This window comes from Halichoeres trimaculatus, unplaced genomic scaffold (genome assembly GCF_033239565.1).
Source record: "Halichoeres trimaculatus isolate MK-OKI-2021-1 unplaced genomic scaffold, fHalTri1.1 fHalTri1_scaffold_5, whole genome shotgun sequence".
NCBI classification, from domain to species: Eukaryota; Metazoa; Chordata; class Actinopteri; order Labriformes; family Labridae; genus Halichoeres; species Halichoeres trimaculatus.
The window spans coordinates 21,734,689-21,878,867 of record NW_027437183.1 but is presented as its reverse complement, the minus strand read 5'-3'; the positions used below and the strand labels follow the sequence as shown (position 1 = coordinate 21,878,867).

Here is a 144,179-nt window from a genome sequence, read left to right as displayed (position 1 = left end):
AGTTGTCCATGTGTTTTATTGTTTGATTTGCTTCTTGCTAACTTGTTTGTTGATAGTTTTGGTGTATGATGTAAAAGGTCAACTGGAAGAAAATCCAGTAGAAACTAATCCAAAGGGGGGGAAACTGCCGCCTGACAACAAATCCATTCTCACCCAGTGTTTGTGTATACAGGAACAAGGACAGTAATCCCTTTAAATAACCTTTAACTGTAGCTTGACTAACTTGTGCATGTAAATGTACCGACCAAGGCTGAAAGCAGCGTGACTCCAATCAGTTATAAGAAAATCCACCTGCTGTGAGGCACCGTCAAAGTTAAGGTTTGGTGACTTTTACCTTTCAAGGTTATGTAGAAATACTACAAAGCAGAGCCAAACGGTATCTGGAGGCAGCAAATCAACTGCATTCAAGATGAATTAATGACCGGGTGAAAAAGGACCATGTACACCATAAAACATGGATGTGGTGTCAGAAACCTTTGGAAAAAATGTTGTTCATTGGTCACTTCAACTGACGAATGGGCTCCACCATGATGCCTCTGACATTTGTGCTGAAGGCGAGACTACAGGGGTGCCTTGATCTGAAAATATGAAAAGGGTTAAGGATGTCATGCCTTGGCTTTAAAAGAGGCATCATGAAGTCCAGAGTAAGTTCCCATTTTGGAATTAGTAGCTTAGTACCTCAACTTTGATCAACCTGATCACAGGCGAGGAGATGGAGCTGAGACTGCACAGTATATGGACGTGGTGTTTTATGACATCATCTATCTGTTTCTGATACAGAGTTTTGAAACCCAACTCTGAGTTATATTGGTAATGCTTACTTTGTTCCTCTTCTTTACATTTTGTAGCAATAGAGAAAGTAGCCATTCAGACCCAAGCTTTGAATATGTTTAATAATGTTGTGAAAATCTAGTTGTTGTTTTTTTTCGTTTGGTTTGCACGTAGTTTCTAGTGGTTCTGCAGCCAGCCTCAAGCAACATTTTGATGAACTGCAGTTTCATGTTATTAGACAGGGGGTTGCTGGTTGGCTACAATGCACCCACCTGTTGGCCACCTCGGTCTTGCCCTTACTTTTGTAAATGTGTTTAAAATTCCTTAAATTAATATAGTCAAAAAAGAAAAGTCACAAAAAATCTCCTATCAAAAGTCTTGATGAAATGGAGACATGAGCTTTTCAGAATGGTTAAGTTCCTTGTACCAGCCTTTTGAATTCTGGTATGTTTGAATTTTGGCCCTAATGGACTTTTCTTGGATTTGGGGCCAGCCTGAAGTGGCTGCTGCCTGAATGGTATTTATACATCTGTACTCTGGTCAACAGTCCACAATGGCAGGAACTTGTTGGCTTCAGATTTGAAAGCTCTGAAGCTTTAAATGCTGAAATAAAGTTGAACTGGGACCTCAAATCATGATTAAAAACTATTACTTAGACATCACATCTTGTGTAAAGTTTGGTATATGAGTAGCCTGTCTTCAACAATTAGAGTCTGCCTCTAGTGGCCATTAAATAAATAATGTGTTTAAAAAAAAACAAAAAAAAAACATGAATTTATTCTTCTAATAAGACGCTCTTGATGAAAAAGAAGGGACAGAGCCAGGCTGCATTTTCTGATTTGAGTAGCCTATGTATATTTGCACAGGAATAACATTGAGCTAGGCTAATCAGTTGCCAACAGTGGGCATGTATTACGAGCAGAGGAGGAGAAGTATCAGTTTTCTTATCTCGCTCATAACAAAGGAGACATTTTTCAAAGCCTAACAATTGAGAGTGATGTACATGTGTAAAAATCTCTCCAGTAAAAAAGACAGATCTGCAACTCTCAGAACAACGCTGTCAGATGAAAGGAAGAGTTTTTGCTGGTACGGCTGTCACCCATGAGCTGCAACGTGACTGAAGAGGCAAAGATTGCGTGGTTAGAGGGATGTGAGGAGTGTGGTGTCAGCTGGAAGCAAGGTTTTCGCCATGGTGATTTAGCTGCAGACTCTAATCTGCCACCTTCCTAATCCACACAGCAAAGAGCGCCGATCATTTTAAAACAGCAGAAATACAAGAGTCAGGGCGGCGCTTCTTTTGTCAGCAAAGATTTCCAAAAAGACATCGCTACACAAAGACAGACACAGAAATCAGCAGTTTTCTTCATCATGGTGTTCGTGTTTTGGTACTTCAAATGCTGTGATGTGCTCAAAAACAATAATGTCCCTAATCCCATAAAGCCCGACACCTATTGACTGCCTGTGCATGTGTGTGTGTGTGTGTGTGTGTGTGTGTGTGTGTGTGTGTGTGTGTGTGTGTGTGTGTGTGTGTGTGTGTGTGTGTGTGTGTGTGTTCATGCGCAGGTGTGTGTGTGTGACTGTGCTCCTTGGTGTTTTTCAGAGATGTTTTTATGCGACAGTGACAGGTTTGATGGTGGAGTGGTGAGAGCGAGCACAACAGGAGACTGTCTACATGTGTATATATCTGTGTGTGAGTTTACAGACGGTATAGCAGCTATAGAGGGAGAGACGCAGGAAGAAGGATGATGATGGATCTGGCAGGGCTCGTGAGCACCGCTGGGAGAAAATGCCTGTGGTTCAAAGACACTCTCAGAAAACTTAACAAAGAGAGATGGCACAGAGGGGGAGGACATGAAAGAGAACCACACAATCATATCTCACATAAAGTTGGAGAAAACATCCCAGCCCTGCTGGCTGAATATACTGTATGCAGACATTCGACCATTTTCTTCATAAACTCTCTGCAATGGACAGCTGAAACATCATGATATGACTATTACAACTGAAAATTTAGCAACTGGTAACCAGCATTACTTGTAATGTGATGTTTAATGCCCAACATTTTTTGCACAACTGTGTGCGAGTGAAGAGAGAGAAGTTGTTTGGGGGTTTTGTATTTGTTTTTGTACCTTATGTTGTGTTGAAATTTGATTTTTGTCCAGATTTCATCAATAAAAGTGCTCAAATTTTGTTGTTCCTTAAGTTTGGCCCTTATTACATCCATCAGCTGACAGCTCAGCTGATAACATCAAATAGGCAAAAAAGAAGAAGAAGAAGAAAAAGAAGAAAAAGAAGAAGAAGCCAAATAGCTTGTGGAAAAAAAGCTGCCTCCCCTGCAACTCACCTTCTTTATTTATGCTGTGTCTGATTTTGCTAGTGTCATATATATCATTACTGATGGCCACGCTGCTCTGCTCTATTCTGTCCTGTACTCAAGGGGGTCTTTGCTGCTGCTGCTCTACCAGCCTTGGCTTCTCATGTAGAATTTCTTTTATCATTTATAGGACCCCAGTGTTTCCTCTCCACCGGGAGTGGTGGTCAGCTGTGGTTGCAGGGGGCCTGTCACGTTGGTTCCTGGTGGCGGTTGGTGTTTGTACACCTCTCTTCTGGGCCATGTGTTGGTGTCTTGTGGCAGTGGCTGGCTCTCTGCTCATGGTGCTTCTCTGGTGCTTTCTCAACTGGTTCACCTGTACTCAGCCTCATGTACAATAGTGTGTGTGTGTTTGTGTGGCTTTGGGTGAGACTGTGTGTGAGTGTTGACTGTGGCTAGTATGGTTGCACGGTTGGGCGGACGAATGGCAGTTGTGCTGACAGGCATGTGTTATTGTTTTTAATGGACTGTAAAGCATTTTGTGTTACACCTTTTTGTATTAGAAGCATTTTATAAAGTTCTATATAATTTGATTGATAAAGACACATGTGGGCTGCTCGGTGGCACAACAGTTAGCCCTGCAGCCTCACAGCAAACAGGTCACCGGTTTGATTCCCAGCTTGGCCGGTGGGCCTTTCTGTGTGGGGTTTGCGTGTTCTCCCTGTGCGTGCGTGGGTTCTCTCTGGGTCCTCTGGTTTTCTCACACACCCTAAAATCAGGTTAATTGATCACTCTAAATTGTGAGTGTGTGAGTGAATGCTTGTCTGTCTCTGTATCAGCCCTGTGATTGACTGGCGACCAGTCCAGGGTGTACCCCGCCACTCGCTCAATGACAGCTGGGATAGGCTCCAGCCACCTGTGACCCTGAACAGGATGAGCGGTTCAGAAAATGAATGAATGAATGAAGACACATGTCAGATATCATAGTCAGACAGTCCCGTGGACTAAAAATAGAATATAACATTCTTCTATGTGTGTTCCCGCTACAGCGTTTCTCTATTTAACCCAACTATCAACAGTAAGAATTTTCTGTAATGAATGTTTGTTGTGGACATTTTACCAAAATACATAAAACTTGATCAAAACCAATGGGTGACATCGCTAAGATTGTGTTCATGAAGATGTCTACAGCTAGCTAGCTCAGCTTAGCTTAGCTTTAAACCAAGCAGTTTGTTCAGGGTTTGGTGTAGTTCATTGCCTTTGGACTGTGTCTGGTTTGTTAACCTGTTTGAAGACTCAGGCATGCACAGCAGTAACAACATTTGTATTTGAATCTTGGCTATAATGTTGTAAAACAAAAACTAACAGGAAACTTGAGTAGATGTCACACATTTCTTTGAAAAGAAGTTGTGTTAGACTGCAAAAGCAAAATTAAGTACAAGTGTGTCACAACTCCTCTTGGTGGGATGTAAAATAACCCAATACTAAAGACTGAAGACAAGACAAACTGTATTTTTAGATCTAATGTGGTGTCCATGAACACACAGAGCAGCAAACTCTCTGTTTCACATTTGCATATGCACAGCTGTCGTTTTCAGTCACTTTGTTATCTGTACCATCAGAATCTGTAATTCAGAGTCATGTTTGTCAGCTTGTTTTTGTTTAATCATTCAGGTTTTGGCTGCATTCACTTTGTAATCCATGCAGACTGTTTCTTTAAGCTTTAGGCATCAAGTTAATATGAACAGGCATGCACAACACAGAACATGTGTGGGTCTACAGCAGTCCAAGACAATGTCCCGTTTTGCTCTCAGCTCCCTTTGTACAGTGACAGGACTGGAAGCAATTTGGGGAAAGTATGGAGGAACATTTGTAGAGATGATAAATGATCGTACTGCTGGGTTTTCAGACTGTATCTGATAGCAGTACATGTGTTCCCTTCGAGTTATCAGGCTTAGCATGGCAGGAGAATCTTGGTTTCCTGGATATTGGTGGCGGGCCAGATTGTCTGGTCCTGATAATAGTAATGGGAGTGATGGCAGCAGCAGTTAATCTACACAGAGGAGGGGTCAGGACCCCGTTATCTGGCCTGAGTGGAAAATAGTGGCCCACTTAAAGTGATTGCAGCATGACAACCAAACTTAAATTGTGTTGTCTGACTGCTGTCTTGTGTTTACATGGCAACTGGTGGCTTTGACACATTTTGTTACAGTGCAATTTATTTCCTGAGCTTTTGATGCCAGCCCATAAGCTGCCAGACATAAGTTTACGTGAGCGAACTTGTCAACATGTGAGTAAAATCCACTTCTATCATGAATAATGATGGGTTAGGAAATCTTCCAAAAGATTTGTTTCATTCAGCGTCAAAGCTTTAAAAAAAACAGATGTGTGAATAGTCACGATTTATGCTTCTGCATTAAAAAAAATGATTGTAGTCTATAAAACAGCTGTCATAAGTACAAGACGTGCAGAAGCCAAAGTCATGACACTCTCTCCGGTAAAGGGTGTTCCTCTGAAGCATGCAAACTATGTGTCTGCACATTGACTACACAACACCTGCGCAGTACGCCTTCAAATGAATGTTCATCATACAGTGGATCATAGGCTAGAATGGCTGACTTGGAAATGACGACCTAAATTTAGTGCCGCGTTTGATCACTGCCTCGGGTCACGGAAAACACTTTGAACCAACATGGCTAAATTTCACAAAACATCACAAAGACAAGCCTCTGTTCTTCTCTCTTCAAAGGAGAGAAAGGAGCAGCGCTGCAGACAACAAAATGTTCTATTAAGCAGGAAACACATGACTTGATGTAGATGGGGATTGAAGTGATGGCTGGCACTGCAGAGGGAATGCAGTGTCCTCAGATGTTACCCTGAGTATGCCCATGTGCCTGATAAATGGGATGTCTCTGTTGTTGTGTTCGGTGTGATATAAAACAGTTAACAGAGCTTTCTACCAGACATATTCAATCACTGTGTTTCTCTGACCCAGTCCATCTCTTTTTATAGTCATACAGCTCTTTGTTTTCAAAAGTGAAGCCAAGATAAAAGTGTATGAAATCTGCCTTCTCACGATTGGCCAGCAGGGGGAGACTCCACAGGTTGTGCGAAAAGGATGACAAACATAACCCCACTCCTGCTGCTTTACTAGATTATCTATTGCATCAGTAAACATTCTCTTCAAGGTACAGTCACTAGTTTAAATTTTACTTTAGTACTAAAATATATTTGCAGAGGATCACATTTGAAAGTGAAAATAAAGACAAAGAAGGTGATTCCAAAGGACTACATGTGATTCATGACACACGTGTCACAGACATGGCTTTCCGGCTGGTGTTACATTCATGTGATTCCACCATAATGTCCAAATATGATCATGAAAACATGATGGTGGGAATGATGTTTCAATTTAATCTTTAGACTATCAATTATGCTGTTAATCCACTTTATAAAGCTATCTTTTACTACTTGACAATTTATCTGTGCATCCATGCTTTTTGTTGTGATTGTATACCCTAACTTGAGCCACTACTTCGACTTAAGCATAACTGTTTCTAGTGTTAAAACACAACTTGAGCTCTCTATTTTGTTTGTATGAATCATCAGTTATGATGGATTAAGGACTCACTTTAAAGGGGACATATCATGCTGATCCCTGATTTAATTCTTACATATAATATAATACATTTGAAAACAAGACCTTTCACCCCCTGAAATTTCAAAAAAATTAGATATTGTATTTTTTCTGATATCCTAGAACGAGATTTGATGCCTCTGAAAACAGGTCATTGCCATTTGGCTGCGAGATTTCAACCTTCGTGACGACACGAGGTACCTTTATTTTTATTGGAGTAATCTGATAAAGCAGCTCCTTCTCTGTGATGTCAGTTGGTCACACAACCGCCACCGAGGGATACACCCACCAAGAGCCGAGTATAAACGTATAAACTATACATGTACAGTACCGGTTTGACTCACCACACTGAAGCGTCCTGAGATGATCTGTGTCGAGGTGGATTTTCTTCCTCCTAAGCTGCAGAACCGTCCAGGTCTGACTCGGGGTCCAAAACAAAAGGATGTATCCTACACTCTGCCATTTTATTAGTGCTATCAATGCCTTATGGTGAAGTTTTGGCAAACAGCAAACTCGCTCGGTCTGCCCCATCCAATATGGCGATTTTGTAAATACTGCCATGCTGCAAAAACCGCCCCCTGGCTCTACCCCCTCCGCCCCTCTGATAGAACCGACCAATCAGAGCACAAAGGGCTGTGACGTTGCAAGGTTACTGGAGGTCGTTCTCGAAACGGAGCGTTTCAACGAAATCTTCAGAATGGCCTAAAATGAGGATATTGAGAACGCTATTGTGGGGCAATGAAGGAACTAAATGTAACTAAATGTATGTAAAGACTTGTATTGAGGGCAGAAATGCTTTACAGGCATCCTAGTCTGGCACAGTGAAAAGGAGAAACAAGCATATGTCCCCTTTAAATAGTTTGTATGCACCATTTTTTTCCAGTAGTTTTCTTATTTAGTCCTGTCAAATTATTAGTTGACAAGCAAAAAGGAACACAATGAAGTATTGCCTTGATGTGACAGAAACAGTCCTGCATCCAGTCAGAAATAGGCATGAGAATCAAAAACTGGTTTCTGTTGAGAAGAAGCACTGAACACAAAGAAATGTACATTACTCTCTCACAAGAGATTTCTATTCAACACATTTAGCACGTTTTTCATCTTTTATTGTTCCAAAAAGATATGGAAAATATAGCACTAGCTTGATGCTGAGCTATACGGGAAATTGCATTAATGTGCTAGCAGTTAGCATATATTGTTATGACTTTGGTTTTAAACAGAATTAAAACTTTTTAATCAAAGATAGATATAATATTTACTCTTTGTTCACAATACTAAGAACTCTAAATGTCAAAACACTAACAGGCAAGATAGAAGAAAAGGTACATGCAGGTTTAGCCCTAATTCACTAATAAAGCACAAGCTCTGCACAGGGCAGCGCAAGGTTCCAAACAGCTCAAAGTATTGCTGTGACCACTTAGAGGCCTACTCTAGTTAATGGTATTTAACAAAACAGTACATCAGCGTCATGTGACATGCTATTTTTATTTATTTTAATTAATTTGTGTCCAGAGATATCCAGATCCAGAGACCAATTGCATATTTGTTTACCAATTGACTAAATAGAATGTTTTTTTATGCAGAAAAACTGTAAAACTACTTTTTGTACAAAGATAATTCACAGAAGGAATTTATAAGGGAATCAATAAAGAATCAGATCAATAAGCAGAAATAATAAGGGTATTTGTATCAGTACAATCTTTTCAATAACCATCCCTAGCCAGATTATTAGTCATTATTGTGACAGTGTTTATACTTAATAACTTAAAAGTAATTTTAATCCAGTCAGATGTTCACTATTCATTCAAACACAAAACTGAAGTCATACAGCTATCATCTCTAATGAAATCATGAATACTGTATTATCTAATAAAGTTGTTATACAAGTTGGCTGGGCTGCTGCTCTGTCTGCTGATGTCTCCTGGTGTTGTGGTTTTCTTCAGGGATGGGGGGGCTGTGTACCTCTGGTAAGGAATCACTGGTCTAGAAAGCAACAAACTGACTGAGCTGACTTTAAACTGGAGACAGGAATGCGTGTGCGCTGATGAAGTGTTGTTTAACCCTGTGGATTCAGTCTCTGTGGTCTGAATGCAGCGAGAGGCTGGAGGCAGGTCAGAGGAGGTCAGAGAGGACAGCTCCAGCTTCTTATGTGAGTCGGACACTTTTGAGGGCCGCTGCAAGGGGCACTGAGTCAGTTCATTGATATTCAAGGATTTGACCCGCTGACAACAGGGATGTCACTGAGGTTAAGACAGCCGTGCCTCTCCGCATTGTGCCGGACCGAAAAGCCAAGGAGTCCCCCGGCCCCCCTGGCCCGTCTCTGTGCGGTTGTCATGGAGAGCAAATCAGTCCGGCAGCAGTATGTCACACTCATGTGGGCACATTTTCTCTTTCTTCCTCTCTTTCTTTTCTTCCTCTGACTTTCTATCATGCTGCTTCTCTGAGGGGGCTGCCAAAGAGAGCTTTCTGTCCTCTGACAATGCCCGGGGTGTCATGGACATCTTCAGACATACAGTACACACAGCAAAGACGAGCAGACACTGAAAACTCAGTGGCTTCTCTTCCAAAAAAACACGCAGCAACAGATGTACTTCCTCTCCTTTGTGGGATCAGAGTGGGTGTTTTGTTTCCAAAGAAACATGTCAGATCAGGTGGTTGATCTGAGCTGCAGGTCACCAAGTCCAAATGAACCAATCATATTTCATCCCACAGCGGCAGTGAGAGACTTTTATTTCAATGGCACTTCATGCCAAGTGAGTATTTTTCATGTGTATTGTGATTCTGAGCATTGATCGTATCCTGACACCAGTGTGTAGACCACAGTGCAGTGGAAACTCACTGATAAGAGCTCAGATCCTTCAACAGAAGTTCATTTGATTCCCCTGCTGAGCATCAGTTTATATAACCTTACTGTGTTTTCTAATATAAAACAATTGACTGATGTCTGGCGCTGTGGTTTCTTGTTGTCACACAAATATGTTCCTAAAGGCCAATGTCAAGGAGATTAGGCTGAAGGGAAAATTGCAGCTTTTTTTTTTTTTCAGCACAGAGCTGGTGAGTTGCTGCGCTCAGGTGATGGGGCATGTCTGTGCTTCACCCGATCTGAACCTGACGGCTGCTGTGGTTGGCACTGTAATTACAGAGGTTAGGTATAAATCACAGAGCAAATGGGTCGAGAGAAGGAGAAAGAAAGTGAAGAGAGGGATGAGTGTACCCTCAGGGCCAGACGAGGCCCTGACACTGAGAAACAAACTGTTCCCTCCCAAATACTCTCCCCTCAGTCCCTTCTTTTCACTTTCTTTCTCTCTTTTTTCTCCTGGCTCAAACACAAGCGCACACTTTCAGCCTTTCTCTTCTTCCTGTCTCTGTGGTAGTCGGACTATAGAGGGTCTTTTACTGGTCCCGAGGGCTCCTGATTACACCGCACTCCTTCATCCTGAACACATTAAAGCAGCAACGCCAGACCACAGGAAACAGTGGCTGCGACTGTTGATCTGGACCTCAGCTCCTCTTGTTTTCACATCCTACTGAGGGGAAATTTAAGAGTCTCTAAAACAAGGGTCACAGTAAATCTGTGTTCTCTATCTTAAGGAGCATATCCCTGATGGATTTCAGGCAACCAGGGGTCTTTAAGAGAGAAATGCATCATATATGAGCTCTGTTTTCACAGTTTATCCTTTTTCTGCTTCCCTCGTTGATACACTGTGTAGATTAAATTTGTCTTTTACTCTTAATAGTGGTGCTATTAAAGTGTGTGCTACATACTTAGGCTGTCCTCATAGTGGTAACTGGTAAGTCTCCCAGCCATCCATCTATCTAATATGGGCAATACCACAAAAACAAGTTTAAAAAGTTGTTTCATTCATATTAAATTCATGAACAGGGTGAGCTGGTTAGGGTGCACTCGTAGTAGGCCCAGTTGACCCTTACTGCTGGCCTAAATTCATGCAAGTCCATACCCAACCAGGCCTCAGCATGGATACCATTTGTATGCACGTAATCTAATCATGCATTGTTGTACTGAGCAACAAACTCATGTATTTAGAAAGGAAGCCAGTGTGACTTTACTAAAAACTGCAGTTCTTAGAATGTCCACTTGAGGCAGACTCCAAAAGTACCAGATGCAACATACACACCCATTCTATTCTGTTTGCAACTGTAATTTGGTGGGTTTTTCATTATTATATCTCTTATTTATTTATTTATCTATGTTTTATTATTATTGTTATGATAATAATTATAATAATAATAATAATAATAATAATAATAATAATAATAATAATAATAATAATAATAATAATAATAATAATTATTATTATTATTATTATTATTATTATTATTATTATTATTATTATTGTTATTATTATTAAAAAGTATACTGAGCTTACCTTAATGAAATGTGCTTAATAAATAAAACCCCAAATCCTATTGCAATTCCTTTAGTTTAACAAACAAACAAATCTTTGATAATTTCAAAGATCTGTGGCACACAAACATGCAACAAAGGGCTCCATTATTTTTTCTTTTGCAGTGCAACTTCTATTCAGGTGTGTAAGTCTTCTCTACAGCTCCCATACGACAACACACATGCCAAATTCTGGTATTGTGACCCTATGTTGTAATAACTAGAACAGAGGTTTTGTTCTCCCACCCTCAACTTCACATAAGAGTACTGTAAAGCAGTGCAGCGCGTATCAAACTGCAGCCCATGCATAGGTGATTAACTGACATAACATTTTGTAAGATATCAATACAGGGCCCATAAATGAACCATGCTAGTATAAAGTGTTTTTTTATAAACCATAGGCTCATGGGTGAGATAAGTATATAGTTGAATAAAATTAAACTGCTAAATGCCCCTCTAATCCCATTTTAAACTTAACTCTGTTTAAGAATACAGTTCTATATCAGCTTGAGACAACTTAATGGAAGTTTGCACATTTTGCTGACTTTGTCTTCATGTTGGAGCTGAGCATGTGATGAGCACTAAGGCAAAAATGAGGAATTAGTTACATCCAAAAATAGTGACACCATCAGAGTTTCAGTCTGTTCATGGTGTGGATCTTCACCTCCAGCCCACCAGTAGTTGAGTTTGTATTGATGGGCACCTTAACACTTAGAAAGAGGAGCTGGAGTCTCAATCACAAACAGAAATCACGTTTTTAATCCTACATTTCTGATTAAATAACTTGGAAGCATGTTTCTTGAAAGCAGGACATCTTCAGGGTTATTTGTTCAAAGTTCAGATCTCTCTCCCCGAAGCCAAGACGACATTTTTCCACAACTTCTGAATAAAACTGAACACGAATACTGTGTCTGAAACAACAAGACACTGGACAGAGTTTGTGCATGGCCTCTAGACGTACACATGGAAGAGTTTTCTGATCTGAAAGCTCTTTATCAGCAGAGCAGCGTTGGTGTTTGAAAAAAGAAATGTTCTTTATTTGACAACGCTTTGGTGCTTTGTTGAGTTATCATGCCAACAGATAAAGTTTACATCAGGGTTGTTTATCAAGTTGATAGAAACTCTTCAAGGAAACTCTGAGGACCAAACAGACTCGGTCAGAGGTTGAGGAAAACAGTGTGGTTGTAGTCATGGTTACAGTAATAACCATGGGCTGCAGTCATGGTTCAAAGACAAACATGTTGACTGCTTTTAACAAACAAGGGACAAACTTTTTTCTCTGTTCGACTCTGTGTTGACTGAACCACCAACTTGACCCTGAAACTGATAAAATAACTAAAACAACACTTAATGTTTATTAAATAAAAGAAACATTTAACTGAAATACAAATGATTACAGAGTGCTCCTGTATTGGCTTATCTTCGGTCAGTTAATTTGTCAACACTTTGTCTTTTTCTTTGTGGATGAGTATCTTATTTGAAGGACTTAAATACAATGTGATGAGTTTTTATTACACAGCACGTGTATTGGCCCTTTCATGGAGAACACAGGAGTAAAGTGAGGGCCAAACAGTTAGAGCTCCCCCTGCTGTCTAGCTGCAGTACTGCAGTTGCAGATCATAAACCCCAATTCTACCATGTAACCAGATGTGGCAAGCACAAAACTATAAAATCAAATAGATTTTACTCAGTCATGACTCTTGTTTGCACTCATGATGCCGATTTATTTTCAATGAGTTGCTTGATCTTAAGAAGAATGATTGAGAGGTCTGTGAGTAAAGGTGGCCCCTGCAGTGCTCTTTACCACATTATCAGAGTAGAGAAGGAACAGGAAGAGAAAACATAAAAACACTGATAAAAGAGTATTTAACTTTCCATAATCATGACTGTCTGCTTCAAATAATCATAAGAGTCTGTTTGACTGTGGTCTGTACCCACTTGGGGGCTCTTTAACTTTTTACGAGTTGGTTCAGTTCATGTTTTGGTTGAAAGAAGTGGTTTAACATCCCATTGCTCAACCAGCCAGATGGCTTCCGGCCTTGGCTCCACCAGCACAACAGACCAGCACCCATGGAGGTGGTATTTTGACACATCCCAAGGGGAGGAGATGGAGATGAAGGTGTGTTGTCAGTGTTCTTTGTCTGTTTCTTGTAATTTTTTCGTCTCTTTTTCGTAATCTTTGTATTTGGAGTGGATCATTACTTTGTATGGCTCATTTGTTGGTCATGGACACAAAACTTTTTGTCTTCTTCAGTGATATTTTCACTACTTTTTCTCCTGTGTTTGTCTGGAGATTCTACATGTAACCATGGCTGCATTGTTTACATGTGAACTCAGCTGTTAGCAGTCTGTAGCATATCAATGCTAACTGGTGTAAGGCCGGATGTCTTCCCACAAGGTGAGGAGAAGGAGGTTTGGACGACGTGCTGGTTCTCAGGTATGAGCTAAGAAGTGACGACATGGACCTGTCCTTCCATCCATCATTGTTGGGAACGTAAGATCTATCTCTGGTGGGATGGACGAGCTAGCCGTGCTGGCCCAGCGGCAGAGGGGGTGCCGGGGAGCAGAGTAGCATCATGCTATTCGCAGACATGTCTAACAGAGCAAACATCAGACACCTAAACCACATTGGAAGAGCTTCACCTGCTGTGAGCAGACAGGATGCTGGAGACAGAGATGGAGCATGACTGAAGAAGCTCAGTCCTGGACCCTGTGGAAGTGGAGGCTGGCTGAACTGGACAATGATGGACAAGCTGTCATCATCTATTTTTTACGGACCTTTTTGCACTTTCTATACACTTTCTTACTTTTGTTTTCATGATTGCTGCTGTGACTTTAATTTTGTTGTACTTGTTACAATGAAAATAAAGTTATTTTCTATTCTATTCTATTCTATTCTATTCTAAGAGGTAAGAGGGCTAAGAGATAGAATTAGAATTGTCCCTTCTTACTTATTCATGAGTTGAAAAACTCATAACTGTGACCTTTCTCTGACCCAGACTCTTATCCTGTTGCTCCTTGTTACCCTCAAACAACAAAACATACCTCCTCCTGCACCCTTGGTCAACATTTTAGACATTTGTTGGTACCTTTGCCCTCAGTTTTTGCTCTGGCTGCAAAGTTTACTCTCTTGAAAACCACAAAAAGCAGCAATTTGAAACTTTCCAATGAAGATATGTTTTTATAAAAATCAAACTCGTCGGGGAGAAAAACCATCTTCACTGCTGTCTGTGTTTAAGCTCGTGCCTGTGTGATCCTCACTGTGTTCACCATGGAAAGACCAACTATAAGAGCGTCTCATGAAAGCAGCAGAACTGTCTGATCAGTGAGATGCGAGGCATTAAGCGTAATGTTTGGTGGAAGCCTTTGATCTTCATCTTTCCGTGCTTTCTATAGGGAGAGAGGTTTTCCAAGATGTTAAAAAAAAGGAAAGCAGAAATGATATCTTCTTAAAGCCCGAAATGTGGAGTGATGGTTTGTCTCACAACAATTTCTGATCATTTGAATAGAAAACACTTGTGGGAGTAACAGTTACTGTCCAAACTCATGTAAGGTGTGGTTATGGCTTCATTGGTTATTTGTTTTGTCTGACGTTAAGTCTGTTTGGATATCTACAGCCTTGATTAAACAGTAAAGAGTCTGCCATACTGAAAGAGGCGATTTCAGCTCCTCTGAGAAGCCTGGAAAAGAAGAAGTGCTCCTTTCTGATTGGCATTCAGCTGTACATTTCCTCTCTATCATCAGATCAGACATCTCTCTTCTGTTGAACAAGCAATATCTCAAGCTGAAGGGAAAATCTATAGACTGTCACTGGAAAATCCACTGAGTCTGAATCATTTCATCCTTTGAGCTGTGGAAAAGAGTGAAATTGGGAGTCTGCAGCCGGCTGAATTAGGACATATGGAAATGAACATATCTCTGCCGCTGCAGCAGCGCAGCTCTCCATCCATATCAGACAGAGATTTAGGCAAGGTCAAAGCTTTTCATGTAAGGATAATGCTGCTCAGAAGACAATCAACACTTCTCATAGTGTTTAGAGCCAAAGACCATAATATGACTTCCACTGATCCATAAAATCATTAGCAAGAAGCTTTTAACAGGTTCCAAGGACCGTGGCTTACTTTTTGAATAAAATATAAACAAGGGAAAATATCAAACCCATTAATCTTTCATTAAGCTCGCCGGATAAAAAAGAATCGCTTAAAGTATCATTCGTTACCATCACTGCGAGTGCAAAAGCCCCCTGCTAACATCAAAGGCTCCTCAAAGAAACAGAGCGGGAGAGAGTCAGTTAGCTGAATTTGGCTGAGAACCAGCTTGTGGTTGGGTTTTAATTTCCACACACTCATAATGGCACAGAGGAGGAAACAGGGACCCCGGTCTGTAATGGTTTTGTGGCATCAGGGGCCTTTTTTTTTTCTTTTTGAGCAAACACTCATAAACAATGTGCGGCTGTTATTAAGAGAGCCGTGGAGTCAGGCTGGATGTTGACAAAGGTTGGGGAGCTCATCCTCTTCTTGCACAAGTCTTTGTGTCATTGAAAGATCAGAGGCTTTTTTTTTTCACGGTCAGAGAATGGGGAGACTGCTTTCAAAACACACACATAAACACACTCACACACACACACATACGCTTGTGCAGCAGGAGGGGGAGTGGCTGGCATGTTTTGTGAGGGCGATGTAGCAGCACTTTTTAGGAACAGACTCCTCATGTTTTATTTGCTAGGGTGGGGCATCTTGCAGCTATTTTGTAACTCTCCAATGGAGGATGATAAAACTACTTTGGAAGTTTGCATGCAAGACATCAGAATTTGTTGATCAAACTGTTTCAAAGATGCTCTAAGATTTTCTAAAGAGCTTTTTTTGATTATATAATATGTTATAACGTCCCTCTAAAAGACAGTAAGGCCTCAAATGAAACATCATTCTGGTCTTTTGACATCCCGTCTTTCTGCTCTCCAGCTGTCATCTCTAAAGCAGGAAAACAGCCTGGCAGTGATGCCAAGTAGGTTAATAACATGCAGTGGATTAAGGTTTTAGTCTAGCTCTGCAACGCTGCTATGCTAAGAAATGTGGATTTACCAGCGACTGAGACCAACCTGTCTCGACGTCTTTCCCTGACCGGTTTCCCTGCACAGAGGTGCATCCCCGTCAAAACACAATGACACATTCATTTCAGCCCGGAGTTCACAAAGAAGAGCGAAGAAGGCTCCGCTCGACTTCAGAGGCCCAGTATATTACATGAGTTAGTCATGGCTCATACTGAATTAAACATAGGAAGAAGAGTTTCTTTTTATCTACAGCCAAAGTACTAAATCTGACCACTGCAACCGATACTCGCCCACTTCAAATCCCCCCTTTGATAGTGAAAGCAGAGGAGCTTCAAATGTATCAGTTTGTCCTCATTTTTTAATGGCTTTTAGTCACAAACACTGGTTGATGTTTGAGGCTGAAACAAAATTATACAAAGCTCTCTTGTTCCCCGCTGAGCTAATGTGTCACTGCTACATTTCGGTGGCCCTTTTATTTCTGTTTTTACTCTTTGTTTCCTGCACAGGTAGATTTAATCAAGCAACAGCAGGGTGACGCTTTCCCTCCAAATCAGCCCTGTAAGGTGCAGTATTAATTACTGTAGACATGAAGAGGCAGGCTTTTGTGATCTCCCACTGTTCTCTGGAGTTGGATGATAGTTGGAAAATGCTCTGTTCCCTCTCAGAGATGTCACAGACGTGTGTTTCTACTTGTGTGGGACTCATCTTTGCTGGTGTGGAGTTGTGATATTTTTGGACAAGCAAAGATGAAAGCCCGGGGTCCTGTGGCTAATGAGATACTGAGGCAGTGGGAATGATGGTTTTAATTACTGCCCAGGACTGGTCTAAAGGGGGTGATTGCTGAAGAGCATGCTGAGTGTCCTAGGTTGGGAGTTCAGACTGATGCCAGTCATGCTGTGCCTGGCTGCCTTTGATGCTCACTCCCCTCTGCTTTATTCCCACATTGTGCTTATTAGATCCTTTGCTGCTGATGCTTCGCTGCACCTTTGTTCAAACCAACGCTGTGGACAAAGGGAGGCAAAACCACTGGGATTTCAACTTCAAACCCCCAGAAAGTTTCAGCCATGCAGAAGGCAACTTAATCTTTTGTGGAAATTAAATCCGCAGCTCTCCCGTTGGGCGGTGACTCTGGCTCACTGGAGACAGATCGTGAGCTTTCTTGGCGGGAATCGTGTGATATTTATCGAGAAATTTAAAAGGAAGAGTCTCAGGGTTAATACCCAGCCGTGTATGTAAAGTAAAAATAAGACTAAGCGGCCCAAATGATGAGGACTAAACTTGGGAGGATCCCCTCCAGCTGTCTGCTTGGAGAAATCTACAGTAGATTCAGAGGCAGGCTGTGAGTCCTGCGTCTGCTCGGCTGCTCCCAGCAGGAGGGTGTTGCTACGTGTCTGCTCTCTGTTCTCCTGCAGCCCAGCTGTGGACCAGCCCTTGTTGACTTTGCAGAGATCACATGGCATCCTCACCGTGGCTGGCTCCAAGGGGGCTCTGCCTCCGTAAAAACTCTGCTACGGTCAGCAAGGGCCTCCTCCTCCTCCTCCGCCTCCCGCTGCTGTCTTTACCCCCTGCTGCTCCAAAAGAAAAGGTTGGGCTTGATAGTGTTTGAACACCCTGAAAATATGCACAGATATCAAAACAGTGTCTCTCCAATATCCCCTTTTTTTCTTTGCAGACAATGACTGACTTCTATTAACATCAAACTGTTACTTTTTCAGACAAATCCATGCCTATCGAATCAACTCTTATTCTTACCAGATTTCCTGTTCCTGTTTACACAAATAACCTCCACTGAGTCAAGGCCATCAGCATGTTTTTATGCTACAAATTAAACAGGAAGTGGTACTTTCCAAATGAACAGAACCTGAATGGGACGTGTCCTTGACCCTGGGCTTACAAGACGAACATACATCCCATGAATGAATGTTTTTGATGAAGCTTCCAGCCCTGTGTGGAGTTTATTTAGACGATTGTATCCATGGCTGTCTTGTTTAGAGAAATAGTGAGAAAAAAAAGATGATGTGGAGAAAGAAACAGAGACACATCAAGGGTGCGGCCATGGCATCCGCTCCCCTCGCAGTCTGATTGGCCCAAAACATAAAACAACGACTGGGAATCCTTGCCTGTGTGCACATCTGATTGACTTGTGGTGATTTAAAGATATTATTCCTGCCTTGCGTTCAAGTCCTGTTTGTTTTATTAGTTATTAGAGGTTAAAAACAAGATTTTACATCACCTTTAACAATGATTGACTGCTGTTGGTCTTGTGTAGTTTTTTGGGAATTCTAAACTATGTTTGGAGGGAGAGCAAAGAATAGATCAAACTCTCAAAAGTCAAAAATGTATATATATTTGTCACTGGGTTCCACTCAGGTTCTTTCCAAGTCCCTCATAGCTTCTATTGCACAGACTCTGGCGGCACAATGGCTGAGCCACACTGTTCACTTTATGTACAGTCTACGGTCTGCGTCCTTTCAAGATCTATGTGGTATAATGTTGAAGGTCGTCAAACTACTACTTGTAGAGTTATTCATCGAGTTACTGAAGCAATGCTGCTGTGCTTGTCCTGCAAAGCAGCTTTCATATTGCTGATTTTGTTTTTTAGGTCTTTTGCTGTGGGCTTGGAAACATCACATGACTCTATTCCAGATCTTTATTCAAATGTTTTCTGATCTGACTGACTGACTGACTGATAACATAACAGCTTTTTGTTCATTCTGTATTCCTGTCATAAAATGTCCATTTCTTCTACTGAAATAATTATTTTCTCTTTTTTTGTCTTGATCTTATCTTAGTCACACTGCTAATGCTTGCCATCTTTATTGATGTTTATGCATCGTAGGTTCTGCACCTGCATCACTTTTATGGTGCGGTAAGTTAACTTGTCAGTTATTTGCAGTTCTGCATGCGGCTAACACTATAGCCCAATGGGCTGCTCCATGATTAATTAATTGATTGGTCCAGTTTGTGTAAGAACTAGACACAGATCAGGTCCTTGTCTTGACAGAGTCAGGACATAAAATCAAGTTAAGTAACATTTTCGTTCGGTAATTTTTACCTCCGCCGAGGAGGTTATGTTTTTGGGAGAGTTTGTCTGTCTGTTTGTCTGTGAACAACATAACTCGAAAAGCAACCAATGGATCTTGATGAGATTTTCAGGAAATCTTCAAAATGGGATAAGGATGAAGTGATTAAATTTAGGAGGTAATCTGGATCACCGTCTGGATCTAGGACTTTTTGAAGGATTCTTTATCATTGTGAGATAGGGACGTTTTCATCATATGTGTATATAACTCCAGGATAAATGGTCGGATTGCTTTTCAAAAGAAAACAAGACAAGATTACCATCCTTTCTGACAGATGTAAAAGTATGATCCAGATCCTGGCAATATTCTGGATACTAAGATCTGAAATATGAAATATGTACTGGGTCATCATAATTTTCAACACTGTCAGGTAACAAATTATCGGGGGCTGAAATATTTAAGCAAAACAGATTTTCCTGTTTTGTTATTTTATTTCTAAAGTTAAAAGTCTCTTTCATGGCAGTTAGAGTAAGTATAGTGAGACAGCAACTGTAATTCCTTTGTGTGTGTGTGTGTGTGTGTGTGTGTGTGTGTGTGTGTGTGTGTGTGTGTGTGTACTATGTTTATGCTACTCGTCAAAAGTCAGTCCACCCATTTTGACTCCACCTCTGAAAAAAAGGATCCCATGTGACAGAGCTGATGAGTCTGAATAAAACCCTGAACATCAAAGAGGGAAACTTCTCCCTGCTCCCAGCTTAGCCCATGTTTAGGGTCACTCTGACACACAAGCTCTTTTTATCCCTCCACTCCCAGATACTTTGCTCCACAGAGGAAAAACAAAGTTAATAAAAGACAGCCACAAGTAAAATGATGAACATGACATCAGTGCTTCAGCTCAGCCAACAGGAATTTCTAACTGACATGATGATGATCGAATACAGATTTACTATGATCAATGCTGTTAACTATATATTTGGACTTTAAGACAAACAATCTGTGTTAGTGATTGAAATGATCTGTGAAATCAGCAAGGTGACAGAGAAGAATCTTAAATAATTCTTATATGACACTTATGAGAATCCATTGCTGCTAGCACTCTTTAAGCAATCAGTAACAGTAAAAAAGCCTTTTACCAGCCTGTTTATTTCACACTGAGATGTCTCTCAGTCACTGTATCCCCACATGCACATCTCGCTTGAAAATTTTCAGCATAGGCTTAGTGGGCAAACAAAGAGACACGCAATTTTTACCTTGAAATTTCTGTTTGCCTGTTTCATCAAGAAGTCAGCGTTGTTACAATCAAGTGATGATGAGTGACAAAAAGATGAGGAAGGAGAATCATTTTAAGATGCTGAAATCAAAGATGTCGGCACATTTCTCCATCAGCCATGAAAGGCTATTGGCTATGCAAAACATGATTTTCATTTTTGGCCTTAAGTTGGCCAAAATGCAATACTGGAATCTTGAGAACAATCTCAATTGGGACGCACCGATCCAACTTTTCTGGTCCCAATACCACTACCTGGGTTTTGGCTATTGACCAATACCGATACCAATTAGATGCCAGTGTTGAATAATAACTTGCATGCCCTACTGTGGAATAAGACTGGTAATGTTTTGGGTAAAAGGCAAAAAATGAGTACATATGGAATGAATGAAGTTACTTTGGAAATTACTATTCAACTCTAAACTTTTATACCCTGCAGCCAGGTTGCTTGGATCAGCACCATGGATCAGCTCCTTCCCACTGATACCTGATCCAGCTTTGAGGGGCTGGATTGGGCCAAAGTTGACCATTCCAACACTTCTCCAGCTGTCCTTCCCAATGACCGTCAAAAGGACAGCTGAGGAAGTGCATTTTATGCATCTTCAGATTGACTCAAACTTAGTGGCATCGGATGTAGCAGCTTGTGAGAACTGGTACATCAATTGGGGTCAATAAGTATCACATGTTTAAAGGTGTGTTTCCTTCGCTCAATGTACAGGTTACAAATGAGGCATTTAACGTGTGGTGATACTATTACAAAATGAATGATTATATGGACAAAACGAGCTATTTTTGTGAGCATACTTTAAGAGATCAGTCTTTCGGTACATTTTGATAAGCAGAAGAGCTCTCTTTTTAGCCATATTTGACAAAAAAGTGAGTGCATTTTGTGGTTTATTAATCATTTAGAGCAACAAACAGGTTCATTTATAAGTAAGGGAGACTTTTAATATTTGGGTGAGGAAAAAAAGATTCTTATTCTTTCAGGATCTGCCCTAAATGATGCGCTCCCTTTGATGGAGGGCTGCTATGGGGAATGAACCTCAATGATTTTGACAATACCCACTGTGCACCAAGCCCAAATAAAACCCACCGTGGTGTTTTCTGTCTTCATTATAAATAGAACAGCGATTTCTTTTAGAGTTAAAATACTGTATGCACAGTGTGACTGCTTACTCTGCACAGCTCAGAAACCCAAGGTGCAATCCTCTCTCTGTGTGTGTGTGTGTGTGTGTGTGTGTGTGTGTGTGTGTGTGTGTGTGTGTGTGTGTGTGTGTGTGTGTGTGTGTGTGTGTGTGTGTGTGTGTGTGTGTGTGTGTGTGTGTGTGTGTATTTGTGATGCAGTGCCTGCGTCTTTTTAAGGGGGAACACACTGATGCAGAGCAGATTAAGTTCCACGGCAGGAGAGAGAATAATCTAATTTTGTTAACCCGCTTACTGATATCATGGCGGAGTAGATCCTTATTATTCACAATCCTCTCTTGTTCTAGTTTTGCAACCAAGGGTTCAAGCTAAACAGGAGCTCCATGACTTATATGAAACCAAAAGCTACCAATCATGGTTTGATTTTGGTATCTCAAACTGAAACATGTTCCTGATATTGATGCTGATGACACCCTTGGTTGAAATGATAATAAGTATTTTGTGAAAGTGCAGCCAGTTTGATGTCCTGACTGTGTTGCATGTTTCCTTTCATCAGCTTTGGGCTGTAGTATCTCACAGAGCATGATTAGCGTCAGTGTGGAATCCACACCGCTGGGGGCTGCAGGGCAAGCTTGAAGCCTGAAGCGCATTCATCAACGTCCCTGGCAGGGTGCACCTTTCTCAGCTTCACTCCGCTCAGCTTGGAGCCCTCTGCATGCCCATGTTTTCCTCTTTTTTCCTTTCATTTCTACTATTTTCTTTTTCCTTTGTTGTTTTTTAAGAGATAGCCTGGCCTTTGAAGAAAACTTTGAGAATAAAGCTTTTAACACTCTCAACAATTCATACCACATTATTCAGTATTTTAAGGACTGAATATCACTATGTGGGTGTGGTGTTGTGTTGCATCTGTTACAGTTCATATGCTCAAAGACAGGCACACCTGCATCATGTCTTTTTCTAAAAAGTGTTTCTTTTCCCTTTTTACCCCACAATCAGGCTTGATGACGCTAATGTCCCTGCCTCCCTCTTCATCTCTTCTCAGCAGGTAAACAGTGACTGAAGCAGGTCCTCACAGACTGGTCCCTCAGGTCTGAATCTGTAATCACTCTTAGATCTTAGACATGAAAGACTTGCGTACATCTTCCCCCAAAAAAAAAAAAAAAAGATGCCCTCTGAGGTGCCAAGTTCTGCTTCAAATGGGGATGTGGAGAGAAGAAGAGAGGAAAGTTTGGGAAGAAATAATAGCTTGTGACCAGATGCATCTTAAGAGGAATGGGCAAAGATTTTAGTTTTTCCAAGAGCTGTTCCTTAATCACGGATTTTCCTTATTGTTACAACTTTAACTTAAAGAGGAAAGCACTTATTAGGTACATATGCAAGGATGGCATAATGTCTTGTGGATACCTGAACCCCAGTAAAATAAAACTTTATCTAGGGGGATTACTGGCATCCCAGAGTCCAGTTTTTGTCATTAAGTGTGGCTCCACTCATTTATCCAATTAAAGAAAAATAAAACAAAATATTCTTGAAAAGCACATTAATTGTTTAAGCTTTTACCTAAAAAAAACCCCACTAAAATCAAGAACTATGATTGACACTGTCATTTTATCTCTAGGCCTATAATAAAAAGTCAGCAAAATTTTGGTAAAATATCGTCATACTATTACTGGAGTACAGCTGTTACCCTAAAAGACAAGCTCAATGATCAGTTTATCAGTCATTCAACAATAATCAATATCAATCATTATTGATAAGTATTAATAAGAGTGTGTGTTGGAGCACAGGGTTTATCAGGTGGTAGCCCTTTCAGCCAGTAAGCATGCCCATTAAGCTCTGGGACTTTGCTTCCATCTAGTGGTCTCAACTGAGATTGCACCAAATTTTTGAACAAGCCACACAACGACTCTGGTTCAAAAGTATCACTGCGCCTAGAAACTAGTTCTTCAGCTTTTAGCCTGATATATAACCCCAGCAACCCCTTGGATACAATGTCTTTTTTTATTTTGCTTATGTATTGTTTTTAATTTTTATTTTTGTGATGAATGATGGCTAATATTGACACGAAGATCAATTAATGAAATGCTTAAAAGTACAGGCCCATGAACTCTTTTGGTGAAAAGGCCTGCAACTAACATTTTCCCCTCTCATCGTGGACGCACCTGTGCCAAATTTTGACCGTCAAGTGAATAAACTTCACGAGAAACTTTCTTTCAGTCGTGAGTAGACCACTAAAATTATCAAGTCATATTTAGCCTTTTAAAGTTATAACTCACGAGATTTTATCAAAATTAGTTTTAGTTTTAAGACAACAGTATTTTGCTAATTAGTCAGTTTAACTTCGAATGCCAGTTAATTGTCCTGTAACTTGATGGTTTATGAGGCTCAAGATGATTTTACGAATTTCATCCTAAAATTCCACATTTGTCTTTTTGTACATTGTTTGAACAGAAAACATTTTAAGACGGTGTCAAGTATTGGGTGATAGCTAGCTTGAATCACGAGGCTAAATTGTCTGTTAGTCCGTTACCATTGATTAGTCAGCGCCATCTTGTCTGTAAATATGTGCACCTTTAAGGTTTTATTTTTTTTAAGTTATTTGAAAGTATTATTAAGATATCATTTTTGTGAACTGGGATTTTTCTTTGGCTCCTTTTCAGTAAAATTACAGAACGATATACGGAACTTGGAGAGTCTTGTAAAGAGTAATATTGCAGTCTTTGTTCGTTTGGATTGTTGTAATCTCTATTTGGTATTATTTTGGCTCATTGTGTCTAATCTTTTTCCACTTTTAGTTAGAAAGCGGTACAGTTTGAGACTTTAAAAATGACTGGGCGAGCACGAGCAAGATCCAGAGGCAGAGCACGTGGTCAAGAGACCTCTGCACCTGGGGCGGTAAGAACAGGCTTCACCGAGATTCTAATATGCTCAATTTGGCGTGTTTTTAAAGTGACTGTTAATCTACTGTTACTTGTGTGATGTGAAGATGAAATATACAGTTAAGGGTTGTTGCTATTAAACATTACTGACATGAAATAAGGAAAGAAAATCTTGTTAAATATTTTAGACCTTGCGAGTGCAGTTTTTGGTTGACTGGAGGTAATTCTGCTATTTATTTTTAGATTAATCAATGAATTGGACAAGAAACATTCACCCTTTTTCCTCAATTCCCTTTATTCACAAAGTAGTATTTGTCACATTTACAGTGACAACAGTATACAAGTAAAAAAAAAATATGCACTAATAACAGGTTATTTTTCATCTGGCTCTTACATTCAGAGTGCAGTCCATTAAGACGTGCTTGGTTAGGCTGTTACCTGATCAGTAGTCACTCAGGATTTGTTGTTTTTTTCTGTGATGAGAGGAAAAATGAGGAAAGCATGAGTATGCATCATAGCATAGTTAAATGATATCATTTGTTTTAGTGTATAATACGTATTTGCATAAAGGTGGGTAAAACAAAGACTATCTATAGACAAGACATGTTCATTAAAAAAGTAAACATTCAGTGAATCTTCATGTGCAATAGTTGAAAGAGTCCTGAACCTGATCATCGATCTGAGAATAACTTCTTCACTGAAATGGTACTCAAAAGGACTAATGTTTAGATAATACAATACGACTCTGCTTAAATGAAAATGAAAAACTCATCATCCTTCAGGTCTAAATGCATCACTATTTACATATATCCATCTTTTTTTCTCCTTTTGGAGAATAAAAATCAAAAGTTATTATCACAGATTGGGCCAAATGAGTTTTATACTGTAATGTTGAATCAAAGAAAATTAAAGTTAGATTGAATAATACACTGCTATGGCAGTTACAGAATTAGTTAAGCCACTTTCTCTGCCTGTTATTTCTTACATGCAACATTACATGTGAACACCAACTTCCCTTTACTTCCACCATTTACATGCAACCTAAACAGCCCCACAGCTCAGTGAGCAATGCATCGCTAATAAAATGCGTCGTCAGCCCTTTGTTAATAGAGTTTTATTTATTCTGCTGGTTCTACTTTGCAGCCCTACAATTTTTTTACATACTCAGACATCCAACCTCAAGAGAAAGTTTATAAAGCAGAAACCAGACCTTTGAATGATGATAGAATTTTTACATTAAAAACGAACCTGCCTCATTCTTTCTTGTCAGAGGGTTTTTTATTTTGCTGTACTATTAATATAACCATTGATACTTGTTTTTTTCCTTTGCTCTTATTCTTTTTTTTCCCTTCTTTCTCTTTCTTTTATATGTTGTTGAAGTGGGTAGAGAACTGGTAAAAAAAAATTACATTTGTAGAGAAAAAAGTTTTGTTTGTGATCATTGAAAACTTAAAAGTTGTGAAAAAAAACTAACCTGCCTCAGTTGATATAATGTTAAAAGTAAATATTAATTTAACAACTTAAGAGACCAGAGATAACATTTTTATTGTTCTTGTTGCTCAGCTGTGAAGTAAACAGATGACTCCCTGAGTGAACCTCAGATGCTAAACAAAATAAAAATGACAACTTTTGTTGAAATCGACACACCAAATCTTAGTACCTATGACTCCTTTTTTCCTGGAGTAACTCATCTCCAACTTTTCCTTCACCGAAGAGCCAGGCTCCAGATCCCACACCAGTGCCTGCCCCACCTGCCGAGGGAGAGCTGGTCGGTAGGGGGAGGCAGAAGGGTGCCCCAGGACCCTTTTCTGCAGAAGGTACTCTCCAACATGAAGCCAGAAGATTGGTCTAATAATATCCTCTGCTTTATTTATTAATCGGTCAATCATTCTGCATCACCACAAACACAGACCGCACCTGAATATTTACCTTCTCATTCTCAGCGGTTATGCAGATTTCAGCCGGGTTTCATCAGGTGAAGTTGGGAGAAAGAGGCGGACGCCGCCGTGATTTTCATGATGCAGGAATCAACACAAGGCAGTCGATGGAGCATGTCAAGGATTCCAAGACGGGTCTGTTACCTTTTCAAAATGGCTTGCACTACCACACTTGGGAGATATATCTGTAGAATTAGAGATGATGAAAGATTAACCACTAAAGCTCTGTGTCTTCTTTCACAGGAACATCTGGGCGTGGCATACCGTTAACTGCCAACTTCTTTAAGATCCTGTCCCGCCCTCAGTGGGTTCTCTATCAGTACCATGTGGACTTCAACCCAGCAATGGAGGCTCGTCGCGTGAGATCTGCTCTCCTCTTCCAGCACGATGAACTGCTCGGCTCAGCCCGAAGCTTTGATGGAGCTCTGCTTTTTCTGCCTCACAGATTGCACAGCAAGGTACTCTGATCATTTCGATGTAAAACATTGTGTAAAACTGAGAAAATATTCATTATTTTGAAAAATATGTTAAGACAAAGACTCTTGTGCTTTTTGAATTTGTGACTAAGGCTTTGTAAGAAAACTCTTCCTTTCAGGCTACTTACTAATCTCAGATATGTGGTGCTTAATTCAGTAAGATCTGATTTGTGTTTAGGAGACAGTGCTTGTCAGTGAATCGAGGCAGGGAGAGAAGGTACAGGTCACTATCACCTTAACAAACGAACTGCCACCTACATCTCCAGTGTGCATTCAGTTTTACAACCTCATATTCAGAAGGTGAGCTCTCTGTATTACCATCATAGTCATCTACATCTGAACACAGGTACTTACAGAATACTTGTTTTCGTTCTGCTTTACTCCCATAGGATCTTAAGAATTCTCAACATGCAGCAAATCGGACGCAACTACTACAACCCCAACGATCCCCTCAACATCCCACAGCACAGGTTTATTTATTCATCTTACTTTTATTTCTGAAGAGTTCACACAAATAACTCTTTCAGAACAACTCTTTTCTATCATGTACTGAGCATGTGATCCTTAACATTAAGGAGAGTGATGGGGGCACAAGTAGAGATGTTTCAGTAGCTTTGGATTAGAAAGTACTGCCTACAAAGAACTCCAGAACAAACAGTTTAAAAACACTAAACAGAACAACTCTTTTCTATCATGTACTGAGCATGTGATCCTTAACATTAAGGAGAGTGATGGGGGCACAAGTAGAGATGTTTCAGTAGCTTTGGATTAGAAAGTACTGCCTACAAAGAACTCCAGAACAAACAGTTTAAAAACACTAAACCCTTACTGAGAACAGTCTGCTAGGCTAGTCTGACATTGAACTGTTTGCTACCATCCAAATTCTACCATTTATTGTTTCCACATGATGATTTAGTCACCCCACCCCCAGCTTGAGCAGGCAGAAGAAAAAATGCTGTATGAAATGTCATTTTTACTGTCAGAACACACACACACCCCCCACTCCCCCTAAAAAAAAAAAAATCAAAAACTTTACCGTAGGAATACTCAGTCATGTTTCAGGCAGGCTAAAGTTAAACTGCAGAGTTAAGTGTAGCTTGCAGTTTTACAAAACTTAACACTTCAGATACTGGAACAGGTGTTTTCAGTGAAGGAACTTTTTTTTACTTGAATTTACTTTGGAAAAATTGAAAAAAAAGAAAATAAAAATTTGAGAGCTTTAGAGACAAGTATAATTATTCCGCAGAGCTGATTTTTTTTCTGTTCAGTCAGGGAAGAAATAGTCCAATTTGTGATCAAAATAAACGTGCCTGTCTTTTCTGTCCTAGGCTGACTATCTGGCCAGGATACACCACCTCCATCCTGCACTACGAGTCGTCCATCATGCTGTCTACAGATGTGAGCCACAAGGTGCTGCGCAGTGAGACAGTCCTGGACTTCATGATCAACCTGAGGCAGCAGTGTGGAAACCAGCGCTTCCCTGATGCTTGTGCAAAGGAGCTCATTGGACTCATTGTCCTCACCAAGTATGATTGTGTATCTCTCTCTCACATGTGCTGAATGATGAGAAAAAATCTTGTATTCAATAGCAGTGTGTGGAGTTAGTGTTTGTCACCTTAAAAAGCTAAGGTATTTCAAATAATGTAAAAGGCTCTAACATGAATGCATCTTTTGTTGCCTCACATTGTTTTAGGTACAACAACAAGACTTACAGGATTGATGAGATCGCATGGGATCACACCCCCAAAAACACTTTCAAGAGGGGAGGCACAGATATCACCTTCAAGAACTACTATAAGACTGTAAGTGTCGTAGTCTGGTGTTAAAATTACTTGGCGTGTTTAGAGTTTAGAGCCAAACACCGGTGTGGTATTGATCCCATTTTTTGGCCGACTCTGAGTCGGTGCACACTGATGCACCTTAGCTGGAAACATTTGTGCCCACTGCTATTTCACAATCAACACTTTTATCTGTTCCCAGCAATACAACCTGAACATCGCTGATGACAACCAGGTGCTGCTGGTCAGCCATGTGAAGAGGCTGGGTCCTGCTGGAGGGCCGCCTCCTGGCCCAGCCCTGCTCATCCCAGAGCTGTGCTACCTCACAGGTGATCACCTCCATCTCCTGCCTGTCTCTCCATTCACAACCAACATGCCAGCATTCAGAGCATTTTTTTGCAGTGTTTAGTAAATGTGTGAAGGTGTGCTTTTTTTACTGTTACTGAATTGATTGAAGTCAGAATGTGGATCATTTTTGAAAGACATCATTTCCTGGATACAATACTCCTCAGTGAATTTTCTGATGGATCGCTTATAAAACTGACACAAAGGCCTCAGATTGTTTCTTTAAAAGCTGGATATGACCTATATTTCTTATTGTGTTAATTTTAATTGGTCCAGAATCTACCTGTGATGTTTTTTAGTTTTTCAAAATTGAACGATCTTCACATGCTGTTGTAGTGTGACTTCCTGCGAAGGCCGATCTTCAGGTGTTCAGGTTGACAGAGTGTGCTACGTTTAAATTACAATTGGCGCACACATAAAGTGGAGTTGGGCGGGGAGATGTTTTGGACACAGAGCTTTGGCGCGCTGCAGCACACCCCTTGGAAACACGAGCACTCACTTGAACTGGAAAGAATTGGCACTGCACATATTCTGTTCAGGGTAATCCATATCTACTCTTTGTGTTTGCCAGGCCTAACCGACAAGATGAGAGCTGACTTTCACATCATGAAAGACCTGAGCAGTCACACCAGACTGTCTCCAGAGCAGAGGGAGGGACGCCTCAACCGATTTATCACCAACATCCAGAGGTAGGTGTAACCAGCTTGTAACTTAGATTACTTTATAAATAGTTTCCTGTGTGTCAAAAGAGAGGTTGTTAACATCATGGGTGCCAGTAATGAAATGTAAATTTGGAAATTCTCCAAAGTACCTTCTCCTGTCCGTTTGAATACCGCACTTTAAAGCTTTCTTCATGTTTAAAAATATGACGCTGACTGTTGGCTGTTTTCCTGTAAAGTTCTTCACCTCTGAGCAGTTTGTGTAATTATCCTGTTCAAATGCAAACATTTAAAAATGTTTTCCTTTCAGCACCTTGAGGCAGTTTAACCTGACTTTGATTTAAACCCTAAAAATAATTTCTCAGGAACGCTGACGCACAGGCAGAGTTGGATAAGTGGGGACTGAGCTTCGATAAGTCGCTCCTGAAGCTGAGTGGCAGAATCCTCCCAGCGGAGAGGATTTTCCAGGGATCAAAATCGGTATAATGTGCTTGTGGTTGGATACATTTGCTCTTTTGAATTTATTAATTGAGAGATTAACATAATTTCTCTCACCTAGTATGACTACAATCCACAACAAGCTGACTGGTCCAGGGAGATGCGTGGGTTGCCTGTGATCAGCTCTCCTCCACTGAACAACTGGCTCCTGTTTTACACTCGTCGCAACGGCAATGAAGCCCAGTCCCTCCTGCAGACCCTCGGCAAGGTTTCAGGTCCACTTGGTATCCGCATGCAGAGAGCCGTCATGTGAGTTATAGACTCCGTAAAATCTTCTCAACATGCAGGTTTCCTCGCCATCTTGTGTCAGGAGAAAGAAAAAGATTGCATCCTTTAAGGTTGACACTTTTGACATGGATTTCTAGAATTGTTGCAGTTTGTTCAAGATTGTTCTGCATTAGGAAAAGGTGTTTTAGAAATTTTGAAAAAACAATGTATTTGTAACACAAACGATCTAGTTTACTAATGTGTTAAAGTTTTGGGGTTCTCACGACTGTTAAGCAACCTTTCATAAGATTCAGCTGGACCCAGTAGCTTTAGCTCTTCTTATCAGACATCCTAGCTTAACATGGCCACCCCTGATGAAAGTTTAAATCTCCAAAATTAGAATTCAGTTCTGAAACATTGTTGTTACTGTTACATTAAAGCAAACTGGCTGCTTACATTAACTTAAGGTCAAACATTTTATGGCTGGTGAGCTTCTGTTTTTAAGTTGCTGTCTCATTATGAAACAGGGTAGAGTACGAGGACTATCAGGAGTCTCTGCTCAGAGCCCTGCAGCACAACGTTGGACCTGAAACACAGATGGTGAGAGACTGGACAAACAGTAACCAAAGGTTTTTACCATGTGTATCTAAATATGTAGCTCAGTATTATTTATCTAAAATGGCTCTGAAATGAAATGTCCTGTTAACGTGGATGTGCGTGTACCCCGTACCTGTCCGTTCTCTGTATGATATAATCCTGAAGCCCTGTGATGAATCTTTTCCTGCTTTACTAACACATACATGTATCTGTCAGGTGGTGGTGGTCCTTCCCTCCAACAGGAAGGACAAATACGACAGTATCAAGAAGTATCTCTGTGTGGACTGCCCCGTTCCCAGCCAGTGTGTGGTTTCCCGCACACTCAGCAAGCCCCAGGCGCTCATGACTGTGGCTACAAAGATTGCTCTGCAGATGGCATGCAAGATGGGAGGAGAGCTGTGGAGTGTGGAGATCCCCGTAAGTCACGTTCACGCCGATTGATCAGTTTGTTGAAGGAACAGAAAGTCGAGGTGTGTCTCAAGAAAATGAGAACCGACAACTTCTTCGGTAGATTAACTTGTGACACGTTGCAACATGGCACCTTTACGCTAACTTGTCTCACCTCCTTGTGCAGCTCAAGCACCTGATGATCGTGGGCATTGACTGCTACCACGACATTTCTGCAGGGAAACGGTCTATCGGAGCTCTGGTGGCCAGTCTGAACAACGGCATGAGCCGGTGAGTTTGTACAGCAGACTGAAGGCTGTAATGCAGCATTTAACCCTCTTCTGGTCTTAGTTTTTATTCAGAGTCCTGGGTTAAAAGTGTTGTTTATTTGAACAGGTGGTACTCAAAGTGCGTGCTGCAGCACAAAGGCCAGGAAATCATGGACGGGCTGAAGATGGCATTGTCTGGTAAGTTGTTGTGCTGTGCAAAGTTTTCCTCTTCTGTTCCAGCGATAACTCTTTATAACCTGCTGTCACTCTGTGGTTTGTTTTCCAGGTGCACTCAAAGACTATTTGAAGTTCAACAGCTGCCTGCCATCACGCATCATTGTGTACAGAGACGGAGTGGGAGACGGCCAGCTGCATAGCGTGGTCAACTATGAGGTCGCACAGATCCTGGAGTCCATCAAGTCCATGGGACACGACTACTTGTGAGTGACTTGTGTTCAGAGGTTTGGTCTGTAGAAGCTGCTGCACTGAGAATCACATCTCTTCAACACCTCCATGTGCCCTCCCACTGTCAGCGGGAGCCTGTTTTTGCTTCGTCTACATCAGAAGCACTAAATGAACCCAAAGTTCTGATCTGACCCTAGAGGTCAGCAGATCTTAAATCAGCCTCTGTCTGCTCTTTGCAGGCCCAAACTGAGTGTGGTGGTGGTGAAGAAGCGCATCAGCACCAGGTTCTTTGCTCAGCTGAGCGGCAAAGTGGACAACCCTCCTCCAGGAACCGTTGTGGACTCAGAGGTCACCCGCCCAGAGTGGTGCGTATGTTTTTTTCTTTGTTCAGGAGTAAAGCAATTCTTCATCTTCTCCCGTTAATGATTAAAGATATGTCAGAACGTTTAGAGTCTGAGTAATAATCACAGCTTGATGTTTACGCTCATTGTGTGCATCAAGGTCTTTTCCTGCTGTTGGAGGTCTGTTACTGTATGTGATCCACTGCAATCTGGAGTCTCTGTTGCGAGAAGCATTGACTGCTGGGGGATTTAAGGTCCCTCCACATATTGACTGTGCAAACAGAGATTTAGTTTAAAATAGGGCTGCGCGATTATGGTAAAAATAAGAATCCCGATTATTTTAAGTGATATTGAAATCACAATTAATATACACAATTATTAATTTATTCAAAAACTTCAGTACTGATTTAAACACAACCTTAAAAAACCAGCAAGTGGCACATACAGTATTATTGATACACATAAGTCACACACACTCACTGTGGCTGCACATGGAACACAGAAGAGCTATGAAGCACAGGAACTTGCATACATCTACACTGTGTGGCATATTAATTGTTTTTCTTCGATTATATTGTTTTTATGATTGTCAGATGGCAAAATTGAAATCACGATTAAAATCCAATTAATTGTCCAGCCCTAGTTTAAAATCAAGATGGCAAACCTGGATTTCGGGCAGGGAGCATGTAGCATGAACAAGACAGAGAACTTTTTTTTTTTCAGATTTGACAATACTGGCATTATCATTTGATTCTGTGCGGCCACGACGTTAATCATAATCATCGGTATAGGCCCTGAGACAACCAAATGGGTCCATCTCTAATTTTGTCACATTTACCTTTTTTTTAAAAAAAATCTTTTCTGTGCCTCTAACAGTTTCTGTTCTTTTGAGTTTGATGTTTCCAGAGCAGTAAACTTTGATTACTTGGACTCTTTTTCTTCTTCAGTCCTAAAAAGCACTTTGCAGTCCTTTCTGAAAAGTGCAGTATGTTACTTCAGGCCTGCTAATAGAACTTTGTAAAGTATCCTGAGGGATGTGTCGTGGGGATTTTTCTCTTTTAGAAAACATAAAAATTGACTCCTTTTGTTTTCTCTCCAGGTACGACTTCTACATCGTGAGCCAGGCTGTCCGCTCTGGAAGCGTCTCTCCAACCCACTACAACGTGGTGTACGACACCAGTGGACTGAAGCCTGACCACATGCAGCGGCTCACCTACAAGCTGTGCCACATGTACTACAACTGGCAGGTAGGTGGACTTAGTGTTGTATCATCATGTTTAAATAACTATTGAAATCACAAGTTCTGCCAAACATTAATCTTATTTAAGAGTGACCTCCAGAAAGACCTGCCCTGGTGTCTTTCTTTGTGTTTGTGCTTCAGGGGATCATTCGAGTGCCCGCTCCCTGCCAGTACGCCCACAAGATGGCATTCCTGGTGGGGCAGAGCATTCACAGAGAGCCTCACACAAGACTGGAAGAGCTCCTCTTCTATCTGTAAGCACACAAAGGATTGTTCTACTCTGAGCTCTGTACGTACGTTTGTATGTAAGCTGTTTTTTTTAAGTTCACCTTAGTTGAAAGCAAATGTGAAAGTTTGGTTTTCTGGATGCTAAAAAGTTGGTTTATATTTCTAGCCTCAGATCAAGTGTGTATTAAATTACACAGGTTAAGGTTTCTAATAACTGTATAAACTCCAAGAACAAGGTGTGTGCACTGTTCAGAGTGAACCTGAGGATTAACAGGGCAAAGAGGGAGGAGCTGTCCAGAGAGAAATGTAAACGAGCTGTGTGATCTGTGTGGAGTTCAGCTAAGAGATGGGTTGTTAGGAAAGTGTTTTCATGTGCAACGTTAGAAACAAGTCTTTTAGTTTGAGTTTTAAATGAGGAAATTTACTGAAAAAATATTTTTATTTTATATGTAAGGTAGAAGTGAGCCTTGGGTCTCAAGGTCGTTCTGTACTCTTCTGAAGAGTAAATCACTCTGTTTTTAGTTTGTGTGGCTCATGAGGGTCATTAAGACTTTGTTTTTGCTTTGTTGCATATGGTTCGAATAAACGTTTGTGTTGTACATCATGGGTGTCTTGAGTTGAATCACACATGCCACTGTTAGAAAATATCAAATTTATTTAGATCTTTTTTTTTTTTTTTAGAAAAGATTGCACATGCACACCCACACAATTGTTTTTTTTATCCATCAATATAGGCTGATAATTCTTATCATAAAGCTAGCACACAACTGCAGACTCTTAAACAATATGGTCTTCAAGACACCATGGGGAAAGCTTGCACTGTTTGATTATAAAGTTAAATGTACAAAAAAGGCAGTTTGAAAATCAAGTATAAACATTTAAAAACAATTTTACAAATGGACAAAGTACAAAAAGAGCAACAGTCACTCAAAATGAATCGAAGCGATGTCTGAAGACATGGTCCAGAGATAGGAAAAGGGATGTACATGAGGGTTCGCCGCAGGTTTTCATGGCTGTTGGCCGAAGAATCGTACAGAGTATCTCAGAATGTTTTGCATACATTCTTTTTTGGCAGTTTCAGTTCAACTCGTGTGTAGAAAAAATAGGCTAGGTTGAATGTTTTCAGTACATGAGGATGAAATGGAAAAAAAAAAAATAAAGAACGGTGGAAGGAATTAAAAGTGGACTGTTTCATTTCACGCACAAAGACGAACATCTGCACAATCCTTTTGGGCAGCTTTGAAAATACATTGGCTTTCAATTCATCATACATTCACTACTCTACATTAAGGTGTAGATATATATGTATTTCTATATATATTGATATACAGTACTTTGTATCCTGCACCAACATCACTCGGGACACACTGAACAGGCATCACTGACAGATTGGCTGGAATAAACAGATTCAGATCTAATAGATTTGGGGTTAGACGGGTAGAGGTAGCCTTGTGTCTCACTGTTCACGTCTGTGGAAACAGTCAAACCCTTTTCTTCTGGTGAAGCCCGATAGATAGTGTTGCATGTGGTGAATCAAATGCAGTACAATGACAGGAGTTCATTTGCTGATGCTATATTACACAGTAACTGTCTGACCTGCTTATGGAACATCGTTTCCTCAGTAGAGTAGTCATTAACATCAGATGTGCATCAGTGTGGCAGCAAAAACAGTGAAATAAAAATAAAGTCTCTATTTTTTTGCCCTTTTCTTTCTTTTCTCATAGATTAAAAATAGTTTTCTTCTCGGGCTTAACTATAGTTTATGATCACTGGACAGTTATATGTAAGCTCTGGTCATACGCAGATCACAACGGTCACACAGTACCCTGCACGCCACAAGTCAGGATGAACGTCTGCAAACAGATCTTGGATCTATGAAGCAACAACAGAAATGAACAGCAGGCATGAAAACTGCACACTCTACTGGACAAAGTACGAACCATTGTGCGATAATAAGGCAAATACATGGAGGTTTGGATCTACCAGGCATTTCCATTCAGGCTGATTTGACTGCAGAGACCCTGTAGTAGGTAGAGCGTGTGCTTGTTCTGGAGGCGTCTGACATGTCTGAGAGGGAACGCTTGGCGCTCTCATGGTGGTTTAAATAGGGCAGAGGAGTAGGAGTTAATTCTGCTGATTTGTCACAGTATGGAGCACAGTGCTGCTCTGGCGCTCTATCAAAGTACTGCATGCTCCAGGTTCTGAAGCCGTCGTCACGTCTTAAGCACTCTAAAGGGGGTCAGGAGGGAATGTGCTGAAGTAAAGCATGCAAACCTCTCGAACCGGATCAAGTGTGTCTCCTCCTGCGGTAACGAAACAGACTCAAAGGTTAAACTGAGCCCTCAGTGTTAGAAAGACATTCTGATGTTCACAGAGACACTGGTCAGACTCGTTATGTGGTGTGTGTAGCCCCATCTGACAGCAGCATGGACAACGCTGTGAGCCCTGTCTCTGTCCACAGCCGAACTTCATCAGCCAGGAGACCTGGAGGTAAGAATCTCATCTGCCGACTCCGTGAGATCTGGAGACCCTTAAATAAAGTGTGCGATTAAAAATATGTTGTGGATACTGTTAACAAAATATAAAAGTTCTAGTTTACAACAGATGTACAAGAATAAAGCATTTGCTGAGCTCACAAATGCCACCTGTTCACCGCGTAATATTTCTTTTTTTTTGGACCACACTCTCCGTGTTATTTTACAGCGCCCAGTCATTGCATGAGTGTCTTCCTTTTGGAGAGCAGTCCCTTTCTCTGTTTGGAGGAGAACATGTCCAGTGGAGCCCTGATGGGGCTGCCGGGCCCCATGGTGGCAGGGCCGGAGCCATGGATGTGTGGACGCACTGTGGGAGAGGCCGCTCTTCTGGGCGGAGCCGATTTTTCCAGTGGAACCTAATGGGAGACCCGTAAGGGACAGTTGAGGGTGTTAAAAAGCCAACCGTCTGTGTCACAGCTCAGCCACTACTCCTCTCCTCTTTTTGTCCTTTCTGTCTCAGCAGGGCCACCATAGCTTTGACGTTTACCCCCTTGGATGTTGTCCTGTGTATAGAAACACACCCGCCCTCCCTTAGCCCCCCTGCTGTTGATTTTTTTCCTTTTTTTTTTTTTTAATGAAGCTGCAATGAATAAGCTACATCAGCACAGAGTTTAAAGCATGACAGTGACTAACTTCCACATCAATGTGAGGTGATGACAGTTCTCAACAAAAGCGGGGCAGTTTCTCTCACATAGACAGATACATTTGCAGTTTGGGACACATCGGGACAAATTGATATCACAACCACATTTCTGGCTCTTGGATATACTGGATATGGATTTGTACTGGTACCACTGGGTTACAGAGAAACTACCGGTCACTATTCCTTTTCTGTAATCATGAGCTAAAAGGCTTCTGTTGCACTTGGGGAGAATAGATGGAGAGAGGTTCATCTTATAGAAGTTGTATTTAGAGATTTATCAGGAAAACATGTTTTTAAATCTTGATCATTCTGCTGTTAATGTGACACCAAACTGAGATTAAAGCGAGACGTAACTTCTGGAGCGTGGATAACATTTTTTTTTTTTTTTAATTGACAACAAATCAAATCTGATCGTAGTCCAAACCACACACTGTATAAAAGACCTGGAGACAGTCCTTGGTTTCAAATGGGAAGCCAACCTGCAATTATATCTAAAGGCCAGCAGGGGGCACTTTCAGTGTTTGCAAAAAGAAGTCAGTGGTGGGAACTTGGGACTTTTCCTCTCCACTGACTTCTTACCTTTGTAAATATTCTCTTGCAGAGTTCATGAGCATGTTTGATGTTCAGTGATTTTGTTCATAGTTAAAGAGAAATTCAGGATAAAGCAGAGTGTTTTCATGTGTTGACCTGTGACTTACAGGTCTCTATCGTAGTAATGTTTCACCCATCTTCAAAGAGTGGTAGAACTGGTATTAAAGTATAATCCAAGATATGTGAGGCCTTTGAACAGTAAATTGGCTTCTTTTATACAGTCTGTGATTCTCTTGCATTTTGACCAGCAGCACCTGTGAACACCAAACTTTGGCTAAATGTAGCAGCATCGGTTTCAAGGTTGTTTACTTCTCCATTCATTTTCTTTACTTCTCATCCTGTTCAGGGTTGCTGGTGGCTGGGGCCTATCCCAGCTGTCTTAGGGTGAGAGGTGAGGTTGGTTGCCGGTCAGTCGTAGTGCTGAGACATAGGGACAGACAACCTTCCACGCACACACTCACACCTGTGGACAATTTGTGACCAATTAACCTGATGAGCATGTTTTTGGACTGTGGGAGGAAGCTGGAGTACCCACATGCATGAGGAGAATGTACAAACTCTGCATAGAAAGACCCACTAGACAAATGGGGACTTGAACTCGTGACTTTCTGTGAGGCAGCGACGCTAACTGTTGCTGCACCGTGCAGCCCTCTTTATTATTTGTACTGCTTATGTTGCCGTTTTGGATCATCCCATAACCGTCAGCTCAACAAAAGTTACAGTCTCGTTTTGAAGCTACAAGTTGGTGAAGTGATCAGCCGAGTAGTAGTTGATTTGATCATCAGTGAGTTTGAAGTATAATAACTGTAAAAAAAAAATTGAAAAAAAAAGAAAAAATAGTCTCAAATTTCCTCTGAGCAAGAAACACAAACTTACAATCAAGCCACGAAAATGAAAAAATCTCAAAAAACTTTCATTCAAATCTTTTTTTTTCTTTTGGTTTTTGCATAGAGTATCTTTGTCTTCTGGTTTTCTTTCCAGAATGCCAAACTGCACCATCGGTAGTGGAAATCTCACTACCATTCATGTTAGCAGAGCTTTTCGAGGGTAATCAAACATCTATGGCCTTTTAGCTTACCATGAATTACAGCAGGAGGCTTATTGCAGGAGACGGACATTGTCATGTACAACACTCAGAGAAACAACTGAAGATACCATACTTCTTGTCTAATGCATTGGCTGGGGTTACTATCTCCAACAACAAACATCATCCAGAGTTTTGGTGAGACAGAGAGAAATCTATCTAAAGACAGAGCAGCACTGAAGGAATGTCATATTAGAGTTCACATGTTGCATACCAGAAACTAAGGGGACCCATGTCATCTGCATTAGACGAGGGGAGCGTAATCGTGGTATCCTCAGTTGCTCACTTACGTGACGGAAACAGAGCCTTTAAGGTGTGAAATGAACACTCTTCTTCTGTTTTGCCAAGCGGGTGAGGAAAAGAAATAAAAAAATATATATGGTGATGGCATTTCAGTAGTTGTCACTATGACAATGGCAAATTAGAAGACAAGGAAAGAAACATCTGATGACATCTATTAATCAATCAACAATTGCATTATTTCTTCAACATAAAAATAACATATCACATATTTACATTTCATAAATATTCACTTCTGAAATTATTCTCTGATGGCAACATAGGTTAAGTGACCTTTGCGTGCTACTTTACAAGAAAGCAATTTACAAAACAAGGCGTTCAGGAGCAGATACAAAAGTTGAACTACACTAGACTTATCTTTATATAAAATCTCCAAGAAGTCATGCATCTGGACTATAGAACATGCTGAGCTACAGACTACATAGTTCATCTTTTAGTACAACAAAACTGACTAAATAAAATCGACTCTATTAGAAATGATTCAAGATCAAACACAGAATATATTCATAAAGCATCTGTTAGAATGCTCAATATGCATGTGCAAAAAGTGTTAACAGCTGTTTTCAAGACATGACAGAACAAGTATAAAGTCTCTTTCTCTTTTACTCTCATTGAGAATGCTTTATGAATACAATATACCCATTTATTATACAATGCACAACTTCCCCCCTTTCACAGCAGTAAACATGAAAAATAAAAGTTCCTCTGTCAAGTATAAGTCTTAAAGATTTATTTTTTCATAGATCTTAGACATCTATTTATTTACAGTGTCAGAAATCCCATTGTACTTCAATGAGACATGCACACCCACCCACGCACAAACACACACACACACACACCCACACACACACAAAAAGACACCAAACTAAAGGAGATAGAGGGAACTGAAAGAGTAAATGGATGACAGAGGGCTAGTACTGCGAAGGAGCATGTACCCTTTTGGTCTTTATCCGTGCTGGAGTGTCCTGGGGGTATCGAGATGGTGAGTCCGTGAGAAAAACCTCTACATCATCAGGCACTTCTTCTAGAAAGTTGGAAGGAACAAGTCCCTTGTGTCCATTGAGTTCGCCCTGAGGAGAACACAAACGCAGTGTGAGAGATTACCTGCTGTATTTCACTCCTTACTCACACCCTGAATTCAGATATCTCTCACTCTGCTTTAGGAAGTCTCTCGGGCATTTCAAATAAATGCTGCAGTGACGCTTCAAAGTCGGAGGGGCTTCTGCTTTCTGGATTTTTTACAGCCTGTGTTCCCACATCCCTAGTCTTTCTTACAAAACATGTCACATTTTGCCTTTTACAGTATCAGAGATCATCAGCGGTAACTCATCCACTTCACACTCATCCACACGCCGCTGACTGCATCGACTGGAACAATTCAGAGTTCAGTGATGTGGGACAGCAGGGGCTAAAATCAAACACCCAACCTTCCGATTGAGAGGCGACCCACTTGACCACTGAGTCACAGCAGAGGTGTGTTTCAAGAGTATAAAAACTCAGGACACACAACAACCTCTTCATCCCATGGCTGCCTTTTTTAAATCATTCAACTTTATGTGTTATCTGTAGCTTAGGCAGCACAAGGGGCCGGACTACAAAACCCATAAACCTCTGTTCAGTATTTATGGACATGAGGAAACTTAGAAAGACAGCCAACTGACTGATTACTGGAAAGAAATAACATCGCTAATGTTAGCTAAAGTTAGCCTAATGCTCCTAGCTTATTGTTTATCATGTCGATTTGTTTGTTGGGAGTTCATCTGCCTGTTTTGTTCTAGTTTTTGTACCTCGTTGTTTGATCATCATTGTTAACTGTTGTCCAAAGGGCTCTAGTTAACCTAGCGTTAGCTTCTGGAGCCTAGCTTCATGAACTGATCTGAAATAGCTGAGGTAAAAAAGGCTTGTTCGATCAGTGCCGATTTTCTTAATTTTGGGGGATCGCTGATTGGTCCATCCTTACATATGAAACTGATCTTATATACCTCCAGGAAGGTGTGACAGCCAGCCATTGTTGCTTTTTGCTCTGAGACCTATAACTCAGACACTTTATTGGTTGTTGAAGTTAAAACATAAATATTTTATTGTTTCTCAGGTATTGTTCAATGATATTCAACAAAATAAGACTGGATCATTGAAGGTATATACTGTCACTTATAAAAAATACAAAATAAAAAAATGGTATCGGTCTAAATCAGTATCAGCAGGTCAGGCGTTTTAAAGATTGGTGATTTGTGCACCCCTATTTGAGACTGAAACTTTTCATCAACCCTCTCATCAATAATATGATTAATACATCCCTCAAATGTGTACTTTAGACTTTTTTAGTGACTTCTACATGATATGTGATCTTTCTGTCTCTGAAAATCATTAATGGCCTACTGCGAGGTGTCTGCCATAGCGCCTGTCACTGAATGTTCATTGTTTGAGTGAGTGGAGGGGGCGTGGCTTAGCCATAGGTCAGTTGACCAGGTTTCAAGTGTTGACAATACCTTCTTGACCAGATAAGTGAAAACAAAAGGCAGTCACATTATCTTTCACTTTAGTGAGTAAATTGGAAACAGGTTTGCCACAAACTCAGGTCACAGAGAATACAACCTCTCCTGTTCTCAGATAAAAGGCTCAAAAGTCACAGAGCTGCAAGATGCAGGGATTAACTTGGAGGAAGGAAGAGGAAAGTCCTGTCCCCCTAATGTGCTCTCTGAAGTTAACAGGTTGTTAAATAGATGTACATGAAGGTCCAAGGTTGCTGCCTTCCTTTGCTGTATGAAAAAAAAAATCATATCTTTAAACTCAGTGGGCTTAAAAGTGTAACCTCAGAGAGCCTCCAGCCCTTATATCTAATCCCCTGAGAGGACGCTGTCTCAAACCACCGGCTCAGTCTGCACACTCCCTTTGGAGGACACAGAGTTCAGAGTCTGCGACCAGCACAGTTGGTGCATCAGGCAGACATAACAGTCAAACAGACTTCATCACTGACAAAGACAGACCTTCATTCAGCAGCTCCTGAAGTAACATCCACTAAAGAGCTGAAACAGGAGTACTTTCCTCTAACGTCTGCTATTTAAGGACCTGCAGGCTTTTAATGAATGATGCCCCACAACTTTGAATCACCACAACAACGCTCACAGCAGAGCCTCAGACGATTGATGCGACCTTACAACAGAAAGAAGCTGCGTGTTTTTGCTATGGCTGGAGCAGCTCAGACAGCAGAGAAATTTCTTTCCTCTGCATTTCTTAAAAACTAACCAAGAAGTTGAGAGCTTGACTGTCCAACAAAACTAGCCACATCTGGAACAGGTTCAGAGCGTGACAGAGCCACAAAATCTTCTTTATCTTCACAATAAAGACAAAAAGTGTACAGAAATCTAAACATAGCAAAAATCTAGTGAATAATTATTAAAACAAAAAGTTGTTTGTGCTCATATAATTGTAAATGTGATGTCTAAGTTTTCTATTTCTAAAACGTTTTGACATACTTAAAAAATGAAAAAATTGTTGTCATAATTTTTGATTAAGCTGCAAATTTTTTCAAAAATTTTAAAATGTAAAAAAAATTGCATTTTTTTTCCCCAAAATTATATATAAAAAATGTGCAAAACTTTGCTAATTTTTTCCAATTACAAAATATGCGAAAATGTCATAAATGTACAAAAAAAAATAACAAATGTTATTTCAAAAGTAAGATATTCCTTTTTTATTTTTAATAATTTGCAAAAAATTGCTGAAATTCCAAAAATGTTGAAACTTGCAAAATTTTTAAATTTGCAATTTCTTAAAAAACTGATTTTTTTCAAAATATGACAGAGGTCAACAAAAAAGAAGTTCAAAATTTTAACAAAACTGTAAACTCTATTACAAGAGATGATGCATATTTAGTTCAACAAAAGGGTTAGGCCAAGATTATATTTAGCATCAATACTCTCTGTAAGAAGAAAAACAATTCTTTATTTTAATTACATTTTTTAAAGCTACAAGGAGCCACTGCAAAGGAGTCAAAGAGCCACATGAGGCTCCAGAGCCGCAGGTTGCAGACCTGTGGTTTAGAGGAAGTGTAAAACCTGTGATCCACAAAAGTTTCTGGAAGAGAGGGAAACTCCATCTCCAGTCTCTGAGCTCTGGTCACACAATGAGGAAGAATATGTCTTTGGTTGACTCAGTGCCACGGGCAAACTGTTCCTGTAACAGTGCAACGTCCAGTCTGATGTCTGGCACATCTTTCTCAACAAGGGAAGCTTTCAGGCCAAAGTGTGTCTGGCTGGTGCTTACTCACCAGCAGAGAACTGGTCCAACAGTTTGATGAAATCACACTCACATGGGGTGTGTGAGTGAAGTTTTTCCCACATTTTCACAAGTAATATTGTTTGTTTTTATGTTGAGCTTGTTTGACTTGCAATCAAGCAACAACCGAGTGAGCTGTTTTTGACGCACTCCCTAAAGAGTCCAATGCCCAATCCAAAGTTATGGTAGCCTTGTTTCTTCAATGTATTAATCCACAGGAAACACGTATATATAGACAACTAACTTCATTTGTGTGTTCGAAATGTGATGTATAGCGGTAAAAACTGTGTACTCTTCCCATTGCCGAAATCACTACTTTACCTGTGCCCTTCTAGTAGTATTACTACCAGTTTACCTAAAGTGCCCCTTATGGTTATTTTGTACATGACCAAGAGACAAAAACAAAAACAACCTAAGTAAAATAGCACATACAATTGTTTGGCTAACACCATCCCTCAGTGGAAAAAATGACATTTTCTTTCAACTCCAGAACGAGAAGGGGGATAAATATTGAGAAAAGTGGGACTGCTTTAACCACATGGACTCTTAGCCATGAAATTAGTTCTCCATGTGAAATTCTGTTAAAAAAAAAAGATTTTATGTACTTGTACCCTCCTTCTTTGGTTTGTTGTTGGTCTTTTCTTTGTTTTTCAGACCTCACTTGTATGGTTGTTGTTTTTTGTTTCTTTGTTGTTGTTTATTGAATTAATATAATGAATAAAACTGGGAAAAAAAGAACTTGTTTGACTCAACAGAACTGTGAAAACATCCTAAAAGATTTTCTGTAATAACAGTCAGGATACCTGAAAGTCAAAATGTCCAATACTTACATAGTAAAATCCGTCTTCATCAATTTCACCGAACACCGTGATGACATCACCAGCACAGAAAGTCAGCTCAGCCTGTCAAAGAGAAGAAGCCTTTAGACTGATTAATCTTCTTCTTTACTGTAACTAAAGTGAGCTGAATACTTTACAACACATCCATTTGAACCACTGGGGTTTAATGAGTTTGAAATGCTGTGCTTCCTTCTCCAAATCAATATGATGCATCATCAACACGAGTGTCAATTCAGTCTGTACGGGAGGACTGTTGCAACTGTAAATGCATCAGATGTTGGATCTTTGAAGCCAGGATTGCAACACACGCGGCACATTTGCCCAAAGGGACTCGCCGAACCACACAAAACCAGACATAGTGTTATGTACAGTATGTAGGAGACAGGTCGACACAAAAGACCAAACCGAGGAGGGGAGATGCTGGCTCGGGCAATGCATGAGGGGCTGAGTCACGACCACCAGGGACAGAGGGCCGAGGCCCATCATCCAGGCCCACCTCCTCGTTTGCAGTCCAACAAACGGGGGAGGAAACACACACAGAGCAGACAGTAGTGGAACCCTCTCACCCTCACTCACCTCCTCATTCAGTCTGTTGCCCTCATACTGTGTCGGTGGCAATGCCAATGGAAAGGTGAGAGTAAGTAAACGGGTGGAGGGCAACAAAAAAAAAAAAAAAACAGCACGGGAAAGTAATTCAATCCTCTAGCTTGCACAGTGCTAACTCTAACGGCTCACTCAGCCTCACTTCTGAACAGATTTCCCTGAATCTAAACTCAAAGAATCATTAAACAGCATCTTAGTGCATGTTAGATAAACTTATATCTAGGAATAATTATGACGCTAAGGAGATATGAGCTTAGATTGACAATTGCTGGGCTCCAGAGAAACAGCCTGTCAGTCTGTAAGGAAGTTAACAGAGTTAAGAAAAACTGTACCATCACCACTAATGTTTACTATTTATCACATTATACCTCATTCAACCTGTACAAAAACTGATGTTACAAGAGGGCCTCAGTATGGACTGTTGGTCTTTGCCATCATGCCTCTAAAACATTTCCATTAAAACCTGAAACAAAGGCCTGCATGACATGACGACATGTGAACAGTACAATAATGATAATCAAAACTACAATGATCTCTTGTGTAATGAATGAACATCAAAGAGTAAGAATTAACCACAATTATGATGATTTCTAGATGAATGTCCTGTCTCCTGAATCTGAAACTTTGTCAAAAAGCAGACGCACTTTGCTTTAGCACAAAGATCTCCATCAGTCAGGGTTTCCTCACTCCTCTGTCTCTCTGTCTCTCAGGCGCTACGCCAGTTAAACCTAGTGGCCACTTATTTCATCCAGGGCTGGCCAGTACACAGCAAGGGCCTTATCTGATTGGATCACATGTGTGAATGGATGTTATTCAGAGCTCTTTGTGACAGGTCATATGTTGCTAGATGGTTTGTAGTATTGCAAAGCCAATTTTTTGTGGGGTTTTAAGTGTGGGTGTCAATGCTGTGAAGACATTGAAATGCCATGAGTTATTCAGCCCTGTCAGAGCTAGAGATGTGACAACAACCTATTATATAATTCTAAAAAAAGTAATAAAACCTAACATGAAATAAGTGGTCAATGTGTAACAAGTTGTTGAAACCAAAGCATATTTGGTTGCCCAAAATATGGCATTTACATTTACATTGCTGCAACTTTCTTGCCTTTGATTGACTAAGGTGATGTTTTATTCACGCATGCATCATCAAATTGCCTTTACTCTCTAGACGCTGTATCTCATAAAGCATTGAGGCTTATTACAAGTCTTATGGTACGGCCACACTGAGAGCGAATTTGTGTTAAGATTACATACAAAGTCAATGCAAAGACGGGTTTAGAAGCCGATTTGCCTTTTTGAATCATTTTAAAAGTACATTGAATGTGTTAGATGATGTTGCAGGTTGTAGGTTTCAGGTTGTACATGCTTTGTTGGCTGATTTTTCTGATGTTACAGATGTGATCTGTTTTTGTCATTGTTTTGTGTTGTTCATCACTATTACTTGCTGCTGTCTTGGTCAGAACACTCTTGCAAAAGAGATTTTTAATCTCAATGAGGCTTTCCTGGTTGAATAAAGTTTAAATGAAAAATAAACAACTTTGACATTTTTGGTAACCTAAAGTCTTCTCTAACCTGTGGTGAGTTTACCTCTTACTTTTGTTCTATTTAAGCTCATTCACTTAACTTGAACTGCTTCAATTTCAATAACACTTAAAGAAAGGGGCTGTTCACAAAGTTTAAACCATTATTTTGTATATCCATGTACAGTCAGTGGTGTTTATGTATGATTGCTATGCCCAAGTCATTCAAATTCTTCTGTTGTCTAAAAGTGAAGAAAGTAAAAAGATGACACACAAAACATATATAATGAGGGATGGGACATTTGGGTATAATATTACTCTCTACATTGAAGCAAAAAGCCCTTCAATCCATGATTTATTGACTCACTCTATGATAAAATTATTTTACTGTCTGGAGAAAAAAATGTCCTGCATCATAAAGTTATAACTGACCCAATATGTTAATTTTAAAGTAACTTGTTCCATTTTAGGCAAAAAGTCTTCATGTTTTGGTTTCAGGACCTTTTTTCACATTATCAACCAGTTTTCACATTTTATGTTATATAATTTTTTTAATCACAAATTTGGTCGGTGTTACACATTCAGCTCTCACAAGTCCTCTAAACGGATGTTTCTACTAATGAGTTTTTGTACAAATTAAACACACAAGATATATTGAGTTAAATAGAAAGCTTTAGAGGCTCTGATGGTCTGATTTCTTTTCTTTCTATGAGATAAAAACAAAACAAAACAAAAGAAACAACTCCTTCAATCTTCACTGACACTCAGCAACAGAATGAAAAATGCTTAAACTGCTCCTCTTGATCATTTGTTCACTAAATTTAACTCAACTTGACAGCTTCATGACTTTGCACTTTTAAACATGTCACACTTTGACAGCTTGTATGTTATCTGTTTACATGATGATGGTGACAGAGACCATACAGACAGAGTCAGAAGCTGGACCCAGAAGAGGACGGTACCTCTACATCAACGTTAGGGGAGCTCTCTCGAGGGTCGTAGTCGTACAGGGCCACCATACTCCGTGTTGACATCGGATACTGACGACCACTCCGCCTGTTCCTCTCTGTGAGGAGTCACAGTCAGAAAGAAATCTGATCAGTGGAAAAGATTGATTTTAAACAAAGTTTGGTTCAAAGATCTGTGAGGATGATGAAAGATGAAGCTATAGTAGAGAGCAAGAAAAGCACATCACTAGACACAGACCTCTCTTTGACTTTCTGGACCTGCGATTTATCGAGCGGCCATCTTTGAAACGGTCACAGTTCACTTGATGGGGAAGCAGAGAAACACAGGAGAGCAGAGGGAAGGAGGACACTCAGTTCAGTAGAGCGGTAACTTTACCAGAAGGATACAAGAGAAGGAAGTGAGAAAAGAAAACAAATAAATTGGGAGTTAAAAAAAGAAGTCTCACCTAACTTCTCCACAGGAGTGTTGAGGGGCAGGAAACCCTGTTTGAGGAGCTGGTCCATCATGTCGTCATCCTCCGTCTGGATCTCTGAGACCATGTTACAGGGGATCAGACCCACACGGTCTCGGATCTCTGCCCTGTAGAAGCCGTCTGTGTCTTTATTACCAAACACCTGAAAACACAGAGCATCAGTGGTGACCGTTATTTACATGATATGTAAAATGGTTTTGAGGGAGTGTTGTAAACACTGAATGGTGTCTGAGAGTAAAACCATCACCTTGATGATCTGGCCCTCCTTAAACGGAAGCTCTTCATCAGCAGCGTCAGGGTTAGGAGACATGGACATGGGGTCGTAGTCAAACAAAGCCACGAACACTCGGATCATCTCATCCGGCTCCGACTCATCATAGTAATCCAGAGAACGCCGTCCTCGGCTGTGCCTGCGCCCGCCATAACCGTCTGAAACATAGAGGAGGCCTCTGCTGCTACTACCAGCCTTATACAGCCACGCTGGCTGTAGAGGCAATGAGAGCAGAAGATGTCTCTCTGTTAGAGCTGACAGGGGAGAGGGCGATGAGATGGATGTGTGAAAAAAGAGCCAGAGATCGAATGCTGTAATTTGTCTTCTAAAGTTTTAATCTCTTTGGAAAGGAGACTCCTGTTGAGGTTAAGAATTTAGAGGAAAAGATGCTTTTAAAATAATCACACTCTACAGCGGAGGCACAGCAGGGTTCTCCGTTCACACATCTCTGTTTGCTGGCGTGACAGTCACTGAACATCGTAACAAAGTACGGCACAGACAGCACAGACAGGAAACAGGTCAAGCAGTTTGTTGGGGTGCAAGGGAAACTGAATGACTGTGCACACCAGGAGGACACAAGTAACACTGCACTACTGTTCATTGCTGTTTCACTGCCTTATCTCACAGAGGCTGATCAACAGGCATGCTTCCCTGGGATTAGACACGATGAGGAGAGCATTCCTACATCAAATGCAGGTGTGCTGTCATGCTTACGAGGCCACATCTGAAAATAATGTGCAGCAAAAAGAAGGGCAAAGGAGGCACGCTCCCAGGGTGCATAACACATCAACGCCCCGGCAGGTCCTGGCAACGCAGATATCAGGGACAGTGAGGGGGAAGGGATGAACCTGATATCAGTTCCCCATGCTTCTCATGGATCACCATGTTTAATGTTTCAATGGCAGGTTGTAAGTCTGGATAATGGCTCAGAGTCAATGCAACCAATGCTAACCTACTGTTTTTTTTTTTCAGATATACAAAATGTGCTCCACTGGTGTTAAATGTGTTAGATTTTGATGGCAGCAGAGTTAATGAAAGTGCAACCAAGTGATTCCAACAAGGCAAGAATGCAACAGCTCATCCACTAATGGGTCTTTCCTTCTCACTGTACTGTAAATGGGTCATGCAAAATAAACATCCAAACGAGCTGCTGGCTCATAGAGGCAGGAGAAGAAGGAAAGGAGGAGGAGATGGGAGAGATTAAAGGAGAAATGAGGGTGGGGTTAAGGTGGTGGGTGGGGTGGGAGAGTCTGGTTATGGAGGTGAATAGGGAGAGTGAGTGAGTTTTTTTGGGATTGTGGTGAAGGGGTGTAGGAGTACATACAGGGGAGGGGTTTTCATTCTCCAGCAACGGGAAAAGTGGCCAGTCTTGTCTTCCCCCGTCAGCTTTATTCAGCTAAGCTGAGCTAAGCTAAACAAAGAAGCTAACTGTCCAGCACAGACCATCATGATGTTACTGCATTTTTTGGCCTTTTTTTCTGACCTTTTTAAGTTGTATTGTCACCTGGGAGAGAAGCTGCACCACATACCATATTGATCCTCTGAGGACAAAGATCGCCATATCCTGCGCCGAGCTACACTGCCATAGTTAACATCCTCCTTGACGGGTGAGAGGTTCCCCTCACTCCCCTCACTGTTACTGTCCATGGTGATCTCTACAGAAGACACCAATCACAACGTTACGGTCAGAGATCCCCGCACACACACTCTGGTCTACCCCATGGCCCATTCACTCATGCTGATACAGTAGGATGATGAGGTTGCCCTGAGGTGGGAGGGTGTACAAGGCAACAGGTTTCACTCTGGAGTCACTGGGTGTAAAACAGCAATGCTTGCACTGTTGCGGGAGGTTAAATTGGGTGGTCATGTTAACATGTTAAGCCACAGTAAACAAAGGCATAGGGATGGTATCTGGGAGAACTTTCCTTTCAAAACTGCATGTGAACATCTGGCGATTCCAGCTGGTGAGGATGAAGAGCTAACGGGTGTGCAAACACCCCACAAAAAAGGGTCTACGTGGTTGTTTAAGCTCTATGGGAGAGATGTACAGCTCAGCTCACATGGGTAAGGGGAACACATGGTATAAATAGCACAAACATCAGTGGGCCCTGCAGGTGGGGATGAGGCGTCTCCTCATGTGGTGACCTCACTAACCAATGGATGGGATAGGCCGCTGCTGAGGGGGGGTGCCAATGTGAACCAGCCTCCTCCCTGAGTGATCCAGACGATCAGCGTTTCCATGTGACGATGAGTTCCCAATGATCTTTAGATTGAAAAACAACAGAGGAGAGGTCAGAAACACACAGCACATGGACTGTCATGACTATTACATGTAAGAAAATAAATAAAAGTCCCACATTCCTGCTAAAACAACTTAAAAAAACATAAGAAAAACATTTTAGCTTCCATTTGACCTTAGGAAGACGAAATAATAGTAAAAAAACACAACACAAAAAAACTAAAATGAACACCAAATTAAATCAACCTCAACACAACAACATGGACTGGGGGTAAGGAAGGGTCAGATGTTTAGCTAAAGACCATTTGTTTGGTTTGTTTTGTTCTGTGCATGTCAGCTCCTGCATGAGAACAAAAAGCAAAGGAGATCTAAAGACGAAAAAAAGAGGATGAGATGCAAAACAAGAAAGGCTGTCTTTGACTGAGAATGGATAAATATGCAGTTAGATGAGCACAACTATTCCAGCCCCAGCCTGCAGCCAACAACCAAAACATTTTATCAACTGAAAATACAGAGAGAAAAAAAGAGTCTTTATTTTAATCTGAAATGAGAAAAAAAGAAAAGCATAAAAGATATATATGGATTTATTATTAAGATGTGGATCCTTATTTTGAATGTGAAGCAATGGGAGGCAGGAAGTGCTGAAATAAAGCCCCAAGCAGGAGATGCAGCATCATTGCTTCAGCTCTAGAGGGCGACACATGAAGAACAACAGATGAGGCTGGCAGCTGGCAGAGGGGAAGGGGAAGAAGATACTGGGGCAACATGTCCCCATGAACTGCACAGACACTTTCCTCTGAATGAAACTTTTCCCCTCAAAGACATGAGAAGTCAAAACGTAGTTAAATGGCCTTTAGGTAATAGAAAGATATCGTTTAAAACCCACTTGACATTCTGAATACAAACAACGTCATTCACTCAAATAAAACACCAAATGAGACCGACCATGAATGTGTGACAGTAAAATGCCAAATAAAGAAGAGGAGGGGTAGGAAGGGTCGTTAAAACGAAAACAGACAACATTAAGGATGGCTGCAGCTTGCTGATGAAAAGTACAGCAGAAAGTCTGAATCACACACCAGCGGCTGGTCCCGGTTGAGCCTGGACATAGAGTGGGCTCTAGCCTCCCTGTGGGGGCTGTAATAGACCCTGTCCAGCTCGTTCAGCCTGCCCTCGCTCAGGGTTCCTTCCCTGGAGTAGTTACGCTCCCGGGTCCCCCGTCCTGGCCCGAAGTGCTCCCTGTTTCTAAAGTCACCCGTGTGTACTGTTTTGACTAAGGTCCCTGGGTACTCCTCTTCCACGCTGCACTGCCGTGTCAGAGTCCTTTTGCGGCCCATAGCCAGTGCACGCCGTTCTACTGGGCCTTCACAGTGGATAAAGTGCACCGGCCCCCGCACAGGGCTCCCATGGGCGTAATACCCTCGATGACTTCGGCCCAAAGAGCCTTCTTCCTCACTGCCACAGTCCAGTCCGCTGTCAGGACTCTTGGTGCTCTGGCGGTTGAGTCTCCCCAAGCTGCGGTCGTCTGGGCTGTAGTAGTAGCGGCTGTCAGTGAAGCGAGGGGAGGAGCGCTGGCGCTGCAGGTAGCGGGAGTTCTTGTTCGTGGTGTTATGGTTGTTCTGGGGGTACATCCTCCTCTGGGTGTGCGGCGTCCCTGGCCGCCCACCGTCTTCAAAGCAAAGGCGCTGGCCCATGCCGTCCACACAGTCCGACTCTTCCTCAGCCACCTCTGGGATGCTGTGGAGCCGTTTGCTGCGGAGCGACTTGTGTTTCACCACTTCTCTCTGGAGGTCCCAGCAGTCTCTTTCCTCAGCTAAGTCCTGACGCTTGTAATAAGCCTTCAGTCATGATCAGGCCCCGCAATTTCACAGTTCAGTTAAAGTCAGTATTATTCACAAGGTTCAGTTTAGATTTTGTGAAGGGGGTTGAAAAGTTTTTTCGAAGGTTTTAGAACAGGCAGGAAACAACACAGTATGTGAATAGAACAAATGGGGGAAAAAGACAAAATAAAGACAGAATTAGTTATTTGTGGCAATGTAGTAAAACATGCAGTCTCATTCCGTGAGGAGGAAATGGCATGCTCTGAACAGGAATCTGTGAAGGCTCAAATATGGAGAAATAACTGATAAACAGGTGGGCACAGGAGTTAAATGTGGAAAAAACAATAACACAGGGAGGAAATAAGAAATATCCAAACAGAAAAGTGAGTGACAGGCTTTGTTAGTGTCCCAGGTGAGGGATTAACATTGGTGAGGGTGAAATGAAATGAATACAAAGCTGAATGAGTGGAGGAATCTGCTGCTAGGCGCAAACTATATTGAGACATTTGTTTGGCAACATTTAAATGTAGAAAAGCATCAACGGCTCTTTTCTGTGAGCTCACAAACACAACAGCAGAATAAAATGTGACAATTTTTTAAACTTAAAAATATTACATACTTTAAATTATAGTAATGTTTTACAGAAATATAAGGGGCATGGATATTATGCAACACTGATTTACAAACAGATGATGAAGAGAAAACTGGATGCAGTATTGGTGTATCTGAACTGTAAATACACCAATAGATAGCCCTCATCAACAGCACACGAATGTACAGATAACTAGACAAAAGCAGCAATACTAAAACCCATCTGAAGTGATAATTTCAAGTATTAAAATCTGCTGCAACACAGAGAACCAAGCACCCACTACTGTTCCTCTCACTCTGGTGACACGGTGCTTTACTCTACTCATAGCAGATTGGCTTTACATCCACACATCCCCGGCGACCCACAGACCAAATGAAAACAGGATCATGTACTAACAATGTTCACATCTACATCCACAATAGAGAAATCAAAACTTTAGGACGTGACAGACATAAACAAAAGTGAATATTTCCATTTAAGTACTCACTTAAATGAGATTCCCACTTCATATGCCATGACCCTTTGATACAGTACAGTACATCAAAATTTGTATCATAGTGTCTCAGGTTAACATTTCTAGGACTTCTTCGTCAGTGTAGGCAGATTTAAAATGCACCCAAACCTTCAAAGACATTATGCTTTTCATTAACAGCCTCCCCCTCTTGCATGCTTTACAGTTATATACACACAGCCATTCCCATGAGCTCAGCCTTAAATGAGTAAAGCGGTGCTGGAGGGGCGGGGTGGAGGAGCAGACTGGGGCAGAGAGGCTGATTCAGCTGACGCGAGGCAGGAAGCGCTCAGCCAGGCAAAGCCACAGCGGGCCTGGATGTGGAGCCTGTGAGAAAGAGAGAGCAGTACCCTCCTTTCCTCCCTCCCACCCTCCCCCACATGAACGTCTGTCTCCCCCTCATGACCCCTGCAGAGTGAATGTGTGCCGTGTGTACCTTTAGAGTGTTGTGAGAGTTAATGCTGCGCCTGCGACCCTCCTCCAGCTGCATCTCAGAGTAAAGATCTTCCTCGTCCTCCTCCATTATGTCAGAAAGGTCAGAGCCTCGACTGCTCTCTGTGTGGTACTCCTCACTGTGACTGTAGTGATGGTAATGATGCTGAGGGGAAACAAGACAGGAGAAACAAAGCGACTTATAATCTTCATCAAGCCAAGAAACAGAATCCTGATCTGAGCTTACAGCCTCATGTGTTTACATTCTTACTTTTTCATGTTGTTTTGCTGTGTAACAGTGAAAATAAAAACTAAACTATACTTATCTTCTCAATATATTAATTACATGGACACACAAGACAGGGGTTCAGAGGGAAAGGGTTTAAACTGTCTTTATTGAAGATGTGACTACTGTTCAGCAATGTGGAGTTTCTGTGCAGCTGTGCAGTATTGAAAAAAACATGAAAGCAAAAAAAGTCTTCTTTTTGGTAAGAATCAACTTTCTAGACTAAAACGATTTTACTTAAAAATGTGTCAGTGTCTGTGTCCGCCTCAAACCCCTACTTAGCCTGTATTTTGAAGTTTTGGTTTCTGTGCTGAGAGTAAGCGCGGTTATATCAGCCGATCATAGTCAGCAAAATGTGCAAGTGACTTTGTGTTTTGATAAAAGCACGTAGAAAGGCCTATCCTGAGTGGCTTTAATGGTGAAAGTAGAAAAAAAAATAAATAAAACACAGCCAAAGAGAAACAAAACACCAAACAGATACAGTTTTTTACTAAACAACAGTGAAGCTTGGCTCGACTCTCACTCACTTTCAGGTACTTGGAGAGCAGCCCAAGACAAATAGCAACATTAGTTGACTTTCTGCTAACCAGGTATAAGTCAAATACCAGTAATTAGCTTGTGCTAACATGCCAAGTCAGGTGCACAGCTACCAAGTCTCTCACACAGAGAAATGTGATGCTACAGGTGGTTGCTAGGCTAGTGAGCATGTTCATGTAGCTTTGGTCGGAGGCTGTGGGTGTGTGCCGCCACTGGCGCTGATCCAAGAAGGAGGAGCCTATTGTGTTTAATAACAAAAAACAGAAGTTCCTGCGGACCCTACCTTTGATATGAGCCACATCTACATACACTTCAGAAAAAATGACTTATTTCAAGATTTTAAAGGGAAAAAAATACATTTTTCAGACATTTTGAGAGCCTCTAAATAAGATTGTCATAATACAAGGAGCTAAACAGGTAATTTTTTTTCCACATTGGCAATTTTTCCCCTATTACAAGCAATTTAGGCAGCCTTTTTGTCTTTGAATATCTTGAAATAAGAAATTATTATGTGTAACATTAACATTAACATTATGTATAATGAGAAATGATTCAATAAAAATAAGACATAAGCACTTAGATTTGCCCCCTCTGCTGGTCATTTGTCTCAAATTGACGATCTCCAATCAAACCAGCACGAACAAGAAATGCTGTTTAAAAGTGACACTGCTAGACTAGTTAGCCTCACTGTGCAGCAAAGTGGCTGCTTGCTTCTTTGAGCATTTTTTCTGGGTGAAATATAACAGCATTAAACACCTCTCTCAGCATTTTATTTTTGTGTATTTGTTGCCGCTTGCATTTTTAATTACAAAAAACAGTACGGAGATGCCTGGGGGTGCAAAATGTGTGTGTACAGAAAAAAGCAGAGTCATGTTTTCTTTTTTGTTGTTGTTATTGAATAACTTTTGGTTTTGTTGAAAAAGTCAGTGAAATAGAGGAAGATGTCTACATGATTTCTTCACCACAGCTCAATCTCATTAGCACCATTCATGATGGACACCTCCATTAATGTGCAGCTAACTAGCTGGTATTTAAACTCGTCCAAGAGCACAGAGTCCAGCCTCTGGTTGACTCCCAAGAAAAATCAAAGCCAGAAGAATTAATTTAACAATGTGTACTGAAATTATGCAAAGTTTTCCACAAACAAAATCTTGGCTCAATTTGTCAACTCTTTTCCTTCTCAGATGTACAGTACTTGAAACCAAACCAAACTAACCAATTTAAACATGAACCTAAATGTTGGAAACATGCTACGGTAGACCTTGGGTACGTGTTTGTCCTAGAAACAGGGAAACGGGAGGGGGGCATTCACTGATTAGATGAGCAGGACTCGTGTTTTTGTTTAATTACCTGTCGACCTAGCTCTGAGCCTCGGAGGAATTCATCTACTGAGGCTCCTCTCCTCCTTGCATGAGGAGAATCATAGCCGTCCTCCTCTTCATCAGAGTTAAGTGGATGTAGGACGTTCCCTCGATCACTGAATATGTTTCTTTTCTCAACCTGAAAACAGATATAACACTTGAGAGGAGAGAATGGGTGGGTCTAACTAAGTGACACTAGTCCTCAATTGATACTATTTTCATGAAGTATCACAGACCCATTTTCCAGTCTTTTCAAATACATTGTTGTCTTACATGTAAAATGTGTGCAATGTGGAAAACAAAATATTTGTCATTGCTATTGTGACTGGCATATGACACATTAGTTTTATGTGTTGTGTTGTAGGTTCCATGAAAGATTATTGAAAGTTAACTCCTATTTGCCTGCATCATTTCTTTTTAAAATTTTCCAATATGGTCCGGTTGTAATGTGAACCAACGCTCGTTGTGATGAAAGGTTTTCGAGCAGCCTGATTCTCAGGATTGAGTAAATTTGTCTAATCACTCAGACAAGTAGTTAGCATTTCAAAATATATATTATCAGATCTATGCCATTAAAGCTGTGTTCCCACTCACCCGGTTGCCCTCTGCAAACACTCTCTGAGCAGCTTCCCTGGCCATGGCCTTGGCAAGTGTGTTGGGGATGGGGACTCCCTGAGGCTGCGGAAGGATCCTCTGAGGGGAGGGCGACCGTCGTGGTGGAAAATGTGGCAGCTCCAGGTTTGGTCCACGCATCGGGGGCAGCGGAGACGGGGATCGCTCCCAGTGCGGAACTGTCCGCGGGCCCACCTCATGCTCTTTGGTTTCTGGCTCTCTGGCACTTACTAATGGTTTGGACTTGGGCATGGGGTGGCGCTGAAAGTGAGGCTGGGGCTGAGGGGGGGGCTGGCGGCTGGGCTGCGAGTGTGGCAGCGTGTGGGGTTGTGCCCGAGGCAAAGGCTGAACCTGTGGCTGAGGGTGGTTGGGTGGGTACGTTGACGGGTATGGAGGGTGGGTTTGTGAGTGCACTGGTTGGGACTGCGGGTGGTGTATGGGGTGACTAGTGGTCCTGCGGGACAGGTGGGGAGAGCCCAAGAGATTGTGCGGGATGATAGCCATGGGCGAGTCCTGGGACTCTCCTTGTGTTGACAACGTCCTTACAATAACTTCCCGGGCCTCCAGACACTGAATCCTGTTTAACTCCACACTCACAAAGTCTGCTGTTGGGTACAAGACTTCTGCTACCTGCATTCACAAAGAACCAAAGAGTCCTTACCGGAGAGCAATTATAAACCTCATTCAAGGTTTACTTTGTGATCATCGTGCAAACACTACAAAATGCATGTGCAACTCCTTCATCTTTAGGCATAAAAATAAAACTTCTATTTAAAAACACTGATATGTTTTTCGAATAAAAACCTTGACGATTGACTCATCTGTAGCACCAGAACCACATACATATGCAATCATGTCATGTCACATAGACAAATACACAAGCTGCCAAAGAGAAAAGAGATGTCAAAGCACCACAGAGCCTGTAACATCTGTGGTTTGTTCATAGTTGTTGGTTTTTTAAAGATTAGCTCTTAAGTATCAGTCGTCCCTGGAGGCATCAGCAGTTTATAACTTCTCCAGGAGATGGCAATAAAGAACTACTCAAACAAGCTCCCGCTGAGGAAGGCACAGACTCCTTATTTAAAGAACTGTGCAGTAAGACAAATATATGAGTGGTTCAATCATTCGGTACCTTCTGTCCCTTTGTCCACACGGCGTAACCAATCACACAGGCCCCATTGGAGGTTCCTGAGGGTGTCAGAGGTGGCGGCTTCCATCTGACCTGCAGGACGCCGGGCGTCTGACCACACTGGACCTGCACCTCCTGGGGAGGGAGAGGAGGCCCTGGGGAACACATACACACCGGATAAGGGAAGGAACAGAAAAGTTAAACAGCTGACAGATTTTTTTCTAATATTTCTTTGAGGGGGAAAAAAAAACGCTGACATGTAATGGATTTCTGGCATTTAACAGCCACACCATGGTAGCATGAAACACCATTCGTCTCATTCTAAGGGAAGTGTAATAAACACCGCATATTTAAAGAACTGTTTACACCCAAAACATGTGATGTTAGAGAAATTTAGTAAAAAATGTGTATCCTGATTTTACATTTATTCTACAACATGTGAATTTACATGCGCCCAAGACATTTGATTTCAGAATAAGCTTAATCATATAACTGGTGTCATGATTCTTGTATGATGTATTTCTATTTATCAGTGAGCAGTTCATACTGTGAATCAGAATATTCATTCATGTGTGTATCAAGCTAAGGCGTCACATAGAGTTTGCCAACATTCAGCCATCGGTGTATGGACAGAGATGTCCTGCTGCCAGATTCTCAGTGACTATTTTTCTTTGGAGCATTAAAAAAAACAGTTTGCTATTTCCACAATCTGTAAGTGCTGCCTGCATACTAAACAACATAGACCATCTGTGCAGTGCTGCCCTCCCCACCGACATCGCCCTCACCCCACCCCCACCCCCAGCCCGCAGTCACACAGCGAGAGCAGACTCTCTCTGAGCTGCAACATGCAGCTGTTTGTGTGTCCAAGAATCCACATCAATGCAATCTTAATCACATTTCTGTCAGCACACAAAACCCACATTCTTAGAACAGCAGCGTTTGTTGTTATGACATTTCATTTCCTCTTGTCATTTCTAAACTACACCTGTCATGAACAGGCTCTGCTGAGGACTGGAATTAGTGTTCAAACTGGAGCCACTTTCATTAATACCGGACCAGAACAGAAACACTGATTTCCAGGCAGGAGATCAGAGGCTGCCTGGTGGGACTTAAATTGGTAAAAAATGTTGTATGGCTACAAACTAATGAAGTCGCTTGTTTGAAGAACACATGCTGTGTGTGAAAGTCTAACACAGTGCCTCTGAACTGTTTTCCCTATTGACAGCAGTTGTCGACCATGATACTGAGACTATTTCAGCCACCTAATTAACATGTTCAATAGATGGATCATTTAATTAACTCTAGACTCGTTAGGAGGGGCCTATGATTTCCACACAGCAGAAAAGCTGCATTATAGCAAACATACGACACTGAACTAAATGTAAGTCACATAATGTTGTGAAATTTTGTGAAAATGTGGCTATTTTACAGCACATTAGGTAAGTGAAGAGATGAAGGCTATGTCGACGGCAGGGTTTAAGTCTCCCCTACACAGACAGCCATGGTGAAGATGCCATCTGAGACATCAGAGCCATCAAAAATAAAGAGAAATGTGAGTCTAACCTCTAAGTTTGAAGGAATTTTCCGACAGCTTTGAAGAACCAGGTGATCAATTTTTGAGAAGATCTGTCAGCATGTGATTGGCTGGACCCCAAAAATCACACACCATTAACCAAAAGAGCCCAGCAGAGACACATGTTGACCCAAAAAGTCAAGATCACTTCAGCAAACTCTACCTTACACAAACATAACAGCATCAGGTTGAAGGCTTTGAGCTGGGTCTTTTCTGGTGAAGTATCCTGTAAAGTAGCATCTATAGCACCCTGAACATCAGCACTGGTTAGTTAGTCTTATGTGGGCTTTATATTACTTATGATATGCAACTATTGTGACTTGTCCTCTATACAGAGGTTTTCAACAGGGGATCTGCTGCCCCATAGGGGGTTGGTGGTGGTGCTGCAGGGGCTCTGTGACAGTTTTTAATTTCAAATGATTATTCCCTAATATTTCAATTTTTACTTGTGTAATTGTCTTGAACACATCAATGGATACACAGAGGCCAAAGATTATCTTTCAGTCAGAAATGAAAACATTCAGCAGCATAGCAGCTCTCTCAAACTGCACACAGATTCACTCAGCATTCAATTCTGGCTCCTAAAAAAAGAGGAAGACCCACCTTGATCACTGCTCTGCCAATCGCACAGCTGCACGTTTCATACTGGCTCTGTCAGGTTCTCCAGAACTGCTACTGAATGCAACACTAACACAGTATGTTTATGCCTAGTACTGGATCTATATATGAATATTTATATGTTTTATATATATGTATATATATATATATATATATATATATATATATATATATATATATATATATATATATATATATATATATATATATATATATATATATATATATATATATATATATATATATATATGTTTGTATTTAAGGAGGTCCCTGCTCAGTCTCTCCATCAATTAATCAGTCCTTGATCTTAAATCTGTAAAGACCCCTGGTGTAATTAAAATTAAGGTTGAAATTTTAGTCATCTGCCTCATAAAGAGACACTTGTCAGGTGACACACTGTTGTTTTATCTTAAAATATAAAATCCATATAAATTAAAATGGAGGAAAGAATGACAGAAAAAAACGGAATAAAAAAAAAAAAAAAAAAAAAAAAACTAGTTTAAAAAAAAAGTACGTCATCTCCTTGCAGTCTACGTTAGCTCATCAGCCCTTAACAATATCAGCTGTCTTCACACTGTGTGTCCTCTCTTTTACATTTCACTTTGATCAGTAATCTGACCTTAAACTGGTCTACTATGTCTAAAATGATCTGAACACATATCATTCTTGCGCTCAAATAATGGACATTTTTATCTTCTGTCATGCAAAGTTAGGTCAACTTAATAAAGTAACCAAGTGAGCTGCCTGCAGCGTGTTCTATTTGCACACACAAGTAGTTAATTAAACAGTGGCTTCATATTTACGCCCCAAAAATCAGTGCCCTGAATGTAGCTGGCTGCAGAAAAACATCACTCCTCTTAAATTCTCCCTTAAAAATTCCTGCAGCGCGACAGTCAGGCTGTGAGACCCAAGTTAGCGCTGGCAACAGCCTCAGCATCAACAAGCCTCAAGGGAGAAGAAATCCCAGAGATCCACGCTCGCTATTTACGCTAATTTGGCTTCAAGAGACTCTTGTTTCCAGGGTTATGTAGCTTTATGAAGGCAGGGCTTCTTCAATTATATCTCATTGCACATTTCTCTTTTTGTTTTTTTGGCTTTTGTTTATCTGTCATGGATGTTGCTTATCGCAGGAGTACACACGCATGTCCTTGAGGGCACTCTAAAAGTGGCTGGGGAAAAATGGAAATGGCTGAGATGTTTGTCAGGTTTGTAGAGGCAAAGAGTTTTAAGCCTGTGGCTGTGTAAATAAAAGACTGCTGTGCTGGATGTAAATTATCAGATGGCTTTCATTGAGAAACATCTGATGACTTTGAAATGAAATAAAAGATCAGACTTAAAGGGAAACAATCAGGTTTGAGGAAGCACAAGAAGAATATCATTGCTTTATCCCAAAAGCCTAGGACTTTGAACCTCAGATCTCTGAACCTCAGAGCTTTGTTGTTGTTCCCACAATGGCACTCAGTTCGTATCTGACCAACTAATTAACTTTGTTATGAGCTTGAGCTGACGACTATTTTCAAAGGACAAGCTTTGATAAACTTGACACTACTTGCCCAACACCACATATAAAGTTCCACAGAAACTAGTCAACAAAGTGAAGCATTTCACACCTTAGGTTTCAAACATTTCTCTTAGGTATCAAGGAGAGTTTTATGGAGCCAACACAGATTAAACTTGGCACCAGATAAATCATATTACTGAAAACCAGTGGTTATGTTACTCTTTGTCTGCTCAAATTCAAAAATAAAACTCCAACGTTTCTTCATTATTTTTTTTATTCTATTGAAGGTGTTGTGAGGAGGATGTGTTTTAATTGAACTGGTGTGTGTTTGAACTGAAAATAAATGGAGATAGGGTCCGGTTTTAAAACAACTTTTCTTTGCTCAAGAAACTTTTTACCCGTTTCAGTGCAACAGTTACATAGCGCTGTTGTTTCAAACATAAAGACAAGCAAACGTTGTTAGTTTGTACCGTAGTTAGTAGCCCTCAGTGATGCCAGTAATGCGCTACTAAGTAACACGTTACTCTGATTTCACCACTTTTTTCAGTAATGAGTAATCTAATGCGTTACAAACCAGTAATCAGATCAAAGTTACTTATTCAACTCACTGTGTGCTACTTTTCTTTTCATTTTTCATGTAAAAAAAATCTAAGTGCTTTTTTCTTGTGTCTCGGGGATTGACGGGAGTCACGTGTTCATCAAGTTTTCAGCATGAGGACAACTCACAAGTAATAGCAGCCAGCGACACAAAGGTAAACAAAGGTAAACAAAGGGGGAGAGGAGAGATGTTCATTTTCTAGCTGGAAACGCAGTCACTGTTTTGAGTTTGTGTCAGCTAAAGATGATAATATTATGGTCCGTTGTTCACTCTGCACTGGCAGTTTGCTTAAGATATTTGACTCAAACATTTAGGAATCAATCAGAGAGAGATTCGCGCACTGCGGCCATAAACGCTTGAGAAGTTGTTTGATTTTTACCTGGGGAAAGGTGAGTCCCATCTTTCATTGTAACTCCCTCGATTCCAAGAGCTGAACCCTCTGTTTAGCACAAATCCATCCGCTGGGGAGCAAAGCAACATAACGTAGGCTACAAGGGGGTACCCGGTGGCAAGCAGGGGCGTGCCCAGACTTTTTAGACTGGGGTGCCCCGAGCAGGGTACTGAGGATTATGTGAGCCCGCACTCCAGCAACATTTATTTTTGCTTGTTGTATTACAAATACAGGTTCAATAGACTACAGCTTTAAGAAAAATGAACCTGATAAAAACCAAACTAGACCAAAAAAAAAAAGAATTTAAAAAGAAAATAATTTAAATAAAGAATTGCGCAGTGCACCAAAAATGGTACTGTCAAAACATTCGTTGGTTGTATTTTGAAATTCAAAATGTGTAAAATGAATTTTTTGTTTTTAATTGTAAAGTACACGTTTTACAACTACCAATATCTGCGTGTTACTTTAAAACAAAACATGTAGGCTCATATTATAATTTATTGTAATTGCATTGTACAATTTTTGCCAAATTATGCAGCTGCAGGTGTTGCCGGCAGCTGCTCAAAGTAACTAACAAAGTAACTTGTAATCTGATTGAGTTACTTTTAAAATCAAGTAGTCAGTACAGTAACTAAGTTACTTTTTACAGGAGTAATCAGTAACTAGTAATCAGATTACTTTTTCAAAGTAACTGTGGCAACACTGGTAGCCCGCTATATTTAGTGCTACTAAGTCATGGTGCTCTAAGACATGTCTATAATGTGTAACGTTGGTAAATCCTGGCTAGCTATGTCCTGCAACTCATCTACCAATCAGAGCTAACGCAATCTCACTCTTCATGTTATTGATAGACTCTCAAGTTTGAACAGACCACTGTAGAATTACTGCTGCATGCGGGTTGGAATGAACATTATCACAAACAGCTGAGCTTGTGTTTCAGCTTTTAGCTCGGGCTGTATCACTCTCCCGTTTAGCTTTCTTCTGCTCTTCTGTCCTTTTTCTGTCTGACAGTTATGCTCCAGTGTCCACCATCACTACAAAATTAATCACAAAAATCGTTTTCAGTGGAGAAAAACACAAATCTCTCTTCTCACTACTAAACTTCATCAGATGGCGTGGTGTTGTCACAGAGACCTAGATGTACCATAAATCAATCCAGTCCTGCTCGACCCAAGGCCCCTTATGATCTCATTTTAAAGTGTGGATTACAATCAGGCATATATCTACAAGGGAGACTTTTTCAAGATCACTTAGAAACTCCTCACAGTCCCTTTAAGTTGCCTCATAATGCCACAACAAGGTTCAGTTTTTGGTACTGAAGCAAACCTCTTTGGTAGACTGCTGCTTTGATCTAATTGCTCCCATCCACGTGTGTAAAATTCCCCAACATGTCCATTTGTCTGGTGTTGTACAAAGCTCACTAATACTTTGCTTGATATGTATTATGTTAGACCTGAACTGAATCACAACACCTGACAAATAGTTCAGGGATCAGGGAGTCACGCAGACTTCTTCTTTTTGGGCACTGTAGACACTTGCTCCAAATTGTATGACCATACTTCAATATTATATTACGTGACTGACCAACCAACACACTCAAACCACCATCCCCCTGAGCATCATGCAGAATAACCAGGCCCGTAATGGACAACCATCGACCCAAACACAGACAGAACTTTGGTTTACCAAGCAGATAAAAGAAAAGAAATGCTTTTTCTGCTGACCTGAATGTTGCGTGCAGAACTCCACCGAAATCTCCCTCTTGTCCCTTTGATCCATTGGAAGCTGCCAAGGCACCTGATGCGGCTGCGCCACAACCTTCACTTTGTAAACGGTCATGGGCTTCAGGTTGAAGAACTTGTATTTATAGCCTCCTGCCTTGACCATGTCGTACTCTGCACCGTTCAGGAAGATGGTGTGACTGTAGTTGCTGTTGCTGGGCATCCAAGAGAGCTCAGCAGAGACCTGTGTTATACAGTCCACCCGCAGATAATAAGGTGCCACCACCACATCTTTCCCCACCAGCAGAGTGCACCGCAGCTCGTCTGACAGGCCCCGGTCAGTGATGCTCTGCACTGTGATTCGGTAGGTGTGGGTGGCTAGATTAAGCTTTTCAATAAGAGACTTTGTCCTGCCCCCGTAGGGGACACTCATACGCAATTCCTTATCCACCAGGACATTGTAGCCACTGATGGTGCCCCAGCCTGGCGGGACCACAGGAGGATCCCAGCCAATAATCACACTCTTGGCAAGTTGTTTAATCAGGTTGATGCGGCGGGGATAAGGCACAATGTCTTCACCGACCTCGTCAATGTTGACATCTAAGGTTCCTGTCCCGTTGCTAGAGGAGCCCAGGAGGTCCATGCCCAAGCTGCTTGTGCTGAGACAGTCGAGTTTACTGTCACTCAGCAGGCTGCTTATGCTCGTTCCTGTTCCTGTGCTCACACCATGTCTCTGGGTCCCCAGGCTACTGTGGTTGAGGTAGCCAGGTTCTTTAGCTACTGTGTCCCTGTGTTGGACAGATGATTTCTCCTCATCCTGCACAAAGTCCACAAAGTTTGATGGAACCAGTCCTCGCTGTCCGTCCAGCAGCTCCCCTGAGAAACAAGGTGGAGATAGTTAGTGTTGTGCTGATAGTAAGAACTAATTAAAACAGACAGATACCAGATTTGGTCAGACCTTCATAAAAGCCGTCCTCATCCATTGTCCCGTAAACATAGAGGTACTTCCCTGCCACCAGGGGGAGCTCTGCCTCAGGATGCTCGTTGGGCCCGTCATAAGGATTGTAACTACAGAAAAACAAAAAAAAAAAATTGAACTGCCAAGCTGTTTTCTTGAAATTCCTCCCTGTTGGTGTTCGTTCATGTCAAGCACTCCAATTTTCTAATAGGTATGTCAGAGAAAATGATTTGCTGAGTGCTGCTTTAAAAATCCAAAGTTTTTTTTTCTGTTTGTGATTGATTTGTTTTTTTCCACCAATATGAGCGAGCTGAGGACAGTGTGGGTTGAAAGCATTGGCCCTGTTCATATTTGTGCTCTGAGGATTCCAATTATTTTTTGTGCTGACAGGTAATTTTCTATAGAGATAGAAACACTGAATCATCTTTAAGACCACAGCCTAAAGCTCTGTGAGAGAAGGCAAAGAGTCTCTGCAGTATGTGGCCATGACTTTTCCTGCCAGTTAACTTCAATGTAAAGAGGAATAGAGCATCCTCTGCCTTCTTTTACATTATCAACTACTCTTATGATGTCAGACGTGTATTTTGGTGTAAGGGTCCTTTATGCTTACAAAAAGCTCCTGCCGAGGCTTGACATTTTTCACAAGTTAAAGCAGTATTAAGACTTGATAAATAAATCATTGTTGCAAACATTAACAGTCACCTGGAGGAAGGTGATTAAATATTTCAATAAAAACATGTTTTCATCATCTGTGTGTCAAATACATCAAGATTCATTTTAAAGAGTGGCTAAATAAGCAGCTTTGTGTTGCGTATACGTACCTGTACCTAGCGAGACACAGACGGACCTTTCCTGTGAATCTCAGTTTGGACCTGGTTGTTGAGCCGAGCTCTTTGTCCATCTGGGGAAGACATTATAATCATGTGTTAAATGTCTAATAAAGCTCATTTGATTTTCTCCTCTTCTTTCTCAGTGAAGGTAAAGGCAGTAGATGTTTTGGTTTGTTTTAAGCTTCTGTGTACAAAAAATACCATGATGGATCTGAGACGACCAGCCTGCTAGACCCAATCTGGACATTTCATGCACTCCTACTGACTGGACTTTCTCAAAAAAAGGTTGAAATATAGCTGCATTTATTTCTAAGAAGACACTGCACTGTCTGTACTACGAGATACCAAAGGTATCAAGGAGTTAACAGATCTTATTCTAGTGAAGTCACTGAGTGCTGCCTATGAGACAGTCTATTATTGCTTTGTCACTCAGCTGCTGAAATTCAACTAACTGACGACAGGATCCATTTGAGTCAAGTCTCAAATTGTCATTGAGGAATCCTAGATATTCTTGCCTCCTGCAGCTTGAAGTCTTATGGACTGTCTTTTTCAAAGCTGTCATGCAAATGTGTGTATGTGTAACTAAGCAATTAAGCTAGAGCTATACAAGAAACAAACAGAGAAGACCAGATACCTCCGAGAGGAAAGCCCTTGCTGGGCTGCGGGCGCGACTGCGAGTGAGGAATGTTGGCTTGACTGAGAGGAGCTCCGGCTTGTCTCCACTGACCTGGAGCGGCCGAATGAACTCAGATATCAAAGATCTGCTCTTCGGAGCCTCATTGCCTGTGGTACAAACACAACATCTCTCCTTAGATCTTCATAGCACAATAACAGAGCTTTATTTTATCTAATGCATTCAACAACTGTTAATTTCCATTTCAGAAAACAGGTCATATAATGAGGATCTTGAAAAAAAGTTTTCTTCAGTTTTAAATGATTAGTTAATCATGAAATTAATTCAAAATGTATAGCAAGAATTCAACAAAACATTTCACAATCACTGCTGCAGTAAAAGTATGTTATAATAAACAAAAAAACAGCTTTAAGGCTGTTTTTTTTACCATGACTGGTAGTTTCATTAACAGTTTGTGTTGACAGTAAATTATCTCAGAAGCCTGTTAGCATTGATATATCTGCTGTGATTTCTTCATCTTATTGTGGCTTTGGTTTGATACATTTGATACACTTTGGTTACATATATCACACAATACTTTAAAGGTAGAGTCTGCAGGATTTCCTTAAAAAAATGAAATGTCAACTTTTACAGGAATAATCCAGCTCAGTCTTCTCCTAGGACCCTCAATACATGAGTGTCAGTGTCTGTATCTGTGTCTGCCTCAAACCCTCTCCTCTGCCTGTATGTTGATGTTTTAGTTGTACCATGATGTTTCTTTGCAGAGAGTAAGCGGGATCATATCAGCCAATCACAGGGTGCAGAGTGCATAATTGACTTTGCATGTTGATTAGCAAGTGGAAGAAACTATCCTGAGCAACTTTGGTAGTGGACGTAGCATGGAGCATAAGAAACCACCAAAGTGAAATGAAACGCCAAACAGATAAAGCCTTTTACTAAATTGCTGAAGCTTGGCTCGACTTTCACTTGCTTTTGTGCACTTGAAGAGCAGCACTGGAGAGCAGCATAGGATAAGGAGTGACATGAGTTGGCTTTCGGCTAACCAGGTATGTGTCGAATATCCGTGATTAGCTTGTGCCAAGTCAGGTGCACGGCTCTTCAGTCTCTCCCACAGAAAGAGGATGCTTCAGGTGGTTGTTGGGCTAGTGAGTGTGTTCACATAATCATGGTTGGTTGGTGGCACTGGGTGTGTGCTGCAGCTGGCACTGAGCCAAAGAGGAGGAGCCCAGTTTGAATGTTGTGTTTACTAACAAATAGCGAAAATTCCTTCAGACATGATCTTCAAAGTAGAGTTGACAACACTGACTGAATTAATTATGTACCTCCTTATTTTTTTAAAGGAGTATTTGTTTATATTTATTTCTCTTGTACCAGTGACCATCAAAAAGATCTCACATGTACCTTTTCCTATAGGCGCAGCCAGTCCATTGAGGAGCTGGGACAGGGATTTGTTGGGTGACCCCGGAGATTCACATACAGTTAACGGTTCAGTGCTGAGGATGTCAAACTTCCCTGCCTGGAGCCGGAACTTCTCCAGCTCCTTTGACAGGAGGTTGAACTGCTCACTCTGATTCCGACATTTCTCCTCCAGCTCACGGACTTTGGCCTGATGACGGTGAGGGAGCAGAGACATTGAGAGGGGAGTGAGAGACAGAGCGAGAAGACAGAGAGAGAAAGAGAGGAAGACAGCACAACAGGGAGACGGGAGACAAGGACAAAGAGGGACAGGATGGGAAATAAGGAAAACAACAGAAAACAAAAATAATGAAACTAGAGGATGCATGTCTAACATCTAGGTCACAGAAATACCTCAGTATGCACCCAGGGGTACGTAGGTACAATGGATTACATGTAATGTAAAATAGGACAAGTTAAGAAAAGTCATTTCAGACAAAACTTCTTGAAATGACTTTTTAACTTCTGCTTTCAGCACAGCACTCAAATCACATGCAAACTACAGCTAACATACCAAGCACCCTGCCTCAAGGCGGTTAGCATTGCCGAACTCACAGTGTCCGAGACGATGAGATTTTTCATAGTTTATATATCACATTATTAACTCTACAAAGGACATGTTTGAAAAGATCAAAACCAATTTTATTAAACCAACAAGAAGCACTTAAGTCAAAGCCAGATGTATCTTATTCCTCTGTGCCATGCAGCTCCACTATTGTCCAAGAAACTACTGAAAGCTCATCAGCATTTGCGCATTATGAGCGTGGGCACTGGAGTTTATTTTGAGTTAGCCTTTATTATACCTTCACTGCTGCTCTGAATGCTCTCTGAAGCACCAAATGTCTAATAAACAGCAGCTGAAAACTGTCCCTGTTGATGTGCTTTTAGTGGAATGTTTTATTCTGAGCTGTGCAAGGTGCTTCAAGTCCCTGCCGCTCTCAGACAACTCTTCCTTTTGTTACGATTGAAAACACTTATGTAAATTACCACATGTAATATCTGTGACATTTTAATTGGGAATGAATAGACCTGAAGCACCTTGTTGTTGGTGGTCTACTTCAGGAGGTTATGACTAACACAATATACGTAGTAAACATGGTCATTCAAACAAGCAAATTCCAGATGACAGTAGGGATGGGTACTGAGTTATGTACTTTATTAAGTACATACTGAATTCTGTCTATGGTACCGAGTATGGTTTCATGTGAAATCAAATGTGACCATTTTTCAAAACCTAAATGCATCCTTGTAACTGTGAGTGGGCGGAAGAGTAGTTGATTTTCCATGCTGTGCATGAACACAGCATTCTAGGGTTATGTATTGAAGAATAGATTTGTTAAATTGAAAAAAATGGGAGATTATATTATTAAACAAATTAACATTTATTACCATATTAACACTCTGAAGTACCAAAAATTAGTACCGTTGAGTACTGATACCAATTTCCAGGTACCGGGCATTGGTACTGTATTGTTTCAAATGTGAAAGGTACCCATCCCTGGGTGACAGTACATGATTTTTTCATGCTCTTCAATGCAACAAAAGAAGAACCTCTCTAGATCTCAAATGGACGACAGTGAGAATTTCTCCACAGTAGATTTTCTTAGCACTGACCAGCAGAGACCAAAGCCCCCCTGTGTTACTGCTACTCCCTGAGCTTTCCCATCAAGACTACAAGTCCATGTCATGCACACAGGTTATAGTTAGTAACAACATGCTGTTAGCAGACAGACAACAAAGACTTTTCGAAAAAGGACTGGTGAACTGAGTGTCACTTTTTTTCCACAGCCTCATACAGCTCTTGGCTGTGTTGCAAACACATGCTGGATACATGCACTGCTGCAATGGAAAGATCATATTCATCACAGTTTAGTAATGCGACACTTTAATGGTCTTTATACTACTTTGTTATAAAAAAAGAAACCTAACAGTATGCTTTACATGTGTAGATGAAAAATGAGCCCAAATCCACTGAAAAACAACCTATAAACATGTCTTTGTGTTTATATGACTTAAATTTCTCAGTGTGTTGATGGGCTTTCATTACTGAGATGGATCAGGAAAGCCCCAGGCATTAGTCTCTAATTGGGGGCATATCTTGAATTCTGAATTTATGACTGGACTCTTCTCATCAATTGTTAAGCAAGTTTTGCTGAATTTTTCTCTGTGATCAAGTCAGAGAGACTCCCGCTTTATGCCGTCATTCATGTTCCCGACTTTTGAACTCATGTGTTTGCTTTGATGGGAAACATAACAGAGTTAGTAGCAAAGCCCAAGAACTGATTCCCCTCTGAATATTTCTGAAAAACAAAAGGCAGAGATCACTCATCAGGCTTTGATTGTTGTCAATGTTGTGGCACCATTTCCTTGCGACTAAACAAAACATGAGGGGAATGTTTGTACCTCACTGACTTTAACAGGAAAGTATTAGAATATATCAAGAAAGTAAATGAAAACAGATCTGAAATACCTGCATGCTGTCCAAGTGGTTCTGTATTAGCATAAAGACACACCCGTTCAGTAAAAAGAGATGTAGGAAAGAAATAAAGCACGATTACTCATAGGATCACTCACACACACATCACAAAAACAGTTGTTTTTGCTGTCTAAGACTGTTTCAAGTTTGAGCTAATTTAAATGATCTTCTACACTAAAGGTTAAACAATCCACAACCAATGTTTAAATGCTCTAACATGAGGAGTCACAGAGATCACACAAGTTCAGGTTCAGGCTCAAAAATAACAGAAGACGGCTCTAGCTGTCACACAGGTCTGCCCTAGAGCAAAATAATCCCCAATGTCAGAGCAGAAAAACACAAAGTTTGCCTCCCCAGGAGTCAGACACTCACCTCTAACAGATGGACGGCGCCTTCATGTTCCTTTTTAGCTTCAACCTGAGCCTGAAAAGCAGAGTACACTGGTCATTTTCATTTTAAATAAGTAGAGTCATAGTTTTAAATACCAAAAACCAAGTAGCTATTGAATCCTTTTGAAAGCTTTTCAATCCTGGTTACTGAATGAAAACAAAGCAAGTGCCTGTCCACCCATCACATGAAGACAAGTCAGGATTAATACTGTTGTCAGTAACAGTGCTTTGAAATTAGCTGGCACCAACTCTGACTTAACTTTCTGACATTCGGTGGTTATCACAATTATTTTGAAATACGTAAACATTTTGATCGCTTTGAAGTTGAACCCAATCAGAGATCACACACAGGCAGTCACTTATGTTACACATACATCCAACATGTGTCTGTTTCTGGAGTGCATTTGTTTGTTCATTAAAGCAAAAAACTTAAAAACATTGTTTGGATCCTAGGGTTTAATTGTTGTTCATATCAATGCATGAATCTACTAAAACCGGCTAAACCTTGAATAAGTTCCTGTTACTACATGTTAAGCTAAGCTAAGCTAAGAAGATGTTGGCTGTAGCCTCTGTCTCATGCACAGATGCATTAGGCGGTATTGATCTCTCCATCTTTTCTTTCACATTTAGCAGGAACACCTTAAGCAATGACCAAAAGTACTCTTCACAAACCTCACACCCACATGCCTCTTTCTAAACTTAAAAGACAGGCTGACCCAGAGCAAAGGCCATTTTCAATAGAAGTTCACCAGAAGAAAAGCTGCCTCTGCAGCATTCTGTACTCAAAATTCTGCACTGCGAAGTATCTGATACTTGCTGAGATTTAAAATCTTATTTTCAGACATTTTAGATAAAAATCTTGTCTGAGGAGTTTTTTACTCCTTTTCATCTGTTAGTTTATGGCATAATCTTAAATTGATCCTGAACATTTATTTTTGTCTTAATGAGTCATTCGATCTAAAAATTAAGTAAAAACAACTACACTAAGTTAAAGTGGTTCTTAAACCAAAGTCCTACCAAAATAAATCTTGTTCTGAGATTCAGTTTAACACTCAAGCTGTTTTACTTTAGATAAACAAATTAAAACTGATTTTAACAAACTGGAAAGCTCAGATTTTTTGCAAAACTGATGAAGAGACATGAAACCACAGGTCCTGTTACACATCCATGATAAAAATATTTTTCAGCAACAACACCCAAATCATTTTTCTCATGTACCAATCCTTTTTTTTTTTTTCAAAAATACAGTTTCTTTTACTTGTCCCTTAACATACATTTGCAAAATTTAAGATTAAAGGTAATGTCTGCAGGATTTTCCTAAAAAAATAGTGTCAATTTTTACAGAAACAATCCGGCTCAATCGTCACTTCTAGGTCTCTATACTTGTGTGTCAGTGTCTGTGTCTGCCTCGAACCCTCTCCTCTCCCTGTATGTTGATGTTTTGGATGTTTCGAGTTGTTTCTGGGCTAAGAGTAAGCATGGTTACATCAGCTAATGACAGCAAGCGACTTATTGTGTGTTGATGATAGTGAGTGGATGAAGCTATCCTGAGCGGCTACGATGGATGTAGTGTGGACGCAAAGCGAGTTTGCTTTCTGCTAACCAGACATGTGTCAAATACCAGTGATTAGCTTGTGCTTACAAGCCAAGTCAGATGCATGGCCCTAAGTCTCTGCCACATGGAAACATGATGCTGCAGGTGGTATTTTACTTAATATTGTACTTTAGGAAGTTTTTTGAAGTACTGAGCACTTTCTTCTTCTTTTAACACTTGGGAGCACTTCACAAGGCCTGTTGTTTCCAACAATTTTAATCCCTATTTCAAGAGTTCTCGTGAAGTCTAATTATCTTGCTACATGGACAAATAATTTCCCTATTTTTAACAAATTTTCTTGTCAGATTTTGTTTTTTCATCATGTACTATGGCTTCCCTTTTTTGCAGTGTGTGTATCACAACCAGGTCTGACTCTTACCATTTTGTCTCTTTCCATGACAACCTGCTGTGGATGCTTTTTTTAAATAATTAGGTTGTTTCCAGGGTAAATGTTTGCATGTTTACTTAAGCTAAACCACAGAAAAAAAGCTCTAGACTGAGCTCTACGCAAGCAAACGTCATTTTAAACAAACTGAAATGATGTTCCACCCATTCTAAATAGAGGAGGCGAACGCATTCGAGTGGAGCAGGGTTTGGGTATTACAGGAGCACTGAACTGTACCAAAACATAGCATAATACACACCATTTTTCTTATGGGAACTAGAGACATCTGTTGAGAAAAAACAAGTGAGTGCGAGAGCATCTGTGGGCTTTACAATTTCATAAATCTACTTTGCAAGCAATTAATTTGGGAGAATGCAGAGAGCAGCCCGCGTCTGAGGAAAGATAAGGCAGTAATGAGCTTCTGTTAATGAGAGAAAAAAGCCGAGAAGTCTGCCTGTGAAAGGCTGACTGTGAAGTTAGCGCGACACTGCAGCAACAGAAACACAGGGATACACACACTGTTTTCAGAAAAGGCATTGGTGACAATTCCTATCACGTTCACGCTACCAGCAGTCTCAGCCATTGCAGGGTTTGCTTTGACATCACAGTCAGAGCCAGTGCAAAGACTTGGAAGCCCCACCATCAAATGGCCCGGGCCAGCATTTTATGTTTAAAGCAAGCCTAGAAGAAGTGTCATATCTGCTCTGCCCTCTGAATGTTTGATCTGCTCACTCGTAACAAACAAGAGGAGTGCTCCTAAACTGTCGAGCACTTAGGGTGTGGAGTGTGATGGACAGCTGAAGGATGGAGCAAAGAGGACACGCTGTGGGAGCAGTGATGAAAATAATGAGAGAGGTGAGAGCTGCAGCCTAAGGAGAGCTCAATCCCTACACCTGATCTCTATAAAACAGTTTCAAGACGACTTTCACCTTTGTTTGACTTTATGTATCACACCGCTGCTCAGCAAAAAGCTCTTTGACCCGTGACACGGGCGAAAGCTGGGCATAACAAGAAAGCCCTCAGAGTTACTTACCTTCTGAAGAAGGTCAATCTCCTGCTGCTTTGCATTGAGTACAGCCAAGGCCTGCTCATGCTCCAACTCTAGCTGCTGCCTCCGCTCTGCAGCCTCGCGCATATGCTGTCCACAGGGGGGTGCAGGGGTGGAGAGCCGGGTGAGGGTTGTGGAGGGGGAGCATAGAGACGGCTGCTGTTAGTGGAACTAAAATCTAACGGTAGCCAACACAAAAATGCATCTCCAGTCTTCTCCACACTCAGAGACATCACAGGTGTTACATGTGCAAACATATCACACATAAAGAGGCTGGTTAACAGTGGACAGACCTTCAAACCTTTCAAATAAGTAAGACATAAACTGTGCCACAGCCAAATGCCACGTGAGAACAGATTATGTCCAGTGATCTGCAGGAGAGATCAGATCAAATTTTGCACCGAGGTGCTTATGGATGAGGACTTGAGATGCTTTGCTGTGTGAACAAAAAGACTAACATCAATCCACATTCAGGTTTGCTGCCCCCTTTAGGTAACATAATCCCTGTTAGGACTCTGGTCACTGAGACTGTTTGAAAGGCCAAGCTCAGCCATGTTGTCTTTGTATGATCAATACGAGGTTTTACGTTACATGAAAGGGTGAGCAAACTCCGGAGCGTGCTCACTTGTCTGTGGTCATCCATAACAACAAAAGAAGCCATCCAATACAAGAGACTGAATGCTAGGCTCTTCATCGCACAATACGCCTGTGTCATCCAGTCACATTACTGCTCCCACTGTATGTGAACATTTGTCAGGTGAAAAAAAGCAAATGACATTTTCATGCCAGTAGAAATCGAGGTCTTGGATAGGTAATGTCATTAAAACTTGACATTATCATCATGAGGAGTGACCCAGTCTCTCTATCTCCTCTCCCTCCTCCTCCTCCTCCTCCTCCTCCTGTCATCAGAAAGCCAAACTCTTTGTCCTGCCTCATGCAAAAAGATCACATTCCACAGTGCTGTGGTCATAGAGCCAGGTGACCATTCATATGTCTGGTAGCAGCCCACACAGTAAGGGAGAGATAAGCACAGCCACTGAGGTGGACAGAAAGCATTCAGAATGGGACTGAAAGGACTGCTCCCTAACAGACAGACATGGCAGTGATACCTTATAAATCTAGCTGGGGCAGAGGGGGCAGGGAAGGAGGGGGGAACGGCAAGTCAGGGAGGGGAGGACAACATGAAAGGGCACAATGGGAAAGAAAAGGAGGGCAGACTGCTCCAAGCTTCTACTCTGTCACAGCTCCTGGTCAGACCTCCCAACACGACACTGGAAGGCAACAGACACGTCAGGGACATTAGACAGTAAAGCTGAAGAGAACCAGATGGAGGCAGTGTAGCACAGGTGGGAGGGGGGTACTGGCAAAGGGTTAGGCTGCATAATAACCCGAGTACGGATCCCGGTATAGATGGACTACGGGACTAGGAATGCACACACCACTGACTGATCGTAGAGTCGTGTCTGCTCGTCCAGCTAGCTGCCTTACCTTGAGCACCTGCTCTAGGTTCTCCAGTTTGTCTTGGAGCAGATTCTTCTCCCACAGGGCTAAATCTCTCTCCTGCGTCACAGCACCAAGGGTTTCTTTGAGCTGGGCATACTCAGACTTCACCTGTACAGATCGAATAAGCACAAGAAAGCAAAGAGATTGTCAGAAAACATACTTCATCTTTATTTCCTCTCAGCAAAACTAGGCGTTTTTTTTTCAGCTGAGTTTTTATACTTGATGATAAAACTTCCCTGAACTTCTGAACTAAAATCAAGCATTTCCCAGGAACCCTTGTATGTCTTTCTTCCCAACATTATTAAGCTTCTATTAAAAACTTTCAAGGATTTCTAATTGAAAAAAATATAGAGTAAAAATGAGCCAAATCCTCTCTTTTAGCCTCTGCTCTCTGTGTTCAGAGCAAAGCTGTTGGTTGCAGTGTTTAACACAGCATGGGGTTGCAACGATGGACAATAAAGCACATTTGCTCTCATGTTTTCAGTTTTTGCTTTGAAAGTGTTTGTGTGCAGGTCTCCTGCTGGGGTTTAGCTGCATTAAGAAGTCAAAGGTACACTGCTGTTTCCATGTAAATACCTTCATTGTTTTTCAGCACATTGCACAAGGTTTTTTTCTGGAAATCTACCAAACCTTTGAAAGCATTTCCTTCATTGTTTTGTTTGTTTTAAAATGCAGCTTTGTTTACTGCTACTTTTGATTATTTCCTGTTTGTTTCTCGAAGGTATTATTGCTTCATTAATACTTGCTACAGCACATCCCTGATTGTCACTCAAACTCGAATTGATGGTTTAAAACTTGCTTGCAGAATAACTTGATGTATATGGAGAGATTTTTGTTTCTTTATTATTCAATAAAAAATAACAGATTTGAAACCAAAAAAAGATTTGTAGGCAAAAGAGAATAAGTGAGAAGAAAAAAAAATGCACTGCTGTAGCATGGCTGCTAGCTGTTAGCACAGAGCTCAAAGCTTTTGTGAGCTAAGATGCTTTCACCACATGTGAAAATGATCCATCGTTTGATTTTTCAGCTCGTAGGGCTCACGTTTGTTTTCACTTGTTTTCACAGCGGCTGGCTGAGCCTTGTAGAGCAACCTGTTGTGTTTTGATCTCAACTTTTTTTTAGTTGCAACTCAATTTTTTTTCATTTCTCACTTATGTTCTTTTGCTTACAAACCTTTTTTGGTTTCAAATCTATTATTTTTGATTGAATAATAAAGAAACAAAATTCTCTCCAAGGATGTAAACTAAATTGGGTGGTACTTACCAAAACTATGCGTCTAGTTCTTAAAACTACCTCAAGAAACCCAAACAGCCATCATAAGAAACTAGCAAACAACATCCATCCATACGATGTCAAAAATAAATACATTTCAGAAGATTTTCAAACAATCATCAGAAAACATCACAAAGATATAATCAGGGTGTCAATGATTAGCCTCAAGAAATTTCACAGCCATAAAACATACAACACTTATTTGGTTTTTGTTTACATTAAAGGGGCTGTTAGGACTTTTAGGAGGAGCTCATGTTTTTCTGGGATAAAGAGTCCACTTCCCATGAGCATTTGCCCTCACTGTCGTACGGACTTGAGTCTTGACATAAAATGATTGGAGAGCAGATCTTCTTTTAACACTACTTTTCTTTGTTCAAGACCGTTTTTAACCAGATACGGCTCAAGAAGGTAATTTATTTAAAGTAACATAGAACTTTTGTTTGAAACATGACAAGCAAACTTCACAAACTCAGTTTGTAGCGTAGTTTAGTATTGACTGTATTTTAGGGCTACTCTCAGCCCGGTGCTCTGAGATGTGTCCATAAACATGTAACATTAGTGATTCCTGGTTATGTCCTACCACTGCTCATCTGCCAATTCAAACCTCACCAAGCAGAGCTAACGTAACCTCACTCTTCATTTTATTGATAAACTCTCAAGTTTGAGCAGACCACTGCAGAATAACTGCTGCATGTTGGTTTGAATAAACATCACTAAAAGCTTAGCACATGTTTTTGTTCCTCTGCTCTTCTGTCCTTTTTGCTTTTGACAGTCCAGCTCCAGTGGATTACGATCAGGTATTTACCTAAAAATTCTTTTTTAAGATCAATTTGAAAGTCCTCACAGTCCTATAGTGAGTAAAGTAACTTAAGCCAGATAATGCCCAATCAATATTTAAAATCTATACAACAAGTAGACTGATTTGTTTTTTCAGGGATGATAGCAACACCGATTATTAGTAGTCAAGGAGGCCAACTGCCAATGTTTGGAGCCAATATTCATTTGCAATCAAAGTGAACATATTGGCATCAAAATTTTGGATAACATAAACTTTAACACTTACCTTCATTTAAATGCCTTAAAGCATATATTTACTGAACAGCTCCCAGGCTCAGCAGCATGTTTTATAAAGTTAAATGAAAACTTAACAGAACTTGGTCTAGGAGGTTTTTTACAATTTCAGGAGATGTCTGATGCCTAAACTTGCTTACTCCACTTAGCAAACCTTTTCTTATCTCTTCAGTGAGTGTGCATGCAACTGCTGATTGGCTGTTATGTCATCTACTTGGCTATTATCCAAGCCATAGCCCTGAGTGTAACCAATCAGATGGTGGCATGGGTGGGACAATGCTGGAGATGGAGTAGTGACTGCAAACAGAGAGGCGCAGCTGCATCACAGCTAAAATAGCAGTTTTAAATGTAGTTTTTTTGTTGGCTGTCAGATAACAACAAAGGCCGATGCAAGTCATGTAAAAGGTGTCTTATACCATTAACAGATTTTCTTTAGTGAAATGAAACTGAAAACGGTATTGAGGCTTCTAAAGCAGCTCAACGAATCGTTTGTCACTTCCTTTGGAAAAATGTCAGGAACATCATTCAACATAATCCAATCAAATACAGTTAGAAAGTTTGTCTCTAAAGCAGAGCTGCTTTTAATTCAATTATGATTCAATTAAAATGAAAAACTGGTCCAGTTCCTAAGGGTTGATTGTACATTTTAGAGATCCTGTGAGGTGTTGCAAGGTGTTGTTACGACTCTGGTGATTACTTTACACAAGATCAGCAATAATCAGCAAGAGTGACAGTGTTTCAAAATCAGCCAAAAACCCACCTCAGAATGCTACTGAAGAGAAACAAGCAGAAAAAAAACTATTCAATTCAATGCAGGGAACAGGAGTAAATGTTTAAAACAAGTAGAAATGATAAAGGCAAGATAAGAGAAGAAGTTTACCTCAACAACAAAAGACACTCAATACACAAATACAAGCGTTAAACCACAATGTGGACTTCTGTGGATTTAGACAAGGATATTATCCATTGTTAACCCAGCGCCAGTTCATTTATCTGATGAAGCAATTTTACATAATATCACCACTGTACACCAAATCCAGACAAAAGAAAGTCTGCTCCATTATGATCAATGATGATGATATCTATTTTAGTTTCTACTTATTGTTCACAATCTTTTTTTTCCACAAACCAGCTGTTTTCTTATTATTTAAGAAGCTTTTTAAAAAACAGTCTTTTAAATGCCCCTCATTGGCTGCAAAACCTCGGGTTCCTGCTGCTGTAATGTGGCACAGCCCTCTCCTCAGAGCAGCCATGAATGACTAATGACTCCTGGAGGAGGCGTTTCAACAAACATCAGCAAAGTGAAACACAAACAGAATCCAGAGAGTCAGCCTGTGAACGGGCCGCCTCCACAGCAGAACTCTCCACATGAATAGGAGCGACTGTCAGACCTAATGTAGACAGATTGAACCAAACTATATTGGATCCAGCAGCAGCAGGTCAATAGTCTATTATGGGTAGAGGGCGGTGCAGTTTGTAGCCCCTCCCAGTTCATTCAGAGGCGATAGGGATCAGAGCATGGGGGTGTAAGCGAGGGCTAATATCCGCACTGCCCTGCAGAGTGCTGCTCTCATATCCGTCGGTGTGATAACAGTTCAAGACAACTGCTCCACAAGCAGCCTGGGTCCTGATAAGACATCAATAACCAGCATCCCGCCCTTTTTCTCACCCAAACTGTTACAACCTGCCAATCAGCGCATTCAGGAAATTGTCTATAGAGAGAAGCCTGCTACTCTTTGTTTGCTGATCTACTCTGACTGTGTGGGATCCACGCTGAAGGTCTTTCAGGTCCTGAGACCACAAAGAGGGGAAGGACTGTTTGATATAATAAGAAAATTGTTTCTTTCATTTAGATGGCAGAAATTGGAAAAAAGCTCAATCTATCGAGCATCCCAGGGCAAGTTAGAGTGTGACCCAGAAAAGCCTTTAAATTGTCTATTTTCCAAAGAGCGGAGAGGCTGTGGCTCAGGAAACTCCACTTTATCTGTGTGCAGTTTTCCTTTGAGAAGTGTGAGTTTTACTGACCTTTATTTCCATTAGCAACGATGCATGTGATTGACATTTACCATATGTCATTCAGACTTCAACACTGAACCCAAAAGTGATGGCTCCTTTTTTCCTCATCTTTTTATTCAATCTTTTCTTAGGTAACTCGCCAAAGGTCAGATTTCAGAAGCCTTTTTTTTTTACACTAATAGAACACTAAATCCTACTATATCTCTTTCAATGGGGCTCAGGATTTTAGAAAACTACTAATTAATTTCTTCATCCTTTCACTCAACATCTTGGTGTTTAACGGACAGAGTCAGCCATGAGCTGAAGCCAGGCGCACTCCATCTCTGCTGTGACTGAAGCGTGAAAATTAATGTAGATGTAGAAATGTTGCACGCATCGTCAAGACAATAAACTGGAAGAGTGAATGAATGTAGGATGATTCGGGGTACACAGTAAGGATGGTTACCAAAGGTACTTTTACAGGTACTGACCAAATTCCGTTTGTAAAATCTACTCATGTAAAATCAAAGGGTGCCATGTTTAGGTACCTTGTGACTGGGGGAGTGAAAGACTGGGCGATCTTCCATGCTGGACATGAACACAGCATTGCAAGTTTATGTATAGAGAAATAAATATGTTAAATTGAAAAACTTTGAGATTGTAATGAAACAATTAACATTTATTACCACATAAAAACACACAAAAGCACCAAAAATTGGTACAGCTGGGTATGATACTGATTTCCAGGTACTGGGCATCAGTACTGTATCATTTTAAATGTAAAAGGTACCCAACCCTAGTACAGAGACAGCTCAGACTTGAACCTGAACGTGGATAGGCTGCACCAGCCCAGATTTTATTTATCTGTTACACTAAAAACTTTGACCTCATAGTGTTTCAAAGTCAAAAGTAAAGGCACTGTGAGAAGAAATGGGAACATTAAGTGATATTTGGTGGTCAGATTCTGAATGAAACTGCAAATTTCATCAGTTTACACACAGGACTAATGTTGCTTGAATGTCTTATCTCAAGACACTCCCAGGACAGATGTTTGCATCAAATCTCTACAGTCACTAGGCAAAAAGTGAGGCTGTCCTCCTCTTACCTTGTCATGCTCAGATGCCTTGTAGCTATTGTTGAACAACTGGAGGTTCAAGTGCTTGTTCTCCTGAAGGAAATCTTGAAGCTCATTCTCCTGGGCAAAAGAATGGGGGAGAGAAAACAGTGTTTAGAACTCAAGAAGTCACTGTGATAATAACAAAGCACAGCACCCAAACAAAGCAGGCTGTTAGTGATAGGCCATACATTATTCATCTGGGGAGACTGCTCCAGGTTCTCCTGCATGTTCCAGAAAGCATGGGTGAAAGCAGCTGCCATTTTAGAAACAACAGTCTAACAATAATGTTGTGATGTCGTTTACATGGAGGGGCAAATGTAATTAGAGACCAAGGGAGTATACGTCATCTCCCTGTTAAAGTATATTTCAATCAAACTAGCGTTCTCTTGTAGTAACGGACACACACACACACACACACTCACAAAAGCACACTAACCCGTTCCTATCAAGTGTGTCGAGCCGTGGGTAAAGAAAAAAAAAACTTCATTGCAGAGGAGGAAAACTTAATTACATTCAATCATCAGTCGTGAGGCGTGCCATGGATGCAATTTACAGCATCAGCTGGAGAGTTCTCCAAGATGTGCACTTCACTGCAGCTAGAGCGGCATGTAGGCCAAGTGTTGTTCTTGTCAGGAGCTGAGAAACCTACGAGCTCATGCATGAAACATTTACAGTAAATACAGAGCTTCTTAATGGCTTGTGATGCACCCACTCCCTCCCGCTCTCTTATGTTTTACTTATGAGGGATGTTTCAGAGGGCAAATGGAGACACATGTAAAAATAAAAACGCAACATGCATGCAAGGGTTCACATGTTAACTGTCTACAGGATCAAATGTTATTTGCCTCGCTGTGGTGATATGGACAACATAAGCATGAAACGTGAGGTTTATGCACACAACATGTAAGCTGCTGACCATGACAACAAGTCTTTTTCACAGATGAGAGTGAGTGATACACACTAAAAAAAACTTCATCAACTCAACTGCCGGGTTATGAAATGTTTAGCACATTATGGGTTATTTATATTAGATTTGGGTTATTTTTGTACAACTTGAGCTCTGACTTAAAATCCCTCGACCCAACATACATTCATTGACTCAGCACCTGGGTTGTTTGTGATTTGGACGCCATGTCATCACATCAACAGTCGTGCTCCACCATCAAGACACTGCGCCAAGCACTCACACATATCAGCATTTTTTTTCAATACAATATTCAATACACAATACTCAATACGCGATTCAATACTCTCTGTAATAAAACTTAAAATAACTGGTCTAAAAAATAAAAACTGCTCTTGACATATTAAGACAATGTTTTGTGCAAAGTAATTTTTATTGTGGCAACGATTTGTAACTGCAAGCTGGGGAAGGAAGAAAGGCAATAGATATGAGACCTTGCTGTACACTGCAATATTATGCAGGGGTCTCAGGCTGTCTGCACCACCCATGCATTAAACTGACTATCTGTGCTCCACAGCACAAACCAGTTGTCTGTGTTCCACAGCATGGACTGGCTGTCAGTGCTCCACAGCTTCAAGAAGTATGTTTAAAATGAATTTAAACTGGATTAATCTTATCTTTTATACATGCACCGGTTAATTTAACCAGTCATTTGGATAGATAACCAAACAAATATATGTAGTTGAAACAAGAATTATAATTACTTTAACCCTAAAATTGGGTAAAATATTTAACTCATCTGTTGAGTTAAAATGGACCAACCCATCCTGGGTCAAATTAACTACTACTAGGCTGGTGCTATAATGACCCTGCAGTTGGGTTATGAAACAGCTCATATTGGGTTATTCTTAACCCAACCGTTTTTTGAGTGTAAAAATGGGTATTTGATTGAACAGTGGTATCTGAATTCAAGCTTTAGGTTCAGAGTCTGAGACTGTAGCATTCATCAATGTTATTCATGACGCCTGTTATTTTTTTTTTATTATTAGAAGTTGATTTCACCAGGTAGAGGCCTGTTTTTGATTAACTCAGGCAAAGTTCTGATGAAATAAAATGATTAAAGGTTAGGGTGGAGGCATACTTTCTTCTGATTCTTTTTACTGTATCCAATTTAGGGCAATATCACAACTACATAATGCAACGCCGATTTGGTCTGAATGTGTCCTTGGTTTGCTGCTCATTGTGAAGTATCTTTCTTCATAAGAATCAAGCATAATCACCACAAATTAAGGGCATAATCATATCCAATTAACACTGTAAGAGGCGATAGTTTTAACATTATGCACTATACTGACCTGGAATCATATAAATATAAAAAGAGCATTGTATTATTTCAAAAGACTGGGGTTCAATCCACAAAACCCTGCTTCAAATCATAGGCTAGCCTGGATAAACAAAGCATCAATGAAGGTTGAAATTTTTCCTCTGCTTGTAGTACTACTAACACTTTCATCAGATATCACTGCTTCTGACAAAATTCTAACAATGAAGTGTGGAGTAAAAGACAGAGATCTATATGCACAGAGAAGAGGAGGAAAGCTATGAAGGACAAGCAGAAGAAGAACAGAGAAACAAACAACAGTCAGAGAAAACACTGAAGTCTCGGCTGAGCTGTTGCTCTTACATGAATTTCATTTCTGTCGCATCAAAAAAGGAAATAAAGTGAAACTATTGGCGTTTTAACCTGCATCAATTGTGTTCAGTCAGTTTTAATGCTTCCCGTACAAGCACTAGATTGCATTGGCTTTCCTATTCATATCCATTGATCCCTCAATTCAAAGCTAATGTGGGCTGGAGAAGCCTCCAGGTGTTCATTCTGAAGGACAAACAGCTCCTGAAAAGAGAAACGAGAGCTCACTTTTTTTTTTCTGTGTGCCCACTCGTCATAACAATGAGCTGAAACACTCTTGAAATTCTAGCTTGTTGTTGATTTAAGCTTGACAAAATCTCTCATTTAAACTCCTCTTTTTAGAAATTAGAAAACGAGGGCACACACGTTACGTTGCAAAACAAATTGTCTTGAGCACAGAATCAGCTGTTCCTTTGTTCTGTATTGTCGATGTGTTAACGCTTTAAACAGATCAGCAGACGTCATAATCCCTTGGCAAGGCACATTCTTATAGAGAGCCTGCGAGCCCAGTGACAGAGTAAATTCCATGCAGAATACATCGGGGTCTATTTTTAGCTCCGTCCAACATTATTCAGCTGGAAACCTGAGATTTTGTGCTGAGGCAGAATTTTAATGTTCTTTAAACACGGATGTCCATGAAAAGATCAAATAAAGAGTATCATTTGTTTTAAGGTTCATTAACCCTGGTTCAGTTAGTAACTGTAAACAAGTGGCTAAAACACATGAAATTACATAATTGAAATGGGACAAAGCTAAGAACAGAAATATGTTGATAAAACAGAAAAGTTTTACTCTCTCTGGACAAGACGGTGCTAGAGTGTCATGAATAATACACTTACAATATTATTAGGCCTGGGGCAGAGTACCTTGGTTATTCCTGTGTCTAAAAGCATCTGAGAGGCTGTCGTGTGTCTTGTCCAGACATGCTCTGACTCAGCCTGCTGTGCCAGAGCTGTGTGTTTAATTTTGACAGGCCTGACGGATGAATCAACTCTGCCATTTAGCGCAGCAGCAGAGCAAACATTTCACCCACTTACCCTCTGCTCTGCAGACTCAGGGTGAGCAGCATCATTTACTCCTGCTCTGCATATACCACGGCCAGGACCAACGTCCAACTAATGACCAGCTTAACCTTTGCAGCCTACTTGTTTTCACTCAAAACATCTACAATGAGATACAAGCAGATCAAACATATATTACAGGTGTTAGACGCACCACTGAGGCTCTAAACCTTGCCAGAAACATGAGGAATATAGAAGAGGGAGTTGTGTGTCTGAGCACTGAAAGCTCCCAGCCCGGGCTCTGACAGAAGCTCACAAAGCGCTCAGACTGAAAGCTAAGCTGACCACAGCAGCAGTCTTTTCACACGGGCTATTGAGCTAAATTTGAGAGCACAGCACCACAGTCCAGTCATTTAACCTGTTGAGTCCTCCCCTGTCTGCCTCAGTATTAATCTTCGATTAGCACTGATACATGTTTTGAGCAACGCTGGCACAGCAGATCCTTGTTGCTATGGTAACCGGCCTTAAATGCTAGCAGAGGCACGTTCCTCTGTGGCTCTATACAGTAGTTATACACTTGATACCCAGGAAGGTGGAGGTCCCAGATGGCTATAGTAGTGTTTACTGTCAGCCACATGAACACTGTTTATACACAGACCACAGCTGAACTAACAGGGAGGATACATGGCACTCATATAGACAGGCATCTAAAAAGGTTTGGGAAAAAAAATCAACATACAATTTTCTATTTGTAGTCAGTACATGAGAAATCAGCAGTAAAGCAGCTGGACATAGAGTCACTCAAATCTTATTCCTGAAAACTGCACATACAGAAGACAAAGCAGGAGAGGGAACACAGGAGGGACAGAGAGGTAAGCCAGCTCAGAGCAAACAAGGAGTGACATTACTGTCAACTCTCTGTCCCCTCACTGTAGTGTTCATTGGTCCTGTCTATGTTTGTGTCTCTGTTCTTGGAGCTCAGAGCAGGAGGAGATAAGAGCTGTGCTGCAGTTTATGGAGACCAGCCTGCCATTTCTGCACGCCATTTGGGGACACCGTGTCCTCTGGGTAGCTTCCTTAGGAGTCAGCGAGCTCAGCGACAATGGGCGAGGAGGGAAGTGCTGCTGTGGGCAGGAGACGTGAGAGGAGGGCAGCATAGAAAACAGTCCTAATGGAGTGTTTATTTGGGGCAGAGAGCCACATACAAAGACAGCTCATCTAAAGAAGAGTGCTGGGGGGATGAGGGAATGAATTCAAACACTCAGAACCAAACAGTGCCATTTTGATTACTGCTGCACCCCATCGCCTGTCACAGGAAAATCTCACTCCAAGCCTAATGCATGACTTTGAGTCTGTCTCTTCTTTTGCAGGTTAAAAATTCATCCTTTTATGCAGTTTGTTGGAAGTAGCTTCCATGACAGCCAGTGAAATCCTTGCTTTCTTTTTCTACCCCACAAACTGCAGATAGTGAGCCCACAAATGTCTGCCGTTACATATTCTCTCAAATACAAGTGAATTCAGCTGAAATTAAACTCAACATTTTGCTGCACAGCCCGTGGGGACACTTCTTAGGAACTACTACGTCTGAAACATCATAGCAGTAAGACGTCGTTCTCTTTCAGAATAAACTATAAAAGACTCTGAGCCGAGCTCTCCGTCTCTGAATAACGTGATACTCAGTGATTAGACAGTCTGCTTATTGGGGCTCCCACGACTGGAATGGTAAAATCCCACAGACCAGAACCATTCACGTACACTTTATTTATGCTGGGATTTACTACTCAGATGTCCTCCTGCTGTGAGAGTGTGATTGAGCCTGAAGACTTGTTTTACTTAAGCCAAGATGATTCTCCTACCAAAATGAAAAAACACATTGTTGTACATGGCATCTTGCCTGGCTCCAACTACAAACCCTTCATTTCCCACTAACACCCCAGAATAGAAAACATAAAATCTACTTTGGCGCGCCAATATTCCTACATTTCTGGCAAACCCAACAGGATTCAGAACAACAACACATACTTTTCTGGCCTGGATGTCTCACAGATAATATTATCAAAGCATCAAGTACTAACAAAACACATCCATATGGAAAAGGTGTTTAGTGACCAGAACCAACAAAGAGAACAGTCGCTGAGAGCCATCAGGACTTTACCTGTCAGAAATGGTTGATTAACTGTGCTTTTTTTTCTTTATTGTTGCAAGGTTTCTGTGTATTATCACTGCTTGTATCTGCAGCTTGTAAAATTTGCTACATCCCCTTTATGAGTACTGCAGTTCACAGTTTAACAGCACCAGCAGTGGTCAAAACCATAAGGTCTCTTCAACAAACTGCTCTCTAGTGATGGGCAAAGCAGTTCTTTTCAGTTCATTCATACTGAATCATTAGAAACAATTCAGTAAAGTGATTCTTTCAAAAGATTTGTTCACTAAATCATTCAGTGCTCTCTGCAACTTTGCCTGGGAATCAGAAATTAATAAGCTGAAACAGCCGAATGTTTAGACCAGCTTGTGATTGTACTAAGAAGGGCCGGTGGTGAATAATCAGCTAATGGGCTGAGAATTTATTGGGATAAAAACTTTCAGTTGAGTAAAACTAAGCTGTATACATAAGCTGTGTGCTAACTGACAGCAGCTATAAAATACACTTACAATTTTAAGTAATTTAAATTTTGAATTAAGTATTTCCTTCTTCTACATCCTTTTGATTTGATCATTACATTTCACTGGCATTAAAGACAGAGGGAGCTTTACATCACCACAGCTCACTCAGTGGTAATGACAGGTTAGGGGACAACCTTTAGCCATTTCTCAATTTGGATTAGTTTGTTATATTTTAAGTGAATAACTCTTTTATCTGAAATGTAAAAGACATCTCTACTCAGCGGGCTTCCTACACCTCGTCTGTTTTTCTTTCCTTTTTGTCCTGAGTGAAGGCCACCCAGCAGGCAGAGTGACATTTCTGGGCCATTGTGAGAAAATGTCCTTCACTAGGCACCAAACACAAAATGAAAATACAAGACTTGTGTAACATTTCTAACCTTTTACAGCGATGACCTTACCTTAAAAAAACCACACAGTGCTGTGTACTGCTGCAGACTTGAATAGCTGGAGTTTTCTTTTCTCTTTTTACTCCTGACTAATACAGATAGTATACATTAAAAGCCTATACACTTTCTTTTTCTCCTGCTTCAGTATGATTACTACATTATATAATTACTGCTACAAAGTGTATCCCTTCGTCTTAAGATCAGACCCCATGCTGATAAAATCCAATCCACAAATTACTCCGCTTAGAGTTAACTGCTCTCATTTTTCAATTTCTGTCATCACTGCTTAAGAAGCAAGCTATCATCACAGCAGACTGCCACTCATTTTCTCTGGGGACGTTTGTGTGTGATGATAGCAGGCGAGGCTCTCAGGTACAAATCAATTTTAGCCTCTGTCCTTTTTGCTCAGAGGCTGGGGTATATTTTTGGAGCACTTACCAAAGTCTGACATGTTTGATTCCTTTTCTTCACCTCTGCCTCAAGTGCTTCGCACTCCTTCCTTCTGGTGCTGATCTCAGTCTCCTGGGGAGAGAGGGAAAAAAAAGTAGAGGACAGCTGCGATGGTTTGTCAGGAACATAAGCTTCCACAGAGAACTCAGTGAAAGGCAGAGAGAAAGAGACAGAGGGAGAGCTCTGGCATCTCATTATTCAGCGGTAGTATCTAAGTGTGTGAATGTATGTGTGTGCATTCATGTGGACACTGTGAAGCTTGTGCACCAGAGACACCGACAGACTTACAGGTGTTATCTAACAGATATTACAAAACATGTTTGCTGTCAGAATAAATAGACTGTGGGCTGAAAGGTATATAAGGTTCAAATGTTGAAGGTGTCTCCACCAAGAATAATGTGAAATGATCTGAAACATTATATTCTGCTGTTTTACAATAAGGGCTGAAGAAGAAGGAGCCAATTTTAAGGCATGTGACACAGTGCAAGCACTATGAGTCAATATTGTGGCATCTAGTGTGATACAAACAAAACATTGTAATACAATATTTTCTAATGTGATTTTTTTTTAAGTGTGAGAGGGTAAAAAATTAACAATACACATGTATTTAATCTGGGGGGGAGGGAGTTAAGATTTGTATGTGTACTGATAACAGCCCTGTTGATGTTAAATATCATGACCAGTCTGAGCAAAGGCTTGGTGCTCTCTTATATCCCTGTTATGATGCCAAATACATTGTTTTATGTAAGGGTCTCTAGGAAATACCCCTCAGAGTGGCTAAAAAAAACTACCAACCATCTGTGTAAGACTCAAGCTCAAGGTACAAGCAATAAGGCAAGCAATAACTCTTTTCCATTAATGTCTGGTTTACACTCTTAAGACAACTCTTTTTCATAGTTTGGTCCACTGGGTAGCAGCATATTTCTGAAAACATTGCACTTCATCTGTACACTGTATCTCTGACATCTCTTCTTCTTTCTTCTTTGTAATAATTGCACTATGATCAACCCCATGCTTAACAATCATCTGCTCAAACTTTGACAACTTCAAGTTTAGAAAGGCTTGGTGCCACCACTGTGCATTAGCAAGCAGAAAATGAGTGAAGAAGACACCTACCTGCTTTGCAAAATGCTGTGTTTCCCTTACCATTATATGGGGGGGGGGGGGGGGGGGGGGGGGGGGGGGGGGGGTATTTCGCAGACTAAATAGCCTTATTTTATTCATCTATTTTACATGGCAGGATATCATTTGTACATTGTCAGTTTCACATTTCTCCTTGTGTTTTTTTCGTGCACAGTGAAGTTCGGCCCTAACTCGTTCACAGACACTCAAACGTGTGCATTTTCACACACAGACAAGCATATTCTGTATAGTGGAAAAAGAGCAGGAGACAACCCCACAAAACATCTCTCAATGCCTTTTCTGTGAAGGTGCAACACTCGCTGTCCTGCCCCCCCCCACTGCCACAACACTGCCGCCCCCAAAGATTATAAACCTACAGATGTGACATGTTGAGCTCACTTAAAGAATCATAGAACTAATAAAAATTAATTAAGTATAACTAAAAGTATTAAGTTAACTATACTTGGTATGTACTTGTGAAATTTACTTTACAGCTAAAATGAGACGAGGCTACTAAAATTACTAAATCTAAACTACTTCTGTAACCTTGAGTGAGGAGGGAACACAGTGGATATGACACCTTGCTGCAGACTGAGATGTTGTCCTGTTGGGGGCACTTGGAGAGCAGCATGAGATGAAGAGCGACTTAAGTTGGGTTTCTGCTAACCAGGCATGTGTCAAATACCTGTGATTAGCTTGTGCTAATATGCCAAGTCAAGTGCATGACTCTCAAGTTTCCCCTACTTAGAAACACGATGCTACAGGTGGTTAGTGGATAAGTAAAAGTGTTCATATAGCTTTACTTGGAGGCAGTGGGTGTGGGCTGCCGCTGGCACTGAGCCAAGGAGGAGAAGCCCAGTTTGGTTGTTGTGTTTAACTTTTCTGTACTGCTCTACTGTGCATGCATGTGCTCTGCAAAGCCACTGTGTTCACTCAGGAACATCAGTCCAGTTTATTCAGATGAACATAGTAAACCTCCTTAAGGAGAAATAAGTTCATACTTACATTTCATGAGTCGAATCAAGCGATAAGTGAAGTACACTATTATGACTAAAGTAATAAGAACTAGTTCAGAAGGATGGGACGCCTATGACAGAATAGCTACGACATAGAGTCAATGCAAGTATAAGCCAAGGGTGATGTACTACACAGAACAGCAGAGCATTGGCACTGAATACTCTATACAGGATGCAACTGATGGTATTTTTTTTTTACTTTTCCCATTTCATACAACAAAAAGTCCCAGCTTTTAAAAAGTTTTATTTTCCTTTTATGTAAATGAATAAACTCATGAAGTGTAACTGCATTTGCAAATGAACTCCAGACTGCATTTTGTCAGTTTGTAATTATACAAGGTTCAACTGGTGACTTGCTGACACCTCATGTTCCCTCCTGAGGTTTCTGAAAGCCTGTAATTTTTCCATCAAGCAGCCATTTAACTGAGCTGACAGCTGAATCCTGTGTTAGCTGCAGTTACAATAAAGAGAAGTTCAGCCTTTTTGACAATGTGAGATTAGAGCCAAAATATGACTAAAAGCTGCCACAGCTTCAATAGAGATTGACGTGTTTGGTCTATCAGTGTTGATCAGAGAAGTCTTCTCCACTGGCTGCAGCTGTACTTCTGATATCTCCATTAAAGCTGCATTTCAAACACCATTTCTTCTTCTTGTTTTACCACGATGGAGGTTTTCACTTTGTAAAAGAAATAATCATTAAAACTGAGAATTAATTTCTCCTATAGGTATCATTACAGCATCCCCAACTATTGCACAGCTCTTACAGTAGAAAATACATCAGAGTGTTACATCACCCACCAGATCCTCTTTTTATCAACACCCTAAGCTCCATCTCTCTCAGTGCATCCTTGCTATAGACAGGAGTGAAAAGTGCAGCTGGATGTTCGTAGATTAGCGTATATAGAATTAAATAGGATTTTATCTGTGTCACTGTATGCCACATGTGCACACACACACACACACACACACACACACACACACACACACACTGTGGCAGCATGGCACCACGTGGCTCAAAGCAGGGCTAAAATAAGCATCAGTGAAGCCACCAGAAGCCCACAGCACACAGTACATGCTGCATGTGGAAATGCATGAATGTGCACTTCATGTCAGAACTGCTCACAGCCTGGTTTGACTTTGGATACATATTGGAATTTGTTCAAATGGAAAACATGTTTGCTCTGCTACATCAACTGGATCCCCTCTTGACCCCATGGCTGCCAACAATATTCAACAAGACAGTGAGCAATAAGAGCTGGATGGAATGAGAAGACAGAGATGTGACCCATTCGAGATCTGTAACCCTGCGGTGTTGCACCACAGGCAAGTCACAGCTGGTCTGAGTACATCTTTGACCCTTTAGCTGGTCAACCAGTGATCCTGCACATATGTATGGAAGAATTCACATGTGCAGGACAGTTTCAATCCTCTCAAGGACAACATTCCCACAGATATGCAGTCAAGAGAAATACAAGTCAACTGCAGATTTGTCTTCGTAATTTCAAAAAATTATATTGGAGTGCAGTTGTATTTTAAAATTCCTATTTATAGGTAGGTTTTTTTATAACCATTTGTCCTGAACATACAACACATAAAGTGCAATAATCGTCAGATTCAAATGTTTCCAACTGTACCTAACCACACCTCATGTGACAGCTGTAACTTTGGCACGACAATGTCATTATCTGTGTCATCCTGGTGGTGTGCACTTATTTTTGAGCTATATAAAAAACTGAACTGTACTTTGAAGCTCCTTTTTTTCCAACTACTGGCTACATGTAAGAAAGGCGCACAGAGCCATGAAATGCCTTCTCCCTTTTGCAACAAACTACGTGTGTGAGTCTGGCTTTTGTTTGTTAATCATTTTCTAATGCAAACTGATGTAATAATGATTGAAAAGTGAATAAAAGTTTAAAAAAAGTTCTTAAAGTTGAGATTTCTTTACATATTGTGAAGCATTGTCTGTTGGTTTCCAGAGGGGGGTCCATGGTCAGAAGCAGAGGCTGTTTGAGGGGGCATGGCACGGTTAAGTTTGAGAACCCCTACCCTATACAATCCAATTAAAGACATAAAAAGCCAAAAACATAAAATAAAATTTAGAAAAAAAAATATTGTATGTTATACAGAAAATGAGGGATGGGCAGGTACCAGCCTTATTTCAGGGTATGGGTACTCATGAAGACTGCCGATACCAGCACCCAATACTCAGGCAAGAAAATCACATGTTGAGTCAGTCCTCCTCGCCAGCAGTTGGTGCTACAGTGCTGTGGTTTGACACCACTGCAAATGTGCATCAGGTCCTGTTCAGACCACATGAATGAACCAGGGAGATTTAACAATTAAACTCTTTTATTTTGCGCCTCAGTTTATTTTTTTAAAAAATGACAAAAACTTTGACAGAAGTTGGTTTTACTTTGCACTTTTATTAAAAGCAGATGGATAACTCAGAGTTGTTTGTGTTTTATTTTGGACTTAATGGCAGAGCGACTGAGCTGTTTTGTTAAAATATTTTGTTTAAAATTTATGATCTGTGGCCAGAAAATAAAAATTTATCGGCAGATTAATAATCGATTTATTTTTTATTACACCTGGGAGTGACAAAAGCTTACAAGTTAGTGTCTGAAGTTTCTATTGGATTTAACAAATTGTATTGATCTGGGTGACAACAAAGTCGACAAAGGAAAGAGAAGAAGATGAATGAAATAATTAGATAAAAAAAGAGTGAAATCTAAACACACATAATTCAATACTATGTGAACACTTAATGATTTCCTTTGATAAAGTTTCCACACACAGTTTTGCCTCATACAGGTCGTCTGATAGCAAAATGTGTACAGGTTTGAGAATGAGACGGCAAAACCCTTGCACCACGCACACACACACACACACACACACACACACACACACACACACACACACACACACACACACACACACACACACACACACACACGCACACTGCTCTCGGCTTTGTTGAGGCCCATTTGTTAGGAGCACATTTGCCAATGTCCAATTAAAAATCCCTCTGATAAAAGATTCAAATGGCTGCCATTGTGAGTAATGAGCTCCTGTTTAAGTGAAGAGGCGTTTACTGCACAGCAGATGAAGACAGATGAGAAGGGCCATCCCCTTATGTTGGGTTTAGCAGCGTACCTCACTGGCACTAATGCGAATGTATACAAGCGGGGTACATTCACAGAAATCTATATCACCCCCCATGGCTCACAGGAATTGAGGATTCTATGTTACGGCAGAAAAACTTATCTAATCTTCAAAACTCCACAGTGACTGATACAAGATCCACTTATCTGAGATAATTAACCAGCGTTTTAATAACTGATTAATCATTAGTTAAGAGAAAAGATTTACAAAATATAATCATTAAGTGATTTTCTGTTTTTATTAACATAATGCCTTTACTCCAGGGATCAGGCTATTGACTGGGCAGAATGTAGGTGAAACTGAATGTGTAACCCCTGGCTTTAACCAGTTACTCATTGATACATTATTATCAATCAAAGTCATCACGTCCCTACATTTCTTACTCATCTTACTCCCTCATTTCACTCCTCCACTGACTATCTGCAAGGCTCTACAGATGACAACATTGCTCTGTCGGTCAGTTCGTCCACTTCTGATAGATCCAACACATTACTGGATTGACTGACACCACATTTCATGGTCCCGAGAGAATCAATCCTGCTGATGTAGATCTTCTGTTTTACTCTTGAGCACCCAAGCAGATAATAGTGTTCACTTATCCTGTGCAATTTCACAACAACTGGATGGATTGTCATTGATACGCTCCTAATATGTACCTGTAAAAGTGTCTGTTTGCTGAGAGCTGTTTTTTCCTCTTCTACTCTTTTTTTATAGTTGGTTTATTTTTCTTATTATTGGTTATGACGAATTATGACGAATTATGACTATGAATGTTAATCATCAACCTTTTCATATATATTTTTTTAAACTGAACAATGAAAAGCTAAAAATCTACACTAATGTTTATGTTTTTGATCACGAGACAGGGCTGAAATGTTAGTGGTGGACCATCAGACCTTCGGAATGTTTTCCTGCTGGATGCTGAGTTGATCGAGAGGCAAAGTGTTGATTTTTTTACTCATCCACAAACAGTAGACAGCAGGTACAGATTCATACTGCCTTTATGCAAAGCCAGAGACAATTTGCTATCAGGGTGGCGACAATTTAATTTTTGACCTTTTTTTATACAACTGCTGTTCAATTTTTTTTTTCTTGTGTCTAGGTCACACTCGACCATAGTCTGGGGATATGTTCCAGATCTTATTTAGACGTTCCACAGATGGCTGATAGACTCCAAGTGTGATGTGACTTAAAGATGTTGATGCTGCTGAGAGTGCAGTGAACTGTGTGTCTGCCCAGCATGCATTGCACCACAGGCACAGTGAGGGATGGTTACAGAGGAACGGTAGAGCCCTTTCAATAAGAACATACATGTTGTATGCTCACAAGTCCCAGAAAATAAATATAGCCATGTCAGCCAATGAAGATGTTTTGTTTTAAGTTGGAGTACATTTCAACATATTACCACTGTTATCAGTGTGTAAAACACTTAAACCTCAGTAAATCAGAGAGGGCAGCACTACAACTGGCTAATTTCTCCACAGATAAGAAAAAATCTGGATAATACAGATGAAAGTTGTTATTTCTTTTAGATGCCAAAAAAATGGTCCTTCCTTGATACCTATGTCTGATTGGCTACCTCAGTTTTTAAAAAGAAAAATGCAATGAGTAAATTGTAATGATTCTATTGACTAAAACGCTACAAAAACACTTTGGACTGTAGTCGACTAATATACAAACACTATTGTGAGCAAAAATGACTACATTGAGATTACAGTGTGGCTGTAAGAAACTAAAAGTGAACCCGAAACAGTTTTAAAAACCAACCATGTGCTTTACAATCATTAAATCAGTGGTTCTTAAATAGTGCTGCACGATTTGGGGAAAAGGTGCTATTTGCGATTAGGTGGACAATATTGCGATTGTGCTGGCAATTTAATAAAAAAAGTTGTGTCATGATGAGGCTACAGACTTGCTTGGTTATCATGGAGAAAAATCTGAATTGCATGTGCTGACATTGCGATTGCAATTGCGATTGCGCTAATCGTGCAGCCCTATTCTCAAATGAGGTATCCGGGGGGCACCCAGAGGGTAGGCAAGATTTAAGAATGTATATTTATAAACAGAAAACAAGCAAAATTCCTCTAACACGATTTATTCGATCAATGTTTGAATCAAATGTAAGTTTTAGTTTATATACTGAAAATATTATCCAATAGGTTTCTTCAAATTTTCATACTCCTCAAAAAAAAGAAAAAAAGATACGCCCTCATGCCAGGATAACAACGCAAATAACAGCAACATGGTTGAAGAGTAGCAGCAATGCTGCTGAAAACATGGATGCACAGTGTTAAAAAGGTAACCAGAGCTGGAAAAATTCCTTCTTTATTTGGAAATAATATGCTTTAATGAAATTAACTTCCACAGGTTGCAACTCATTCAAAGCAAGGAGATTTTTTATGAGGAGAAATTAGCCAACAGCAGCATGAAGCCAGCACATCTTCAGCATCACTTTCTTTTAGCAAATCTATTAATTTAATTAATTTCATCTGTGTTTTTACGATAATAGGTGTTGATCTGTTGTTAAGTTATTAATTTAGGTTTGAAAAATCTTTTCTTTTTAACACGTCTTTAGTCATTTTTATTTCAAAGTTGATATAGTTATATTGTTTTGGGCCTATCCGACCAGATTAACAACAATATTGCTCATAAAGAATATTTCATAAATCAGACACCAACAGTGCAGAGCTGTGTTTTACGTCTTTTTTTCCAAACCAAAACTGCTTTATACTTGTCAAGGGTACTTGGCAGAAAAAAAATAGATAAATAAACACATTTAACTGGGGGTACATCACCGAAAAAAAGTTTGAGAACCACTGCACTAAATTAGCTACATGCCCCAAAACATTTTGCAACATACCATGAACATGCTAAAACAGCTGTGAGCTCACTGCAAAGCAATCTATGTGTTCAGCACCATGGAGAGCTCCCCACACCATCAGCATGCGTTGCATGTTCTGAAGGCTTCACCTCATCTATTTTAACTGTTGCTGACACTCCACTCTGAGCTAAATGTAAGGCAACATCTTGATGAAACCAGGTCCACATACTATAGAATTCTCTCTGCAATGACTAATTAACGGGAACGGCTTTCCCCATCCTATTCTAAGCGTTCAGTCTTCTGATCTTTTGTAGTCGGGAAAGCTCTGTGTATAATCTCTGGCGAGCAGGGGTAACCTCATTACTCTCTCCCTCTGTCTCTTCAGCTCTCAGTCTTTCATCCCTCGTTGTTTTGAATATGCATGATGCGTAATGATGGGTAATAATCCTGCCTATGGCTGAGCAAAAAATCTGCACACGTTTTCTACCAGGGGCTGATTCTATGCAAACAGATATCTGATGGAGATATCAAATATAGACAGACATGCACAAGAGTAAGAGTTGCTCCAGGAGGAGTCTGAAAGCAACCTCTGTTCTTTCTGCAAAATCTCTTAGGTTACCTTCACGGCTAATTATGCTACTGTATGCTAATCCTTTTAGAAGTATGCAGCCACACATTGTGGTATAATTCAGCAGAGCCACATTTTCTTAAAAATGATGGCCACCCAAAGGAAAACACACTCGACTTTTTATCGGGTGTAGCTGTGCTCAGAAGTGAACAGTACATCACCTTTAACTGGGGAACATACTCTGGCTTAACAGCTAATTTGTTGCCTCTCAAAATGTCAGCAGTGCACACAGAGAAATATATATGTGGTGTTGACACATTTTTCTCGTTATTTGGGTTTGTTTCCTCTCCACAGCCAAGCTGCAGCAGAGGAAACGGCCATTAAGGAGTTTGGAGGAAAGACTAGCCATGCTGAAAGCTGTCAGGGTCTTTAATAAAGGCTTCCCTTTCTGTTACTCAACATCCAAGCACCAGCTCCACTTAGCATCTCGTAATATACAACAATGCACAAAGTGAAAGCCTAGCCACAGTAATCTAGTCCAGCACAGCAAGCACTTGTGATTTCAAATCATTTGAAATGGCAGAGTGAGTTACATAACCCCCACAGCTTAACTCTGTGAGCGCAGGCACAGCTGCTTGCTCTCTCCCCTAATACTGTACTCATCAAGCGTCTGCAAGTGTGTACGCATGTTTGCATGTTTTTGTGCATGGGTGTGTAGGCACTGGAACATGAAGACAGACTGCTGAATCAGATTTACAGCAAAAAACAAAAGGTCACGGTCCTCACTCTCCTCCACACACGCACAGAGACAGGAAGGATTGTAGGTGCAGAGAGGAAAGGGTAAAAGAGTGAGGAGAATAAGAGAGTTATAGTGGATGACCGTACGATCACGAGTGAGATACGTCAGGCACAGAGGCCTAGATATGAATACAAAGGATAAGAGGGGAGAATGGGCAAAATGAAAAATGGGATAGAGGCAGGATTTAGCGTCTAAGCTCCTCAGCTCTGCAGCATTTTGTCCCGTGTATGAGACCTCCGCTATCAGGCATATTAAACATCATGCAGCAGTAGAGAAAGGAGAAGCCTAGACTGATTTCTACTTCCTCTCCTTCTTCCTTCCTGTTGCTCTCTCTCTGGCACTATATCTCCATACCAGGATTCACAAGCTGGGACGCTGCAGAATCAGAAATGAGGCTGCCACTATCACCGAGGTCTGACCTCGCTGAGCCACTGAACGCTACACTACCTGCCTGCTGATGTCTTCTGAGTCTCGCACTCTACTACTGAAGAACACAAAGGGAGGAAAGTGTGAGAAGGGGGAATACTGTGGGCGAGGTGAGGAAGAAGAGGATGAATGATAATGAATGAAGCAAAAAAAAAAAAAAGGAAAGAAATCATTGGGTAGAAAAACAGGTCTCTATAACAAAAGCTGTGATGAAGGAGAGTATTGAGAGCACTACAAAGAGGATGAACTGGGATCTGTAATAAAACGCGGGGTTGTTGGAATAGGGGGCTAATTTGAACGAGCAGGCTCAGTGTGTGTGGATGGCTCCGGAGAGAGGACTGTAAATCTGATAATCCCACTGCACGAACACAAAGATGTCAGATGAGACTTTTACCTTAATGGAAACTAAACAATGACTCACACAGGCTCAGTAAACTCCTACAGAGATAACTAAAGGAGGGCACTATTCAGTGCTGTAAGATCTACGCACAACGTCCTGTAATATCACTGAGACATCACGACATGATGAGGGAGTAAACAGTTTTTATTTTCTTGTTTTGGCAGCTGACACCCTTTCGCTGACTTAAGGTCCACTGAGAACATCTGATGATTACTGCTGCAACCAAGCAAATGCTGGAAGCCCACTGCCGCTGCCCACTCAGACACGGAGGCTTACTCATCCCCAGCTGGATTTGCTGGCCGATGCTCCTGTAGACAGTTCACATGGTAACCCGTATCTCTCATGGCTGCACGCTAAACGCCTTGTAACAAAAGACTGCTCTCGTAAACACAGATCACCTCTGCAGCTTTTATTGTGACCGTTGTCTGAGGGAAAGCCAAAACATCAGGTGCACATTACACACTGCTGCAGTTTGTGTTTAGGCAAGGGGGGGGTTATTTTATTTATGTGGACTGTAAAGTTCGGGGATTTACTCCCTGCACCACAAAGATGAAGTGGTGTGCTTCTAATCCCGTGTTTTATTCTTTTTCATTACAGACTGTAGAGCACAGTGTTTGCAGACACAATAGTTTGAAGAGCTACAGGGCTCGAGAGTTGAACAGCTGTCAGAGTCACGAAGACACACACAGGCTGAATGCTCAACAAGAAGCTGCTGAACTGGCCAGGGGTCATCCAGGTTTTATAGTTCAGTCTATGTGGGAATTTATAATCCAGCGAGGAGTTATTGCAAATAGATCCATTTTGTTCAGCTCGTAGGTCATCTGTCAAGTTGTGTAACTCCCCTAAGGATGTCTCTGAGAAATGTACGAGTGACTAGAGGTGTGAAAAGGGATACTTTGACCTCTGATACAGTATTGATATGTAAACACTTAGTACCAATATTACTTTAAAACTCACACCTCCGCTGTAGTAGATGGGGCCAAAAAGCTACCCCGCTGTATGTTGCCCAAAGACTGTACAATTGATATAATATCAGAGTATTTTTAAAAATTATTTTATTACTAACTAGATGATATGGGTTTTGATGCCATAGATATCAATGTTTTCTCTATTTTTTGGTGTCAGTTGGTTTAAAAACATTTTAAATTTCATTTTTACAGTGTAGTAGACTAATAAAATCATAACCATAGGGACTTTTTACAGAATATCACATTTTTGGTATCAGTTTCACCAACTGACAACATCTCTTACCCGATCATTTCTTTGCAGCATTAGTTTAAATTTAAGCAATGAACTTCATGCAATCTATGTTTTCAACTTTAAATGTTTGTATGTAACACTGCATTTGTCTTTTAGTATTTAAAAACAATTAAAGACAAAAGTTATTTCAATCAAAAAGTTTTGACTTGATTTTAACCTTTAAATCTATAGAAAAGTGTGTGATTTACATACATATAATTTCTAGGGCTGGGCAACGAGTAAAACTTTTAATTGTAATTAATCGCATGATTTCCCTGATTAATCATAATTAATCGCATTGTGAAAGTGCCATAACATCTGTCATGCAAACACTAAATCAGTACTTGTTATACAGTAATAGTTAAATCACATATTAAGTGCAAATCAAATTTACAAAATGTAAATACAAAATTAAAGCTTATTGCCACTGTCAGGGCATTAAAGTGATACTCCGGGATGGAACAAGTTGGGTCCTATCACAAGGTTTAGGGCAGAAATTACCCCTACAGCAGTGTTTTTGTGCAGCAGAAGCCAAGGGCGCTTGCACCGAACACCCCCTCCCTGCTCCTCTGCCGGTTTCCTCTGCACTCAGACGGGGCCATATTTTACTTGACCAAAAACACGAATAAACGGACTCCCACCAAAAAAGTCTGATATCGGTCTGCATTCACGCTTTATTTGGAGAATTTTAAACGTGCTACTTCCACACAAAACACGGCTAAATAAGGCTCTAGCTCTCATCGTGTCTCTTCGTCCTGGCAGACTACCTGCGTTTGTGTATATCTGGCACGCCGTGCGCGCGGACTAATACATTTAGCTGCGAGCGCCTTTAAGTTCCGTGGCGTTGCCCCTCTTCTCCATGCTTGTTTTGGTTACTCATCGTGTTTTTCCGCCAATTTCACTTCCGGTTCCACCGTGGTCAGCAACAGACATTTACAAAATAAAAGCATGTGAGCAACATGCACTTATGTGCGATAAAATATTCAACGGCGTTAATAGATTGACAGGTTAACATGAAAATAACGCGTTAACTTGCCCTGCACTAATAATTTCTATTATCTTCTTGGTAAACTGTGTAGAATATCCCAATATATCACAATATTGTGATATCGTGATACATCCTGATCCTATCATATCTTGACCCAAGTATCATGATACGTATTGTTTCATGAGATTCTTGCCAACCCTCAGCCCTAGGAGTGACAGCATCTTTCAAAAGCAAAAACTGTTATTATCATTAAACTCATTGTTCTTTAGTGAAATTAATGACTGTGAGTCTAACAAAACCACAACACGATCCAACTCTTCCTCTCAGACAGAGCTCATTTCCAGGCTCGCTTCGACTGCCAAAAAAAAATGCTTCCAAAAAAACATCCAGTGTTTTTTCTCTCTCAGTAATTTAGAAAACATGGCATCCCAAATTTTCTGAACAGTCCATGCAAAATCCATCCCCGTTGGCCAAATTCACAGCACACGCAATTTCAACCCGACTGGGAAAAAATACTTCCAACTATAAATAAACGAGCAAGCAGAAAAAAGAATTGTGTAGTGGCCAAAATATCCCTCAATCTGCTCTTTCAGAAGAAGATGGTCAGTGTTTCCCATTGATTAGGACAGAGCTGGACTCATCGTGCTTCTAAAAAGGCTCCATTCACACAAAAACGCTGAATTAAAGGTCAGAATACATAGTTCAATGAGGTAATAATTTGAATAAACGGCTTGAAATAAACAAGCAGGACTTAACAAATCCTGAAACATGCACTAGAGATGACTCAGTTGGAGTGGTTTAAGTGCCCAGATGGCAGATACACAACACTGTGACACAGCTGGCTCAGTCTCATTAGAGTGGCCAGTAGCCGTGTAGGTAGATGAGCTCTGATGGACTGTTCTCTGAGCGGCCAGACAGAGTGTTCAGCCCTCAGGAGGGAGCGTCAACACGGAGCAGCAAGCAGCAGGGGGGTGGGGGGCAAACAGGACGACAGATGAAGCAAGAATCCAGACCCACTAATACCAGATAATGGTACACACTGACGGTCAAGGTACTCTGTGAACGCAGCAGACGCATTAAAAACAGTACGAGCCTCTTCATTCTTACGAGCAGCCTGTTGGCAGCAGACACAGGCACAGTGAGCACGACTTGGCTCAGCAGACTGTGATTAGGTGATTCAAATTACTAAGTTGTTCCAATACATATCTTTGGTTAAATGTGAAGCTCTGATTCATCTGTGATCATGAAAACAACAGTCCGTCCCTCTCACTGTCTGATAATACTTTGCATAACATGTTTGCAAACTGGATCCGATGACAATCAAACTGGCTTACTGTTTTTCCCCCCATCAAAGCTAAAAGACCCTTTGTACTATATTCAGATTTAACTGTGTAAGATAAGGGCCGCATGACATGGCCTAAAACCATTTTCTCAGTTTGTTAGGCTTTATCGTGATACACATAATATGTATTTCGATATTCTGATTTCTCCTCTAGACCACTATAAAAATGCTAAATTCAACCCTTTGATGCATAGAATAGATACATGATTGAAGCAAACTCTTCAACTGGATTTTTTTTAAAGTTGCTTGCAAATCCCAAACCCACAACTGACGAGATATGCAAGCAAACACCCCCCCACCCCACCCCCCGATACAAAAACACGCCAGTGTAGGATAGTTTGGGGTGGGTGGGTGAGGGAGTATGCTACTTGCTGTGACAGCAGCATCAGCAGAAAGTGAAGGAGGAGTCTGAAAAAGAGTACTTATTTCAAAATTTGGAGAGTCACAGCAATAAAAATGATTACTAAGGACTGGGAAAAAATAATTCATCAGATATTAAAACATGGATTAATACAATACAAGAAGTACAGATGAATGAAAAGATCACTCACAAAATAAGGAACATGGCAAATGTTTTTCATAACAGGTGGTTTGTAAAAGAAATTGGCTGCAAACTAATTTAACATAAAATCAAATAGAAAAAAAAAGAAAAAAAAAGACAGATTTAGTCATAGTCCTAGCTAGCAAAATTTCAGATCAAATTAAAAATTACATTTTGTGGTTTTTCTTTTATCTTTAATAAAGAAATGACCAATTAGTGAAAACAATGAACTACTAAATGACTCAGACTAAAAAGGATCGAATACAGTAATTAAGCCGATCGATCAAATACATATATATGCGTATATTTCCTCCCCGAGTTTTTTTTCTATATACATTTGTGTGTATGTATGTGTGTATATGTATACATGTATGTATTTTTTATTTGTTTGTTTGTTCTTTTTGTTGTTCGCGCTGTTTTCATTACTATTATTATTTGAGACAGTTCAATTCGATAAATGTCGAGTTTTGACTTTGATTTAAAAAAAATAAAGTAATAAAAAAAGGAAACACAAACAAGAATTACATACCGACATCCTAAAACATTTACTTGAAAATTTGTACTCGATGTCGCGATAGTCATTTCATGCATCTCGTGTGCAGCAACCTGCAACTTATCGAGTATATTCAATATATCCCCACTTCTAATCTGCACAATATGATGACAAACTCCCACAAAACAAGTACAATGTGCAACTGAATCATTTTTTTATATTTCTTTCATGAAGACTAAAAACCCAAAAGCAGAAAATGAAAGAAGGAGCTATCTATCCCGTCATGCTGTCATGACTTTGCCAGAATCACTCTCTTTGTGTCTACGGGGAATTGTGCCATCACATCTGTGGCTCTCTCAGTGAGAAGCCAACATCCAAGGAGAATCTCACAAACCTGCCATGATCAAATTAATTCACGTCAAACCGGGCTGCTTGTTTGTCTGCACACTTGGGCCCTCACCAGATAAGCTGATTAAAGCACAAAATATTACACGCTGTCCTATTTGTTCTGATCCAGTGTTATCCTGATGCTCGTGCGATGTGAAACCACTGACCTATGAAATGTCAAGATGGACTGAAATGGATAATTATGAGATACTGATACACAGTGATCATCCAGGAACACAACAGAGAAGCCTTTGAGAGATACTGTGTTGTTCAGCACTAGCCAGTATCAAATACATTTTGTCATGGTGGAAGAGTCAAAGGAGTAGAAGGATCTCCAACTCTACATACTGGATTACATGGAGCCAATGTACCAAACTGCAAAAAAAAAGAGACAATTGCTGCATTTGTTCTAAAAAGTAGCAGCTCGGATAGTTTCTCAGTCCAAATCTAAAGTGATTGTACCAATAAAGTCTTCTTCTAAACCTACACTGCTTGGATCCAGATTATCTGTCTCCGTGCCCCACACAGTGAGAGACTCGGCTGTTACAAGCAGAGGTGCTGTCACCAGCTGAGGTGGCTCGTCTCCCGCTTTGATCCTGGGCCAGAGCCACAGACATATGCTGCTCCATCCTGCAGGGAGGAGCTGGATTTGATGCAGGGAACAGCTCCCATTGCCTTTGTGTTTATACGCTACATTTCAACAGCTGGTGACCAATTAGTTTGCTCTCCAGATTGCAAAACCAATATAATGAGAGCACCTTAACTTTTTTCATCCTTTGTCAAAGAAGAACAAAGTTAGAGCTGGTGAAATGTTGTTTGTGCAGCCCTGCTGTGAACAGGAGAGCTGGCATATAGTACGCTGTGAGGCAGAGAAGCAGATTCTCTCTCTCCATCTTCACCTGAGCATCAAGCTTAAACTTCCCTCCTTCTGCCCAGTCCTTGACGCTTGCCAAGAGCTGCTGTCAGCATGGCCCCGCAGAGGTGTCCATTAACGGGTCTTTAATACCAGAGAAGGATGAAAATGGAGAGGAAGGTCGTCCTTGGTCTGGTCTAGAGGATCATCTGCTTTAAATCGTGCGAGTTGGAAATGATGCCCGTCTGTGAAATAACTGTTATGAGGTGTCAGACTTGGCTTTTGGCCTCACAGCAGAACGAGCCTGACTAAGATGTGAGCAGTTTTCACATTGGGAGGTTGGTGAAGAGATCCTGTGTCCAGTAATGAAAGACAGGTGGTGCCCAGGAGGAGATAAAGAGTGAGGCTCTCACCCCGCAGGAGTCTGGCACAATCATAGCAGAAACAGAAGCCCTCACCTCCCATCTGGGAGGGACTCTCTGCCCATCACCGCCAATTAACAGGACACCCAATTACTGGTCATTACCTGAGCAGGGACTTGCTGCCTGCAGAGTCCAAGAGCCAAATCATACAAGTGGTCAGATGGAGAAACAAAATTACAACAGCTTTCGCATATTTGAATCGGCTCGACTACCATCATTATTTCTGCATAAAATCTGTTAGAAAAGCAAAGACAAACAGAACCAGAGTTAACAAATAGACAACACACACAAACAAAGAGTGCCAGAACTAGCTTGTGTGTGTGTGTGTGTGTGTGTGTGTGTGTGTGTGTGTGTGTGTGTGTGTGTGTGTGTGTGTGTGTGTGTGTGTGTGTGTGTGTGTGTGTGTATCTGTCTGCTGTCAAAGAAATGTTCAGGGTGAAACTGATTCATAAATTAGCATCTCATAGAAAGAAAAAAAACAGTTTGTTACTACCTCAAAGTCGTGCTAGTGGCTCAGTGAGGCTGTGCAAAACATCGGTATTACAACACGTTTACAGTGAACATGCTAGTTTTTTTTTTCAGGTGGTGTGTTTCACTCATTTGATCATGAACTGTTGTCCTGCTTACAGTCTCATACATGAGAGGGGGTGCCATTATACTGACTGTACCTACTAAGCATGAGTCCTCTGAAGGACGTGCAGATCAAGTCTATATCACATCTGCTGGTCCACAACAAATTCTGAACGCCTACACAATGTTCAAACTATATCCACTATTTGGACGTCTTACCATGACCCCATTCATACGTCAACATTTGAACGTTGGCTTTTTGGACGTTAAATGGACGTCTTTACAGGAGCGAGATGTTCAAAGGACGTCTTTTTAACACCATTACTGGTCGTCTGATTTTGGTCTCTTTTAGGTGCAGACTATTATAACAGACAACATCTGACATCTATTGCATGTCCATTTAAAGCTTTCACTGTGCCTCCCCACTGCACAAAAAGCCATTTTAAACATACATTTTGCATTTAAGTAATGTCGTGTTTGTTTACATTTCCTGTTTTCCATTTTAAAATCATGATTTGTTGTCCTACATTGGTTAATTTTTTCCATTGCTCTATTTTGCACAGCAGAAGGTTTGAAGCAGAAATGTATAACACCTTTGTTTGTATTTACAGTTACCATCTGCTGCTGAGAAAATCAAACAAAGCTATAGGAAAATGAACCAGAACAGTGTGCCACCTCCTGGAACTGGACTACATGCCTAAAACGGCTTTCTCTGGCTTTTTAACATGTATGACATTATTTCATATCAGTTCTTCAAGCTGCCTATGAATATAGACACAAAGAAGAAACAAAGAATTTTTTTCTCTAATAAAACCAACTTTCTCTGACTCAAACTGAACTACTGCAACTGAAAAGTAAAGTTATGACAAAACTGCAATTCCCTTTTACAAATAGGAACAGGTATTGATAACCAGTTCCTATTCAGAATCAATTGGGAATGGTTAAATCAACATCATTAGCCTTTGTGCTTAACAATTCCCTTGGTTATTCTTTGCATTACAACGGAGCAGCTGGAGGGGCTGTAGGAGCTGGACCTTACGTCAACATCACATGATGTGCCACACGTCAATCACACTCGTCAGTCAGCAGCAGAAATTCCAAGACAATGGTGGGGAGAACTTAGCAATTGGAAGCTTGGCTTCACTTACTCATAAAGTCAATAAAATGTTATTGACACAGGAAACTTCTTAAAAAAATGTGAGGCAGAAGGAAAAATCAGAGGAGCAGTCTAAGACAGAGGAACAAACAACAATGAATGTCAGCGCTGGCTGTTGTCCACAAAACTCTTGTTGAGTTAATTCAGTCTGACAGTTACTGACATACCATCTATCTATGTATAACTCAAACACTATATATTATTTATGGCTGTATATTTCATAGTTACAAAAACACAAGGACTGTAGCTGTGTAAAATGTCCACACTATTTCTCAGCCACACTCCTGCACTGCTGGTAGTATTTTGTAACAAATGAGGAGAGGGCTCCGCTAAGGCTCAATTGAGAACAAATTACTTATTTGTAAAGAAGAGAGGCCTTTAACTCCAGGCTAAATGAGGACTGTACGGCTCAAACTAATTCTGTTTCAGGCCTGTGGCTTCCCACAAGTCACAGTGAATTAAATTTGTTTTCAAAGTACTTTTGCTGCTATGCTCAAGATAGCAGGTGAGTTTATAGATGCTCCAGACAAAGATCATCACAGGTCAGACTTTTGTCAAACTAAATGAGGGTTCAGATTAAAATACAGCATGCTGAGCACGGTCGGCAGAGCAACAGAAAGTGAGCCGGTCATGCAGGAGTGACAGAGTCCAGCATTAGCATATAAACAGCCGCCCCAAGTATACGCCTGCTGCTGCACAAGGCTCCATCGTCAATATGCTCGCTGGTCCTCATCCAGAAATCAGAGCGCGGCTGTCAGGACTTTGATTCCCACACACAGGGGAGAGGATAAACAGCAGAAAAACAACACTCCAACCTGTCAATCATTGGACTCTCCATTTCTATCACTATGAACTCCAATTTGAGCCTTCAGGACAGAAAAGGACTCCAATTTTGTTTTCTGCTTTGAAGAAATTGACTCAGACAAGTGGGTGGCAGACAGTGAGGGTTAGTTATTATTCCTCCCGTATTCAACAAACAACACACGCAAAAAAAAAAAAAACTGTGCCCTGTATGAATGGCAATCTTAATTACATCCCCCTCGCCACAAAAGTGACAACATATACCTGGAGACTGGGAGTGGGCATGACTTAGAGGAAAGTAATAACTGTGTGTGCCAGTGAGAGTGTTTTTTGAAAAGAACATCAATTTCTCCTGACTCCTGTCAGCAGCGGCTGTGTGATACTGGTTCAGAGGGAACCGAGCCAACACTAGTACTCAAAGCTCTCTAGAACATTTTCCAAGGACCTTCTGTAAGTCTTCACACAATAACACCCCTACAATGCTTTAAAAGACTGAGCAGAAATAGCACACTCTGCTCTTTAGAGATGCTGTATCGTTTTACCAAGCAGCTTACTACAGGTGAACTTGAATATCTTAAAATGTAAGTAGTGGTTCTCAGTAACACAAGATAAATGTAAGTAGTGGTTCTCAGTAACACTACAAAAAGATGGTCTGTTTTGTGATGGGTTCAAATCCTGAAACGCCAGATAGCAGGGTGCTATCTTTGTTTTAGAAATCTGACATCACCGCTATGAAACTGCTTGTAAAGATAGTGTAAACAACACGACTGCAGGAACATGAAACAGCTGGAGTTAGCCTTACTTTCAAATTTGTTCAACACAACGCATTAAATCACAAGCACGACATAGGAACAGGCTTTAAGTGCTGATCAACAAAATACATAATCTAGACTGTTAGCTTCCATCAGTTTACAGTAGGAATACAACAACTCTCAATATCACATACATATTCTGTACAGCTGTTGGAAATAATCAAGCATCTGCCAGCATTATTTTACACGCCTACTCAAAGTGAAAACACCATCACCTAGCTGTAGCTGTAACACTGTCTGGAAGCACAGTAGCCACACTAGTAACACCACAGTCAAAAAGCACCAGTCCCTTACTGATGCTTTTTGCCACCATACATACCCCAGAGATTCAAAGAGACACAGAAACATGAAAAGGGCAGTGGGAGGGGTTCATTGCCAAGGATCTGAACTCATTTTTAACGGTTGGAGATGTGGGCTCATGTCACTGTGTGAAAAATGACGCTCCAAAAATACCCTCTCGCAGTTTTCTGTGCAGTGGTTATTCTCAATTTAATGAAACAAAACATGAAGACATTGAAATCAGATTGAACAAAATTAAGCAAAGAGCCTTGATGTTATTACGAGGAATCATTGGGAAATTTGGTGCCTTGTTTTAAAAGATGTATACACTCTCATTTTGTAGGCAGTGAATATGTGGGCGTTGTGAAGGCCAAACATGTCAGTTTCAGTAACCAACTTCCCTACAACATTTGATTATTTATTATATCGCACAGTGCACTATTAATACACCACCATGAGTTTACGTGGAAACATTCTTAGCTTAAAGTAAAAGAAAAAAACAGTTGCAGGATTGAACAAAATCTCTATCACTATTTTCTGTCCTTGTAAAATTTGATGCATATGCTGAAGAATGAAATACACTGTTATATCACAGTGCAATAACTGAAACAGACCAAAATCCATGACTAAAAAAGACAAAAAAGAGTTTGTATTGAACCATGTGGTGCCTGTGTGGTAGCATCTTTAATTTAAAGTCAAGAAGGATCTAAAAGTAAACACTACAAAATGATGCGTTACATGTGAGCACTTAGTTTTTTCTCTGATAGCATTTCTGTAAATGTTGTATAGTTTTGTGTGGTTTCTTCATCTGCAGGCAGAGCAAAGCCCTAAGTTGGAACTAGAGAAACACTGTCAGGGAAGGAGTTTTAGATCCTGGTCCTATATGATTCAGAAACGTTCATGCTGAGATTCTGGTTTCTTCATACAGAATATGGTTACATCAGGAGGGTTTCTGAGCAGACAGCTCTCATGCTGTTCGTCCTATCATCCAGCATGTCTTCCTTCTTTTCAAAGCATGCTTTGAAAATGAGGCAACAAAAAGAATAAAATAAGACCTCCAAGTGTGTGTGTGTGTGTGTGTGTGTGGTTTTAACTGTTAAAAGAGTGTGACGGGGTCGAAATAACTTCTCTAATATCTCATTTCATTCCATTAAAACTTTGAACTTCTTCAAATATCTGCCTCAGGCTCATTTAACACCTTAATCGAGTCCCAGCTAAATGTTGGTGTCTGAGGTTCAGCTAACACAAAAAGGCAAAGCAGACTGACTCAACACACTTCAATAGAGCATAATGTCCTTTTAATTTGTAGAACACCATTTGCTCCCTCTCTTCAAGTCCTGTGCTTGATGTGTATTGCTAAAAATTTAATACAGTGGGTTTTACTTTTTTTAAGTTAGCATCAGAGATTATGAAAACATAAACAAGCATAGCAGATGTACAATGACTAAACAGGTGAATGGGCACCACTTCTTTACTGATCTATCAAAGACACAGCCACAACCAAAACCCTATAAACTCCTGTCTGTAAAAGCTAAACACACTCGTCACACTTGATTTTATTTTTCAGATTTGCAGTAGGTACTGTACAAGTAGCAAAAGTGATATAATGTAAGAAAAGTGAATCAATAGAATTATTATAGGTAGTATTAGTAGTTTAGGTTTTATAAATTGTGATAGCAGAGGTAGAAGTTTTAGCTGTAGAAAGTAGAAGGTAACTGTACAATAGTGTTAATTGTTGGAGTACCAGTAATAATAGAAGTGTTTTATATTCATAGTGGTAATGTGAGAAGGAGTTATTAAAGTAGCAGTAGGTGTAGAAAAAGTTACAGTAACACCTATAGTGGTAGTAATTTACTGTAGGAGTAAAGTTGTAGAGGAAATAAGGATGTTTATTTTAGTAGTAGCAGTTATAGTTGACTTACAAGTCTATTTGACAATAGCCGTCTGTTGCAGCAACTCTCTGTCGTTGTGTTCGTGTCTTTTTTTCTTGTCTTTTAGGTTCTTTTTGTAGTTGGAGTCTGTGATTACTTTTTATGTCTGATATGTTGGTCATTGACACCTGCTCCTGTGTGTGTCTGGAGATCCTACATGTAACCATGTTTCACACAAGATTTCACCTGTTAGCAGCCTGTAGCATGTTGATGCTAACTGGTGCTGGGGCTGGTGTTCTCTATGAGCCGAGGGGGAGGAGGTGAGGATGACGTGCTGGTGCTGCGGTGCGAGGTCAGAGATGAAAAAAAGACTACACCTATTCTTTTTTTAATGTTTCGGGCAATGGTGGTGCATCAGCTAAGTCTGGAGGTAAGAGGGGGTGTGTGGCATAAAATGTTTGGGAATCGCTGCTCTAACTTATTATTTTTGATACATTTAAACTGTGTTTTCTGGTGTGGTATATGTCTAAACCATAGACTGTAAAATAAAATGGACGTCTGCTTGCTCGGTTCGAAGTGAGGTCTCCACAAAAACTGCTCCCCCTGGTGGCTGGCTGCAGTATAGGTTAAAAAATCCAGCTTTCCAACCATTCCAGATGGGCTGTGGTCAAACTTTAAAAAATTAATACTCCTCTTAGAAATGTTTCTCACATCCCATTGTTGTGGTGATTTGAAGATATTATTTGGCTGTCTTGTATTCAAATCCTCGTTTCCATCAGTTATACAAGGTTAAAAATGAAGCTTTACGTAGCGTTTAACGTTGATTGGCTGCTGCCGTTCTCGTGTATTTTTTTCGGGGATTGTAAAATATGTCGAGAGGTAGAGTCAAGAAGGGATAAGACTCTCAAAAGAAAAAAATATAAATATTTTTGTCACCCAGCTTCACTCAGATTCTCCCAGAATTCCTCATCTTCTCTACAGCGAAGACTCTGGCTGCAATTGCTACCAATGGCTGCGCCTGTGACAGAAGTATTTTGGCTCCAAAACCGTACAATGATAAATGGCGGAGCCACACTGTCCACTCTATATACAGTTTATGGTCTCAACTGCATCAACCAATCATTTAACAATAAACCATCATGTTTACACATCATGTTTGTGCACTGAGAAAACATCTCATCTTGCATACCATTTGTACTCAGAAGTTGGAATTTCTGAGCTCTGTAATGCCCAACTGTAACGCCTCCCAAGATGTCAAGAAATGACAAGTTCATGGGCAAACAGTAATTAAGCTCCTGTTATATTCTTTTTATTTTAGAATTTCTGACTAGTGTCTGTTGCAATAAATCAGCCGTATATACGGTATTATTCTATGTTTATATACAGAAATACTGCAGTCAAGGCAAGTTTTTTCGACTTAGCAGCTGGAACACGGAACTTGGAGATGACCTTGTTCCCACTCCTGACTTCCCAGGTCCAAGTACAAATGGGAACAAAGCATTAGTTCACATAACTGGAGAACCATGCATCACAAACAGGTTTCTAATTAAATATTTCCTATTAACAGTCAACACCTAAAATATGCTTTTGCATAGAGTCAAAAACCATGTTGCATGGCGTTATAAAATAATGTCACATAAAGAATTCAAGACACCTTAAGGTCTATTTTAAGCCTGCTGAGGTCACTATGCAATCCATCTAATCACAAATTAATGGAGTTTGGCTTGCTTTTTCTACGAAGAGGTCCAATAACTCTGAGAATAAATTCCTCTGGTTTGCATTAAGATGAGACAGAGTGCACAGGAAGCTCACTGACAACAAAGGGCAGATCATCCTCTCTTCTTCTCTTGGCCCTGTCTGACCTGTCTTCACACTCCAGCACACAGAGGGAAAACTACTCTGCATGCAAGTAGAATCCACAGCTTTTACCGGCTACTGAAAACAGACTGCTGTAATTTAGGCAACTCAATGCAGTATTCATTCTTTTTTACCTTAGAAAAGAGATTTAAGACATGAACACAGAGTGGGCAAGGGTGAACAGAGGGACGCAGGAAAAAAAGAAATGAAACAAAAAACGAGGGAGGAGAGGCAGATGAAAAGAGAAGAGATTGGTTGCTGGCTGCCATTCTGGCCCGGTGGCCCCTCGGCTGATGCACAGGGTTGCGTAATGGGCCTGCATGCAGTGTGAAGCACGGCAAACAGGGCTACAGCACATGTAGCTGAAGAGACCACTCAAGCCTTCTGGGGGAGAGAGGTTATTTCAGTGAGCACATACATACACAGGATGAGACAACCATGTTTTGACACAGTGTGCTAAAAATAGCACATTCTAAATAGAGAAAAAAAAAGAAATGAAAAAAACAGAGTGCCAGTCAAATCCACGCCAGCACGAGAGGGCAGAGATAAAACACTGCTTCCAAAGACGGTCCTGAAGGCAGAACTCTGGGGCATGGGAAATAACAGACGAGCGACCTGATGCAGGAAAACCTACCAGAGACTGAGGAGGCTTACATCTGTAGAGACCGTGATCCCACCTGACATGTGAGGCCATGCAGCCACAATCCCAAAAACAATAAATAAAGCAAAGTAATTAAGAATCAGCATGAGCAACTTTGCAGATCTGTTATGTAATATTCAGCCTGTGGGGCCGTGTGTTGGGAAAGAGAGGCAGACAGGCCTGTTGTGTTTTCTGCTGCACATATATATGGCCATTAATCACGCTCGGTCTCTTCGCTCTTTTTCTATTTCCAGAGAAGCGGGAGCCTGAGGGCAGCGGACCTACGGCGCTGCAGCACGTGCAGGCTGGACTTCAGCATCACTGCAAATGTCACACAATGTTAGCTCGCTCACTGGAGGGCCGGTTTACGGTGAGAGGATCAGGAGAAGGAGCTATAAATGGCACCTTTGCCACTAACTCTTTACGGACGCATTGTTTGCCACACTTTGATCTGATGCTTGACTCTGTCTGCTAAAAAATAATGACCTCAACCGTAGGCTTTCTGAGATTCTTTTAAGAGGTCTTAAACACATCCGATGAATATAAACGCACTTCTAAAGACCCTTGGTCGCAGATAAGAGAATCGTCTGCCTGAATGAGTGCGAAATACACTCAAGGGTCTCGTAGTTCAAAAACACCAGCTGCACGGTTCGTGCAGGGAACAGGAGGGAATACTGATGAGTCCAGATATTTCTGTAAACAGACAGAGTAGGCAGATCAGGACACATGAACTGGTATTGTGTGTGTATGTGTGTGTGTGTGTGTGTGTGTGTGTGTGTGTGTGTGTGTGTGTGTGTGTGTGTGTGTGTGTGTGTGTGTGTGTGTGTAAGAGCCACGTAAAAGAACACACCCCCCCACCCTCTCCACTCCCCCTTTTCTGTCTGTCTCCCTCTCTCGGGTGCACGAGGGGAGATTTCTGCAGGGTGTGTTGGAGTGTGAGTCATCATCAGTGCAGGCAGAGGAAGAGGGGAGAGGCATTCTTTAAGTCGAAGGCAGTGCTTATGGCAGCAATGCAGCAAGGCGATGCTGAGCACCCTGCCTCGTTTTTTTAAAAGGATCCAAATCCCCCAGTTATCAAACAACAGCAGGAACCAGACTCCCAGCTGGTAAATGTATACCCGTATGCTATGTGGGTGTTATGCAACAACATGTTGGCGTAGCTCCAATCAGGCCTATTGAATGATCAGAGCATCAGACGCCAAAGCCTGAGCTTAATGTTTTAATCATAATGAGTAACTTTCCATTGTGGTTGTGTTACTGTAATGAAGACCGGCCTGCACACACTACAGTAGCTCAAAAGATACCACATCATACATCAAGCTGGGGTAAACGAAAAGTGAGCTGAGATGGATTTATGAGATGGATAAGCTGAAAGACAGAATCTACAAATTACTGCTGCACACTCGTACGCCTACATCATCTAATCTAGTTGTAGTTTCCATCTATCATTGTTTCTCACAGAGTGACAGTGTGACTGATTCCAGCCAGGGGGTGTAATTGTGAAGTGAAAACACACGAAAGGGATAAAGGACACTAAAAGCAGAGCAGGCGGGACAGAAAAGCAGAGCGTCTCCCTCACTGTCTGCCTGTGTTTCTCTGCAGAGCCACAGACTATTTTTGTGACAACAGAGTGAACACGGGGTAGAGCTCTGAGAGATTCTCCACTTATGGATCACAGATGGTGTCATCTTCTCAGAGGGATTTTAAAAAATTAAAAAACACGACCTTTGGACCCCACATTCTAATCAGCCCATCCGTGAATCCATGTGAGGGTTTATGCCAAATATAAAGATAATTTTCTTCAGGCCTTTTTCAGACATCATGTTCACAAGGGTGGAAACCACAGACACTTAGGAACAAATAAGGGCCTCATTTTTTTGGTTTCTGCACATTAGGGCTACAGCTAACAAATGTTTTGATAGCTGACAGCTCTTTAATTATAGAATGACTGCTAAACCAATCAGGTGATAAATGCACAGTTTCGTAATGGCTCTTGTTGAGCAGGCAGCTCCTAAACTCTAAACATGCTAGTGATGTCCTTTCTTTGGCTTTGAACACAGCTAGCGTTACTGAAACATGGAGGACTTTTTTATGTAAGTAGGAGAAAAGAGAGTGACAGAGAGTGTTGTCGTGAAAAGCTTCCTCAGGTGGGGGACTGAAAATGTTAATGACGGTAAAATCACACAATTTAAGGCTATTAGGCTGAATGTCACAGTTGATTTTTGAAAGAGTCATCTAATGTGCCTCCTCTTTAAATAACTGTGCATTACTGACCTGCTCCTATGATAAGCAAGGCCCACTTGACTAAATTTGCAGACAGCCCTTTTCTTTGCAGCACAGCAGGTGAAATGCTTGCAATATTGTTGCACAGGCTGACGCCATCTTCCTATGCTTTGTTTATCTGTTGCCTCCTGGTTGCTGTTTTGCATGTGCAGCTGTTAGCAGAGATAGTATGGTGTGAGATGGCTCACTCCTCTGTAACTTCACTCCAGAAAATGATGTTATGACTGCTCACAGCATTGAAAAAATCAAACATGTAATGACAAAACGAACAAATTAGCAACAAAAGAAATTGATGGCAACTCATTTGTTTGATGGTTTTACCAACAATGTTGACTATTCAGTGCACTCCTGCTTTTAGGTTATTCATTTTTACCACTTAAGTGGTTAAAAAAATAGGACACAAAAGTTTTCCTGAAAAATAAAACAGGCCATGCTTGTGTATTGATACCCATCCCTAGTAGACTGTTTGTGCATTACTGTATATGGACGCAAACCTGGGGAGAAGCAAGTTTGTGGTTGACATCAGGTCCAGACAAACCAGCAGAAGCCAGCAGATATAAGTGTATTCTAACTACTCTGAAAATTGACTTGCATGCCAACTCCAATGCAGTCGATAACCTCCAGCCATGACATACAAAGCCAATGGAGAAGTGCCAGACATCTCGTAAACACATTCCAGATTTTTTGCAGCAAAAATTAGCAGATATATCAACTTTGCTGAGCAGATGAACCTGCCTAAATCAGTTTCTGAAATCCTACAGATTCATCTTGCCAGGCTCCATTGACCAACGAATTCAATTGGCTAAATTCTGAACGGCCCAATCAGGGAAGAGCTGCGGGAGCTGCGGGAGCGGCGGGAGCTGCGGGAGCTGCGGGAGCTGCGGGAGCTGCGGGAGCGGCGGGAGCGGCGGGAGTGATGAGCAGACCTGACGTCAGCAGATTTTCGTACATGTCAGCATTCCTTTGATTCTTAAGTTAACTTTACAAAAACGGCAGCAGTCGTCTAACGTCATTATGATAGCTGATTCTCGTGTTCCTGTAGTTGTTCTTCTATTGTTTCTCAGCTGTGGCGCACATAAGCTACGTCATACCGTGGCTTGATGTGGATTGGTCTGTGGTGAGTGTGTCAATCAGAACGGTCGTCCAATCACCAGCTGCTGATTGTTTTAAAGGTCCCAGCTCCAAAGAGCTGCTACCCAGATACACTAGTGAAATATTTCCGTGACAGATACATGAAACTGTCCGTCTGGTGTGTCAGGTTATACATATACAGCCTGGAACAAAAAAATGACTTCAGTCTGAGTAGCTGATGTCTCTAACGGCACACACTGTCCAGGGTAGAATTTTTTTTACAAATCGTTAAGTTTAGAAATTATAACATTACGAGTTTGCCCAATCAGAGGCACAGTTGACAGACTTGTAGCTGAGGGGCTCCAACCAACATTAGGCTTCAAAACTCTGCTTCAGAAGCAGATGGGTGACATCACAGAGACTATGTCCATGTAATGAATAGTCTTTGCTTTATACCAATTTCTGTGAAAAGGACTTTCTGGACTGACAGACTCGGTCCTCATTGTGTTTACTCATGTGGAGCAACTTAAACATATTTTTTAATACAAATGAAACTTTTTAAGGTCAAGTAAGATAAAGAAGAAAAAACAAATAACCTCTGCTGCGGCACCTAAAATATGAGAGGTTGCTGCTTGCAGAAACAAAACAAATTGTGAGCTGAAGCCCCAGTGATTTGCATAAAATATAAGAAATATGCAAAACATATGCCAAATATCACAAGCACTAGCAATAAGACAGATATCTCACTGTGACATTTAAGTTCTCATTACACCAGGGGGGAATTTTCCTTCTAATGCCTGAGAGCAATGACGCTTGTTTCGAGAAACTTCTAGAGACATTCGGAAAGAGGAGGATCTTTCCCCCCCAATTTGTCGCAGGCTTTATGTTTAAAAAAAAGATATATTGATTGAAAATGTTGACTTAAATAAATGAATAAAAACATCGATACCAAATGTGAAAATGGGTTTCGGATTTTTATGCGCCTGTTATCACAGAAATACTAAACTCTACAAAAACAGGAATTTTTAAAATACAAAATCAAGTGTTTTTGACTCAGCAGGAGTCAGATTTTAGTATTTCAATTGTGTCTCAGAGGCAATGAAGGGCTCCAGAACAGCTGCAATGTACATCTGACACTGACAAAGACTGGCGACTTGTCCCATCGAGACTTGTCAAACAGACACCACTCCATCCACTCACCAGATCCTTCTCACCCACACTGTACAAAAGGGTTTTTTAGGCCTGGTCTTACCTTCTCCCAAACAGAGACCGTGCAAGACTTAAAGACAAGTTCCCTCATATCCTCAAAGGTAGCAGGTAACACGGTGTAGGTTTCTGTCTGCACAGGTTTGTCTGCACTGCAGCGCAGATGGCAGATAGACAAACCTCCCCTCTCAGAGTTTGGAAGGGCAGCGCACGTCTGCAACCTGATCTTGAAGTTCAGTTGAAGTCCATGCTGCTATCCAAGCCTGCAGATTAAATTACTGTGTGCTGCGATAGCTCCAGTCACCAAATAACACACCATCTCAGGCTCTTAATGATAAGCATTAAGTTTGACACAGTAAATTAATATGACTAAAGGCCAGCGTTATATCTTCATGTAGAGAGGAACTGCCTGTTTATTGAGCAGTGTTTAAAGTAAAATACTTCTTTTGATAAAGTAAACAGGTATTTTTTTTGACTCCGAGCCATTTTCTGGTCTTTCTTTTACTCTCTGCGGGATGCAAGTAAAATATTCAGTCCCTGCTAAGTGGCTTGGTGCCATATTTTGCTCTGTGAGACCTCTGTCAGACTATGCTAAAAGTGTGCAGAGTACATTTAGATGCTGCTCTGGGAGTAAGAGGCTGGCTGCCTGTTATCTTTTTGGATGTGGATAAAATATGCAATTTATATTGGAGGTTTCTTCACTCGTATTTTTTGAGGCATAATAGCTGCATTCAGTAGACCTTTCTGAGCATTGTAGCTCTCATTTCATCAAAGAGAGAGCGAATAAGGCAAAAAAGAGGAGAGAGAAATCCAAGTAAATGACCCAGAAAACAACCTTTCTGTGAGCTCATTTGAAAAAAAGTCATGTCAGCGATGGAAGTCACTCCAGTCACTCTGTCAGGACCACTTGCACCTCAAACTCATCCAAAAAGTGCCTCCCAAGAACAAAACCTCACAGAGAACAATGTCTCAAATGCAGCAAGAGGCAGGAGTCCAAACTTCAACCCTTGACTCTGAACAAAACGCTCTGATGAACAAGTGTTCCTCGCTGAGACAAGGGAGCAATTTGAAGGAGCAGGAGCAGGTTATAGCAGGATACAATAACTACACTCCAGACACAGACATAGCTGATACCAACTCTGGTGTCACTGTGAGTGGCCAGCTTATCAGTCAGCCCCTCTGCCTGTACGGGCAATGCTGGCAGCCATTGCTGGCCTTTAATTCCACCCAGGCACCAATCCAGTTAAAAGGCACCAGACTGAGAAAAGATACACACCTCCTGATGACTTACAATCTCACAATGATTTACAGACAAATCTGCTCACACCCTCCACAGATATACATCTCTTAAAAATGGAATGAGCACAAAAAGTGTCTAAACCAATAACACTGTGTACTTTTTAATGGCCATCACCATAGCTGGAACGAAGGTACACACCACAGAGCGCACAGTGAATTTCCTGAGGATGTTTTGGATTGCATCATACCTGTGTCTCTCTTTCGATGTTAGTTTTTTCAATCTTTACTGTCTGTTTTCAAATTAAGGCAGGATGAACCACACATTAACTACACACGGGCAAGTCACCAGGGTCCTTAAAGCTGCTCCAAATAAAATCACCAACAAACTTAAAAAATTGCTATTATTATCTGATCACCACCTAGAATTGGAAACTAACAGACAATTAGCTTTGCACCTGTGTAAGGATGGGATCTATTGGTACTGACCAAATTCTGTCCGTGTTACTGAGTACTGATTCATGTAAAATCCAATGGTACCACGTTTTGGTACCTCAACACATCCTTGTGACTGTAAGGGAGTGGAAGAGTAGGTCATTTTCCATGTTGGACACAATGACAGCTTTGCAAGTTTAGATAATAAGAAATAAGTATGTCAAATTGAAAAATTTTGAGACTTAATTATGAAACAAATTAACTCATTAATTAAATAATTTTTAAAACCACATAAACACACACAAAAGTACCAAAAATTGGTACCGTTTTGTACTGATCCAGATTGCCAGGTATCAGGTATTGTTACTTTATCATCCCAAATGTGAAAGCTACCCATCCCTACATTTGTGTCATGTTTCATGCCAACACAAGCTGTTTGGAGAAGGAGAGAGAAGTCACCTGGTGCATCCCTCTTGTTGGTTCATCCACTAATACTGGATGTCACTTGTGAAGCAGGATCTTACTGTTAGTGTCGTCTATGTGGCTTTTTTTTTATCTCTACCTTTTTTAGAAATAAACAGCTTTGTCACTGAAAAGTTGCGTCATGATACTAGATAACCTGTTGTGATAAAACTGCCATCAAACCTCTACTGTTTGACCTTGTCTATTATTGGCTGAAAAGATAATAGCAAATGCCAATCCCAATACTATGCCTCAGCCCCTGGTTTTGTGTGTGCATGTCTAGTGAATTGGTGTGCCAATTCCCTGTAAGGTGAAGGGGCAGTCTACACAGCATTTGAAACAAAGACAAACAGGGGGTATCACAAATTTCCCATGGAACCAATATTTTTTATCAGATATCCAATTATTTGATACTTCATGTATATATAAGCCATGTTCTGAATTGTTGGTTGAATTCTGAAATCACTCATTATTAGGATCTAGCTAATGCGGCTACAGCTATAGCTACAGCTAATAATAGCTACACCGATGTCAAACCAGGGTAACAAATTCACAGACTTCACTACAGTGAACTGCATTTTATGAATAATAAGACAGATAAGCTACAGTCAGAAGCTGCATTAGCAACATAAGCTATGACAAGCTAACGTCACATGCTACATAATACAGCTTCTGAATACGGTTACATTAGCTTAACGTTCGCTTTTCCTAGCTTAGCTGTCTCATCACTCATGTAATTCAGTAAATTGTAGTGATGTCTGTTTGCTGTGAATTTGTCACACTAATCTGATGTCAGTTTATAATCACTTTGTAAAAATGTGTTCGGTTTGGAAGTGAGTAAATAGCTGCTCTGCCTACAGCACAGCCCTAAAAGCAGAGGTGCAAAGGGGCACAAGAAGGGGTAAGACAAAGGAAAGGGGTAAGAGTGACAATTGGGATTGGCCCTATATCTTGTTTCAAGAATAACTGATGCTACTTTTATTCACATTTGTTTCTTTTACCTTTGCCTGGAAGTCATTTTACTAATATGACCTTGAGAACATCCATAGGAAGCCTTATGTCACAGCATTTATTTAGCCAACTAGCATTTATTCTGCTGATTTTAGAATAAAAAATTTATATATATAAAAAAAATAAATAAATAAATAAAAAAGTAATTTTAAAAAGGTCAGAATGGTGACTTTTTGAAGCCAAAATTGCCGGAAAATGTTTCAAATTACACTGATTCAACTAAAAAGCTTTCTGTCTTTTTTAATTTTTTCATTTTCTTAAAAAAACAAAAAACAAAAAACAAAAAAAGAATTTATCTTGTTTTAGTGTGAAGTGTCCCTTTAAACTGCTCTTATACTTGACAGTGCAGCTTGGGGATTTCTATGACAGGCTTTGTAATTAGCCACCACATAATGGGAATGACCTTATTAAGCTGCTGCTGGGTCATAAGCAGATTTAGGTTACCAAAACACACCAGCTACCAATCATCTTCTTTATCAGGTACCATCTCTTCACAGTAATCTTCACTGGCACATGAGTGCACACAAACACACAAAGTCAGATCTTCAGGAGAGCCAGTATCAATATTTATGCTCCGGCTGTGTCCATAAATACCAGTGACCAGCCTGAAAATCAATGCACGCCAGCAACATATTTTAATCTCGCTATGAAGGTCACATTACTCCAACATTTCTTGAGATGTGGAAGCACACACAAGTCTGATGCATTTGTAGTCTCACATCCCTGACCCTTCCCCAGTTCAAGTAATGTCACTGGACCACAAACCGGACAAACGAGAGAGAGCTCATCAGCCGTAAATGGATTATAAAAGCCATCACACAGCAGTTCTGGCCACATCTGACAGGCTGTTTTCAGGGTTTAGCCCTTTGTAACTCATGTACATTATAGATGAGGCAGAGGAGAATGGGAGTGTTCAGTGGAGCACTATCAGTTACCAGAAGGCCAATCTAAATCTCTTCCGTCATGACTAACCTCTTTTTTAGAGCAACGGGGGTGACACAGCAGCAAACTCAGCCTCCCCCACAGGCAGCCGTATACTACGACACAGCTCTAAAGCCTCCACGCAGCTACACCAACCAGACGAAAAAAAAAAAAAGAATTTGTACTCATTTCTAAAAACCGACAGACAGCCAAAGTGTTTCCTACCATCACATGAATTTGTCACTTTGCTAACAGGGTTTATGAAAGTTAGATGAACATTTTACAATCTTGTTAAAATCGGTTACATTATTAAAAGGGCACATTCATCCTGCGGGGGGAGAAAGAGAGCCTGTAGCAGATTGAAATTTTAATAAGCTCATTGCAGTGGCTAGAGATTGAGAAACTTGGCAGAGATTTACCTTTGAAATCCTGAGTATAGGCATGAGATGATTTAACCGCATTGTATCATGTATGCACTCAAGCAGGTCAAAAGAAGGGGATTCTGGGAACCTGTGATAAACCCATTAGCTGGTTTAGCTGCAGACACTTCCCTTAACTTTTTAAAGTGTGATATGAAGCCATGGTTCTCCTGAAATTTAATGTTCAGCTTCACAACATGCTTCATATTTTTCCTACATCTTTTTCTTAAGGCACTTCTGCAACAGCATTTTGATTTCTTATATTTGCATTTTTTACCCCAAAGGTGATGTTTCTTCCTTGCTGCTGAATAAATACATAGAGTAGTGGTGTGGTAGTACAGCTGGCGTCCATCATAGCAGACCAGACTGTAGAAGAGGGAGGTTTAGAAACACATGACCCTGGAGGAGACCTGAAAGGACTCTCTCTTTTTCTCTGCTATCTCTGGTGAGGCTGTGATAAACGTTATCTCAGCATCATAAGTGTGCTGTTATCTGTGGAGTAAAGGCTCCACCACCGACTACATACAGTGCTGGCTGTTTGTATGTTTGTGTGTGTGCATGTGTGTTTATGTGTGTGTGTGTGTGTGTGTATGTTTGCCCTTGTCTTTGCGTGTGCGTGTGTGCTAGCACCAGACACCCTGTGTGTTAAATCATGCCACACATCCTGCCAGCTCCTTGCAGACCTGTTACAGCAGAGAGGCAGCGGGCTTTGTTCCAACAGCAACACAATCTTACAGTTTACATTCAGAGCTTGTATCACACAGAAATAAACAGAGACAGAATCACCGCCTTTAAATGGTTTGGTAATTTTTATCTCAACAATAAAAATTTTTTGAATTAACAACCATTTGATTCATTATACTCCGGTTTTAGGCTGGTTATATAAATACAATGTATGAATATGGATGCCTATGTATGCGAGCTGGGCAGTATCTAAATGTTGTTAATGTTGGACCACCCCCACATTTTTCCTGGGTACACAGTATTGATGTCACTTATCAAAAATCCCTTTGTCTGGCTTCGAAGGAGCTGCCTAAAAACTACTATACCAACTAGTCAAAAACTATGGTGATATATATATATATATGTATATATATATATATATATATATATATATGTATATATATATATATATATATATATATATATATATATATATATATATAAATATATATATATATATACATAGACTTTAATGTAACTTAGCTTATGAAGGAAGTGTGTAAAGATTGTTGCGGCTTGGAGTCTGTTAAAAAAGTGATGCCTTCTTATATAGACCGAGTGCACACCTTGGGTGCACATCTGTACGTGAGGATTTATGAACCATGCACACAGTTTGTAAATCTATGGGTTTAGATGCACACAGATTTGCAAACAGTGATTTCAACTTGGCTGTTTTTTTTCTTGATGTGGCACCCAGAAGGCCCCAGAGAAGGGCCTGATATTGAAATGGGCTCTTAAATTCTAAGCATTTTTCTTGCTGTCTCCATCTTCATGCAAATGCTGCACAAACCCCATCAAGGCTTGTCTTGTCATATATTGGTTTGATATTTATAAACTTATTGACTGACTTACTTGAAACCAAATGAAACACTTTTGTAATGTATCGCCTTTCTGACATGCAGATGTCACATGCTCTTATTTTGAAATTCCTAATGCCTGCCCTGTTCACAGTTGTGGACCTGGTGAGCCTGCGTGGCATCATAAACTTTTAAACAATGCTGCTAAGCAGACAATGGCAAGCAGCCAAGAAACCAGGCTGGGATAAAGAAGACGAAAAAGATATCCACTCCCCTCCCCCACCTCTGGATTAACAGTGTGGAAATGTTGTGAATTACAGAGAAAACACAGGTCAGCAGACAAAACACAAACAAACATGCAAACAATGTCTTAGAAACTCAAAAATCTGGCCAGGCTACTGAAAAATAAACTGTTTTGACTTTCATGCTGGTAATCACATTAATATAGATGCAGCTACCTGCTCGACACCTCTGTAATACACTAGTTAAGAGTGGTTACACAGAAATCCAGGTCCCCTTTATGTTTTGTTATGTAGGGTGAAACTCAAGGTGGTGAAACCAAAGACTGCTTACAGAAATTAATGCTGCAGTTCATAGGTGTTGACTGACTATTAGGTCAAAAGATTCAGAGCTCCCCCTGCTGACCAGCTGCAGAACAAGTCATCGAACTACCTTTAATATCATAACAGACTGAACATGGCTCAAACCATAAAATCAATGTACACATCAAATAAACAAGGTTCCTCATATCAGAGTTTGTTTCCATCAAGCTAACCTGTGAGCAAGTCTTTATTTTCTAGCAAGCTTAATTTCAAAAAGTTAATGGATTTCAAAACAATGAACAATCAAAATCTCATTCAGGCTCCTGCAGCAGTCTGTACCAGATTAGTGGAATAAAGACAGAATGAAAAGAGGGACTCTTACCAACAATAAACACAAGAGTGATTCAACTTTCCTTATCCCTAAGTTTCTACTTCAAATACACAAGAACCTTTTCTGCTGGGGGCACTAAAAACCTAAGAGGTCTTCAATTTTACTTGTGTATATGTGTCGTCAGATACTAGAGGAAGATCTGCAGCAACAAAACATGAAGATCTACTGCTGATAGTTTTAAATTTGATATGAACTTGTTGCTGCAACAGAAGCTCAAATCTGGGAACACATATTTTAAGACTGTAACCTGCCTCTGTTGCTTTAACTTCATCTGAGAGCTCCTGAAATTCAAACAAATTGTTACGCTGGTCTCAAAAGTCTGAGAGGATAAATTTCTTTCTAAATATAAAACTTGGTGTTTTAATCCCGTGTGCTTAAAATTTTGGTAAATTTCAACTTTCCAGCATTAGCAAAACTTTTCCAGCACTGAAGGGGATTAAGCAGGTGTAGCAGACACACTCGTATCGTGCACAGACACCACTTTCTTTCTTATATGCTTTAGATATTTTCATTGCTTTGGGGGTTTTAGAGGAGCACAGTATTTATTTTTAGGCATCATTGATTCGAAACAGCTAATGATGTTGATGACATCACCATGTATGTTTAAAAATAAGTAAATAAACAGTTCAAACTACATTTTTTTAAAATATCCTTTTTTCTAAATTTTCTACCTGGCATGTTTTCACTGATAGCATGACCTTCTCTGTGTTCTACAACTGTAGTATAAACCTTCAACTATAGGGAAATATTACTCGCTAGATTCAGGTGTTTGATAAACACTCCCATCCACAAATTCTTGGAAACTACACCTACATGTTAAACCAGGATGATCTCCTGTTGTACAGTGGGGTAACAGGTCAGGACATCACACAGCAGACACATTGATGGAGCTGCCTGCAGTGTCTGAAGACAGTATTAGTTTATTATTTGACTGGCATTGTAAGTCCATGTAAAGGCTGATGCCAATTTTTTAAATTGCTGTTTATCTGACCAGTTAATTGGTTCACCAATCTATCAGTCTATTGGTCTTTCTTTACCATATGATAAAAATAATGGAAGAATTTACAGACATTATTCCTACCCTATGAGTTTCGGTAGGCCAGTAACTGTTTTTTATAATCCAGTAGCTGATTGTCTTTACCTCACTGTATGTATTATCATCTGCTCCAGTCAAGAGATAAGTGAAGCATTCACAAACCTGATCATTTTCAGGTCCTATCTCATATCTTATGTGGGCAAAGTGATTACATGAGCATGCAGTGCATATCAAGTGGCAACTTCCAGGCTAATAATATGAGGTAAGGCGGAAGTGCTAAAATCTGCATTTTGTGTGATTTTCGGTACTTTCAGCCTCAAGCGAACATTCCACAAACACCGAGCCAGGCAAAAACAAAACAAAAAAAAACCCTTTTTCACATCAGCAATAAACGTGTTTACAGCTTAGTACAATAACTGTCTTTCATCTAAATAGTTGATTTTTCCAACAGCAAACACTGTACATGTAATTTTTTTTTTTTTTTTCTAACTCTGCAGTTTAGAGAATAATCAGAGCACAAGTTTTGCCAATCACAAGCACAGCTCAGTTGATTGACAGGCGGTCATCTTTTAGCTGTTAAAGCCTGCATCATTTCCAGTATGGCCCTCATTGACTACTTGCTTTAAAACTCCTTTCAGAAACAAACATCAAGGAAAAGACATCAATTTATTATACAGTCTATGCGTGCATCACACTGTAAAAAAGGAAAATCGACGTCCACTTGCTCGGCTCGAAGTGAGGTTTCCACAAAAACTGCTCCCCCTGGTGGCTGGCTGCAGTATAGGTTAAAAAATCTGGCTTCCCAGCCATTCCAGATGGGCTGTGGTCAAACTTTAAAAAATTAATACTCCTCGTAGAAATGTTTCTCACGTCCAATTCTTGATGTGATTTGAAGATATCATTTGGCTGTCTTGTATTCAAGTCCCCTTTTTTTCTGAAAAGTTTCGTTTTCATTAGCTATACGAGGTTAAAAACAAGGCTTTACATAACGTTTAACGATGATTGACAGCTGCCGTTCTCATGTATTTTTTTCGGGGATTGTAAAATATGTCGGGAGGTGAAGTCAAGAAGTGTTTAGACTCTCGAAGGAAAAAAAAAAATCCACAATCTCCACTCAGATTCTCCCAGAATCCTTCATCGTCTCTACTGCGCAGACTCTGGCTGCAACTGCTACCAATGGTGGCGCCTGTGACGGGGGTATTTTGGCTTCAAAACCGTACAATGATAAATGGCAGAACCACGCTGTCCACTCTATATACAGTCTATGGTGCATCACAGTCACCGACAAGAAATTTCAACATTCATTAATGTAAGCAGACAGCAGAGGAACAATTAGGCCCATACAAGTTGGCTGATAAGACTGGTCATCCAAGGTTTTTCTACACATCTTTGTTTGTGAACGCCCAAGAGGTGACTCATCTTGTTTGCACCTTTTTTGAAATGATTACTATGTTATGGCCCCCAAATACACCTCAAAAGTGATGATCAACTCAGAAGCACAGTAACCTCATGTCAACACTGTCAGTGAATGACATTTACAAGGACATGTGACTGCCAGTCTTCAAAAGAGCCTTGAGTCTAACAAACGACACATTGTATTGCTGATACAAAAGAGAAGAAATTTGATTTAGAGTCTAGATCCCCAAAACGTCAGTAAAATATGTTGCTTTGTGGAACTAGTCTATAATGGAAAATGGTTAACATTAAACCAGATAAGAATATATTCAATCACTGCAAATATATCAGGGTTAGTGGAAAAAAAGACATGGCTCATTAATGAAACATGATGTTTCATCAAATTTCAATGAAGTGTCTCAGAGATGATGCACTGTGAGGGGAGCATACTGTTCCCTCTTTATCATCTTTGCAGACTTAAGGCTGTTACAGTCATAAACTAACACTTAGACATCAAGGTTCTCTCTCCTCCTTCATCCCTGTTCATCAGTAACACAATAACTGATAAGTGATTCCAGTGGAGAGGAGGCAGAGCAGGCAGCTGAGTGAATGGTGTGCAGCCAGAGCAGTGTGCGGTCCTGGGTCATCCTGCCGCATCGGAGCGTTAATAAGGGGGGTAATTGAATTAGAGGATCAGTGGAGGCCTGTAGTGTGGGCGCCACGCGGCTCTAATTTCATTATAAGTGATGTAAACATGCGGTTGGCCCCCAGCACAGGGGCCTCCCACATCAACATGCACTAACACACGCACACATACAGAATGAAACATTCGTGTAAGGAAATAAACCACACAAAACCACAAATCTACACTTGTTTGCTTCAGTCACATCCCACCATACAGGCTTCAGCATGTTTGTCACACTGCTGTCTCCAACGCTCCTCAGCCTGCGCTGCGTGATTTTTATGCCGTCTGAAAAATGTGAATAAATGCTGCATCTGGCTCTGACGGTGGTGTAGGAGTATCAGAGAGATCAAGTCAACACCGGGGAATATTTTTAGGTGTTTGTTTTGAAGAACATGATGGATACAGTCTATGAATACATGACTGGGATTTTTTTCAAGCAGTGTGATTCATATTTATGATCAGAACTCTAATGTGGCTCAGCCTGCTGATTCACTTGACCATCAGACTGAGCACAGCCGGACTAAACCTGCAGGTCTGACTGTAGGCTTCATCCCAGTGATGAATAGTTATAAGGGCAGAAGTTAACCAAGGAGAAACTATTCTCATCCCTAATAAGTCTCTCCCCCTTGCCATCACAGCAGTGACAATCAGACAGATGGGTAGTTGGTCACATGTTCTGCTTTTCGTTATGCAGAAATTATTCAGGTGGGCCGATCACAGCACCCCAGACAGAACATGGAGACAGGAATGGTTTCATTTCCTTCAACTTGATGGCAAAACATCAGAAATCAAAATTTTGGCAGCAAATGTTCTCCACCTTAAAGAACACACATCCTTCCTGCAACCAACTTTGACAGATGCGCCTGTTTTTATTTTTGACTCCTTAGAAAGCCTGCCAATTTACCTCACAAGTTTACCCCTGCAGCAGAGCAGCAGGAGGAGAGGAGGAGGAGGAGAACAGGAGGAGGAGGACAGACTTAACAGATACAGAAGCATGCCAGTCCCACGGTCATTCCTGATAATTTTGGAAGACAAAAACATTTATATACAGTGTGTATTAAAAGTTTTGGACCAGGAGCTTTTCCGGTACAGCCTTTCTTGATGTGAAACAACCAGTGGCTCCTAGAGGCTGGTGCTAGCTAATGTTAGCAAGATGTATCTGAATTGACAGACACATTTTATGGTCAAAAATTAACAGACAATAAACTATAACTATACTTTTCCTGAGACTGGGCTCTCACAAAATTAAATATATATATTTTCAATACAGACAGACAGAGAAAGAGGAAGAGAGACAAAGAGGGAAGTAAGTAGGAAAAAATATATATTTATAAAAAAGCCAGGCATAAGTATCCTATCAATTGAGGCCTATGGTTGGTCTCCATCTTCTTTTAAAGGTTTGGGTCTTTAGCTGTAGTTGTGTTGTCAATTGTTGCGTTATGTAGACATACCTGATATTTTGTATCTGTTGCTGAACTGAAGGTGGTTTAGGTTAACCTAAGCCAACTGTTCTCATTTTTCTTGCAGTCATTAGGAAAAGATGTAGAAAAAACTCCTGATCATGGGAAAAACCAGCAGGAAGTATATCCAGTAAAATCATTAAAGGGTCCAGAAATAAATTCACTTTAAGTAGATTTTCTACTATTCCTTTTATACCAGTTGTACACCAACATAGTATGAAGGGACAGTCCCAAAATGTGTGTTTGATCACACCTAAGTCCACAATTTCTCCAGCCCACTTCTAGATAGAAAGGATTTTCACACGGTTCTGAAACATTGTATTTTGAACTTCCAGTGGAACTCCTTCCAGAGTTGTCTCCCCATCCCCTTATGACAACCAGAGCAACATTTCCCCAGGTATAACCATCAGATGTCACATTTAGTTCCATTTCCCATTTTTACCTCCGACAAGGAGGTTATGTTTTTGGGAGAGTTTGTCTGTTTGTTTTTTTGTCTGTTAAAAACATAACTCCAAAACTGATGAACAGATCTTGATGACGTTTTCTGGAAATGGTCAAAATGGGAGAAGGAAGAAGTGATCTGGATCACAGTCTGGATCCAGGATTTTTTTAAAGGATTCTTTATCATTGTGAGATAGGGCCATTCTCTCCATATGTGTATATAACTCCTCGATAAATGCTCAGATTGCTTTGCAAAACATACAAGACAAGGTCACCATAATTTCTGACAGATGTAAAAGTACGATCCAGATCCTAGTAATATTCTGGATACTAAGATCCAGAATATGAAATATGTACTGGGTCATCATAATTTTCAACAATGTCAGATAACAAATTATCATACAAACCTGCAACTAACACCCTATGGTAGCAGACAGACTGCTGAAAGGGAGTATAACATTAAAGTAGGACCAAAGTGTTGCGTGACAATCACAATATCCTTGGCAGAGGTCTGCGCTCTCTGAGTGCTTTTCTAGTTTATTTTATGTGCCGTGTGTCATCACACACATCCATCAACAGTGTCTAATATTTTAAAGACACTTGGTTTTTTTTCTCTACACCATCGTTTTCAACCAAATTAATCAAATGTTTGTCTATGTTTGTTGGCTCTCTTCTAATCTTATTCTCATCTGCATTTTTTGTTTGTAATTTCTTATTTGTCAATAACTATCAAGGTCACTTGAGAGTAGATTGAATTTGCTTCTCATATGGGCAAAGGTTTTAATTATTCAAACAGCTGATTTACGGTGATGAGTTTACTCAGGATAGCTACTTTTAATGAAACTTCTAACTCTTGTGCTTTTTTTTCTCACTGCTTGTACAACAGCACATTACAAGCATATTAGGAGCAAGTAAACGCTCAAATATAGAGACTCAGTATGCTGTGTGATATGTCCCAGTGTGTCTGAAACATAAAGAGCTCTCATCTGTATGCCATGACAGCATTTTTTCGATAGCAGATGCATAATTTATGGACAGAAAAGAAGAAGACAGAAGTATTTCTTTTTTTTTCTGCCACTTTCCTTGATCTCAAAAAACTCCTGCAGTCAGACACTTTAAAGTGCTACAACAGAGGAAAAACGTTACATAAATGTCAACTTTTGCAGAATAACAACTCAGTATCTATGAAATTCCTTCTTCAGCACAAATCTGTGCACATAAAAGAAGACAAGCAACCAGGGTGAAAGAATGAATAAAAGTCTCTGGGGCAAAGTTAAAAAATATGTCACTGCTCTGAAGATAGCGTAGAGGAGAACACAGCCTGCAGAGACGTACCGGCTGCAGACAGCTGTGCACCCGAGGAAGATACCTTCAACAGGGCGTGTCTGCGGTTTGTTGATTGCATCTCCATCATAAGATAACAGAGCTGCAGGCTAATGGAGCCTGCTGAAGAAGTGCCTCATGCTCTGTCAATTTTTCATTACCACTTCACTCAGCGTTACGCAGGAACGTTCAGTATCTGTAATTACTGATGCTACACCAATCTTTCAGAATCCATAATCGGCTGTTTTTCCACTTGAGGGGCCTAACAACACCACGCCAAACCCTCCCACCCCTGTTCCTGCCCGTCCTTTTCTGTTGACTGAGCGGTGCAAAACACCAGCTCAATGACACGTTAGGAGGCATCTCAACTTCAGCTTGTTTACCAGTGACAGCCAAAGGTAAAAGAAGAGAGTTTTTGAGACCAAACCTCTTCAAAATACGTAAGAAGAGAAGTTATAATGAATTATGACTGAATGAAAGCAGCAGCAGACCCGACCTCAATGTTTTAAATCACACATCTCTTAAGTGTCAAAAACTCAAGCATAGAAACACACAATTAAAACATCTTCTTCTCAGGATTGAGTTTGACAGATTAACACGTTGATTTACACTCTGCTTAAAAATAAGAGCTTTGTTGCGCATATTTGGTCGCTGGGTGAAAGCTGACAGAAAAGGCAGGCGATCCCTAAAGAAATGTGACATGCTAATTATCAAGTAGCCATGTCACAGGCTGGTAGAGAATGTAAAAATAAAGTTCACACCACCTTTATTTAGAGAGCAGTAACAGTCAGCAGCGCTAACCTCACACTCCTCTCTACCGCTGAGGGACTTTAACATGAGAGGCACACACTCTCAGTGTGTGACACGAAGGTCAGAGGCTGTGAGCATCATGTGCTTGTGCAATGTATGAAAACTATGAACAATAAAAAATGGAGAAGAAATATTTGAAAGCATATTTAGTTTGATCTATTTCACCACGGCAGCCAGTGAAATGCTTTCCTCTCCTGCCCAGAAACACACATCAGGTTTCATTAACACGCATGGAAAGGCTGCTAATAACGAGGCTTCAGTGTATGCTTCAGCCAAAACATGTCACCCATAACGTCACCCTCTGTGAAAACAACTGTCTGGGAAGTGCTGAGGAAACACAGGACAGAAAGCCAGCAGCCCCATCTACACACACGTACACACACACTCACACACAAACACACATCTTATCCCCTTTGCGCAAGCACCACACTGAGGTCTAATCGATGCAGCTCATTCATATTGAACCACAGACGTCAGGGGAAGCCAAGGGAATTACAAGCAGCCTCCACTGTGAGATCGCAGCTTGGAGAAAGCCCGAGGAAAACAAAGCTCGCTTTGCTCTGGAAACCTGCTGTTTACTATCCCAGGTATATTTTAGCAACATGGCTACTGGGTCCCCTCCAAAGGAAATGACGCTGAACAGGCAGAGCGGTAAACAAACATAATGTTAGAGGAGAAAATTAGAAGTGAAAAGTGTGTGGGGGAAAAACTGAACTATTCTGCCTCAGAAGATGTTTTGGTAACTGAGCACTTGTATAAAAGCCTTCCAGGCTCTCTTTCTTTCTTAACAACTCCAACTGCTTTATACTACATGCCGACATTTACCCATTCACACATATAAACATACTCACACTGATGGCAGAGGCTGCGATGCCCATTTACACACTGTGCTTCTGTGTCAAGAGGCAATCAGTAGCAATGTCATGAACACAGACACTTTGTTTCCATAACTGGAGAAAACGTGTATCAAACTGCCAATTGTCTGATAGTGGACGACCTTCTTGTTTTCAAAAACACACCTGTGTTAAAAAAACTGGTAAAGCGCTCCCTGGGACCAAGCACCAAACCTGGGGGGACAGTGCCTTCTCTGCTGCTGCTGTCCCTTTGGAACTCACTCCCACAATGCATCTGTGACACCGCTGACCATACCGCCTCCAAGACTCAATTGAAAATTCACTTATTACACACTGCTTTTAACTTATAATCTCTCTTAAACGAACATATTTATTTCCAACCTCCTTAACCTTTCTTTCATGCAGGTTTTTTTTTCTGTGCTTGTTGGATTTTACTTTACTGTTATTTCCCTATTTTGCATATTTGCATTTGTGTTTAACTTGCGCTTCATGTTTTTTTTTTTTTACATGTAAAGCATCTTTGAGTTTTTGAAAAATACAAAAAATCTTAGGTATGGATGTAAAATAATAATCCTGGATGTTCAAACTAATTGTCTTCAGATTTTTAAACAGCTACATAGAAATATTGTAAAAACCCTAAATCTGTCCGTAAACCGCCTGAAAATAATCTGCTCAAAAAATGGCACAAGATCTTCACAAGATGTACACCAGATCTTTATGAGATTTTCAAATGATGAGGTCATCAAATGAGAATCTCCCAACTGGTCTGTGACACATTGGAGGGACGGGCCTTAAACTCCAAGGTTTGGGCAGACAGGCTCCCATAGGGCTGGCCAATCAGGGGTAAGGAGGTTCGTGGAGTGGGAAGCCTTAAAGAGACAGTGGCTAAATTGGAGGATTTTGGATAGCAACTGAAATAATTATTTTCTAAAACACCAGGGTGAGAAAAGTAATCTTGAGCTATAAATCATGTGAAGCTACTAAAGGATACCAGAGAGACAGTATAAAGTCTTAAAAAAAAGCCCAATACCCCCTCTTTAATGTGGGTTTAGATAAATGTAGAGGGCATTCCAAAGAGGACAAACAATTTATAGATTATTCACCTCTGATAAGCAGCCATGTAGGTCTTTTACATCGTGTTTTACTGATTTCCAGCTTAAACATTAGCTCCCAAGCATCACTAATGACAAATGAAATACTGAAATGACCCCAAGCATATTATTCATTAAAAAAATATGGATGAGTAAATTATGCTAAGCTGGCCAATGGATCAGTTCGCAGACAACTTTTATTGCACCGGCCTCCTCCTCAGGCATAGAGGAGTAAAGACACTGCCCCAGGGAGGAGGCACTGTCTACTCACTGTGCTCTAAACTGATCAGCAGTCATGAAATACCAAGCAACTGCCATTATGACCTCAATTACTCCCATTGATGATTCTAATTGAACATGAGGAGAAGGGAGCATGGATCATTTCAAAATAAACCAGTAACTGGAGGAATAATAATTCATGGTTCACAAGTTCACAACCAAAGGCAGAAAGAGCGACACAAAAGTCAAACAAATTCTGAGAGAAAATGCCTCCACAGCCATCTTCAACTGCCCCCGTAATGGTCCAGGCGTACGCCAGCACAAACAAGACTTGATCTCCTTTTAACTCACCAGTAATTTCTGTTTCAGCCTCTGGTGGCTCAGGGTCTCCTGGCTGAGTCTCAGAGTACTGCTGTTGGCCTCTAACAGATGAAAGCTTTCCACGCGCTGCACACCTGAGACCTGGAGGGGTGAAACTTCATTTCTCAGCTGTGGGAGGAAACAGAAAGAATACAGTCAGTCAAATCGATTTGCTGTCACACTAATGTGTAATTTTATAAGAGATTTGACCATTCCACAATTGCTCGTAGTTGTTTTCACAAAAGCAGCCTTACAATTGGATTCTGCAGATTTTTAAATCCCTCCAAATAACCGTCCACCACTGCTGCTGAGGCCCCCTAGTGATGAAATCTGCTCGCGCTCCATTTCTAAATGCAGTTGAGTGGCTGCTCAGAGCTATCAGGGGGTCTGAGTGGAAAAACAGCTAACGGCTACACTCACAGTGCAAACAGCAGAGCTCAACCTTCATCCATCCTCACAGGTTCTGTCTCACAAATAAAGAACAAAGTATCTACTGGACTATCTGCCCTCCAGTCACTGTGAGCACATTTTAAACTCTAGTTCAACTGAAATGCAAGAAAATGTAAGAATGAAGTGACAATTTGGGTAAGAAAAAATGGAAATGATTAAGAAGACAGAATAGAGTTTATAACGGACAGATCATAGAGTCAGATGAAGTCAAGGTTTAGTTGTGTTTATTTGTAAGTTCAACCTGTTTCACATCAATTGATTGTTTAATTCAAGCAAGCCAAATGCTTCACACAGCGATGTTTACCCACACTTGTAAACAACCAAGCAACATGTTGACCTGGTGTATCAACAAAAAATAACACTTAAGCATCCATTCATCCAGATACTTACAACCCCACACAGGTATAAGATGCCAACGAGGTAAAATAACATCCTCTCTCCATGCTCAACCACTTAGCCAGCGATGCTGATAGCACTACCTAAACTGCTTGTTATTGCCAAGCTAGTGGAGCTGGCTGGAAATAATAATGCCTCCTATTCAATTATTCATAGCTCCAGTCAGGTGGAACCAGATGCTGCTTTTGTGTCATAGAGGGAGAGCTGTAACTCGACTCAAGCATGGAAGGCCAGCGCTGCATGGAGGTAAAAGCTTCATGGGAACGAGCACGGATGCTGCTGGGCTACAAACAAAAACACGGGATGACATGACACTTGCAGGAAAATGTCACATGGAAACAGAGTGTGCAGACAGAGGACGCTGGTTCAGTAGGTTGGTCCAAATGTGGGCGAACCCCGAGGTGCTGCTTGAAGCTAACCTGCCTTGTGCTAGTTTCACTTTGTACCCTGACATTTGTGACCATGGCCAGAAGATGACCTTTTTAATCCATGCCATGTTTTGGAGCTGAATACTAATGCTATGGTGCTGTGTGCCCGCCACTCATGGGAACAAGCCGTGCTATTTTTAGCCTCGTGTCCCCAGCTGCACATCTCCAACCCGGGGCCAATGGGCAATTAGTGTTTGTTTCTAATGGCGGGAGGCAGTGCCTTAACCTCCTGAACACAAACAGACATCTGGACAAAGGCTTTCTCTGTCCTGCTCTGTCCGCACTCCAGCTGCAGGGCACGGCTCCTAAAGCCATCTACTCTCTGCATCCACTTCAACTTTATTAGGGGCTCAAAAGCTCTTCTCCCCAACATCTGCTGCCTTTCACTCTCTTCTCATGCAAAACTTTGTAATATTTTAATGGAGTTAAGCTGTCTTGGGAGTGGGTTGGAATACATGACCTCGCGTTAAATTAGAACACCTACTTTTACGGCAAAAGGGGAACTAACGTCATTCAGAAAGCCCACCAAATGTAACAAAGTTCTGACTGAGCTGCAGCTCATTTTTAAGAGAATGAATAAAAAAATCTACACATGCTTTTTTTTCTCTTTAAATAAAGAATCACTTATGACTACATAATTTTAGAAGTAACATTTGCAAACATTTCATTACCACAAACATGATCGGCCAGCTTAGACACACACAGGATCTGATTGAATGACATTTAAAACAGCACGAGCTCATTATTTGTGATAATTGTCAGAGCCGGGGGTTAGCTTTTTGTTTTCATCCGTATTAAGAGGAACGTTCCATGCAGGCATCTCTAATTAAACTTAATTAGAAACTGTTTGTTATTCCAGCAGAAAATCATTTGCACAAACTCATGTAGGGTTGTGGCCTCTCCGCTGTCAGCACTCGTACAATAATACCCTGTATTATGACATATATGTCTGAATGGGTATAATGAGTCAGTTTGGGACTCTGTATGTCATCACGTCCTCTTTAATTCATTTTAGCCTGGGCAAAGCTAATTCAATCTATCTTATTACAGCTTCTTTATGCAATTAGCTTATGCCCCTCTATGATAGTGGGACAACATGCAGGCAGTAGGTTGGACAGCAGGCGTACCAGCTCCACTCATAGGACAATATACATAAAGGGTCCCATTATACAGATAACATAGACTGATGACTACAGTAGCACCCACTGAACAAACAGGCTTTTCCCCTGTAATCTGCTGTGAAATTCCACTTGATCGGGACATTAGGATCAATTACATCCCCACATAAACACAAAGAATTTAATCTGGAGCACATTAGTATTCCATTAATCATCCTAATGTTAAAAGTGCTACAGAAATAGAAAGTGTGCCTTGAACTGTCTGACCCAGCGTGTCCATAGCAGTGTCTGCCAATAATATGTTATCAAAGAGAGTGCAATTAACCTCCAACATGGTTGACAATACACTGAGAGGACCAGTCTGTATAAAGGACATGAGCAATGGACATGATGTTCAACAACAACCTCAGACATCAGATGGTCTCATCTTGCAGCCTGCTGTTGTCGACTAAAAGATGACCAATTCCAGCAGAGTCTAAATCCCTCTGTATCACCATCTTGAAAAATATTATTCAGCCTGTTAAGGCCTGATTACTTTATTCATAAGGAAACTGAACATGGTGCTGCTATTTAAAGAAAGACCTGGTGCACCGAGGACACCACAGACACACTGAGCTAAACCCGTAAGCAGAAAGGCAGAGACAGAGACAGAGACAGGGATTGAACCTGCAGGATAAGCTTTTTATTACAAAGCAAATCCTTACAAATAATCATCACTGCCTGTGGATTTTGGCAAGATCCACATAATCGTCCCCAGCAGCCGCCTTTATGCAGAAATGTCAACCTTTTAGAGCAGAACCAAACAGGCCCCTACCTCACGGAGGTGACCACTAACACAAACTCACTGACAGCTCAGAGAGATCAGTGCAGCCCTCTGTCCTTCATGTTATGTTTGTGCTCTGGGTTTGTCTTGTGAGTCTCCTCTGTAAGTTTAAATCCTGTTGGTCTGCAGACAGGTGCTTTCCCTTGTCACCATACTACTTTTTCTTCTCTCTTTGCAGTCAATCACTTTTACATAGACCTTAACAACTTCAAGTCGATGAGGCATTGATTGATGAGGTGAAGTGGCTGTTCCAAGGATTGTTGTAACAAAAAAACACCACAAAGGCAGTTGAATATGACAAAAAAATGTATGATAAACTCACTTTTTCAATGTTTATATCAATATAGAAATTTCTCATTTTATCTTGTTGGAGGATGCTGCCACAGGAAGTTGGGGCCTAAAGAAAACAGGTAATGAGTGAGTTTCATTTTGCCTCTAAAACAACATTCAGTCTCTCAGGAGACAAAATGAAACTGGTGAATTAAGCAGCTTAAGATTGAAACCAATGTCTCCCTGCAACCCTTTGGCAGAAGTCTCAGCTGATGCTAACATTAGCTCAGCTTGTTTTTGGAGCACAGACAGCCTTTAGATACAATTCCTCTAATGTACATCTTTTACAAAATTTCAACTTAAAAAAAGACCATCCTGTTTCCCAGAACACAGGCAGAGAAAAACAGAAAGGTTTAAAAAATAGTTTTTAAAAAGCTAAGGTTATGTCAGGATGGCAGATACACATATCCAGAAAGGAGGATGCATACTGATCATCCACTCTTTCTTCCCGCTATCCAACATCTTCTCAGAGGCACTGTACTGTGGAAATAATTTTAGGTGTAGCTTTGGTGGCAAAGCATTAGTAAAGATAAGATGCTTTCTCCCAGTGGTTAACTCTTTCCAGTGGTTGCACATGGAGCGAGAGATTAACAGATGGGTCGAGGTGGTGTTGGCAGTGTTGCGGGCACTATACCAGTCCGTTGTGGTGAAGAGAGAGCTAAGCCAGAGGGCGAGGCTCTCAATTTACCGGTCAGTCTACATTCCAACCCTCACCTATGGCCATGAGCTGTGGGTAGTGGCTGGGCTCAGCCTTAGAGCTAGGGTTCGGAGCTCTGACACTTGGGGAAGGCTCAGAGTAGAGGTGCTGCTCCTCCACATCGAGCTAGATGAGATGGTTCGGGCATCTGTCGAGGACGCCTCCTGGACGCCTCCCTGGGGAGGTGTTTTGGGCACGTCCAGCTGGGAGGAGACCCCGGGGTAGACCCATGAGGACACAGTGTAGAGAGTACATCTCTACATGCCTGAATGGCAAATACCGATGCTGTTAATCGGCCTGGCCAACAACCAGACCATCTCTACATAAAATGTCTAAATATGCTAATGTACATTATAGGGGTGGGAGAAAAAATCAATATATCTGGGTTTTTTATTTGACAATATCAAAATCTGTATTCTTTATCAAAAAAACTTTTTTTCAAATTCAAATTCTTCATTTCAGTCTCTGTTTATAAACTGGATAGGAAAAAAGCTACCACTATTCTCTAGTACAGGGTGAAAGGTTTCTCTCTGACTCACATGATGTTCATTTTATGGGAAAACTTGGCTCCTGGTACACTAAAATGTTTCTAAGTGCACATTTATTTCTGGCCAGAACAAATTGACTTAAAACTTGCTCCCCTACAGCTCAGCTGACCTCTACAGCCAGGTCAGCATTGACATCTACAGGTCATAGTAGGGTATAGTCTGTCACAATAGCTAGAAAAAAAATAGCTGCACATATACTGTAACAAACAACATTAGTTACTTGAGATGTAGCTTAAGCCCTCAAAAGTTTCCTTTAGCTCACTTTCCATTTTTGTATATTCACTCTCCAGGTAATTCAACAACGTAGCCTGCAATGACTTGATTAACTTTAGCCTGACTGGCAGTAGCACTCCCACGTAGAAAAAAACTCAGGCGCTGTTGTTTAGGTGCACAGGGTGAGGTGACATCTGTGACGGTATCTGTGCCGGTTCCTGACCCGCTAGCTTTAGCAACAATTCTGTCGCCGCATGCTGCGTGCTGAGATGCTTTAACAGATTAGAGTTGCTGTTTGCAGCCGCAGAGAGGCTCTTCGTTCCGAGACATAAATTGCATTTAACATTAACATTTTTCCTCTTCTGCTCAATGAAGGAGAAGTAGTGATCGTACTTCCACGAGAAGACACTTGCCTTGGGTTCCGCCATGTTGTAAACAAAGCACGCCCCCACAGCGCAGCACACTCTCCTCCTGGCTCTTTCACTTCCCCAAGTGTTTTTTGTGCATCCTGCCGCAACCAAAATTGCCCTCTGGGGACACTAATAAAATAGAATCTTGAATCTTGAATCTTGAAGCCCCCCTGACTAAGGAAGTAAACACAGCGGCTCAGCCGAGATAGTAAAATAACGTAAAATAAACTGATAAACGGATTGTTTAGTAACTACAACTGAGTTATTGGATTTTAAAAATAATGCGTTTGATTATTAGTTACTGTCAAAGTTACTTTTTTGGCAGTAGCTAATAACGCAATAACGCGTTAGTCCCAACACTGATCCCAGCCCTACTACATTATATGTGGCTATTCAATCAGCTCAGCCTTCCAAAGTAGAGGAATAATCTCAGGATCCTGTTTGAGGTGTGACAGATGATGCTCCCTCATGTTTCGTCTCTAATAAGGTAGGGTAATCAAGATAAACATCTTGTTTCTGCAGAAAATGCAGGTTTTGTGTTAGTAATAAAACGCACAGTAGGAATTAAGAGAGCCTCCACGCTGCTCATCATACACTAAAGCAATGCTTTGTGCTGGAAACAGATTGTGTAATTCTGCATTTCACTCACATGAAAGCAAGAGCTGCACACCAACTCACAGTGGCTACTTTTTCAGTGCACTGGGCTGTTTGATCTGTCCACTGAATAGGTTTATCAGCGAGATGGATGTTAATTTTACTACAAGCCTTAATCAAGAACTTTTAACTGCCCAGCCCTAAACCACTACAACTCAGGGGCTCGTCTAATCTCGTGCTGTTTACACCAGATCAGTGCTTTTCATCTGACTGGGTGGACAGTGCTGATCAACTCCAGGAACAATCAATTATGAATGCAGCCAGATCCCTAAGGTGATTACTGGCTACTCTCCTCTGACCTCAGCTGCAGTCAGCAGCTAGTCACTCTGGGCTGTCAGAGCAACACTACAACGGTCAGTCAAACTGTCGACATGAAGACAGCTGGCACAACATATCGTCTTACATTACAGTTGAGCCGCAGGAGCTATGTCTTTAGCACGAACATGTGATGGATGTAAACAGGATCATTTGTGTAAGATGTACACTCCAACACACATCCTGGTGTCAAACACATTCAAGCAGATTCACATGTATGAGCCCGAACATGAAAACACTGAGCATGTGTTTCAAATGGATCAAGTCTAGAGGCTTAAAGCATAAAACATGTACATTAATCTGCCTTCTCATGAAAACAGCCTCAGGTCACATCAGAGACACACGCTTGCTTTGTCATGCACGGGACAGTTCAACAATCAGGGCGAGCTATGCAGTCCCTAACAATGATAATGCACTTTCACTCTGCTGTCACTGAGTCTCCCGGAGCCATCTTTACTGAGCTTTCCCAGCGAAGATGGTGTTATGTAACAGCGGCCATGGACCCTGCTGTTCATATCACTAATGCCTCACACTGTGGGGAGGTCACGTGCTTTATCCAGGCCACATCCAGGCGCCAAGAGCACAATCCAGCTGTTACTACAGCGTAGCTTCAGTCACTCAGGAGCATGCTGAGCCACGCTCTTCTCACACTGCTTCATCCTCCGTTGAGCAGCCATGTTCGGCGCCTCAGCACTTCTCCTCCCTTCACTTTGGTGTCACAAACATTAGCGATGGAAACAGTACTTCACGCTGACAGTACTAGCTCAGCATTTCCAACCCGTAATGTACCACACTTCACATACAGAGGTATTTACTGATGATGCATTCTTTAGGGATTTCAACTGCACAACCCAATCAATTTGTTCCTAATTACAACTTCGGTCCCAACTGCTGGCTGTGTGCACCATCTGCATTAGCCAACAGGGTTGCTAATTGTGTCACCATATGAGGTTTCACACTCATGCACATGCTGCATGATGTAGCCTTTAAAGTGTAATTCATTTTTAATGTAGCCCTAAACAGACCAGCTTTTCTTTAAAACCACTCTGACACCGTCATGGTGATAACTGGCTTAACTCATCATAGACACACACAGAGTTGTACAGCATGTGGTTGTAAATCTAAAATAGATGCCGGTAAGGTCTAACCAACGTTCAAAACATCATCTGATTTAACAACTGTTTTGTGGAAGAATCAACATGTTGGTGTTTTTTAACCGTGATGCTACTCATGGTGTTTACTGCAAGGAGTAAACATCTAGTGGCTAGTAAAGTGAGGAACCCACAGAGAAAGTCACCAAACTACTGAAACTCTAACCCCTTAATGGGTGTTTTGGAGTACTTTAGCACATTATTCAAGTTAAACAGAGAGCACTCCACTGTTCTGTGCTTCAGCACTTCATTTTAAGACCCAGCAGCTGTTTTCAGTGAGGAAATAAAAACTAATAAATTAGAGACTAGTGGGTGAAGACAGTAAGAGGCAGATAGTTTCATACTAGGAGGATAGAGACTTGTGCTGGGCGGACATAAACATGACCTCTAATGAATGCTAATGTGCTCTGTGTCTGATAGATGTGTAAATAAGATTCTGTAAGCTAGCATATTTTATCTAAGACAGTGTTGGGAATAATGGTGTTTAAAATAACCATGTTACTTATGCAGTCACTGTTTTCCAGTAATCTAATTAATTTAATATTTCAAACATTACTACGCCGTTACCAACAGTGACATGTGGCACGTTGTTATGCACTGATATCTAACAGCTGTTATCTGACCTGGCTCATTCAGCCAGGCACAGGAGCTGCAGATAAAATGTTTTTGTTTTTTACATAAAGGTCCTTCTTCGGTTAGAGGGGAGAGGTGACAGACACATACTTATTGATAACTGGTTAAAGATAGAGATTAATTTCATGCCAAGCCAATCAGTGTCAGAGTACAGGTAGATGGCTGCTGTTGCTACAAACCTCAACACGCTGCTAACAGCCACACAAGATGACTACATGCAACAATGGCAAATCCAGAGTGGTCTGTCAAATTAAAGCTGGCGTTTTGAGGATGGATGTACAGGCACTACTTTAACGCCATTGATGAAAAAGGCAAGAACATGTGAAGTGTACATTTTGTCCAAGAGCAAAGTGTTTGTCCACATTTGGTGTGAGTAGGGATGGGTACCTTTCACATTTGAAACGATACAGTACCGATGCCTGGTACCTGGCAATCGGTGCCGGTACTCAACGGTGCCAATTTTCGGTACTTTTTTGTGTTCATGTGGTAAAAAATATCAATTTAACAAATTTATTCTTTAATACATAACCTTGCAATGCTGTGTTCATGTCCAGCATAGAAAATCACCTACTCTTCCACGCCTTCACAGTCACAAGGATGCATTTAGGTACCTAAACATGGTACCTTTTGTTTTTATGTGAATCCGTACCTGGTACTTCTGACAGAATTCGGTCTGTACCTACAAAAGTACCTAATTCGGTACCCATCCCTAGGTGTGAGTAATTCTAATCTTTCGATAAATCTCTCAACAGCAAAAATCCAAATTCTTTTACATAAAGTGTTTTCATGTGATGTCATCAACTCCAGATGGGCCATGCCAGAGGTACTCTCACAGAACAGAATTGAGCTCAAAGGTATGATCATAGGTTGTACAAAATGGTAAAATATTGCTGTGTTTTTTGCTGCACTAATCGGTCAGACTGAAAAAAAACATCTGATATACTTTTGACTGCCAAAAATGATCACAAATCAGGGCGAGGAGTGCAAACAATTGTGCAGAGAACAGAGAAGATTGTGGCGAGCTAAGCTCCACCAGGATTTTCAAGGCACTAATCTGTACAACATTCAAGTCTGTTCACAGCATTTCCTGTCAGGTTGGTCATGCTCTCTGTCCGTAGCATCTAAAAATCACACTTTAGTAAAAATAAATATGTTGTGTGAGAGAATAACTTTGGTTGGGAGATTATTCATGCCGATGAATAGTACATATGTAATTCAGTGTCTTTCAGGGGCTTTTTTAGAGCATGTCTCTCCAAAAAAAAACATCATTTGTTACAAAGAACATAGATGTTAAAGTTAGTAACATCTTAGTTTTTTAACCTTTGGGTAGATGATGATCAAGATACTTTTGGCTGGCCGAGTCCTGTTCTTAAAATTATATTTTACCGCGCACTTCTACCTCTGTCCATTCAGTGTTTACATCTATGTACCTTCAATGTGGCCGCGCATCCGAGTAACTACCCACATTGTGACGTCAGTGCAAACACTATATTTGAAGGTTTTTTTAAAGAGTAACGCTATAATTACTTTCCCTGGTCACTCATTACATTTATGAAGGAGTAATTCAGTTTCTAATTTAATCACTTCATTGAGGAAAGTAATGAGTAACTATAACTAACTACTATTCTAAAGTGATTTGTCCAACACTGATCATAAAGGTGTCATTTGTAAGTGTTGCGTTCATGGCTCTTGCCTAACTCCAGTTTGAAGGTCTTTCTCACTAATGTGGTTTTAATTCAAATGACTGACCTGATTCAAGCCTGACAGTTAAAATCCAGAGTCTTGGATCTTCTCCTTCAAACGCACAAATAACAGATGGCTTGAGTAAGTAAGAAGAAAGCAAAGCTTTTTAATTAAAATTGAACATAGTTTTTAGAGATTGCAAACAAAATCTCTCAACTCCCTCTGCAGCACTCGCTCAGCGAACATCCATTCAGTGCAACCAGCAGGAAGAAATAAATACCAAGACTTTTATGCAAATATAATTTGACCCAGGGCTGGATTTAAGAAATGCTCAGAAGTACCCCTCCTTCCTCTTGAGCTCACCCACAGCTATCAATACCACCCTCCAGCCGTGTCTCTTGTAATCAACTCAGTGCAGAGCAAACAAATTTAGGTTAGAAATATGAATACCTGTCTCCTGAGCACAGTGAAGATAAAAGTCGCTTGCTGGCAGCTCAGGGATAACTAGCAAAATGATGAATGACCATGCCTGCTTGTCAAGGTGGGCAGGAGGAGCCACAGTATGAATGGGAGTTTGTCACCACAGCTCTGCCTCTCACCTGAGGTGTGAGTCCAGACTGACAGCCCTAATTATAGGAGCTCCTCAAATGAGTGACCTTGGGAGGCAGTAAAACATCCCTACCTGTGTGCATGCATGAAGAGACAACATATTTTTGCACAGTTCAGCCTTCACTCTTTTTCACTTCCTCTGCACTCATGACTGCCACCTATAGGATCCTGTCTCACTGCAAACTAATGACATGACATGGAAAAAAAAAACACTTAAAGCCTTTACATATCTGTTAATGGCCCACACACACCTCTGCATCAATTCATGATGCACACACACACACTTCA

At 40.8% G+C, this 144,179-nt stretch overlaps 2 protein-coding genes across 14 annotated transcripts; one reads left to right on the top strand and one right to left on the bottom strand.

Annotated features, from left to right (window-relative positions):
• Window positions 1-23,582: 23,582 nt before the first annotated feature.
• piwil1 (piwi-like RNA-mediated gene silencing 1) lies at window positions 23,583-34,299 on the top strand. Of its 2 annotated transcripts, none has more exons than XM_074670269.1 (21): window positions 23,583-23,823; window positions 24,400-24,499; window positions 26,198-26,300; window positions 26,427-26,555; window positions 26,664-26,878; window positions 27,075-27,196; window positions 27,286-27,366; window positions 28,225-28,422; window positions 28,590-28,698; window positions 28,877-29,003; window positions 29,591-29,708; window positions 30,044-30,158; window positions 30,238-30,425; window positions 30,911-30,983; window positions 31,197-31,397; window positions 31,555-31,658; window positions 31,764-31,834; window positions 31,923-32,076; window positions 32,281-32,406; window positions 33,482-33,629; window positions 33,764-34,299. In XM_074670269.1, the coding sequence occupies exons 2-21, from the start codon at window positions 24,431-24,433 to the stop codon at window positions 33,878-33,880; spliced, it is 2,568 nt and encodes an 855-aa protein (XP_074526370.1). In that variant the 5' UTR covers window positions 23,583-23,823; window positions 24,400-24,430; the 3' UTR covers window positions 33,881-34,299. The 2 variants fall into 2 exon arrangements, with proteins under 2 accessions (XP_074526370.1, XP_074526371.1); XM_074670270.1 differs by lacking the exon at window positions 23,583-23,823 and adding an exon at window positions 23,953-24,309.
• Window positions 34,300-34,487: 188 nt separating this feature from the next.
• On the bottom strand, window positions 34,488-133,561 carry rimbp2b (RIMS binding protein 2b). 12 transcript variants are annotated; one of them, XM_074670263.1, is made up of 26 exons: window positions 133,425-133,561; window positions 87,686-87,769; window positions 80,591-80,680; window positions 75,133-75,255; window positions 73,630-73,734; window positions 70,601-70,651; window positions 70,223-70,243; window positions 67,699-67,903; window positions 66,298-66,446; window positions 65,655-65,734; window positions 64,834-64,943; window positions 63,879-64,751; window positions 57,477-57,628; window positions 56,327-56,974; window positions 55,722-55,871; window positions 53,553-53,714; window positions 51,273-52,031; window positions 50,109-50,217; window positions 49,484-49,609; window positions 47,931-48,112; window positions 47,657-47,825; window positions 47,449-47,511; window positions 47,205-47,308; window positions 44,111-44,182; window positions 39,938-40,072; window positions 34,488-36,740 (listed from the first exon to the last, which is right to left on the bottom strand). In XM_074670263.1, the coding sequence occupies exons 5-26, from the start codon at window positions 73,729-73,731 to the stop codon at window positions 36,561-36,563; spliced, it is 4,602 nt and encodes a 1,533-aa protein (XP_074526364.1). In that variant the 5' UTR covers window positions 73,732-73,734; window positions 75,133-75,255; window positions 80,591-80,680; window positions 87,686-87,769; window positions 133,425-133,561; the 3' UTR covers window positions 34,488-36,560. The 12 variants fall into 12 exon arrangements, 11 of the variants coding, with proteins under 11 accessions (XP_074526364.1, XP_074526359.1, XP_074526369.1 ...); XM_074670258.1 differs by lacking the exons at window positions 87,686-87,769; window positions 133,425-133,561 and adding an exon at window positions 74,754-74,915 and having other exon boundaries at window positions 80,591-80,605; XM_074670264.1 differs by lacking the exons at window positions 34,488-36,740; window positions 39,938-40,072; window positions 44,111-44,182 and adding an exon at window positions 44,234-44,722.
• Between the last annotated feature and the right edge of the window lie 10,618 nt (window positions 133,562-144,179).

What these genes read in the sequence shown, in the direction of transcription:
- piwil1 (XM_074670269.1), top strand. Translation starts at nt 24,431, where the DNA reads ATGACTGGGCGAGCACGAGCAAGATCCAGAGGCAGAGCACGTGGTCAA. An exon ending in TACAACCTCATATTCAGAAG is followed by an intron (nt 27,197 to 27,285) that starts GTGAGCTCTCTG and finishes TTACTCCCATAG; the next exon opens with GATCTTAAGAATTCTCAACA. An exon ending in GGACTCATTGTCCTCACCAA is followed by an intron (nt 28,423 to 28,589) that starts GTATGATTGTGT and finishes ACATTGTTTTAG; the next exon opens with GTACAACAACAAGACTTACA.
- rimbp2b (XM_074670257.1), bottom strand. Translation starts at nt 68,089, where the DNA reads ATGTTAGACATGCATCCTCTAGTTTCATTATTTTTGTTTTCTGTTGTT. An exon ending in TGAGGACGGCTTTTATGAAG is followed by an intron (nt 64,752 to 64,833) that starts GTCTGACCAAAT and finishes CTTGTTTCTCAG; the next exon opens with GGGAGCTGCTGGACGGACAG. An exon ending in ATGAAGACGGATTTTACTAT is followed by an intron (nt 40,073 to 44,110) that starts GTAAGTATTGGA and finishes TGTTCTCCTCAG; the next exon opens with GGCGAACTCAATGGACACAA.